The 116,373-nt window shown below is 38.4% G+C and overlaps 5 protein-coding genes and 4 long non-coding RNA genes across 11 annotated transcripts in view; 5 read left to right on the top strand and 4 right to left on the bottom strand.

Moving 5' to 3' along the window:
* LOC131979176 (uncharacterized) overlaps window positions 1-3 on the top strand; it is a 15,713-nt gene extending 15,710 nt beyond the window's left edge. The window contains exon 3 of the long non-coding RNA XR_009395033.1: window positions 1-3. This exon is cut by the window's left edge and continues 437 nt beyond it. This is a non-coding gene — a long non-coding RNA (uncharacterized LOC131979176).
* A 21,453-nt stretch (window positions 4-21,456) lies between these two features.
* On the bottom strand, window positions 21,457-23,286 carry LOC131979585 (TLR adapter interacting with SLC15A4 on the lysosome). Its single transcript, XM_059343622.1, has 2 exons — window positions 23,157-23,286; window positions 21,457-22,399 (listed from the first exon to the last, which is right to left on the bottom strand). Exon 2 carries the CDS (start codon window positions 22,395-22,397, stop codon window positions 21,465-21,467), a length of 933 nt encoding a protein of 310 aa, XP_059199605.1. The 5' UTR covers window positions 22,398-22,399; window positions 23,157-23,286; the 3' UTR covers window positions 21,457-21,464.
* A 1,280-nt stretch (window positions 23,287-24,566) lies between these two features.
* LOC131979475 (uncharacterized protein C13orf42) lies at window positions 24,567-31,358 on the top strand. The gene is made up of 3 exons (XM_059343470.1): window positions 24,567-25,374; window positions 25,452-25,596; window positions 30,587-31,358. Exons 1-3 carry the CDS (start codon window positions 24,961-24,963, stop codon window positions 30,835-30,837), a joined length of 810 nt encoding a protein of 269 aa, XP_059199453.1. The 5' UTR covers window positions 24,567-24,960; the 3' UTR covers window positions 30,838-31,358.
* Window positions 31,359-35,605: 4,247 nt separating this feature from the next.
* rnaseh2b (ribonuclease H2, subunit B) lies at window positions 35,606-41,643 on the bottom strand. The gene is made up of 11 exons (XM_059342309.1): window positions 41,435-41,643; window positions 39,929-39,997; window positions 39,545-39,652; window positions 39,089-39,165; window positions 37,887-38,001; window positions 37,744-37,808; window positions 37,555-37,660; window positions 37,221-37,302; window positions 37,083-37,128; window positions 36,119-36,196; window positions 35,606-35,777 (listed from the first exon to the last, which is right to left on the bottom strand). The coding sequence occupies exons 1-11, from the start codon at window positions 41,496-41,498 to the stop codon at window positions 35,676-35,678; spliced, it is 912 nt and encodes a 303-aa protein (XP_059198292.1). The 5' UTR covers window positions 41,499-41,643; the 3' UTR covers window positions 35,606-35,675.
* Window positions 41,644-41,675: 32 nt separating this feature from the next.
* Window positions 41,676-59,904, top strand: LOC131978598 (uncharacterized). Of its 2 annotated transcripts, none has more exons than XR_009394999.1 (5): window positions 41,676-41,798; window positions 48,316-48,750; window positions 50,878-51,018; window positions 57,110-57,248; window positions 59,807-59,904. It is a non-coding gene; the product is annotated as an uncharacterized LOC131978598 (long non-coding RNA). The 2 variants fall into 2 exon arrangements; XR_009395000.1 differs by lacking the exon at window positions 41,676-41,798 and having other exon boundaries at window positions 47,784-48,495; window positions 48,664-48,750.
* Window positions 59,905-60,118: 214 nt separating this feature from the next.
* LOC131978597 (uncharacterized) lies at window positions 60,119-68,945 on the bottom strand. Its single transcript, XR_009394998.1, has 5 exons — window positions 68,394-68,945; window positions 66,183-66,303; window positions 65,596-65,714; window positions 64,673-64,883; window positions 60,119-60,244 (listed from the first exon to the last, which is right to left on the bottom strand). It is a non-coding gene; the product is annotated as an uncharacterized LOC131978597 (long non-coding RNA).
* Window positions 68,946-70,344: 1,399 nt separating this feature from the next.
* LOC131978599 (uncharacterized) lies at window positions 70,345-99,800 on the top strand. Its single transcript, XR_009395001.1, has 2 exons — window positions 70,345-70,495; window positions 99,085-99,800. It is a non-coding gene; the product is annotated as an uncharacterized LOC131978599 (long non-coding RNA).
* Window positions 99,801-102,821: 3,021 nt separating this feature from the next.
* Window positions 102,822-105,165, bottom strand: trim13 (tripartite motif containing 13). Of its 2 annotated transcripts, none has more exons than XM_059342306.1 (2): window positions 104,945-105,165; window positions 102,822-104,305 (listed from the first exon to the last, which is right to left on the bottom strand). In XM_059342306.1, the coding sequence occupies exons 1-2, from the start codon at window positions 105,026-105,028 to the stop codon at window positions 103,100-103,102; spliced, it is 1,290 nt and encodes a 429-aa protein (XP_059198289.1). In that variant the 5' UTR covers window positions 105,029-105,165; the 3' UTR covers window positions 102,822-103,099. The 2 variants fall into 2 exon arrangements, with proteins under 2 accessions (XP_059198289.1, XP_059198290.1); XM_059342307.1 differs by lacking the exon at window positions 104,945-105,165 and adding an exon at window positions 104,405-104,932.
* A 682-nt stretch (window positions 105,166-105,847) lies between these two features.
* Window positions 105,848-113,956, top strand: spryd7b (SPRY domain containing 7b). Its single transcript, XM_059343467.1, has 5 exons — window positions 105,848-106,005; window positions 107,816-107,932; window positions 108,306-108,472; window positions 110,300-110,402; window positions 113,490-113,956. The coding sequence occupies exons 1-5, from the start codon at window positions 105,900-105,902 to the stop codon at window positions 113,585-113,587; spliced, it is 591 nt and encodes a 196-aa protein (XP_059199450.1). The 5' UTR covers window positions 105,848-105,899; the 3' UTR covers window positions 113,588-113,956.
* The last annotated feature ends 2,417 nt before the right edge of the window (window positions 113,957-116,373 follow it).

The following is a 116,373-nucleotide window of genomic DNA, read 5'->3' as shown; positions in this document are numbered from 1 at the left end:
ATTTTTTACATTTAGAATAGTATTTAGAGACTTGTGGTATCTAAAACACTTTTTATAACTAAAGAAAATTAGGAAAGGCCGGAAAACTGGGGTGATCTACCATAGTTAAGGTAGTTCACACTCCTGTCCGGCAGGTGGCGGCTGCATATTAATCAGCTATTGTATACTCTTGTCTAGATCTAACGAGCAAAATCTCGACCAACTGGCTTTAGCTAGCGCATTGGTCGGCTCTGTGCGCTCGTAAATATTCAAATGCAAAATGTCATGGCAGCTGATTGTCAGAAGTTTCTTGAAAAACAGTAAAAGTAATGGCGTTGATAAATGCGGTAAAATAAGAGGGATTGGTGCGATGGACGAGGGAGGACGAGCTTGTTTCACCTTTTTTCTGCTTATTATTTTAGGCATTGTGGTGTTGACATTAGAAAAGTGATCACACGGTCACTGTCTCCGTTCATCTTTTCTATCTGTGTCCAGAAAACTGTGTGACGCAGCCTGTAGTCAAGCAAGGTTAACGATCAGCAACCATAGACTGTATATAAATAATGTACATAGTGACCATAATGTCACCCATTGGTTTGTGGACTGCCCGTTTGAAGCCTTGAGTTCAGCGTTACACTCGTCGCCATCTCTCTTTTTACGTATGTCGCCATCTTGTTTTTGGAAGCTGGGAGCAGACAATATTTGGACTGGGGGGGAGCGATAGGTGGATCTGACTGACGCCCGAGGACACTACACTACACAAATCTACACCAGCAACCTGACTGAATGAAGTCACTGCTAAGTCATGTTAACATTAACTGTAGCATTAACTGGGAAGTTAATTTTGGCTAGCAAAAAACAAAGACTAAATGTATGTTTGTAACACCCACAAATGTAATAATGTCTTCAAACGTAATAAAACACAAACATAATAAAAATCTTTAGCTTTTGATGCAATAATCCCACAAACACAATACATTTTAAGCAAACAAAATAGCTGCTGCCTACTACAAACGTAACACGCATTTTTCATGAAAATCTTCCACTATCAATATTGTAATAACTTCCCACAAATGTAATAACACAATGAATAACGGCCGTTGTTTGTTTGTTTGTTTGTTTGCCTATACACACACTTCTAATACTGACCTGTATGCAAAATCCAGCTGCTGGCTCTCCGCTCCACCGTCACACAACAGACCCCAATGTAGAGATATTTTCTGTTTCCTTGCGGTTGTGTTTGTTGATGTTTATACTCGTTAAATGTGAAGATGGAAAGCTTCTAAATGAGGCCATTATTTGGACAATTTTTTACTACGTTTGAGACCATAGTGTTCTCCTCAAAAACATTCCTGAGGTAATAAATCAACTGAGAAGTTTTCTCATTTTGTATTGAAATGGATGGACCCAAATGCTCCTGCAGCTTAAGGCACTTCCTAGTTTGCCTCACTGCTCAGACCCGGAGGTTGCCGCCTGGGAGAAACACAAGACTAGCGGGGCTAAAGATCATGCATCTACAGGAAGAAAGGTTGGCCAAAAAACACTAAGAAGCCAGGTAAAAGCTTCACACAAACAAAGAAATATATATATTTATATGAAGATCGATCTCAGAATTTAATATTTAATATCGATTCTAAATCTCTGTAGATGGTTAGATGTTTGGACCAGGAATGCTGATTATTCAAAAGTTTAAAAGTATTTTACAGAGGGAAGAAATGTACAAATATCAGCTAAGGCAGCCGGCATAGTGTATTTCTGAGCTGGAAGGAAAATAGACCTCTTCTGTGTGGATTTGCACCAATATGACTCTGCAAATGAGTTAGGAGCTACTCTTAGTCTTAAGAGGTTTTGGGACAAAGTCAGAAACTCAGATTTGATGGATTTTAGATGCACTGAAGAGGCACATAGGATATGAAAAGGGTCTAAAGTATAGCAATGCTGATGGCTTAGTCACTCCTTCCCTGTTATTATTTGTGTGGACTAGCATGACCTCTGAAGGCCAAAGCTTTTAAACTCTCTGGCTTCATCCCAGCATTTTATTTTCACCATGTATGTTCAAAGTGGAACATCAAGAGAAATTTGCACTTTCATGTCATATATTTTTATGGAACAAACTCTACCTTGGAAGCACCGTGGAAACATTACCTTGGAAGCAGGGCTGCACACTGAGGAAAAAAAAACATCCAATTCAATTATTTTTTTATACTGATATTTTAATTTCAGTATGATTAAGGATATTGAAGGGCATCATTTTTTTTTTGCATCATCATTCTCATTTTTATTGAAAAATATTTAAATCTTTAGGCCAGGAAATCTTTGAAGCAACATAATTCTTAATTCAGAATGTTATTTTGACCCATATTTTGATATATATTTACACCTGTTTTTAACAGGTAATAAAATAAATATTGCACCTCCTGTACAAATGTTGAATGTGGATTAATTGCCTTCCGGTAACAATATTGATAAGGCTGCGTTAACTGATTTTTTTGGCCACTTTGGCAGCAGAAACACAGCATTGACATATTATAACCTTTTAACCTTTTTGGAATTGGGTTTGCATATAACAAAAGTAGCTTAAGAAAATGAAGATAAAACTATATATGACTGAATTTTGGAGTTAGACCATTAAACAGTTTTCTTCAGTGTCCAGATTTATAAAATCATGGCTCAATGACGCACTGGAGCCTCTGTATCATAACTCCGTCCCCAACACTACAGTATATTAGTGACTTTAACAATGGTGGCTAACATTAATTATATTTACTTATAACGTTTGCTGAAGCTAAAGTTCACTCGTGTCAGTGGTCATAACGATATAATTAAAATAATGTCTGTAATAATATCTGAAATACTTGCCAATTCAGAAACATTTTATGAACCTAAAAATAAACCGCTATTGTATACTGGTAGTCGCGAGGACCACGTCGGCACAGAGAGTCAAAATGAGAGCAGCAGAAGATTTATTCTCCATAGTTTGTATGGCATGAAAGTTTGTGTCATTTTATGCACACATACTATATGTCATTCAAACTAAAGCTACTCTTCCTCTGTTATTATCCTATAAACATGTTGGTACGTTTGACTTATTAGACAAGTAATTTCAACTGCTTTCATCAATCAATTTTTTGCAAAGCAGACCCTAACCACAAGAGAGAGTGACAGCATGGTGAAAGTCACTGGAGAAGTTACATATCAGACAGGTGTGGTTCCAGCGTCTTCAGAACATAAAATACTGCTCATTTTTTTCACTTTGTGATTTTTTTTTCTGATTAAAATTCGGCTGGGTGTTTCATAAAACATTTTTCTGTGGTGTGGAAAGGATCATATATATATATATATATATATATATATATATATATCATATATATATATATATATATATATATATCATATATATATATATATATATATATATATATATATATATATATGCTTAAATTAAATGTCCTAAACCATAAACCAGGTACACACAGTCAAATTTAAAAGTATCTTATTATACCTACACAAACACAGATAAACCCACTAAAACAAAACGAGTGAGTGAGCGAGAGGCAGAGGCGGGACGCTGCAGTTGTAATGTCCTTGTTGTGGATAAATTGTGTGTTGAACATATGCCACTGGGACGTGAGCTAATTAGCCAAGGTTGAGTGGGACCCTGGGGGGGGAAGGAGCGGGGGGGGGGGGTTAACATGTGTGGAGGAGGGAGGAGAAGAGGCAGAGGCTGCCAAGGTCAAAACCATGAGTGTGTGTTTGCTACCGAATCCATACAGCACAACAGTCCCCCAGTGCCCCTGTGATGGTTCACTTCAGTCAGCCTCTTCGCCACTTAAGACCATCTTCACTTTGGTGAAACACACCTTCATTCCCCATTATCTCACTCTGTCCGTCTTACCCCGGCAAGTCACAGAGGATTTACTCGGCAGTGGCGTCGTAAAAATGCATTAAGACAAAGCAGCGATTAAAATGCAAATTGCCTCACCTGACTTTTTTTTTTTTTTTTTTTTTACATATCCCATTTACCCGTCTCCATCCCTCGCTTCTTATCTCTGCCTGCCCTTGCCGATCTATTTATCTTGTCCAAATATATGTCACACTGTGAAATAATGTTGCTTTTCCAAATGTAAAGCCATTACTGACAACACATGCTAGACACGTGTGTGTGTGTGTGTGTGTGTGTGTGTGTGTGTGTGTGTGTGTGTGTGTGTGTGTGTGTGTGTGTGTATGTGTGTGTGCGTGTGTATGTGTGTGTATGTGTAAGGTGCATGGAAAGGCTACTGAGTGAAATATGAACTACTGTAGCAGCGGAGCAATAATTTATGTCCCTCCTGTCTCATTCTTTATTGGTCTCACAGTGACTACAGTATGAATATTTTTGCCTTACAGCATATCGAGGACAGGGTCATGTTTGCATAAGGAGGTAAATTATGACACTAATAACAATGTCGGGGTGCCAGGAAGATCCGTGGGAGGACGTGAGGGTGAGGGGGAAACAGGGAAGGGCGCACATATGGGGAAGACCAAGGTGAACGGGTGAAACAAACGTTTGAAATAAGAATAACAGAAATAAAGAAGTTAAACTGGGCTATTGTCTTTGAGGGATGAAATGCAGCGAGATAACTGACTAATTTTCATTCCCATCCCCAAAAATTCTCATTAAATTTGTCAGTGAGGTGTCCTTCATTTGAGACTTACGCACCTTGAGCAACAACAAACACTTTTTCAGACTTCTGTAAGTGATTCATTGGCAGGCAGTGAGTCATGCTGTCTGACTTTGCCATGCTGTTATACTTGTGTGATTAAAGATCCGTAAGGCCTTGAAAATGCAATGTTTTCTGTCTTTTAATAACCTCCACCTGAAAGTATTTCTTGTTTGAAGTTGAAGCTGTGAAACTACTCATCTGAAAGAAACAGATATCACTTTTAGACAATTTCTCCTTTGCAACTTTACACAATGCTTCACCACATGTCAGAAGGCAATGTCATTTTTTTTCTTCTTTTCATTTCACTGATGGCTGTAGCTGCTCATTACTCTGCAGATGAATATTTTATACACTAATTAGCACAATAACCTCATAAAACAGGATAACACAAAGGGGTAAAACCAGCCAAAGAGCATTTCATACATTATATTTTTCTGCTATTTCTATACTTTTAAATGAATGACTTTTACAGAAATTGCTGGGTGCTAAATTGCTGACACTCAGTAGTGGAATGTAAGTACATTTACTCAACTACTGTACTTAAGTACAATTTTGAGATACTGTATTTGTTGTTTCCATTTCTGTAACGTTATACTTCTACTCCACTACTAATTAAAAATGATATTTTTTAAATCAAACCACATAACAGTATATTAAGTAGACAGTAGTTAAAACTAGAAAATTTCCTCTGGGGAAATTCTGAAAGGGCCACGGGGGCTACTGCTGGTGTGTGTACACTATGATGAGATTCTTCAGAGATTTCAAACTATGCCCTTTAACCTCAAAGTGTGTGTGTGTGTGTGTGTGTGTGTGTGTGTGTGTGTGTGTGTGTGTGTGTGTGTGTGTGTGTGTAATTAAAATCACATAAAGTTACCTGTGTGTGTGTGTGTGTGTGTGTGTGTGTGTGTTTGAAGCATGTGTATGCATGTGTGAGGAGTGTGCGCACTTAAGCGCATGTGTGTGTGTGTATCTGTGACTGTAATCACATCAAAGATCAAAGGCAATCAGATCAAAGCAATCAACAGAATTAACTGGCACCTGTTAATGAAAGAGTGACAGCAGAGGTGGACTCTGCTGGTGAATTTCTGGCCTCGAACAGAAAGCATTTTTGGCAAAACCATAATACCTATCATTGATCCGACTTCACTTTGAGCGTCCCGAGTTCTTCCTGAACGTCTACATATGATTTTTGTTAAGAAAAATTAAAAAATTGCTTTGTTAGAGCAATCTAAAAAAACTGTCCCATCTTCCTTTTTTCCGAAATCTTCCTGCGTTTTTAATATGGGACCAAATGAGGCTGTTGGTGGTGTTGGTGGCACATCTGTGCGTCGTACGCCCAAACTATAACTCTGACAGCTTTACCAGAGGATTGTTTTCAAATTTATTTTTTGACAATTTTTTCTCTCCCTCTACACTCTGGTGATGATGTCACACACTGTGACACGAACATTCCGTGCAATACACACCCATTATAATCTCAGAATTTCTCCAAAAATGATCATGGTCATTGAACAGGGTTTGATAAAAAACTGTATGTGGATTAATACACCGATACACAAGACTTGTGTCTACTGTTTAAAGTTTAAATGGAGTCTCTAGGTGAAATTATGCCGGAAAAGTAGACGTTTGAAAATCTCTAATTATTGTTCTTTTTCGCTCATTTTTTGTCGGCCGTCCCATTCATTTCAATGCAAAATTTTGGGCAGTTTTTCGCGACCTACAGCGCGAAAAATTCATATTCTATAGAGAAAAGTAATAGCACACCGATCCCGATCAAACCGCACGCTTTGATATATAATTTGTCCTGCAACTCTTCAAGTTGTAGGACTAGTAGCGGGTTGAAATTGCGTCCGGAAGAGGAAGAAGAAGAAATCCACAGTATAACAGTAGTGCTCAGTGCGATTGCCCCGAGGCCCTAATCAGCCCTACCCCAGCAACAGTAAAATAAAGTTAGAATAATTTTGTTTTCAGACGCAATCCTGTTGATTGTGTTTTCATTAGGGCCACAGGGCACACTGGCCCCTACAGCTATGCAATAGCTGTAGGGGCCACAGATATGCAATAGCTGTAGCTATTGCATAGCTACAGCTATGCAGTAGCTGTAGGGGCCAGTGCTTGGGGTGACGTAAGTCGCAAAAAACTGTGCAAAATTTTGCATTGAAGTGAATGGGACGGCCCATTCCGGTCCCCGGGAAAAATGAGCGAAAAGAACAATAATTGGAGATTTTCAAACATCTACTTCTCCGGCATAATTTCACCTAGACTCCATTTAAACTTTAAACAGTAGACACAAGTCTTGTGTATTGGTGTATTTATCCACGTTTCAATAGGTCATACAGTTTTTTTTATCAATCCCTGTTCAATGACCATGATCATTTTTGGAGAAATTCTGAGATTATAATGGGTGTGTATTGCATGGAATGTTCTGTCAGAGTTATGACATCATCGCTCAGAGTGTAGAGGGAGTGAAAAAATTGTCAAAAAATAAATTTGAAAACTGCGCTCCAGGCCCAAATTCAACTCTACTGAAATAATTTATTCATAGAAATGTAGGAAAATGTATCTTCTCACTCACAATCCTCTGGTAAAGCTGTCAGAGTTATAGGAGGTTGTAGGACGCACAGATGCGCCACCAACACGCACCAACAGCCCCATTGACTCCCATATTAAAAACGCAGGAAGATTTTAGCAGAAAAGCATATTTAACAGTTTTTCAGATCGCTCTTACAAAGCTATTTCTTCATTTTTCTTCACAAAAAAAACACATGTAACTGTTCAGGAAGAACTCAGGATGCTCTAAGTGAAGTTTGATCAATGATAGGTACTATGGTTTTGCCAAAAATGCTTTCTGGTCGAGGCCAGAAATTCCAGTCTTTCCACCTCTGGCTACTGTCACTGTGCCGGAACATTCTACAGCGGCAGTGGTTGATTGGTCTGCTCTGATTGGTCGACCCCAAAGCCTTTCATCCTTTGATGTATCTCTCACAGAAAGAGAGACCCAGACACACACGCAGACAGACAGACAGACAGACATACACAAGCACACACACACACACACACACACACACAGGTAACTTTATGTGATTTTAGTTACACACACACACACACACACACACACACACACACACACACGTAAGCGCACACACTCCTCCAGATACAAATTCACACACACACATTTTGAGTTTGAAAGGGCATAGGTTGCTGTATAAATAAGTACTTGAAAATGAATGCTTGCTGTAGGTGTGCTCCTTGTATATAATATAGTGTCATAACATTACTAGTATTAATTGTTTGAAATCTCTGAAGAATCTCATCATAGTGTACACACACCGCCAGTAGCCCCCGTGGCCCTTTCAGAATCTCCCCAAAGGATATTTTCTAGTTTTCATATGTTTAGAAGAGATTGATTAATAAAGTTTTGAGAAGATATACACTTGTGTCTGTCAATAATAAAACACATTGTCACAATCATTTCAAGGAAAATGGAAAAAATATATATATATTTTATTCCAGCTTCATGGGTGACCGTGTAAATGCATCAAAAATAATGATCCAATTATATATTTTTGGAAAAGTTATAAAAATCTGAGCAGAGTTATTCTGACAATAAGAGCTTTTACTTTTGAAACTTTAAGTACATTTTGATGATGACTTTTACTTGTAGTGAAGTAATTTCACAGTGTGGTGTTAGTACTTTTACTAAGTAAGTGATCTGAATATTTCTTCCACCACTGCTGACACTACACTGCAGTGCTGGCATGAATGTGTCAGAAGAAGGTGAAGTAATTGGAATAGATGGAAAAATGTGAATGGGTGGAATTCATGTATTAATGTCATTGACCATTTGAATAATGCAATTGACCATTTGAATAATACCAATATTGTAACAAAAATGTTTTATTTGTTTTATAATATTATATATTTTAAGGTTAAAGCTAATTTTACATTGCAATGTTGGCTTCTACACGGTCGCCCATAAAGTTGGAATTAAATATTTTTTACCTCTGTCCATGAAATGATTGTGATAATGTGATTTATTGTTGAAAGATAAAGTGTATATCTTCTCAAAACTTAAATAATCAATCTCTTCCAAACATATCACAATGCAAATGAAATCACAATTAACAGAGGATCCTGTCTGATACAAAATCATTCCAACTTCACTGGTGACGTTAATATATGTGTAAGATGAAGTTGAAATAGTAATAAAAGTTGGAATTATAGGAATGGGTTAAATTAGTATGAATGTGATCGAAAAGTTGAATGACACCAATAATGTAACTCTGATTTTTTTTTAACATTTTGCAGTAAGAGTTTGCATACCATGTCAATTTTCTTCCAAAGCTACCTTGTTGGAAAGAGCACACATTTCCAACAATTTTACGAAGAATGATGTATAAGGAGAGAAAACTGTAGGAGTGACAGCAAGTTAAGTTTTTTTCAGAATATGTTACAGTTCCTCTCTCCTATCTGACAGTTGTTTCAGATTAACAGTAAAAATTTAGATGTTTTGAAATTTGAACAGAGTTCCTACATGAATGTACTGTATGTACAGTTGAAATCAGAAGTTTACATACACTATATAAAAAGATGCTTTTTTTTCTCGCTGTCTGACATGAAATCAGACAATCACTTTTCCTGTTTTAAGTCCGTTAGGATTACCAAAATTATTTCTATTTGCTAAATGCCAAAATAATGAGAGAAGGATTTTTTTAGACAATTTTTATTACTTTCTTCAAAGTCAGAAGTTTACATACACTAACATTATTAAGCCTTGAAACAATTTGGGAAAGCCCAGATGATGCTGTCTTGTCTTTGGAAGCTTCTGATAGGTTTATTGACAACATTAGAGTTAATTCGAGACACACCTGTGGATGTATTTTAAGGCACACCTGAAACACACTGCTTCTTTGTGTAACATCATGGGAAAGTCAAAAGAAATTAACCAAGATATCAGGAAGAGAATTGTGGACTTGCACAAGTCTGGTTCATCCTTGGGTGCAATTTCCAGATGCCTGAAGGTGCCAAATTCATCTGTTCAAATAATTATACCCAAGTATAAACACCATGGGAAAGTCCAGCCACCATACCGCTCAGGAAGGAGACGGGCTCTGTTTCCCAGAGATGAACGTGCTTTGGTCCAAAATGTGCATATCAACCCAAGAAAAAAAGCAAAAGACCTTGTGAAGATGCTGGCTGAAGCTGGTAAGAGTGTGTCATTATCCACAGTGAAACGAGTCCTGAGACATGGGCTGAAAGGCCACTCTGCCAGGAAGAAGCCATTACTCCAAAAGAAACATAAAAAAGACAGATTACAGTTTTGTCAGACCACAGGACATTTCTCCAAAAATTAAGGTCTTTGTCACTGTGTGCATTTGCAAACTGTAATCTGGCTTTTTTATGTTTCTTTTGGAGTAATGGCTTCTTCCTGGCAGAGAAGAAGCCATTACTGTTTCAAGGCATAACAATGTTAGTGTATGTAAACTTCTGACTTTGAAGAAAGTAATAAGAAATTGTCTAAAAAAATCCTTCTCTCATTATTCTAGCATTTAGGAAATAGAAATAATTTTGGTAATCCTAACGGACCTAAAACAGGAAAAGTGATTGTCTGATTTCATGTCAGACAGTGAGAAAAAAAGCATATGTGTCTTTTTATATAGTGTATGTAAACTTCTGGTTTCAACTGTATGAGTAAATAGCGATTGAAAAAGCATAAAAAAGTTTGAATTTGCATCAAACTTGAACATTCTGTCCATTCTGTCATATGAATGGGAAAAAATTTCATAGAAAACACTGAATATTTCAGAAAAGTTTGAAAAGGATGAAAAGTATGAATGAAGAAAGAAGCACTCGGAATGTATTAGTTTAGCTGAATATTTTGATGTTTGGATAAAGTTTGAACGTTGAGGAATGTTGTATTTAAAAAAAACAGTGAAGTGGAGGATTTTTTGAAGTAGAACACCATACCAGTCAGAATTCTGAATACTTGTACCACCACTGTTCTACACTTTGACTTAAAAAGTCTTGAATAGTACTTAAGAAAAATGGTGAAGGTACTGTACCTACTCCAACTTTGTAGATGAGAGGGCTGAAGGCTAAGGCTGGCAATATTCTATATTTTCATTATTGTCATAAATTCTGAAAGAAAAGACCAAATGAATACATTGTGGTTAGTTTGCCTTGTATTTTGTGACCTACTTACAATCTAAAGGGCTCTCAAATTAATGCACACTTGTAATAAGCATTGTGTTTTAACTAGGCCCTTATTAATCATACAAGTTCTTAGAATATTACGGTTGAAATACAGTATATGAAGGCCATTTTCATGCACAAGCATGTCCCATTAACTGTTGCAGCAATGTTTGGGTTGGTTTGATTTGTTTTTTGCAGAAGGAAATTATTTATTTTCTGAAAATTGCAGAGAAACCCCCATATTGTCAATATACCTCAGAAAGAAGAAAACAGAAGATCAACCTCTGCATTAAACCCATCCTTTTTCACACCAGTGAACACACATCACCTCAGTCCTTGACCTATCAGTCCTGGGATTTGAAGCCCAATTCTCTGACCTCTGAATGCTTAATCTTTAGTTTGTGGTTGTAAAGTTTCATGAGTGTGATTATCCCTAGAGGTCAGAGCAGGTCATGTTATACAGTGAGGTCAAGATATGCTCTCACTGCAATAAACTGGCATCTACAGGGTCTGACATCATCACTTTTGAATAAAAGGTTCATTGAATCCAAAAGAGCTTTTTTTTCCCCCACTCCTATCTAATTTATGCAATTCCAAGACTGTTTAGGGACAGAAATGCAGAAATACTCAAATAAATACATGCAAAAATGACACAATTGCCCCAAACTGCATAACATTTCTGTACAGGGAGACTTGTGGGTTCTCCTATTTGCATTCAGATATCTTGAGGTCAGCTGTTAAAGGACACCTTAAAAAATTACATTGTCAGTTTTTTCCTTTGCTAAAATTTTGTTGAAACTTATTCTGCTACCTTCCTTAAAATATATTATAACCAACTATACCAATGGGTTTCTATGGTCTTCTAGTGTCATATGATACCTCAGCTATAGCCACTGAAAACAAAAGGCCTGTCATCAGAACTTAAAGGGGTTACGTACTAAACACTGCAGCTTCTCAAAACCAAATCTCAAATTAATGCTTGATTGTTCGAAGGCATTTTTTTTGGTTTGACACACTCAAATCGCCATTATATGGATCTTTCTCTTTTTACAATTGGTCGACCTTGATTCAGCCAGTGCCTCTTTGAGCTGATTCAGATGTTTCCTTGCCAGTCTGCCACCACATTTGGTTACAAATCCAAGAACAGGGAGCCTTGCTGTTCAGCCTCAGCTCCCATTTCAATGTGCATACAGATTTATTTTCACATATTCTACCTGCCATTCTCTGTCTTTGCTTTACAGGTTGAGCTTCACATACAAAAAGTGGAGTACCGGGCCCCAGTGACAGTTCAGATTCTGGTAAATAACGACAGACTTATGTGAAGCCCAAATCAGTGTGTATTTGCCCTTGTTGATGAGACACGTTGTGAGCATTTTTGTCAATACAAAGCATTCATCTGTGACAACTAATTGAGGTTTTAAAGCATCTCATATTGCACTCTTATGAATCCAATCCTAGATTATTTTATCCCAATAAGTTTTTTCCAATTACACTTTTTCCTTTCTACCTTTTCAAATTCAACTATTGGCCTTGCTTAACTACATAAATTGCTTTGGTACATCATTCTGCCTCTTCACCCTTTATTTGTACCTGTATAATTTTCCTCTTTTATCCAGGTGTTGCTCTCTGTACATGTTTGCTTTCGACAAGGCCAAGGACTCTGCTCAATGCCAGCTGAGCTTGTTGAACTTCCTGTTTATAGAAGACATTAGGTGCTGAGCTACATTGGCAGTCATCATTCTTGCACGACTTACATGCATCATTACACTTACAATTATTTTATTTTGCATTGTTTTACAGGAGGAAACATCCTATACAGAGAGATGAAATGATGACAGTTTTTAGTTGTTAAAATTAGCTCAATACTGAAGTGCAACATAAACCGAATGGGTAGACTCATTGCTTATTTTTGCCCCTAGGCAGGTTAAAGGAAAACTTTGCAGATTTTTTGTGATTTGATAGTGTTTCACTTCCGGCAGACAAAGCTCATTTTCCAGCAAAAGTCCACAGGATGATGTGAACACGTAATCAATGGCTCAACTCCTTATTCCATTAGTTTAGGTTCTGAACTCAGTTGCACATTCTGCAACGCTCCAGGGTGCCTGGCAGAGAGAGAAAAGTCTCTTGGAGTTATACTTACCCCGTACAGAATGATCAAACACCTTTGGAATCTCCAAGATGAAGGCTTAGTAGGACATGGTGGCCGAAGACTGCTTCTCCCAAACACTGATGCCCAGGCTAGGCTGTTTTCCCGGAGGAGATCCATGAGGAAATCACTACTGTCTCTATCTGTAGAGTAGGATTATACTGGCTGGGAATTAGGAATGATCGGCAAAGTCCCAAATACTGAACTACGGTTGGGCAGTTATTTGTATATTCAGATCGCCAATCCTAGGTAGGTCTAACCATTTATGGTCTGGTTGACCCTGTTTACACTTTAAAAAGTGTCTTGGGCAATTGGATCACTAGTGGTCAACACTAAATACAGTCATGGAAAGAATGATTAGACCATTTTTCTTCATTATCTTGTTCATTTTAATGCCTGGTAAACTAAATGTACATTTGTTTGGACAATTATAATGATAACAACAAAAATAGCTCATAAGAGTTTAATTTAAGAGCTGATTGCTTTTCCATGGTTTAATAAAATAATTTTTTCCATGACTGTACATGTGTAAACGATCCAAGATGCACTGTGATTTGCTCAATCAAACCACGAGGGTCGAGGTGGTCTAGAATGCATTTGACCAAGTATATTTTGTAATGTAAACACCAATACGTCCAGATGCATCCCCGACAAGGAGGTAACAGGAAAATACGTCATCAGTGCAGGGCGAGTGGTGGTTGTTTAGATGACAGACAACCACAACAGTTTGCTGGTTAATTATTTTGTACCCAGCCCCCCCCCCCCCCCTAAATAAGAATAAATAAATGAGAAAACACAGATCTGTTGATTGTAAAGACTGAAAATAAATAAAATGTACAAATGCAATAAAAATAAATATAAAAAATTAAGAAATGTAAAAATGTAAGTACTATGGTATTTCACCATCAAAGGTTAAAGTAATATGGTATTTGCACGTGCATTTGCCCATGCACGTATCATATTTTATATAATATAATATTACATTTTCATTCGAAATATGGGTTGGGGCATGTTCATTTAATTCAATGAGGGTTTTATTGCCCATGCTTTTTAAAAAATGTTTCGTTAATCAATGTTGTTAAAACAAAGATGTATGCTTAAGGGCGCCACAAGGGGGCGCCCCCTGCCAATTTGGCGCCCTAGGCAGCCGCCTTGGTGGCCTGTAGGAATAACCGGCCCTGTTTGTACCGCTAATGTAACTGATTGCAATAGGCCATACATGCAAATAACTTTATCCAATATCTTCTTAGCTGGCCTGAGAAACACAGTTTTAATCATTAAGTGACCCAAGTTGTTGTTGAAATCCGACGTAATAAACGTGTGCGGGGCAATTTGATCCTAGCTGAAGTGGCGTAGGTTGTAAAGATATCTGAACACAAGTGGTCAGCTGGACACGATCAGGTGTCTCATCTGTCCACTTGTGATCCGATCGCCCAAGACGCATTTTAAAACCAAGTGTAAATGGACTTGTTGCAACACTATGCTTTCACTACATTCAGAAACTAACTACATGTACTGGTTACAAAAAATCCAACAATATGACGACAACAATCAACCAAGATAGTGACCGCCTGAATACCAAACTCAAGTCCATAAACCACTGCGTGACATCACGGTGACTATGTCCACTACTATTAGTCGGTTAGTTAATGTGTATGACTAGAAGAAATACTATAGTGATATGTCATCTTCCTTTTTTAGCAAGAACTTGTCTTTTTTCAACTTTGAGGTAATTATAAAGTTATTTTTCAAAAAGATAATTGGTTAACCATGTGGCTTATCAACATTGTCAGGAGATAACTCAATCCTAATAATGTAAAAAAAATACCATGGTCCACACAAAAAGTCCATATGTGGATGTGAAGAATCATTCAGTCAATTTTATCCCTAAAGGTCTTGTTACATTGATGCAAAATGATTTATAGTATGCAAAGGGGAAAAGACAGATAAAAAGGGACACAATATTAAGAGGTAAAAGAAGTATGTCATAAACTCAAGGAAATGGGTCAGGGCTGATAATAACCATAATCCATTTGTCATCACTTAAGAAGACAATTAGAACAAAGTTTTAAGATATACATCCAAAAATGTCCATGAACCTAGTAAAGAGGAATAAACATGTGAGTGGGTAAAAAAACAAACATTTTTTCCGTCCGTCCACAGTCACATGCTACTGTGTGCCGTGATATATAGTCATACATTACCACATTATGTTCCCCAGCTCTTTGAGCGCCAGATCCTGCTGCCGCGCTGTCTCTCAAGGTCTTTCTCTGTCTGCTCTAGCTTAGCCAAGGTCACCCGCGCCGCTGCAGGCTCCCTGCAACCTTGAGCGGCTAACTGACCGGGAAATGTGTGTTCTCCCGTTCCACCACCTACGTGTCTCAGTGTCAATCAGCCAGATACAGAGCAGGGGCTGTCATTAAATGTTCCAGCATGCTGCCACTTGGACATTAGGCCACTCCAGTAGATGTAATCTGAAAAAAAGAACGCATTCGCTCAAGGCCATCCAAGAAAATTAGGCGAAAGAACTCGGCTTCTGGACGTAATTGAATTAAGTGCCTGGACACACAAACTGTAATCGGAAATGCTTCCACCTGTGTGGTCATTGTGTGTGTGAGCATTCCCACAACTATACATTCAAGACTTTATCAGCAAACTAATGCATAACTTTAAGAATAAAAATGTAAACGTGTCCACTGTCCACGTGCACGTGTATCCATGTCTAATCATGTAAAGAGCTCAACGGATCTTGACTATCAATAGGCCTTGAAAAATGTATGATAGAGGTTTTTAAATCAGCCAGTGACAAAGGATGAAAAAATAAGAGTAAACAGTATATGACTGTTCCAATTAACAAGGCTACATACTAAAAGCTTTTTAAATAAAGGCAAGCCATAGAGTGCTACAGAGCATTAGAGCCACAATAGTGAGAGTGTATCTAGGACCTTGGGTTTAATATGAAATCTTGTGGCCTTGCCTTTACCGCCCTCCATGTTAAAAGCTCTTTGTGACAAGGAAATTACTTTATGAACCTCTGAAAGACGCTCCAACACTTCAACCTCCCTGTTAGTTTCATCGCTAGACCATGAGAGAAGTGGGTTTTTTTCTCTTTTCCATTTTTTACATTGCTGCAGCTTGCCGCTTGATTTATCCGTCTCTGTCCCTGCTCTCATTTCATGGCTGCTCCTTAATTCTTTGACCTTAGTTTTACTTTTTTTTGCCAAGAATACTATTACTAATTACAGAAAATAAAAAATAAAACTATTTGCCCAGTGAGATATTTGTTAAGCTTTTGACAAGGAAAGGTAAATAATTTGTGCAACTTGGTGAAGTTGAGGGTTTGTGGATAAATATTCAGAACTTGTGTGTGTGCGTGTGCGTGTGTGTGTGTGTGTGGCTTTACCTTCAGCCCTGTGAGCAATTCTTAACCTTTAAGAGGTCTGTTTTTCATTTTTCCAGGGTCTGTGGAAATCAGTTAGTTTGAATCTGCTCACACTGCTGGGCTCAGCATTGGGTGAATCATATTTATATGTGAGCGTGTTTTTGTTTAGGTCTGTGAGGATTCGGTTCCTTTAACGTGTACCTGGAATGTTCAATCCGGAAAGAAGCAGAAATACCAAACATGTGTCTCTGCGGCCTTGAGACTTCACAGGGCTCCGACTGCGGCGCTCAGCTCGGTAAACACAGTTTCCTCCTGTGGCTCTCTGTTTGGACAGGAAACAAGGAAGCTGATCAAACACTGGCTCAGAAGGCCACGGCTGCACTGAGCTGGAATGGAGTCGCGGGCCTTTCAGAGCACTTTGAATAGGGGGAAACTTGAAAAATAACATGTCACTTTTAGTGTGCAAATCTGCTGGTTTCCCACTTGTGCTTGTGCAGTATTTACCCAAAATAAATCATGCAGCGTAGATAACCTTATCTCAAGCCTTTATTTTGTTTACACTGTATACAGAGGAACCAGTATCAGACCAAAAACTTAGTGCCTGACTGCCTGCGTGCTACAGATTTACAGCCCAGTTCTGGTGATATCAAAGATTAGCAGGGTGCAGATGATGGGAAGCATTAGCCGGATAGATGAGTGTTGGGTGAAGGAAGGGGACAGAAAGTGAGGGAGGAGGAATAAAAGAAAATAGAGGAGTAGTCAAAGCCAAAGTCATTGGGGTTAATAAGTTAGGTGATAATGCTTCCCCCTTGTGACCGCTTATTAAACTGCATCAACTCGTGAATGATTTGTTTATCATTTGCAGCAGAGTGTGGGAATAAATGACCAACAAGTTAACGTGTGCAAAAATGGCATACAGACATAAGTAACAGTGGCTTTTTAATATTATCTGTTTAAGTGCACTTTATCAGCTGATTGCATTAGGCTTTGTACTTGTATGGTCATTAAAAGTGAAGTCTAAAGGGCTGTTTACACCAGGAACGACAACTATAATGATTTTATTTGAACTATGACCATTTGAGCGCCCACACATTAAAAACTGGACAGAAGAGTCTGTGCAGTGTCTACAAGGCTGTTTCCACTGTACTAATTGGGATATGTTTATAGAGGCAAGTGGGGGGGACTTAGATGAGTTAGCCGATGTAACATGTTCTTATGCCACATTCTGTAGAGACATGATCATACCATCTAAAAGGATAAAAATGTAATCTAATAACAAGCCATGGGTAACAAAATCTGTCAAATCCAGTATACAGGCTAAGAAACGTGCTTTCAAACATGGGACTGCCTCTGAATTGTATGAAGCCACAAAAGATGTGAAAACTGAAATTCTAAGGGCAAAACAGGACTATAAAATTATTCTGGAAAATAAAATGGCTGCAAATAACCTGGGCTCAGCGTGGTCAAGTATGAAAGCCATTGCAGGCACTAGTAACCCAAAGAATGTAAGCACTGTCACTTTAGAGGGTTTTGACACAGACTCTGACCTTGCAAATGGTCTTAATCATTTCTTCTCCCGATTTGACACTTATGATTTCAGTGAGGAAAAACAGGAGCTCAGTCATAAATTAGCTGACCAGAACCACTTCACAATTGAAGAGGAAAATATTGAAAAGGTATTCTCTTCCATAAATCCAAATAAAAGCCATGGACCTGACAATGTATGTGGTAGACTGGTTAAGTTGTGTTCTAGAGAACTTAGTCCAATATTTCATTACATCTTCAATAAATCCCTTCAAAATCAGCATGTCCCAAAATGTTGGAAAGATGCGGTAGCCGTTCCAGTTCCCAAGACAAGCTGCCCCAAAATTCTGAATGATTTTAGGCCTATTGCTCTGACATCTATTGTCATGAAAGCTTTTGAAAAATTAGTGAGAAATGAAATTTTAAAGAAAACAGAGTCTGATATTGACCCATTGCAGTTTGCCTATAGGCCACACAGAGGTGTCGAGGATGCCACAGTCACTCTGATGAACATGCTTTTTAAACATCTAGAAGGTAAAGGAACACACGCTCAGCTTTTATTTATATATTTCTCTTCTGCTTTTAATACAATTCAACCCCACATCTTAACAGAAAGACTTTTAGAGCAATTTGATTTGAGTAAAAATCTTGTTGGCTGGGTTTTAGACTTTTTAACCAATAGGACACAAAGAGTGCGAGTCAATGGAGTACTGTCTGACCAGATCTGCTCCTCCACTGGCTCCCCTCAGGGCTGTGTTTTGTCCCCTCTCCTGTTCATCCTTTACACAAACATGTGCCGCAGCAACAGAGAAGACAGATTTATTTTAAAGTATGCAGATGATTCTGTCATTGTAAGCCTGCTACAAGGGAATGAAATAGGCCATGGCCCAGTTTCTCAGGATTTTGTAGACTGGTGTGATAGGTCCTTTCTTCATATGAACATTTCAAAAACAAAAGACATGCACATAGATTTCCGGAAACTCCCCAGTGCTATGGAACTAACCAGCATAAAGGGTCAGACTGTTGAGTGTGTAGATAACTATAAATACCTTGGGACCATCATCAACAATAAGCTAAACTTTGAGACAAACTGCGAAGCTGTGTACAAAAAGGGGAATCAGCGTTTATATTGTCTGAGGAAACTCCTCATTTCACATTGACAGTAAAATGCTAACCATGTTCTACCGCTGCTTCATTGAATCTGTCATATCCATTAGCCTGGTGTCTTGGTTCAGTAACCTATCCCTAAAAAATAAGAATTCCCTGAACCAAATTGTGAGGTGGGCTAGTAGGCTGATTGGAGAGCCACAGCTGAATCCAGAATCCCTGCATACAAGGCAGCTACAGAGACTAGCTGGGTCCATCTTAGAAGATGGATCCCACCCACTATATGGTGAATTTCAATTTCTCCCATCAGGCCGTAGGTACAAAATGCCTGCCTGCAAAACAAAGAGATACAGAGGCAGTTTTGTTCCCTCAGCTGCCAAAACGTTAAATAGTAAGTAATTAATTAAGCTACACACTAACTTATTAACCTATGGACTGTACAGCCTTCTTCATCTATTTTATTTATTTATTCTGACCTTGTTTATTGTATCTGCCATGATGGCTTGTATTCAGTATTTATTCATCTTTTGATAGTAATGCCTTTTTGTATGCTTTTTATCCATGTTCCCATGTCTGGAGCACTGTTGTCACTTTTATGTCACTGTCTGTCGATGTTGTCAATGTTGTCTGCGTGTGTGTGTAAGCAGCCAATTCTTTTTAACTGCAACCAAATCTACCCTCGGGTACAAATAAAGTTACCTTAAAAACACTGATGAATGGTCACTTTCTGTAAATGTTTTTTCTGGAAACGGCGTTTCTTAAAATTCAATTACATAAGAGATCAGAAACAGCAGATACAAAGACGATGCAAGATTCTCCAGCTACCCGTCCATTACAGCATTTTCTGAAGCACAGAATATCAGTCCGGGTGTAGGTCTTAATTTTAGTTTCAGATGTAAACTACAGCAGCTTACTGCTGTACAGCTAATGATTACTTCTCTATCCTCTCCAAGGGCAATCTGGGTGCTACAGTAGTTGTGTTGTCAGTTAATTTCTACGCGCATTTTGAAGATTTGCATGAGAAAAGTTCGATGGAAACATGCGCATAAAATCCTCTGTTCTCCAATTTTTTTTTTATAATTTTTTAAAATAGTTTATGTGCTAAACCGGAGATGGAAAACATTTATTCCGAATAAGTTCTGACATAGCAAAAATGTAACTCACATGACTGATCAGCTGTTCTTCTTCTACTGTTTACTGATGGATTAGCCTGCAGCGAAACATTACACTGCCATCTTCTGATGAAAGTACGTTTATGCAGCTTTGTTTATTCGTTCTAAACCAGTTGATGGAAACGTCTCTAATTTGCATTTTCTTCAAAGCGACTTTTAAAAAATTTCACTTCAAATTTGATATGATTTATATGGAAACATTATGAGTGACTCACTACCACCTCTAGTGGTATTACATGACAGGATGGGCCAGGGGCTAGCTGGTTAGCCTGCTAATTTCTGTAATAGTATTATAACACAATGCATGAACTTTCTGATATAACTTCATCACTGTCACTACTTCACATTTTGGTAATGTGTTTAACTACAAAATTTGGCCAATATTACAAACTGCACCTTTGATTTTTGGGCTTGGAGGAAGATTTAAAGTCAAAAGGCTCAAGTCCAAGTGAAGCCATTTGTCACATGTTGATTTGAACCAAAAAATATTGTATAAATATCTTGCAAGTAAATCTACCCCTCATTTCAAAAGTTTGAAGGATGATGTCACACCCCCGTAGATACACTTTTCAATTTTAAACTGAGAAAGAGTGAAAACAGCCTTCTAGTATCAAATATTGCACATAAATCATTCTACTCAGGGAAGGTCGAGTGCTGTGACCATAAGAAAATCACATTTCTTAGTGAAGGGGGAAATGCATACAGCTTGAGTTTAATTATTTACCTGATGATTTTCAAACTGTTATTTTTTTATTTTTTCGTTTATGATTATTTTATTCTGCTTTCTATATATATATATATATATATATATGTGTGTGTGTGTGTGTGTGTATATATATGTATGTATGTACATATACATATACATATATGTGTGTGTGTGTGTGTGTGTGTGTGTGTGTGTGTGTGTGTGTGTGTGTGTGTGTGTGTATATATATACACAAAGTGTTATTCAAAACATGTGACCAGCACTATAAGCATAGGAACATGATGTTGTTAAGGGGGGAAAGGTAAAGCTCAGTTTCAATTTTCACTTCTTCTCTTTATTGCCATTTAGAAAGTAAAAACCGTGTGACAACAGTGCACCACATGGACTCAAACAGTCTGCAGCAGGATAAATCAGTAATTATAAATGTCATACAGAATTTATTTTCAATACCATCCTCTCCACAGCGTATGAAAGATGCAGTTATCATTTAATTATATTTTTTTTTATGATAACGAATGGATGAATTAGATGAGTGTGTTCCTTGACACCGGGGTTACCCCTCTTTATTCTCTGTGAGCTGATCTCTGGAGGATTCATTTGATATCTGCAGAAAGGGAGTGCTGATCTCACTTGACTGCATGTCACCAGCCACACGCAGCAGGCAGCTGAGGACCATGTCCTTGGCCAGGCCGGCCTCCAGGTTTCCTTCTCGACTCAGCTGCAAAGTGATCTGGTCGAGGCTGGTCAGGACCAGCTCTGAGCCCAGCAGAGGGCACATTGAGTCTGAGCCAGGCGCTCCTTCCCTGGCCATGTTCTCCATCATGTATTGCTGGTACAAATCCATGAGTTTTTGCTCCAGATAGTGATTTAGAAGAGAGTTGGAGAATGGACCTTCACGCCCCTGGAACAGAAAGCTCCGATCACGGGCACTCCCCATTCTCCAGCGATTTGAACCCGCTCTCAGCGGATGCTGAAGTCCACCCTGAGACGTCCGTCCCGGGAGAGAGTCCTCCACAGCCGGAGGTACGTCACAGGACTGCAGGAAAGGGCCGACAGCCTTGGCGTCAGTGCAGAGGCGGAGCTCACCATCATTAGTTGAGAGAGGCAGCACCTGGTCGCCTGCAATATGGAGGTCGCTGTAATTTTGGCAGATGCTCTGACAGAAGGAGGGGACCAAGAAAGGGGCATCACCAACCGAGTGAGCCTGAGCTGGGATCTCTATCTCCGGAGAGATCTGTCTGTGGAGATCCAAGGACTGCAGCGGGGAAATGTACAACTCCACTGAATCTCTTGTGTTGTCAGTACGACCTGTCAGCTCGGGGGAATTATGATGAACGAGTGGAGTGTGTCTGATGGAGGCTGGCACCAGGGTAGCAGCTGCTCTAGGCAGCCCATAAGCACTCTGGGGAGCTCTCTGAGGAGGGAGGGGATCCACATCCTCCAACCCTCCATAGGTCATACTCAACAATCTGCCTTCACACAGCATGGCTGCAACAAAGAGCACAGTCTTAGAAGGTCTGAGATGAGTTATTTAAACGCACTACATGTCAGGATTTAACATTAGAGCTGCTACAATAGGTCGACTTCTCAATAAGTTGATTGACAAGAAAATAAACAGAAATAACTGATTAACTGAGATTTTGAGTTTTATATCAGATTAAGCTGAATATCTTTGGGTCTTGACTGACAAAACAAGACATTTACAAAAGATCACCTTGGACTTTTCACAAATTTCTGGCATTTTATAGACCAATGAATACATCAAGAAAATAACCATCAGATTAATTGATGATACATACAGTACATTACAGAAAAATGAAAACATTGGCAGTTATATCACACTTCATAGAATGTAACCTGTTTTTTGTTTTGTTTTTAAAGAAAAATTGACAAATATATGACTAAATGATGATACCGTTCTCAGGTCCTTAAACCGATTATACGTTGTTGATCTTTATATGTATTTATTGTTTTTAAGTCAAGAATGGCATAACCTTCAGGGCTGGGGAAAAAAGTTTAATCACAAATTAAATTAAATCGTCCCTCAAACCTCAATAAATTAACATTAGAAAGCACAAAACCCAGTGATAGAATACAATTACAATGTAGTTCAAATACAAACACCAGATCATTCATGACTACATGAAAAATCTTTCTTTAAAAGCAATTTTAATGAGACAAATAAGACACTATTCAAAATTAATTTAAAGTCATGTGTTGATCCCCCAAACAAACATCTTCTTACCTTGGAATGGAATCAGTCTCTGAGTCGGCTTTCAACGTTGGGTGCCAAGTGTCCTTCCACAGTCTTTATCAGCGTAGAGAAAAGCACTTTTAAAAACATTGAACCCTCCTTAATGTGTGTACTGTATTTGTTTTAAGATCTGCATGAATATGAGCACATTCCTGTGTGAGGGTTGTATTATACCGCCCATAGAGGAAGTGGGAATGTGAGATATTTTCTCTTTCTTCCCATTTCTGCAAAGTTAATGTTGTAGCTGAGATTACTTAATCATTTTTCCATTTAATATCTTATTTTGAAAGGATTGTTCAGACAGGCTGAGCAGTTTTACTTTTGTAAATTATATCTATTCTCCAGCCGTGCATAAGAATGTTTATCTACCTCTGCATTTGTGTTTCCTCTTGTCAAATTAAGTGAAATGACAGATGTTTTATTCCTCTGCCCGTCACACACGCTGTAAATGAAACCACGGAAGTTTTGTTTCTGTGTAAAAGAAACAGGTGTGTGATTGAGGTAAAGGTAAAAGCAGAAAAGAAAGTCATAATTAATACCATCTGAATTATCAGGAAACAGACAGGCTGACAGATGCTAATTCCTATTTTCGTTTTCTGATCAAATCACACCGCAAATTCTGTCCCTGCAAAAGACATTTAAATCTTTTTAGTTGAAGAGTAGTTTTGAAGCTTCTTTACTCCTCCTGTTGTCTGCAGCCAAAAGCAGAAGTGTGACTTCACGCTCAGTTATGTAACCACAACTCATCATTTCCTCCTTGAAACTGTGCCTACTCTTCAGCATGCTTAAGTAGATGCTGTTGCTGTCGGATGAAATTTGCAGAAGCCTTGGGATGATGCTTAATTTCACCAGTTATGAAATAGTTTTAGTTGATTTGAGCTCCTCTGTGGTAGAAACTTTTGTATATCTCTTCCACAGCTGAGGTGTAAATCAGTTATCTGGTGAGAGTGATGGAAACTTTCAGGCTATATTTATGTTCGGCATTTTTCCAGGATGAAAGTATCCTGTCTGCATTGATGACTTGCTCCAGTTAAGACTCTTGTATTCAGACTTCTTTTGCTTGAAGCAGGGAAGCCCGACAATAGAAGCACATGCAACACGAGAGAGCGTGTTTTATTATTAATCAGGAGAGGAAACCTAGACATTAGTCAACATCATATAACTTCTGGAGTCTGTAACAAAATCCAGGCTGCTCATGCAACTGAATTAGTTATTTTGTTTTTTTAAATGTTTTCATATCAACCCAAAGTTAAAACAGTTTAATCCACCAGCAGTTTAACCTATTATGTATTTTTCTAATATTTCCTGTTTTGTCCAGCATGTTGCTTCCTAAGAGGTGGATTCCCATTCACAAGCAGTGAAACTAGAGTTTATTGGATTGCTGGTTGTTGTTATTTCGTCCACTTAGTCTCACATGAGTCAGGATATCTGACACAGGACGGCTGCTCAGTAGTAATGGTAGCACAAAGTGTAGAGTTACCGACCCGTTGCTACAGCAATGTTGCTGAGCAACATCCGATAACACTAAAGACATGCTGGGATCAGGTTAGACGGCAGACTCAGACCTGCTTTTGCTTTTTGCGTCACAATAGAGCAGCTGTTTTTCAATTTCAGCACCACGGACAGCGACTGGTCACGGTGAACAGCTCCTATTGAGCCTTTTTTTGTTTGTTTGTTTGTTTTGAGGCATTTTCGCTGGCTTTGAAGGGACAAAAAGAAAGTATGGATGGATGCTTCACAAACACTCAAGAATCTAAGGACAAGTGTGTAACCCTGAAAGACTCTGTTTAGAGGAATGTTCAGGAAGATTAATAATGTGTTCCGCCCCAACCATCATGGACACCGAGGGCGGGATGGTGATGGTGGGTTTCGGTCCGAGCAGGACTACCACAACGCCTGCACCGTCAGGCTGGTCCGCAGCACCTCCATGCTCGTAGTGGGAGAGAAAACTCAGACAGCCGTGGGCTCAACCTTGAAACGAAGTAAAAGTACAGTGAGCATTGAGTCGACCTTGTACTATTATCAGAGACAAGAGGACAGGATATGGCTCTACTCTCAGAATCAGAACTGCTTGGAGTACCTTGAAGCACTTGTTGCTTTGAGACGGCAGTACACAAAGAGCGTGAGTGGTTTGAAAAGTAATGACACCAAGGCCACCCTGTCCTCCAAAAAGAAGCCTGCACCCCCGCCGCCTACAAAGGAGAAGCTGGTAAGCTTAACTCATCTATCTCAGAGCACATGGCAGAAAATAGCAGAAATGAATGTTCTGCTTTTTTTTAACCACAGATATCAAGAGTCAAACCCTCTGCCCCTCCGGTCCCCAACGAGGAGGACACGCTGCAGTTCTTTGATGAGGTCATCGCCGGCTGTGACACCGAACCTCTGCGCAAACCGTATATAGATGATGGACACGCAGATGTTGACTTCATAGGTCAGTTTAAAATGCTTTTACTATCATGTTGCTGGGTTTAGCAGCTGACAGCCTTCAACAAATAAATAAACTGTATGATATGAAAATGTTGTGTTTTCTTGGTTAAAAGCAGCTGAGTAGATCTACTTCTGTTGCTTTATTTATATACGTTAAGTAGTTATTTTTTCCATCATGACCAGTTACATTAGTATAGGTCAGTTGTGGAAGAAATATTCAGATTCTACTTCAGTAAAAGTACTAATACAACACTGCTGAATTACTCCACTACAAGTAAAAGTCCTGCATTCAAAACTTACTTAAGTAAAAGTACAAAAGTTTCAGCATCAAAATGTACCTAAAGTATCAAAAGTAAAAGTACTCTATGCAGAATAGACCCACTCAGATTGTTTTATATATTCCAAATATATTCTTCATTATTTGTATTGATTCTTTTTTGTAAGCAGTTTTTTAACTTTGTAAAGACAGGGCTCATTTAATTACTCAATATACTGTTATAAAATCTAATTTAAAAAAAAGTCTAATTACTATAAATTTATCATATATTTTATGTTAAATCTCGACCTGAAAAGTAACTCAAGCTGTCAGCTAAATGTAGTGGAGTAAAATGTACAATTATTTGCCTCAAAATGTAGTGGAGTAGAAGTATAAAGTTACGTAAAATGTAAAATACTCTAGTAAAGTACAAGTACCTCCAAATTGTACTTAAGTACAGTATTTGAGTAAATGTACTTTCCACCACTGGTCTGGTGAATCAATAATAATTGGCAATTGTATATAAACACTTACAAAGGCTGTTAATATGCCATAATGAATACTTTTGGACTTGGACATTTTGGATATTGCTGATATTTAACTACTGCTCCTTCATGATGGAGCTAAATATTTTTTTCCACCAGTGAGGATTAGAGATGATCAGAAGGCCAAGTAACTTAACTATATTTACTTGAGAACTGTATCTGATTATATATATTTGATGTACTTGCACTTTACTTTGGTACATTTTATACTACGGTACTTAACTTCTAATCAATAAAAAAACATTATATTTAACATCAAAATAAACCACCCACCAGTACGTAAAATGGACTAAATAAGATCTGCCTTTAGTAAGTACAGTTACACAGTTACAAGTTGCCTACACAATAAAGGAATAGCTCCGATTTTTAAAAGTGGGGTTGTATGAGGTACTTATCCATAATCAGTGTATTACCTACAGTAGAAAAAATGTTGAATGTTGAATATCAGTTTAAGTGTATGCTATATTTAGAAGTTTTCAACATTTACCTAGCTGCCAGAAATCCCTTTCTGAAGGGGAAGTTAAACCATTATGCTCTCTTTCAAAACAAAAAAAGCATTACTATTTTTGTCTAGGTGGTTTACCTTTGACAAAAATACTCATGCTTGTCTACCACTGACGTGATCAGTTAGTTTGTTTGTGTTACTGTGTGACTTTGGTGTTTTAAAGGGTTGGCTATGACCAAAGTCACACAATAATAAACTAAACGACTGAGGCAGTAGTAGACCTGAAATTTTTAAATTAAGAATATTTTCACTGCTTTACCTTACAATCAGAAAACCCTTTCTGAAGGGGAATTGAAGGCATTAAATCCATCTATGCTCTCTTCAAAGTCACCAGATTCCTTTGACAAAAACAATAATTTTATTGCATGGGAGTTGCTGGTCTCTTCTTTATTTGTCAGTTCATGTTACTAGTTACCTTCTAGATTTTAGATTTTACATGTGAAGTTATTTCACATATATTTAACATTTCTATATTCTTTGGATAAACATATACCGTGTAGTAGTAGTTATAGCTGTATAGTAGTAAAACATAACTCGAAAAAATAAAATGCTGCTTACAGGTTAATATGAATAATTCACAACACTTTGAAAGAGGCCACTTTCCACAAGTCCTTTTACTTGTGAAACTTAAGTATATCAATTACTTCCATACCTGGTAATGGATTTTTTTTTACCAATTTGTTTATTGGATTTTACATTTTAATAAAACAAACAATACTGTTCCATACACCAGTAATTGCAAGTAAATACAACATACTACAGAACAGATACCAACCCCCCACCCCCCCTCCCATAGGCACCTAGCCCCAAGAAATTGGCAAATATAGTTGAAAAGTAAAGATAAACAAACAAAAGAAAAACAAAAAAAGATGGGTTGTGATAAAAGAATAGATAAAATTATAAAATAAATAACAATAATAAAAATAAGTAAATTAATAAACAAATAAATAGATAAATAAAATCAATAAAAAATAACAAAAACCTAACTTATTATATATACATATATATATTTAATTAAAAAATGTATATATAATAATAACATAAGACAAAAAGGGATTCCAGGACTTCTCAAATGAGACAGCCTTAACTGTCAAAGTCAGTCTAATTTTCTCTAATTTAAAAAAATTAAGCACCTCCTTAACCCAGTGTGAATAGGTAGGTGGGACTGGGGATTTCCATTTTAACAGTATCAACATCGTGGCCAGCAGAGTAGTGAAAGCTATCAAGTCCTTTTTAGCTGGGGAAAGAGTAAGTGGGAAAGGCCATACACCAAATAGGGCAGTTAAAGCATTGGGAGTCACATCCCTTTACACACCCAGTTACCTTGGATAAAGTACTAAAGATCAAAATCTAGTCAGAGAAGAACAGCTCCAAAACGTGTGAATAATTAGCTGTGGGTTGTTGGCATCAATCACATATGGGAGACACTGTATCAAATATTTTTGCAAGCCGCGCTTTAGTGTAGTGAGCTCAATGGAGAATTCGACATTGCATAAAGCTGTGTCCAGCAAAGACTTATGTACTCTCCATAAAATCTCCTCCCAAACATCATCTAGAATCACCTCTCCAAGATCTGTCTCCCAAATTGTTTTAAGTACAGTAGAAGAGACTTGACACAGGTTATAGATATTTAAATAAATAGAAGAGATTGCCCCCTTTAATGAAGAGAAAGGCTTCAGAAATGTTTCAAAATCTGAAGACTTAGGAAGAGCAGGGAATTCTGGGATGAGCTACGGATAAAATTTAGAACCTGATGATATCTAAAAAAAAAAAAGACCTTTAGGAAGCAAAAAATTATCTTTCAATTGCTGAAAAGAGGCAAAAATAGAATCAACATACGGGTCTCTAAAGGTTTTTATGCCCAGCCTAGCCCATATAAAGAGGGTGCTGTCCAATAACGATGGGGGAAAAATAGGATTAGCTGCAAGTGGAGCACCAATAGAAAGTGTTTGCAGGCCAAATGAAGTCTAAATTGAGACCAAATTTTAATACTGGAGGCCACTATCACATTGTTAGTATAACCAGAAGTAGACAAAGACAGGGGTGAGTACAATAAGGCTTTCAGTGATACCGGATAAACAGAATTTGCTTCCAAGATCAACCATGATGGAGGGACCTCAATATCTCCATAATTTACCCGATAGTTCAAATTTCTAATGTTTGTTGCCCAATAATAGTAAAGGAAGTTTGGCAATACTATTCCGCCCAGAGCCTTGGGCCTCTGTAAAACTTGTCGACGCATCCTAGGAGTTTTCTTGTTCCAAAGAAAATAAAAAATAAGTCTATCTACTTTACGGAAGAATGAAAGAGGAAGAAAGATTGGAATGCATTGGAATAAATATAAAAAGCGTGGGAAAATGTTCATTTTAATTGCATTGATTCTGGCAGCTATAGAAAGGTTTAGTAGCAACCATCGCTCAAAATCTATTTTAATTTTTGTGAGGAGAGAGAGACAACATTTTCCCTAACATATACTCCAAGATAGACAAAGCCAGAGTTCACAACTTTAAAAGGTATGTTTGGGAGTTGAAGTGAATTTTCATTTACCTTTCCATTAACAGTAAACATTTCACTTTTGCCCAAATTAAGTTTATATCCAGAGAATCTACTAAATTCGTCTAGAACTAAGAGGACTGCAGGAATAGAACGTGACAGATTAGACAAAAATAATAAAAGGTCATCAGCATACAGCACCACCTTCAGCTCTACACCATTTCTGGTTATACCACAAATATTAGGATGAGACCGCAGAGCAATGGACAAAGGTTCCATCACAATGGCAAATAAGAGCGGACTTAAAGGGCAACCCTGCCTTGTAGAGGTAATGGAATATTTAAACTTTGTTTTATCACTACTTTTACTTTAAAAAAAATAGTAAAACTTTTTTCAAAAGCACAGGTGTCACTAATCATGGTAATGAGGGCTACATTTGTCCAAGTAAGTCAGCATAGTGCATAATTAATTACAGTCATTATTGGCGCTAATGCCGATGGCCGCCTGTTACTCAAAGTGACCATGTCCTTAATTATGCATAACTTTAAGCCTTAATATCATTTAAACAGCTTACTTTTATGAAAGTAAGACCCCCAGGCTGTTAACATTTCATTTCTGCTGTATTGTTGGGGATGAGGATTGACTTGAACTACAGTTTTTGGCCTCAATTTTTCAGCCTATTTTTTGCTTCTTGGCTGCAATATGTCCAAATATATATGTTGTGGGGGAAAAAAGTCTTCTTCTACCCCTTTCTGATTGGTAAAGGTCAAGTGTGGTTAAGGATGAAAAAAAGCAGATAATTTATAAGATACCTGCACTAAATATTATAGATAAATACAGGTGCATCTCAATAAATTAGAATATCATAGAAATGTTTATTTATGTCAGTAATTCAATTAAAAAAGTTGAAATAGCACATTATATAGAACCATTACACACAGAATGAAACATTTCATGTCTTAGTTTATTTAATTTCTTCAAATTATAATGATTATGGCTTACATTTAATGAAGACATAAAATTAATTTTCTCAAAAAAGTGCTAATATAAAAAAAGACCAATTTTAAAAAGTATGTTTAATATGGAAATGTTGGCCTCTGAAAAGTCTGTCCTTAGTAAAAATCATGCTGCAAAGCTGCTGGTCTCAGAATAACATTTTTCAGCCTCCACTTCTCTCTGCTCTCCTCTCACTCAGTGGCGTCCAGCTCGGCCGAACACGACCTCCACTCTAACTGGGTCTTGCGGGTTCCTCGAGACGCAGAAGACACTAAACAGAAAGCAGTTCATGACCGTGCCAATGAGAGCTCCCGGAAGAAAGAAAAGAAAAAGCAGAGCGGGTCTACAAGCAGCAGACTGCGGCTGCAGAGGAACCCGATCCATCTGCCCAAAGTGGTGGAGAGTGCATTCCAGACTCTGCGCTTCAAGCCCAAATTAAAAAAGCAGTGAAGCTTGATAAGACATTTGAAACCAGCAGCACTGCCAAGCCGCTGCTTAACCTAGTTTGTATGGACTGACACCATGCTTTGATTAAAATCCATCTAGACAATAATACATAAAATATTTAAAAGGAATTTTAATAAAAAACAAGTCAAGGTTCCCACTTCTTTTCATTTTCCTGAACCTTCCCAAGATATTTCTAGGATAATACAGGACAGATCATAAACAGTCACATACTTTTCTGATCGGCCTAGTGGCCACACATTCAACCTGTTTTATTCCTTCTTTTTTATTGATGCAGGGTTCATGATGAGGTGTCTCAGTTCATTAGAGATGACGGCTACACCTATCCCCACTAACTGAACAAAAAGGCTTTCTGACCTTTAAAAGCCTACATCCATCCAAGTGACACCCAGGTCCAGTCTTAATTAAAATGATTGATTGTAATATGCTTTCCTATCATCTTTGAATTGGTTCTAAAGTGTCTCAAAGCGACAATCTGAAAAAATTATTAGACCATTGTTTTCTTCAATTTCTTGTTCATTTTAATGCCTGGTACAACTAAAGGTACATTTGTTTGGACAAATATAATGATAACAACAAAAAAGCTTATAAGAGTTTAATTTAAGAGCTGATATCTCGACATTTTCCATGGTTTTCTTGATAATGATTTTGGTTGTTATCAAGAAAACCATGGAAAATGGCTAGATATCAGCTCTTAAATTAAACTCTTATGAGCTATTTATTAGGGCCTCGGGGCAATCGCACCGAGCACTGGTCCCATACAGCAATAGCTGTAGGGACCAGTACTGTTATACTGTGGATTTCTTCTTATTCCTCTTGCGGACGCAATTTCGTCCCGCTACTAGTCCTACAACTTAAAGAGTTGCAGGACAAATTATATATCAAAACGTGCGGTTTGATCGGGATCGGTGTGCTATTACTTTTCTCTACAGAATACAAATTTTTCGCGACGTAAGTCGCGAAAAACTGCTCAAAATTTTGCATTGAAATGAATGGGACGGCCGACAAAAAATGAGCGAAAAAGAACAATCATTGGAGATTTTTAAACGTCTACTTCTCCGGCATAATTTCACCTAGAGACTCCATTTAAACTTTAAACAGTAGACACAAGTCTTGTGTATCGGTGTATTAATCCACGTTTCGATAGGTCATATAGTTTTTTATCAATCCCTGTTCAATGACCATGATAATTTTTGGAGAAATTCTGAGATTATAATGGGTGTGTATTGCACGGAATGTTCGTGTCAGAGTGTGTGATGTCATCGCTCAGAGTGTAGAGGGAGAGGTAAAACTGTCAAAAAATTAATTTTAAAACTGCGCTCCAGGCCGCAAATTTCACTCTACAGAAATAATTTATACATAGAAACGTAGGAAAATTTGTCTTCTCACTCACAATCCTCTGGTAAAGCTGTCAGAGTTATAGTTTGGGCGTACGACGCACAGATGCGGCACCAACACCACCAACAGCCTCATTGGGTCCCATATTAAAAACGCATGGAGATATTTGAAAAAGGGATATGGAAACGTTTTTTTAGATCGCTCTAACAAAGCTATTTTTTCATTTTTCTGAAATAAAAACATATGTAGACGTTCAGGAAGAACTCAGGACGCTCAAAGTGAAGTCGGATCAATGATAGGTATTATGGTTTTGCCAAAAATGCTTTCTGTTCGAGGCCAGAAATTCCAGTCCACCTCTGGCTGCTGTCACTCTTTCGGAACTTTAACAGGTGTCAGTTATTTCTGTTGATTGCTTTGATCTGATTGCCTTTGATCTTTGATGTGATTACAGTTACAGATACACACACACACATGCGCGTAAGTGCACACACTCCTCACACATGCATACACCTGCTTCAAACACGCACACACAGGTAACTTTGTGATTTTAATTACACACACAGGTAACTTTATGCGATTTTCGCTACACACACACACACACACACACACACACACACTTTGAGGTTAAAGGGCATAGTTTTAAATCTCTGAAGAATCTCATCATAGTGTACACACACCGGCAGTAGCCCCCGTGGCCCTTTCAAAATTTCCCCAGAGGAAATTTTCTAGTTATTATTATTATTATTATTATTATTATTAATAATAATAATAATAATAATAATAATAATACATTTTATTTGTAATGCACTTTACATTAGATGAAAGTGCTACAGGTTAAAAGCATAACAGTCTAATTATAAAAAGGATAAAAAAGGAAAAAAACAGCTAAAAACAGAAGAAATAAAGTATACATACATACATACATAATCTAAAAAAACATCTAGACGAGAGGAACCAAAGATTTTGCTTAAAAGGAAAGTTTTTAGTCCTTTTTTAAAAGTGTCTATGGACTGTGGTGCCCTAAAGGGCATTCTACAGTTTTTGTTGTTGTTGTTGTTGTTGTTGTTGTTGTTGTTGTTGTCATTATATTTGTCCAAACAAATGTACCTTTAGTTGTACCAGGCATTAAAATGAACAAGAAATTGAAGAAAACAAGGGTGGTCTAATAATTTTTTCCATGACTGTATACTCATTACTCCAGAAAGAAATAGACACGATGCAGATTACATTACAGCAAGTCTGTTCCATGCAGTGTCTGGTGTGAACAGCTAGATTGACCGACATGGGAGCTGGAATGAAAAGGGAGCAGCTTCGTGTCCAGGAAACCCACTTGTCATACTGCGCAGCTAATCCTACCAATTTCAGGCAAAATATGCACATATGTTAACGTTGGTGAGCCATGGGCTAAAATACAATTCGTTACAAAAAGATTATTTCCAGGATAACTAGTTATTTTAACTAATTTCCAGCTGTTAACACGACCGAAAAAATTAGGGATTTTTCTCGGTCTATTTCCAGGTTTTGAAGGATTCTTGGAGACCCTGGCAAAGGTAAAGAAAACACAATTGGGCAAGCCAGGGAGGCCAAGTTTATTCATCTTCCTGTCAAAAGTTGACTAGTCACAGATGGCAAAGCACAGGTGTTACTAAGAACATTAACAATGTTTTATTCAAGTGTCCCAGTAAGTCATGACAGTGTGACCAAGAACCAGCGTGCACCATACCAGAACCCTGAAACTGAAGCAGCTGAATGGAATTCAGCCATCATTCATTTAATTATTAACTCCTGTATTTTTCCTGCTGTGACGAGTCAAAAGGCCTAATCAGTATGATTTGTTACAGGGATTTTCTAAACCTCAATACCTAATTCATACGCATCAATAAGATTCTGACAGAATATCACTTAGGTTATTTTTACAGCAGTCTGTAATTTAAAAAAAATATTTCTGACATTCGTAAGAAATTCTTTCTTTCAATGTTCTTTTGTACTGTAATATGATAAATAATATATGATAAGAAGTGTGATTGAAATGGAATTTAGTTTGAGTACACAGTGTTTGGTTCAGACCTAAGGAGAGACTGCATTCATTCAAGGTATCTAAGCCAACGGTAAATTTCAACAATGTCCTTCATAGCAATAAGCAATATTTCTGTAGTGCGTAAATGCCTTTCATTTCACAGAAAGTGAGATTTGTAAGGCGACGGCAGAGTTGGATGTTAAAAAAAAAAAAAAGAATTCAAAACTATCGTTGCAAAAGTCAAAATTGTCTTAAACTTGGGGTGGTCCGTAGCGTAGTGGGTTACACAGGCGCCCCTTTACCGCATGTCCTCCCCTCTGTCACCCCCTTTCTATCTGTCTCTCGCTTTCAATAAAGCATGTAAAATGCCAAAAAAAAAAAATCTTTAAAATTGTCTTAAACTTAAAGTCAACTCAACTCACCGAATAACAAAAACAAATCCTGACTTCACATTTTAATATTTTTGCAATGCAGAGATTTCTGGATTGTATCGCCCATGTCTTGGAATGGGATGTTTTGGGATATTTGACACTGATTTCTGATACAATACAGGAAGTTTAATGAACCCTCAACTGAAGTTGAGACTTTTTAATGTCATTTAATGTAATTTATGCAAGATGCAGTAGTGGAAGAAGTATTGATAGTTTACTTAGTAAAAGTAGAAAAAAACAAATTCTAAAGTTACTTAATAATAATGCAGTTTGGTTCCCTTTAAAGTGTTTATCATAGTTTATTATATTGTTCTGTGTTCATTTCTAACAAATACATGTAAGAGCATTAGAGCTGTAGTTCATCAATGTGGAGCTATATAAATGTGTCATTTCCATAAATTGTATATGTTTTGTAGACAGTTTATTACTGCATCATGCTATAAGTGTATCTCATGTTTATTTTTTAAAGTTAAACCTTATTCTCAAAGTAACAAAGCCGACAAAAGAATGCCGTGGAGTAAAGGGTATTATAATTCTCTCTGAAATTTAGTGGAGTGTAAAGTAAAATAGAAATACTTATGCACTCATTTTTTTTGTATGGTACTTGATGTAAATTTACTTACATTCAACCACAGGGAAAGCTGGCCAGTCTAGACATATTTGTGTGTGCTATAATCTTCAAAATACAAGCATTAAAGTGTAAATACTAAATAAGCTGTACAATAAATCAAAATTCAATTTTTTTTTTAATTTCTAAAATCACATTGAAAAAACACAATTCTGAATAAAGTATTGTGGTGCTGCCAAGATGTCCCTGCCTACAAATTGTATTAACTACAAAATAATATTAATATATTTTTCAATGCAAATGAGTGACACAAAAAAAGTGAATTACCTCCAAAATTGTTCAGACTCAATTCCTTCTCCTTCTCATTCAAACCAGTTTAAAAAGAAAATCACATGTCAAACATATATTTTTTTTCTTTATTACAAATGTTTCTTATACAAAACCAGAAGCTATACAACATTCAAATATTTTATTTTTTGACCTTCGGGCTAAAGAAGGATGACATAGACTTCATGCCAGTCTTGTCCACCTTAGCCAGAGATTTCTGAGCTGCGGTCATCTTCTTGGGCGGCTGGCATAAAGAAAAAGAAAAAAAATCAATATGATTACTCAACGCCTTTACAAAGAGACGGAAGGTAATTCATTACATGTCGTGAACTTAAATTCAAGCTGAGGAAAAACATGTTTTTTTTTTCAAAAAGTAAGCCGCTTTGACCCATGTGTGCACACTGCAGACAAAGCTTAAGGGCAGCATTTGACAAACAAGAGCTACACTGATAATCAAAAATAAAAATCAGAGACTGAAAGCAAAGTGGCCTTTCATGGATATGATATAATCAAAACAAATGATGATAAAAGCCTTCAATACTTGTTCTTTTCAGACACACTGCTCGCTGCTCTGTATTCACTCACTTTCCGCGCAAAGTCTGCACTGTTGAATTTGGTGTAGTCCTCGCCAGCCTCCACCAGTTTGTCTGAAAGTTTCCGCTTCTGCCAAACCAGGAAGTAACACAAGCTTTACAAGACAAAGAGCACCAAACTTTTTTCCACAGAAACGCACACCGATACGAGCAAAGGATGTTAGGGCTGCTTGGTAATGGCAAAAAAAAAAAATCATAATCACTATATGATTTGTGATCAATATTGAGATCACAAATATTTAACACAATTAATGATAGACTTTTGAAACATTGTTTTTATTAAACCTAAAAAATATATATTTTTAACAGGAGATTTTAAACTAAGTGTAACTCAACCAAATTAGTTTTTAAACCAAAAATAATAATTAAAAATTCATAACTGGAGCCCTTTCCCGCATGTCTTCCCCTCTCTCTCCCCCTTCACTCTGTCCTATCAATACAGCCCAAAAATGGCCAAAAAAATATATTTAAAAAAAATAAAAATTAATAATTAGATCAACTATTATTATATAGTCAATATATACAATTAATATATAAAAATACATTAGATCAAAGCCCTTAAACATACTATTGTATTCAACATTTGTAAACTATATTCAACATATTTCAAACAGTAAGTAACAGTTGAAAGAAGTGGAATTCATTTCCAATTTATAGGAATTTATAATTATTATTATAATGATCTTGAACAGAATCAGCATAATCATTATTTCTTTATTCCATTTCTTTTTTCAAAATCATAATTGAAAAAAATATTACATTTATCGCCCAGCCCTCGATGACATCAAACTGAATGAAAAAGCTCTTTCAACCCAAGTTTAAAAAACAAAGCAGCTACAATGCAAATGCAGCGATGTTAGACTGAGGTGAAGGAAAAACATGCATGGTAGTTTTGACAGCATGCAGAAAGAGAAAATGCTGTACCGAGCTCACACGTCTAAGAGACACAAACATACCTTAGAAGGAGGTTCTGTCTCCTTTGGGCTTGTGAGTTCTGGTAACCTGTGGAGCAGAATAAGAAAAAGCATGCTTGATCACCATTTATTGAGCTAATAATGATCATAACCCTGCAAGTGATGGACGTCTGAACTTACTGCAGGTGTTTGAGGAGGGCTTTGCTCAAGTCTTCACTGATATACTCCGATACCAGGCCGTGAGCATAGCGTAAGTAGTCCTCTGTATCATGAATGAAAATTTTAGTAATTAGAAATATAATCCTTTAAGTTGTGTATAGTTTGAGGTTGAAGAAATGTTGTTTTAGGATCATAACTCAGAGATACAAACAGTGTAATATTACTGCCATCTATTGGTCAACATCCTATCTGCTGCTTTTTCATTTCACAGGAAAATGAGAGTGGAACTTCACACAGAAATAAGAAGAGGATTTGTCTCTAAATAGTGAAGTGGCCTAAAGCTGAAGTGACGTACCTTCATTGTTGTCTGACTCTGACTTCACTCTGACATATGTTGAGGATTTGACTCCTTCTCCCACAGAGATACTTCTCGCTTTGAGCGTAGTGACAGTCCTCTCCACCTACACCGACAGGTAAAACACTATTTGTAATGCCATTGTTTAAACCAACCGTTGAAAATCATACAAAATGTTTGTAAGAATACCTTTTTCTTCAACCAATTCATCGTCTTCTCCTCATTGTATCGATGGAATTTCAGTGCTCCCACCTCTGGAAGTATGAAACACAGCATTTAAACAATGCAATCAGTATATTAGTTGAGTGATGTCAGCTTTGAGCTTTAAAAACCTTTTTCATCCGCAATGTGGTGCAGGGAGGCCAGGGACCGTGTGCAGCTCAGCAACCTTGAGCAAACTGGGAATTCCTCGTCCATAACAAATTGATCCAAAGGCTGGAACTTCCCCTGAGAAAAATTTCAATTTGCAAAAAGATTAAAAAAAACAGATCCTTTTTCAGGTGTAAAAAAATAGTGACACCACAGTAAAAAATAGTGCTACAAGTAAAAATCTTCAAAATCTCACTTAGGTAAAAGTATAAAAGTATTAGCAACAAAATGTACTAAAGGTACCAAAAGTAAAACTACTCATTATAGAGAATGGTCAATGACTTACTGACTGAATAATAACTGAAGCATTAATGCTGTATCACTGGTATCATTAATAAGGATTGAACTAATGTTGCAGCTGGAAAAGCTGGTATTAATTTCTGCTTTCATTAGTTGATTTAAACCTTTCATTAATAATCTGAAACGGCAAAGTAAATAGTAACTAATGCTGGTAAAATGTAATGAGGTAAGGAGTACAATATTTGATTCAAAATGTAGTGAAGTAAAAGGATAGAGTTGCATAAAATATAAAATATTTTCATGTAAAATACCTCAACTTTGTCCTTAGTACAGTACTTGACCAATGTGTACTTAAATACATTCCACCACTTTGTGCAAGTAAGAAAAATTGGGATGATGAAATCCTATTTATTGTTATGACATTAAATATTCTGGTACAGTAAATACACTCATTCGGTATCAAACCCACAGTCTGCTGAGACTGCAATACAGAGTCAGACCTTCTGACAACTTCTAAATTAGTCTTGCATACATGTTGGATCTTCTTTATGACTTGCATAGAAAAAATCTAAAACTAGACATTCTCAAAGAAGCTGTACATGTGAAGCCATTCATGCACAGCATCTCCAGCTCCACTTGTAGCCAGGGACACTATGTGAGCGCAGGTGAAAGCCATTAGCAACCTGGCATGCTGGCTTTCAGGGGAAATATTACAATGAAACCTGACAAGCTCTTTATGAAGAAATGTTGCTCCCTGTGGTTGTGGAAAAAGAAAAGGCTCCAACACATGGAGCATAATGTGGCATTTTAACATTGTCAACATGTACTAAATTAAATGGATACAACATTACAATAAGAAAGCTTTGGAATTGTTAAGATCACTGGAATAACAGCTGTGTGATTAATTCAGATTTCTGTTTCTTACCTCTTTGCCAGATTTGATCAAATAGGGCAAAATTAGGTAGAGAGGATCCATTGGTGTTACAAAGAGGAGTCTCCCATCTGTTTAAAAAAAGACAACTGTGAAGATATAAACACCTGATTCTGAGCCAAGAGCACAGTTAATATCACATAATAAAATGCACAGATTTAGCACCATTACCTTCATGACTAACAACTTTAAACGTTTTAATATTGCAAACAATGTTGTTTGTCTGTGCTTGGCATATGTTGTCATGATAAATCAGGCACTATTAAAAACATTTTTGGAGCTCGTAGTGTGAGCTTAACTGGTTCAGATGCTAATTGCAAAAAACTCTTGTACAGCTGAGATATACTGCTAATGGGGAATGCAGGTAATATGAGCAACATTTGCAGCAGTATTTGTAATCATGATTAGGTTGCTTCAGAGTTTACGTTGCTAATAATAGATGACACCAACCTCTCTGTACAGTCTGGCCAACAAACCAGGAGTGGAAGTCTTCTTCAAATGCTTTGACCTCAAACAGCTGTACGTCACCACTATTTAGCATATACAGAGACGCTGCATCTGCAGGATAAAAATAAGAACTGTGTTATTTTCACTACCACATCTACAAATGCAGTTCACAAGACACATAATACGACTGCTGGGAAAACATCCGTGGCTTGACTGATATGATTTCTATTTTCTACACATGCTCATGTTTTGAGACTGTTGTTTGGGATTGCTAGTCATTCGAAGATTAAGATGGACATTATTTATTATCCTCTGATTATTTATAAAGCAAACATTAAATTGTTAGTTGCAATTCTAAGTAGATGTACAACAATAAATATAACTGACCTGTGGCAGGGTTCCTCAGTCTCACAATAGCTGGGTCACTGTCGTGCTTCTGTGTTTCAATGACAGAGTCTGCAGACACCAAAACAAAGTTCAAGATAATTAAGGGTGTAATGTCAGAGAAAGCATCACTGTGTTCTCTGTTGGAAATGATCAGTCTGTCTGAGAACAAACTGCAAAGTTAACTCATTTTTCACTCTTGCTATTTGTTTTGTTGTTGTTTTTACTGTTATTTGTTACTTTTAATGTTTAACCATGCTGCTATTTATTTATTTTATTGTTTGCACATCCTTCCATAACATCCCAGTTTTTGCACATTTTCTCCTGTAGGCTTGAATGATCTCCTATAATATTGAATATAGCAATGCATAAAACTCACCATGTACTTTACATGTTTCAAATTTTAGCCTTTCAGTGTTTATTGTCTTTAATATATTTCCTTGTATTTCCTGTACTATGGTTGTCTTCTCTCAGGCATTCAATGAGGAGCAGCACTCCAAAGGTCCTTGCATACTGGTATGCAAGGACAATAAAGATTTTCTATTCTATGCTTATTCAGTAATGACTTAAACTAACAACTAATTTTGAGAGAAAATAATCAGTGAGTAACTGTCAAACTTAGTGGTAATATTTAATATCCTGTGATTAGTAAGTAACATTAGAGACAAGTATTATAACGTCACACTGTTAAAATAATCGCCTGAGTCATTTTTTGTCAAAATTGTTTGTTTTTTTCCTAAATCATCTCCTCATGACGCCGGCCACCTATGGTAAAATCGCCTACATCCTCAGTTGATCAGATCATGTGATTTTACTCCTTTGAGATCATCACTTCATTGACAATTTGCCATATTCATTCATCAGATAAGAACCCAGCAAAGAAGAGCTAGAGGGAGATTGTTTAGTTTAGTTTATCAATATTTTATTATTGACACTAATATTGGTAATACTTTACTCTAAGGTGTCTACATAAGAGTGACATGAGCATGTCATAAACATGACATGGGATGTGTCATGAACATTAATGACACTTTGAAGTAACATTAATGCTCATGATACTTGTCATGTTATGTTTCTGACAGGCTTGTGTGACTCTTATGTAGACTCTTTCAAAATAAAGTGTTACCATATCTTGCTTAAGTCACAAAGGCATGTTCAAAAAATTGCTTAAGTCATTCATTTCCCTTAAGTTACACACAGTGTTATTACTATGCCAATAGCCATCCTTTGTTACATCCTTTTTGAGTGAAATGATCAATAAATGTCATGTGTTACACTTTTGGTGAAGTTTTTTGTGTTTCCTGCAAAACTTGAAAAAATGACTTATAATAATGCGATTATTTTAACAGGTTGACGATAAGATAATGGCTAATAGTTGTTCCATTAATTAAATGATGACAGTTATCAGGGTCTAATTACTTTGTTGCTATGGTTCCCCCAGTGTCAGTTAGCTACCGTTAGCCTAACGTTGGTTAGCTCTAACTGAATGTGGTTCACTGCTTCACCTACCTGCTGCGATGACAACCCAGCTGTCATTTTGTACATTGGGTGTTCGCTTCTTTTTCGTCGCCATGTTGAGCTTAACCGTGTGTGTTTCTGTTGAGGTGGTTTTATATTGCTAAAAAGTGAAGGCTAATTTGAGCTATAAAAAACAGTGTCGGCCTACTGAACGTTGCGACTACTTTTTGCCTGACAACATGAGCTCAGAAAAGGCGCCTCTCTCTGGATACTTTGTCAAACAGGCGAAGTCAAGTAATTTAGTATACCGTTATCGGTTGGTTTTCTCTCTTTTTTTTAAACTATATAATACAAAACGCGCTTTTAAACACAAATGATGTTCTGACGCCGAAACTAGCTGAAAGGGAGGCGAAAGGTGAGCTTTTTTAGATGTTTAATTCACCATGTTCCCCCTGTTTTTAACACAGTGGAACATTCCACGGTGGCGTCATTCTTCTTCTTCTTCTTCTTTGGTGTTTATTGGCAGTGAGCATCCTTTTCGTTGCATTTATCGCCATCTGCTGGACTTAACTTCTTTCATACTTTTCCTTCTTTTATATTCTTTCAATTAGTCCAGTTGTGGCAAGAAATCTCAGAGGGTTTTTCCTCTCTTCCCTAGATTTCCCACCTTCTATTATGTTTTTGAAGTTTTCTCCTCTTCTGCATCTCTACCTCCATCCTTTCCCTCTCCCTTTCATACTCAGGACACGCTATTACCACATTCTACTGTCTCCCTCTCCCCACTGTTACACTCACCAGTTGCATGTTTTCCTATTTTAGTAAGTGTGTTATTTAACCTACTGTGCCCTATTCTTAGTCTACTTATAATTACTTGTTCTGTTCTATTATCACCATAACATCCTGCCGCCCCTACTACACTTTTCAGTTTGTATAAATGTCTCCCTTTTATCTCCCTCTTGATGGTTCCACTAATTGATTATTTCTTTCCAGATTAGACTTTTCCCCTCTGCTTTTGATCATTTTACTTTAATTTCCACCTCCTCTTTTCAACTGTTTCCTTAGCCATTTTGTCTGCTATTTCATTTCCTATTAAACCTTGATGAACTGGATCCCACATGAACACTATTTCCCTCCCCTGTTATGTCAATCCGGATGTAAATGGTGGCGTCATGTCATCGGTTAGTTCCTCTGTACCGCCACTAGAGGTCGGTCACGATCTTCAATAACAATAACGCCATGGTAAACATTTGAGGTTTGTCCTACAGTTTTAAGACCCAGTCACTTTGCTGATATTTCTGAATTATAGTTTGCTCTTATTTTCTTTCTTTTCTTTCTTTTTTTTTTTTTTACAGAGAGCCAAAGGGGTCTCTGCTCTCAGGTGCAGGTTTGTTTGGTGACCAGTTGTCCTTTGGCACACTGACACACAACAGATTGGGGGATCCATCTGTCCTCCAGTAAGAGCAGGGCATCTCTCACACTCACTCTCAGGATATGACACTGTGTGTGTCCCAGTTGGTTTTCAGTGAGTCATTTGCCTTTCTGTTTCTCCTTCTTGCTCTGGAGGATGTGTAGGATGTGTTTGTGTTGTTTTATCCCCATATACAAATGTTTATCAGCTGTGTCATCAGTTTGTGCAATTGTTCGGGGTCGCTCTGATATGTTTGTGGGCTATAGCTCCTTCTTTTTAGCTGTAGATTTTCCCATGTTCTAAAGACACCCTCAGCACAGCCCATTAACAGGTTTTTAATTAGCTTGTTTTGGTAATGAGGAAGGGAGGGCTTTGTGTGCTGGTTGACTGAGCTTTTAAACATGGCCAATACAGTGTCCCTGTGGAGAGCAGCATGATGTAAAGGAAAACTAGAGCCTCTGCAGGGTGACTTATGGCTTCATGTTTCTCTGACTTGCTCATTTTCACATCACCTTTTTTCTGCATTTTCAGTTTATTGTGTCTTGTATCACTCTCTATTCCCTTTTTGGTCCATTTAGAAATGTTGCCTTGCAGATTTCAGCAACACATGCTCTTTGAACGCTGTCTTCTCCTTAAAATCAGTTAGATTTATGTTCCTGTAGTCTGTGGCAAAGAGAGCGTGGGTGAGATATTGTCTGTGAATTACTTGTTTTATGGGTCCCGAGAGTATCATACACAACAGTCTGTGCGGCTAAACAGAATATTCCATGAAAGCTTTCTTTCTTTTTGGGCTGCTTGAGGGAACGTCTGTGTTTCTGACTGCCAGGGAGAACAACAGCGGCCTTTCTGATATGCTGGACCACAGACAGCCCCAGAGAGCCGAGTCCTCTGTCACCAGCATGCAGACGAGAACAAAGTGGGTCTAAATTTAGGCCTCGACATGGCTTCGTAGACCCAGAGTCAGAGACCCCTTTTCCTACCCTCAAATCTCATACATCATACATCCAACAAAAAGAAATGCAACATAACCAAAGCCACGTCTGTTCTGTCTATCTCCCCCTCAAGCTCTACTTCCTTCTTCCCTATATAATTCTCTTTTGAATTTGTTTTTTTCTTGCTAGATATAAGACGATTCCAATAAACTTCTCTGTGGAGGTAGGAGTTTATTACAGCCAGCAGGCGGTAGACGGTTGGTCACACTCTGCTGAGCACATTGAACAGCCCCATGGTCCTATCCATCTCTGTGGCCTCATTTGTGGTGGTCCAATACAGGGTGAATGGTTACAGCTTACATATCGACTCAGCCTCAAGCTGTCATGTCACCACCATGTGCTGTGCCGTTACCAAGAGAGTATTTTTACCCACTTCATCTTTCTGATTTCAAGAGCACACATATTCACAATTTTTAACAGTCATGGCTGCCAAGAGAAGCAGGTTATAAATAGAAAGACATGCAGGGTGCCACTCTTTCTGTATAGACACAGGCTGTTATTTCACACAGCTGTAAAAGCCACATTTTGAATTCCCTGCAGATCCTCAGCTCAAGGAGGTAATGTACACATTAATATGAGACATGCACACACATACACACACAAAACAGATGTGGAGAGAATTCCCCTTGGCAGCAGAAGCCTTGAGTCATCATCTGGGATTCCCTTCCTCTCACTTCCAAATATGGGTGGGATTGTGAGCGAGCGGGAGGCAGAATGTGGAAGGCAGAGTGGAACCCCCTCGTGATGTCAGAGCTCTGGAACAGTGAGCCTCACGCTGACTGGAAATTCACAGGAAGGAATGTCGGGAATGCAAGAATCACTGAAATGCTATTCCCGCATGCATGTTTGTAAAGTCTGAATTTTTGCACACACCCCCACACTCACCCACCCCCCCACCCACCCACACACACACACACACACAAATACACACACACACACACACACACACACACACACACACACACACTTAATGTTTTTCACCAGACCTCTCACTGGGGAGATATTCATTCCCGTAAAGTCTTATTCCTCTTCACCCCACAGGATGGTGACTCCTTATTCCCAGCATCATTTGCTCTGTGTGAGGCCTCTGGCTGAATGTGGTATTTCCCCTCTCCCTAAAGGCAGGGAATTGCGTCATGGCTTGAACATAAAAATGTCTGTGGTGTAAAAATTCTAAAATATAGTGACTTTTTTCAAAATCTTTGTAAAAATCACATTTATTTTCTACTGAATTTGGGTTCAATTTTTCAGAACATGTGCAAAGCATGAAATAAACTCATAAAGCTTCAAGTTTAAACCACCTAACTATGGCCAGATTAACTTGCAAAGCAGCCCCAGGGCCTTAATGAGGCATCGGCCCCACTTCCACACCATCAGGTACCAACCAGTATGCTCCCATACTTGAATGAGAGGTCCTGGGACCCGTACAGGTATGGCTCCATGGTTGATGCAATGAATCAGGCCTGGTCGTGTGCTTATAAATCCCTCCTTTTCTTGGCAAATCACTTGTGTAGCATTCAAGTCCAAGGATCGGCCAGGTGTCCATGCTTGCACAAGGTACCGGTACCTGATTTGTTCAGATCCTACCCTCCTGACCAATGTGCTATATACCAACATTAAGTACTCAATGACTCACCTTAACAATAGGGCTGCTTCACAGGGCAGGTGGTCACAAAAAAAGGGGTGGGATTCTTAATCAGGTGTCTAGGTCGGGTCCATTCTATTACCACAGCTCTCGGATCTGTTTAACATTATGTATAATACCCAAGTGGATCAGAGAGGACACAGCCGTGATCATTTTTTAATTCAACTTAATTCAGTTTTATTTATAGGGCTTATAGAGATCTCCAGTCACAAATTTACCTCTGATAGAGGTTTGATTATATGTGTCATAGCAAGCACAAGGTGCAAGGCTACTGTAGGTAAGACACAATGTTTTGCTTAGCTATTAGTACGCTAATATTAACTTGTTAATACCAGCTGAAAAATTGTTGCAGATCAGGCCGAGTATCTCCGCCAAATTCAGGTCCAACATTACATCAGTTCTGCGTGGGTCTGGGTCCCAGCATTCAAATGGTAGACAGGTCTGTTTTTGGTTCTAGATCAAATTTTTCTTTACCTCTAACTTAACTACAACATGCCTGGGGTTTGCTGTATGTCAACTTATATGTCATAATGTTATTAAACACAAATGTATTTAGAAGTTTGCATATTTTCTGTATGTGAGCACTGTATAAACTGAAATAGAGTTTATATTGTTTTTGTAGAATATTTTACCAAACACGTTTGCAACTGATCAAATACAGCTGACACACAGTAACCCAGGGGCCTTCAGGTCCCATGAGGGTTCGAGGTCCAGGGCAGTCCAATGCTTACTTTTTTTTGTGACCACTAGTGGTACTTTTAAACCAAAAAGTTCCAGCAATTATGGCAGCAGAGTTATTCATCCTAAAGGAGAAAATAAAAGTCCCTTTTGTGAACTTTTGCAAATTATACTGATGACAGATTTTTTAAAAACCCATCAAAAACCAGTTTTCCCACATGGGAAAACAACAACACATTGATTCTGTTGTTTTACGTCTTTACTGTTGCGTGACTCTGATGTTTGAGGCAGATGTAATGAATGAAAGTAGGGCTAAAAAGCAATGCTTTGATGAGTGGGTTCCTGTTTTGTTTGTATCTCATGCACACCATTTAAGACGCAAATCCCACAATATACATTCCTGCCAATGGTTTCACACTATTCCACTGATTGCGGGTGATGATTATGTGCCTCAAAAAAGTAGCACTGAGCCAGTAAATTGCAAGGAAGAAGAAGAATACAAGCTAGCAGACACGGACACAAATAAATCAGTTTTCAGATTTTTTAAAAACAGCATTTTTATGAGACAGAAAATGCATTCAACACACTTGAAGACCTCCATAATACAAATAATAAGTGAAACCATTGAATATTAATAGAACTGTGTTTTTTTATAAGGAAATTCCACATGGACCATTAAATACATAAAAACCAAAAGGAACATTGTACTACTACAATAAAATACTATTGTAAAACAACAGAGTTTGTTAATCATGACATTTGGGCTAACATGAGTTGCAAAAAATAAGTAATAAGTCAATTTGCTGAATAGTAATTACCATTTATTTAATGTCTAAGTCATTAATCAAGCAAAAGAAAAAAAACACGAAAGATTCACTAATTACAATTTGTCAAATGTGATGATTTGCAGCCCTTTTCTATTTCATAGAATTGCTAATTGAATATATTTCGGGTGACCATTTTCGCTTGGACAAAACTTCCAAGAGACTAAATAATTAGCTTATGATTAAGAAGATGATTGACAGATTAATCAAATTGAGAGGAAGTGTTACGTGCAGCCCTTCATAGAACACTGATGTGTGGGTCCTGATAAAAAATGTAAACTTTCACCCTTCCAGGGGGGTCTGTCTGTCCCAGAGGCTTTCATCTGCCCATGATCCCTGCCTGTCTCCTCGCTCCCTTCTCTTTACCTCTTTACGCTATCCCACTGAGTAGATGTCCCACAATACACCATCCCCAACCCTAATTATTGTTTACTAGGATCAATCTCTCTCTCCCTGTCCCTCTCTCCCTCCCTCTCTCTCACTGTACCAGGGACCAGAGATGATGTGGTAATTACATCTGCCGACTGCTGGTCTGCCGCAGACGGCTCCGCAAGTCTCTCTGCTCGGAGAGAAATTAGAGACTGCTCAGCACATGTCCAGGGCTGTAATTAGAATAAGTACTCTGTGTATGAAATGTGTTTATTTGTTTATTTATGAGACCCCAGAATTCCAGGCCACTTCTCCAGGCTACTAGTCTCAAAGGTTGGGTCATGTCAGGGGATGTGCACCAGAACCAGGGAGTCATGAGAATATGCTCCTTTCTTGAGCACCAGTGTGCATTTATTGTTATACAAATGAAAGGTTTTACTCAAAAGCTATATATATGTGTATATATATATATATATATTATATATGTACTGCACCTTTTTTCAGTTCAGTGTCAGTGATGAACCTTTTCTACTTGTGCTACTGTTACACTGAGTTTAGAAGAATAGTTTGACATTTTGAGGGACAATTAGTTAAACTCATTTCTGATTTCTGAAGGCTAAATAAGGACAGAATTGGATACCGAAGTAAACAGCAATTGGCTCTGTCAAAGGTTAACATATCTACATTTCCAGCACCTCTGAAGTCCACTAGTTTATACATTGTATCCCATTTATTTGATAAGTACCAACAATTGTATTTTAATGGGGAAATGACATGTTAAGATTATGTAGCAGGTCATTTCTTGGTCAGGACCAAGAATTTATAAGATTTTGTTGTCATTTTGAGGTATCCAGACTACCAGCAGAGCTTCATATTTGTTGTACATTAATACACCATTTCCAAAAAGATACACAGGCTCTGCATAATATAATACCAGCCTGGCATGTTCAGACCAGTTCAAATTTATCACCAAATGTGTATTAATCTAGAAACATTTTTTTATTATTATTTCCAAGGTGTGTTAACAACGGCGCATACAAACCTGAGCAGAGCAACTATATGAGTCTTGCGACCAGTTGGAGCAACGAGGTGTATGACGTATCACTGAGTCACACATGCCAGCTGGGGGCGGTGCTTGGTCCGTTTTCAACAAGAACAAACATGGCGGCCGGCTCGCGAACCTTCTCAATTTACAGGTAAACGGTACACTAAAATGAGTTTTTGAAAACATTTAAGACTTGAAATGGGTAACGCAGCAACAAAATATTGGTTCCTATTTGATAAGCGCTGCTTAGTTTGACAATTTTATCTGACTTTTGTGAGTTGCACTTGATGTCAGTTAACTGACAGTTATCATGTTAAAGCCGCGGATTGGCCGGTTGAGGGCCAGGCCGTCTGGAAATCAGTCTGAATGGGAGAGTGACCACACTCATTGGCCAGAGCAAATACAAGTAAGTTAGGCAGATTTGCTGGTTTCCATGCTATCATTTTACTACTATAACCTCTACTCTGTATATCGTTGCCCTGTTAAAATAATCACCTAACTCATTTTTTCAAGTTTTCCAGGAAACACAAAAAACGTCACCAAAAGTGTAACATATGACATTTATTGATCATTTCACTCAAAAAGGATGTAACAAAGGATGGATATTGGCATAGTAATAACACTGTGTGTAAATTATGTAACTTAAGGGAAATGAATGACTTAAGCAATTTTTTGAACATGCCTTTGTGACTTAAGCAAGATATGGTAACACTTTATTTTGAAGGTGTCTACATAAGAGTCACACAAGCCTGTCAGAAACATGACATGACAAATATCATGAGCATAATGTTACTTCAAAGTTTCATTAATGTTCATGACACATCCCATGTCACTCTTCTGTAGACACCTCCAAAATAAAGTATTACCATATCTTGCTTAAGTCACAAAGGCATGTTCAAAAAAAGGCCTAAGTCACATTTATTATTTTGACTTAGGCATAATAAATCCACTTAAGTCACACACTTGGCATAGGCCATTATCTTAAAGGGGTAAAATCACATGATCTGATCAACTGAGGATGTAGGCAATTTTACCATAGGTGGCCGGCGTCATGAGGAGATGATTTAGGCAAAAAAAACAATTTTGACAAAAAATGACTACACTATTTTAACAGTGTGACGATATGTAACACTCAATTATTACATTGTTGCTTTTCCAGAGGTCTATCTCAGTTTTTTTGTTTAGTTTTTCCGTATTTAAGTTGGTTGTCTGAGGATAGAAGGTGTTGTATGTTGTTGCAGGCGGTTTTCATTCACTGTTGCTAGTAATGCCTGAAACAAGTGATTAACTATGTAAATGCAGCTTATTCTGACCCATATTAATATTTGTTTTTAGGTGGCTAGCTCTAGCTAGCTCTCTGGACATTATATTCATGAAGGGAGAACAGGAGGAAGTCAGACAATGTAGTATAAAGGCAGAAACAGTCTTGTTTAGGGTGGGTGGATCAAACAAGCACGGGACTTTGACCCAGGGGACTGGTGTTTGTGTCCCCTGCGAAACCAAAAGCCAGCATTGTTACTTTAAGATGTAAATTAACTTACAAATGTAAATTTGTCTCAATCTACATCACTTATGTACTCTTGATGTTCCACAGTGTTAACCACATGTTTAACAGCTATTGTGTGACTGTTTCACAACTTCAAATACATGTCATATTTTGATATTATTATATAAACTATTGTGCATATGTTTTTTGTAAGATATATGAGATGTTTATGAGAATATGTTGCATACATGGTAAAATTGTCATTTGGGGGATTATAGATAAAACTGACTTTGGAAAATTTGTTCCTATCACTTCCAAGACCGTTTAAAGCAGCTCAAAATGTCATCCTTTCTCACAAAGTTTTTTTTACAAATACATTTAAAACACATTTTTCTTTCCAACAGATGTCACATCTGCCCTCTACACTTTCAGATCATCTTTAGGAACTGTTTCCTCTGACTACCAGCCCACCGTAGTGACTTTCAAAATCCTTGAATTGCTCGGACATCGCCTTGTTTCCTTTTCTTCACTGATAGCAACACGTCTCCCATTTAACTTTGAAGGGATCCTGTTTCAGACACAAAGTAGTCGAGGGGACCCGGAGCTGCTGAGAGGCGCTTTCTCCACTTCTAGATTTATGAGCTGCGCAATGAGACAGTCGACAACTCGGGCCATTAAAAGATTATCTGGATCTTTCACAGGCATACTGGGATAATTTGGGAGCAAAGTCATTATGTTCATACCATATAAATCTACAAGGTGGAGGGTGACACACACGAACAGTATATTACACGGTGTCTTTGTGTGCATGCATGTTGCAGTATACGTGCTGTGGCACATCTGTGGTTGTTTTATATTCCCCCCTAAGGCACATAAATTCTCCAGTATTTAGAGCAATTCTCAGCTTTGAAGGACACTTTTGTTTTGATACCAAACTACTGTCATCACGTATTGCACATCATCTCTTATCAACGATGCTGAATGATTTAACCATAAGGTTTGGAGTGTTTATAAGCAGCTTTGCATTTTAATCATTTTCTTTTTCAGCCCTCTCACACACTCCATAATCTGAGAATCATTACTGGAACAGAAAGGCAGCTGCCGGATAAGAGCGGAGGACCGACAAAAAGGCAGACATATGAAGGTGTTGGTGTTGAGGGAGGCAGAGTGACTACACAGCGGTGACAGGTACCGAATGGCTGAGAGCCCGGCGTTGTAGCCTTTAACTTACCTCAGAAGATGGATTGACCCAGCTGCTTCATAAAATAACTAGTCAGTCTTTTAGTGAAATTGTTCCCATGATGGATCTATGCTTTTATGTCAGAACTGTCATTTTTCCACTAAACTAAAACGACTCTCGTCATGATTTCATGTGCTTCGAAGGACTCCACATTAGAGCAGCGCTGAGTTTTGTGACCCAATGCACATGTTCAATAAACACATTGGCATTTTAAACACAATCATTTTTAAGTGATGCATGAAATGCTGTATGTCAGTGAATATTTATACAGCAACATGAATGTGTAAGACCACTGACTTCATTATTCGTGACCAGAAAGACCAAAACGTTTTTCATGTGAAACACTTTAATGATTTTGGCATATTTCCACGCTTTAGGTAATGACAACTTTGCTTGTCAACACCATTATCTCAAAGCGTGAACAAGAACGACCAATCAGCTCTTCCATCTGGGCGACAAACCAGACGCTTTCATCTCAATAGTAAAATTACTCTTCAGACTGGACCCTGTCTCGCAGTCTGCATTTTGTCCTTGGCTTTTCAGGGATAAGGGTCTTGGCATGTACTGGCCAAATGTAATGTAATCAAAAAAGGCAAGACCGTGAATCTGGTGGTGTGATGTCATCACTATGAGACACTTGTGTGATATCATAATTATGAGGTAATGGCGGGAGGGGTGTGTAAGTTTATGACTTTGGCACACGCTCACTCTACCGTCAGTCGACTGCAACAGGGTACTAATGAGAATGGATAGCCTGCCTCAAGCTATTCTTGTGTGTGCGTGGTTATGTGTGTGTGTGTGTGTGTGTGTGTGTGTGTGTGTAAGAGAGAGTGAGACAGGGTGCACATGTTCATGCTTTGATAAATTGATGATTATTGGCAGAATGATGTCGTCAATAAGGGGTTGAAGCAAATGACCTACAGATACACGCCGGAGGAGGACACATGAGGAAAACATGCGAGTTTCGAAGTCAACAAGTTTCACATGAATCTGATTCATTTTTCCCTCTTTTTGACACACACTGTTTTCGAGACATTTTCTCATGGAGAAAACGACACAGACAACACAAAGCCACTTACCAGATGAGTTTCATTGTGAACTCAGTCAGTCAGAGTGACCAAAGGTTGAGTCTGTTCTTAAATTTACTCTTTGTGGTCTGAGTAATCACCACAATCTCTTACACATTATCTGTCATCTTAATAGTGCTGTGAAGTTAATTTGCTGTACAAATTCAAGCTGTTCTCACGAACAGTTAACTGATATTCCCACGTAATTAATGCACTGAATTTTGTAAGTATTCCACAAAGGATGGTCAGGAGGGGAGGTGGGGGCACAAACTCATGGTTTTGACTCAGGAGTCCGCCATGTGTGCTGCTTGGAAACTTCTTTACTTCTGTTCTGGGTCACTGACGTAACAGTGTCCAGTATTTTAGTGATATTAAGCCAAACCCTGTTATTATTTCTTCACGTTTTTTTTCTTCTTTCCCTTAACCTTGAACCTAAATATTTCAATATCTTAAACAGCAACCATCAGCTGTTCAAAACAGTAACTATTATTTTGTAGGAAATCATAATAACTGTATTGCATACTTTTTAAAAAAAAAATAACTCATATGAACCTGTTCAGGAGAATGCGTTGGCTGATTTCTTGTTGCTAGTTAGTTTGGTATCAATTTTAGAACCAATCGGCTGTTGGTCGATTGGGCCTCTGGGGGCACGGACCAATATTTCTGTAGCCAAGACTCCCTCTTTTGTGTACTGTTCATTGTTAACAGTCTGATTACCAACTTGAGAAATGAGAATAGACTTAAATGTGAGAGTTGATTTCTACAACCCTATTGTTTCTTTGCATATGCAGGTCCATTTTTACAAAATCTAACCATATTTAACATGGTTAAAAACTTGATTTTCATCTGAAGGGGTCTTTAAAAAGACAATGAAACTAAAGGAATTTATAAACTTGGATCCTTAAAATAAAGGGGAAAAAATGAATTTAAAAAAAGCAACATTGTGATAGATCTGGGTGTTTAAAACCCTTCTTTGGACTTTGGAATTGTCTTTACTAGCATGTGATTTCTTATTTTACTACAATATATTTTAGTTCTGAATCATTTAATATAAAAACATGATTGCCATTCTCATTTTCTCTGAGAACAAAGTAATATTTGGCAAGTTAGTATAAAAATATTCTTAACTATTTTTTTACAAGTGCACATGTGGAGAACATTTTGACCTCACATACAACTGTGCACAAGCAGTGGGAGCACAAACGCACACACAGAGCAGAACATAAAATCTCACATCAGTACAATATTTATGATGAAAATTAATAAAGGCAGACAAGAATCAAATCCAGATCATGTATAAATATTTCAAGGACTGACGCATCGAGTTTTACAAAAATGAGTCCTGTGTTTTTTAAACATAAATTCAATTATTAATAAATTACATTTATTTTGTTAATAATTGTTACTTCTGACTACCTAATTGGCTGCTAAATTTGACATGACTCAATCTGCAGCGCTGACCTGCTGTTTCATTGTCAATTACAGTGAGTTAGAAGTAAAAGCGTGACCTCACCCAAACGATCATGTGCCAAAGTCACCCTGCAAAAATGACATCATGGATAATGATGTCATCCCAGGATTCCAGACCCTCTCCCATTCCCGCTTAAATGCTTTAAGGCTTGGCTGCACACTCGCACACATACACACACGCAGACACACATGCACACATAAAAGCGTATGCGTGTTTACACGCTTCTGCACGTACACACACACACATACACACACACGCAAAAACCCACTTCAGGAGCCTCACCCAAGACTGAGTCGTGATATAAACAAGACAAGCACACAACAGATGCGATAAGGATGTCATTTGGCCTCAGAACAAATAAAGCAAGTCTCCAGAACTAAAAATGCCTAATAATAAGCTTGTAAACCTTCAGGTTTCTGACAGAAGCCAGGCTGCAGCTCCTCATATTCCACCATGCCAGGAAAAAAAGTCTAAATGCAATCCTATTGAGCCTATACTTTAAAATGCCTTCAAAATAGTATTGTAAACCACTCTGTGAATTTTCTGCTTATATACAGAGTTCCATGTAAGGGAAAATAAAACCATAAAAGAGGACCTCTCTGTCTGAAAAGAGCCATGTGTGTTTAGGAGGAGGCTTTCAACACAGGCTGGAGTCTTCTCTGAACAGGTTTTATATGTGCCTCTGGGGTCTAAATATTAAAATGACTATATTATCTGGATTTATATTGAACATCTACATTGCTCGGATGACAATTTGTTAAAACGGTTATGCTTCTGTGCATTCATTTAGATAGGCTGAACTAAAATTTTGTGGTATTATGATGGCAGCAGTGGATTGCAATTAAACTAACTTGCTTCTCTCTCTCTCTTTCTTCGTGTCTCTCTCTCTCTCTCAAACCCGTACGCAGGCTCCCCCACGGGCCCTGTGCCCAGTGCCTGACCTTAGTAAATACGTGGCTAATTTGAAGCATGTGGCGGCAAATTGGAAACACTGAGCTTTTAAAACTATGGACTTTTCTTTTGCACATGCTAATTCCTCCCAGGAGATCCCATCAGATGAAATGACCCAAAACATGTCAATGTTAGGGCGACATTTGGGCCCGCAGGGTGGAGGGAGGAGGGGGGGGGCTTCGAAGGGTGGACAAAGAGCGGCTGAAGGGCAGAGGAGAGAGTTAAAGAGGGTGTGTTTAAAAGGGGGAAATTCATTCAATTCATCCCTTAATAAAACACCACTTTTGCTCTCCTCCCTCTTTTACTGTCGCCCTCTTGAACTGTCACTTACTCTCTCTCTCTCTCTCTCTCTCTCTCTCTCTCTCTCTCTCTCTCTCTCTCTCTCTCTCTCTCTCTCTCTCTCTCACACACACACACACACACATCCCACGCACAGGTGGAAATTCTTAGTGCTCTACCTCCTGTTCGAGGGAGAGCTGCATGTTCCATATAGGACAACAGGTGCACACAAGGCAGGAGTGCACATGTGCTTGTCAATGTATGTGTGAGCTTGTGTGTGTGTGCGTGTACATGTTCACACTGTTACTCTTTATTTTGTCAAGTGCATAGAAGCAGTGAAAGAGTGTGAGCGTCCACTCTGGGTGGACTCCATGCTCAGCCCCCACAATGCTGCAAAAAATGTCCAACCTGACCTGATATTGAAGTGAGATGAGTTTTTCTCAGTCAGTCCTAATTTGTTTAAAATGGTTTTTTTTCAATCTCTTTGTCTTTGTCACAAGCTAATGCTAATGGCTCCGTTAGACTGTTCACCGATGCTTTGAGCTACATGCTCAATAACGATGCTAATATCTTAAGCCTCATTTTTGCTCCCCATACAAATAAAAATAGATAGATCCATTTCAAATTATGTAACCACACTGCCTACATGCTTCACACATTCTTTTTACGCGGTCATGGATATTCTTCAGTAGAGGGCAGCTTGGTTCAGGGTCAAAAGTTTCTGATGACGACATTGAAGGAAGTCATATTAACGTAGAAACCTGATTCCAAAAAAGTTAGGACGCTATATAAAATGAAGATGAAAACAGAATGCATCAAATTTAGAACGAGCGTTTATAGTCATGAAGAAAAGTTTTCCAGATGGCCAGGAGATATATTGTCTTTTTACTGTATTCAATTGAACGAATGATGCAAAGGATTTTCATTTCATTTCTTTTTTTTTTTTTTTTTGTATTTTCATGCTTTATTTGATTTGAACCCGGTTCCACTACGACTGCCTTAGTGGTATACGCTATCAGTTAGCCACCAGGAAGCGCCTGCATACTGTTTACATTCTTCACCATGCGCAACTTTTTAGGAATCAGCATTGTACCTCTTGAGGCAGACGCAGCGTTGTAGACGGCAGTGGTCTGTGAGGCTATTAAATACATTGCGACATGTGGACAGAATTTTTTTTCACTCACACCTTCTAGAAAAGTTCAGCCATTTTTTAATTTCTTTGTCGTATCCTATGGTAGCGTCTCGATAAGTATTTGCTACACTGCCCCCACGACTTCTGGTGGTACTGTTCTGTTTCATCTATATCCTTAAGTCTTGAGAAATTAGAGCAAAATTAATTTCACAGGACTAGTAAGACATTTGATCGGCTGGTGGCACTATAAAGGAAAAGTCTGGAGACAACCAAAGTCACTTGGATGTATCCTCTGGGGATTTACGTGGCAATAACTCAGATAGCTGTTGAGATGTTTCAGTGTGAACTAACGTGATGGAATGACCGGCAGTGCCATCCCAAGAGAAATGCCTCTAACATGGGTGAAAATAAAATGTGAAATGCATGTAGATATTTCAAAATTTGAAAATGGTACACACTTAAGGTTTTCAAAGGGATTTTTTTTGCAGTAAATACCCTCCCTCTATGCCTGGCACAAATATGAGAGCCCCAGTTTTCCAACAATCTGAAGGATCTCTATCCCACTTCGTGTCCACAGACAAGCTTCCTTGTTGATCTAAATTTAGTCCTGGTCCCCTCTGGAGGCTGGAGCAGGTGGAGGTGACGGGGGCCCTGGCCCTGTGCTCGGGGGACAGACGGGTGAACACCATGACCAAAGCCCCAGACCTCACATTCTAGTTATAGAACTGATAATGATATCCCCACCCCAGAACACACACACACACACACACACACACACACACCTCTAAAAATGAGTCTGTTATTGCTTCAAACTGATGGTTATAATCTGCGTCATACTATGTTACAATCCCGGACCGAAAACAACAGATTTCATTGGCAGACTCTAAAACCACTTATCAAAACTCTTCAGCACCGCCACATGAAAACCTCCAACCATGCCTCAATATTTTGAGACTTGCAACATGTAATTTGAAACCAGCTTTTGTGGGCATACAGTCTCCAAAGCTCACTATTGTCCCCTCTATAGAGAAAGAAGAAGAAAAAAACTCACCAAAATGCTGCAACGTTACCTTTTCCACTTTAATGACTCCAATATCTACTACTACACATGATGTCTATCCCACCGTTTCTCATTTCAGAAACTTGCTGATCCCCATATTGCTGGCCCATTCACCAGGATGACATCATTTGCTCAGACCGTGCCAACTGTGCTCAATAAAGCCCAGGCGTGTTTCAGTGTGGGAGTGCCTCTGCTGCACTGAGACTCATATGAAAGACGTGAGTGAGAAGATCTTTGTACTAAATTAGTCATGGCAAAAAAATCAGAGGGTATTGCTCTTCACCAGTTTTCACCATTTGTAATGTATCAGAATCATTAAAACAAAATCCTTTCCTGCCTCCTGAAGATGTTGAAGTGTGTATATCTGAGCACAGAAAGGTGAACTGATCCGTGGTGATGCCTTTTGTTGTGAAAACAGTTTGCAGTGGGCTCTATTTCAAGAAATAAAGCGTTCATTAGAGAGATTTTTGAGATGCTGGTAGGTAATTTGAGACGTCCTCTCAAGGAGAATGGCGGCATCAGTCGTGTTAGCAAGTGGCCCAATGTAGGGCAGGGTGATGTGAATATATATATTTATTGTCAAAACAATATATAAATGTGTTTATTGAATATATTTTACTGTAAAGTTTCTATCATAATGTGAAATTAACAGTGGAGGAACTGATTTAGGGCAATATTTAGGTTATTCCGAGAGTTTACATTCTGATCATAGACTGTATAAAGAATGGGCGAATCGCTGTAAAAAAAGAAAGAAAAGTGAAGCCATAATAGCAGCGCCTTCAAATTCCTGCCAAAATCACCCATAAGAGCCAATCAGAGCACAGCACAACCTGTCAATCATGACTAATTAAAACCAAACTTGACAGGCATGACAGAAAGCACATTTAGGAAAAATTAATTTGACATGTACTTTGAGTTTTTAGTTTAAATCATGTCCCATCCACTAAATTGAAGGCATCCATTTCTATGCAGGTGGGTGCAAAGCTTGAGCCAATCATAGAGGCACTGTTTTGCTAACAGGGAGGATGAAGTATACAGAGCCTTTATCATGTGGTTACTTCATATAGACTATTTATTCATTGACTTACCTTTCTGTGGATAGAAGATTTGAAACATATCACCCAGCCCCAACCCAAATAGACGTGTTTACGTTCTAGTGACAAACCCCTCCAGCAGGTGTAGTAATAATCACACGAGCAGAGTAGGAAGTCAGGTGACAATGGTGATCAAAGAATGACAAAGTCCATGTATTGGGAGAGGTCTGGGTAGAAAAGGCAACAAAATATTAGACTGAAATGCAGAAGTTTGTTTCCTGTTTCAAAAACGAGTCTATGTTTCTTTACTTAGGTTTAATTGGTGACTCTAAATTGTCCGTAGATGTGTATGAAAGTGTGAATGGTTGTCTGTCTCTATATGTCAGCCCTGTGATAGCCTGGCATCCTGTCCAGGGTGTACCCCACCTCTCGCCCAATGTCAGCTGGGATTGGCTCCAGCCCCCCGCGACCCAAGTTCGGATAAGCGGTTAAGGATAATGAACGAATGAATGAATGAAGGGTAGTTTGCATTACGGCCGAGGCCTAGAGGAGAAGATCAATACCACATTTATGCCTGAAGAATAAATTGAAAGTTAAGGCCAGTAGGTGATTATCGCTCAGCACAGGTGAAGACAGATAGCCTGAATCTGTCTAAAGGCAACAAAATAAGCCTACCAGCATCTCTAAAGCTCACTATTAACATGCATCAGATTTGTTGTATCTATACAGAAAGGTTTCATAGGGGTTAATGTGCAGCAACATTTCCTTGCCAGTAACAATGACCACAAGCTGTTTCTCTCTGGTGCCAGTCTTTGTGCTATGCTAAGCTAACCAACTGCTGAAGCCTTATATTTAGCGTAAAGGCATCAAAGGTGTTGATCTTCTCGTCTAATGATCTGCATGAAAGCATAAGCATATTTCCAAAATGTCTAATTATTACTTTAAACCCATTTGTGTATCACAGACAATAGAGCCAAACAGAATTCAGACTGTCTGTGGCACTCCTCCATGTACTAGTTTTATTTTAATGACAGTGTATGTTGGGCTTTGTGGTGTTATGGTAGCAGCAGTGTTGTGTAATTAAACTAACTTGCCCCTCAGAGTCCTCGCCACACCTCCACTCTTCTTTCTCTGCCCTCACAACACACCACTGCTGCTCTAAAGACTAGCTCGCCTCTTTCTTTTGTGTAAGTGTTTCTGCCTTCCTGGCAGTCCGTGTCCACCCCCCCCCCCCCCCCCCCCCCCATTCTCCTTGCCCTGCTCTCTGTGCGAGTACTTGTGCTAGCACGGCAGTTTGGCTGATGGTCTGGGTATAGCGGGTGTGTGTCAAACAGCACCTTCCCTCAGAGGAAAGAAACACAGGGAGGGCTGCAGGAGGAGGAGGAGGAGGAGGAGGAGTGGAGGGGGGGGGGGCACACACACTCACTCACATAGCACAAACACACATACACTGCATGGTGATGTCATCTGAAATGACATCATCCCATGGAGGGGAGCCAAGGGACCTGATGGGTTAGCATCCTCCAGTGAGTTAAAGGGAGAGAGCAAGGAGGAGACAGTAAGAGAGAGACTTGTAAATAAAGAGAGAGGGGAATGGACACTAACAGAGAGAGAGAGAGACAATGACTGTGATCTGAATTTTCATTCTTTATTTCCTACAGGACTCGCTTCTTGTTCTTGCTGGTCTTCACAGAGCCACGCATCTCTCATTTAGGCAATACTTTCTTCATTTCCATTTGCAGGTGCTACGTCCTGAGGGAAGTATGCATGAGTGCAGCTAAAGTGCAGCGAGAGTGCAAGTGAATCAATATCAGTGAGCTAATACCAACACAAACACATCAAACACACAGGCATAATGCCAGCCATATCACACACATATATATGCATGCAGTGTATGACCATATGCTATATGCACAACAACATATTTACACATAGACCATGGGCTCACAAATAAACACACTCGCACACATTGTGTTCTTGGTAGGGACACCTGTGTCTCTGCGTGTTTCCATTGTTGTCCACTTGGCTGTGCTGTGCTCCACACTGTGCTCCCAGCATGCCTGCCATCTGAAACCAGACACCTATGGACCAGTATCCTGCTGAAGTGATACACCTCTCCTTCTCTGGAGCCACTGCCGATGCTGAGGACATTCCACTTGGCATGAAGCGATGCTTTCTTTCTAAAAAAAAAATAATAATAAAATAAAACCATATTTATTTGATAGCAAGGTTATGATTATGCCCTCTTTTCTTTGTAGCTTGCCATATCTTTTAAATACTTTGAAGAACTGCCAGCAACACTCAGGGTTTCCTTTTAAGACAGTATTGATAGATGAAAGCTTGGTGTTTTTTAATACACGATGATTCAATCTTCCTTATCGCTCGCTGCTGTCAGTAGCAAACTGACTCAACTGTATAAATAGAGAGGCATGTAGTGTGGGACAGAGAGGAGCAGGGATGAGAGATAGGAAGGGAATGAGGGAGGGCTCGTCGTGATGTGAGGGTGTGAGTCCACACAATGGAGGAAAAATTTGGTCAGGGATAATCAAATAAAATAACCAGCAAAGATGAAGCTGCGACATTCTCTTTTTGCTCTCACCAGCATCTATTCTTGGCGGGGATATTACTCACAGCCATGTATCAATAAACAACAGCAGAGATGTGATGCAGGGGCACCGGCTACACACATTTACATGGCCTTGTACTTTTTCAGAGCCTCTTAAAATCACTTCTTACAACTAGAAAAGTTGGCTTAGTGCAACAACTTGTCCAACAAAGTTAACAAGGAAGATATACTTAGAAGAGAGAAGAGGAAGCAGGCGAGTTTAGTGATTACTTCCCCTTTAAGTCCCTACACTCTAGGTTGTGTTTTGTAGGAAGAAAAGCTTGCATGCTATCCCATCCCTGATTTTTTTTTTTCAAATAGCACATCCTGCAGATTATCTGATGAACACAATAAGTTAATAATTCACAACCATAGATATGCATTCACACAGATACTGTACATAATGTATGAACAACACTCACACAACACGTGTGTATAATTTTGCTCGAGGGGGTCAAAGTGTTCATCAAAATGTAAATGTTTACATAAACGAGAGTGATTTACACTACCAACCTACTCCACACACACTGCCTATTTTTGGTCTTATTTGGTGTATCCATGCCCGGTCCAATCACCATCCACTCTTTCCAACCTTCTTCTTTTTTTTCTCCCTGCAGTATTGGTATGGCAACATTGGCACAGGCACACTCCTACTCTCTTCCGATCTTAGTCATAGGCCTCACTCATGAGGCACCAGCTGAAGCCCTCCAACAGTTGATATGTTTGGTCACTTCCGTGTGTTTTCTCTCTGCGCCTTTATCACTCTTGCACACACACACACACATACTGTAAGCATGCAAATGGTGCCTGAGTCCGGCTATCGACTGGGAATAAAAGAGGAAACGGGATTCAAGTGCAGCCTCTTCGTTTTATCCAGTTCTTCAGGTAGGTTAAGTTTGCATGCATCTGAGTTATGGTGATCCTTTGTAGGTCAACAGAAAGGGATCATATAGTACTGTGATTAGCCTTTGTGTTGAGGTTTTCTGTGGAAAATGTGTTTGGCCCAGGTCGCTAAGTTACCTGTTGATTTCCCATTGTGCTGACAGACTGAGCAGGGTAGGACAGGGAAGTTATCACTGGAACACTTGCTGTCCCTATGGACACCAGCCCATAAGCAGTCTGTGAATATGGGACACCCTTTGTGCATACAGTCATGCTGTATTGAGGGGTCTACGTGTGTTTGACTTCCTGTCAGCTTGTGTCAGGTTCTTCTATCTACATTACATAATCATGCACTAGATACAAGATAGCAAGTTTCGCAATTTATGTGACGGAAATTCATTAATTTGCTTCAAGCTCTGTTACACTGCATCCCCGCTTCTTTGCAATGTCTTTCTGTGTTACAATTATACATTTATGATACTTCTGTCCACGTAAAGAAAACTCACCTCCACAGGGATAAGCTTTGCTGTTGAGATTTTACTAATGGCTTGTAAGGCTCAATGAGACATGGCCTTCAGTGACAACATGGGGAATCTCTGTCAGAGCCTGACTGGTTGTTACAAGAGGGAGAGGAAGAATTTCAATCGCTAATACTGCGAATATTGTTAAGGTGAGACACTACAGGCAAAAGCAAAAACGTGTTTTTTTTCATGCGATGGTCAATGTTGAGATTTTAGGTTATTCTGCTTGTCTTCTTTCAGACTAAAGGAAAGAAATCATCCAAAATATGCATTTAGTTGTTATTTTGGCATCTTATTTCTACTAAATTCACTTTTTCTAAATCTAAATCATCTAAATTTACGTTAGCATTAGATAATGCCTAATTTGCATGTTTAAATGTAACATTACAGAAAACTTATACAACAAAAAATAACACTCAATATAATTGATCAATTGGGGAAGTTTGATAATATATATATATATATATATATATATATATATATATTACTTTAAAAAAAACCTATTCACCTGTAATATTTGCTTAACTACAGAAATGTTGAACATATAGTGCCTTTACTATAAGCCTCTGCTGAGTAACATACACCAACTTGTTTCTCATGAAAAAATATCTTTAATATCTTGTTTTATTACCTTATATCAAATTTAAATTATTCTTACCTTTTGAACTAGTTGTTCATTTCTATGTAATTCCATTACAGTGGTATTCATACACTTTATTTGTACTGTGAAGCACATTAGAAACATGCTAATTCAATCTAGTTTGTCATTGAAAAATATCTCAAGGTTACTATTTGTGCTGATGTGGAGAGTTGAATCGCTACAGGCACTGTTTCTTGAATCACACACTTTCCACTTGAACTGTTACTTTATTATTGTAAAATATCGAAGGTCTTTACAAATATACAGCATGTTGAACCACAGCATAAAATAAGCTTTTACACAAGTTACAGAAGAAAGGATAACTATGTCCCTTTTTTACTGAATTAATTCAACAGCCAAAGTGGCAAAAATATAGCAAAGAATAGTTTAACCACAAGTACCACAACCCAAAGTGTATAACCACGCAAATTATCTATCTTGGCTCCAAATTGTGGCAAGTAGCAGAATCACCGAGGTAATATTTTCTATTACCAGTGTATCATGAAAGTATGGGGGATGTAGCAAGACAGCTAACTAGTTGACAGCTGGCTAGTTAGCTAGCTATTTTGCCGATGTATTGTATGGAAGTTAACCAGTTGCAATGGCTACGGTACAATGTTGTTTTACTCTCATTCTGTTTCTATGGTCCATCATAAACTGCCTCTCGGCCTCACAGAACCCAGCATTTCCTGTGCCTTCTGCAAACACCCTTTCTGTTCCAGGGTGATGTCATCAATTTGTATGAGCAGTTTGGTGAATGGGTGACAGGGAGCCATGCTAGCTCTGAGCCTAACACCCATGCAGATCAACTGTACAGTAGAGTCAAACTCTGGAGTGGGGGAAAGTAGGAACCTACCTAAAGTTATAAAGACTATGAAGAAGTTAGTTCCGTTTTCAGGAGTTTGTTTTGTTGTTGACATAATTTTTTAATGTGGCCTACAACAGACTCCAGTGTGAACTGACTCAGAAGTGCAATAACAATGACGTCACACACAGAACGCTGTGAATGGAAGTCAATGTGGAGGTCAACGTTTATGGTGGAGGCCCGCGAACTTATGAGTAGATGATAACGAGAAGAAGGATGAGGAGAAAGAGAAAAAAATGTAACAATGGCTTTATGTGGAGCAATAGCTGCCACGTCTGTACAAAGGTGTGTGGATGAAGAGTCCACTCGTGGTGGAGCCATGTTTTTTGCAGTCTGATCGTAGCCCACAGGTAAACTGACTTCTCAATACATCTGTGGCATCTTTCTCTGGCCAGCTATGGTCAAGAATGTGTTTCTTCAGGGCAAATGTCGTACCGCACGGGCTGCAAATGTTCTCAAAGGGAAGACATTTCATTCAAAGATAGTTTGTGGGCTGTCTTGTTTGTGACAAAACCTGAAATCTGAGAAGGGACTTATCCTCTTGAAGCAAGTGCACCTGATGAAACATGACAGAGGCTTCTAGCATTAGCGTTGTCCGTGTTAGCAATCTCGACCTAATAGGCAGCCGTAAGTTCAGTGCTTTTCTCAAGTCTCTCTTCCATGCCCATTAGCTGTGGTAAAGTTGCCTTTGGCAGTGCTTTAGTTGTGGCATGTCCATTATCCTCAGAAGGGCTGTTGCATATCATCTATGCAGCCATCTATGTTGAACCACGCTGTTTGTTCTTGAAGCAGGTTGTTTCCTGGTTTTGTTGGGATCTGGTGCAAGTTTTTGAAATATGTGGCTGTGTTGTGCTAGTCCTAAAGCCCCAGCAGTGAAAGCATTTTGAATAATGAACACCTTCTTAGGATCTGCATGAAGGATATTCATGTCCCGTCTTAATGTACAGAGAATCAACTCCTCCAGGTGTCCATTGAGGCCTTATCGTCGACCACTGTATAAAGTAGGATGGTCCACTCCAATGGCTTAATTCTTAAATAGGACTTTAAGTAGCACCTTTCTAACATCAGTGGGATATTCAACAAACACAACTTTACCTGCACTGCTTACATGACTGGAGTTCTCAGCTCCTCCCTCCCTGTTGAGTGTCGTTGCCGCTAGTATTCAGAAAGACCATGAGCTGTGACCTTTCTGGGGAAATATCAGGTTGACAATGTTCATCTTGGCCCATTGTAGCATTGACTTTACTGAGCTGTGCTTTAATACTGGTCTCAGGGTGGTGAAGAGGATCGGTACTTGGAGTGGCCTCTGGATGGTGAAAGGCAAAAGGATGTATAGAGGTCATCACATCACGCCTTCTTGTTTCAGCCAAATTTCCTGCTTGCAAGCATGAACTGATTGTTAATGACTATCCGTTTGATTAGCTCCAGATAGGGAACTGTTTTTCTGTGACAGATGTATGGTCCAGCTGTTTCTCCTATTTGTCATATATTCAACTTAAAACTGTACAAAGATAATATACTTCATGTTCATATAGACACATACTTTTGTTTTTGTAAACATACACTCTGCATTCTGATCTGACTTGTGTTTTACACAGCATCACAACGTTTGTTTATCAGGGTTGTAAATGTAGTTAACCCTATAGGTTCAAGAACAACTACCATAACCCAAATTATATAACATTATCTATCTTGACTCATATACATAGCATGAACAGGAACTAATAGCATTTTATTAACAAAATGTATGATTTTGAAACCTTTGAATTAAGGTTAGATGCACACCAAACCCTACTTAGTATTCAGCACCATGCCATTAATGGCATTAGACTGCATTAATTCCCATATTTTTTATGCATTGTGTTCAAAAGTTACTAAAAAAATGCTATGATTTGATTTTCAAAAGCTCACAAAATACCTTTTTAAATTACAAGTTAACTACTTCTCTCTCTTCAACTTTATTTCAAACAGAAATGACAGAAAGACCATTCATACTCTTTTCATACTGCTTTTCTTACCTAACAATGCACTTCACACCGACACAACTTAAGTCCCAAAGCCAGAGCTTCCCTCTGCCTGCTGCTGACACTCTCTTAATTGGCGATAATTAGAGCTGCGCCGTGTGGCATCACCTTATCTGCACATGATTAGTGGAACAAACGTCAATCAGTACAACAACCAATCAGAACAATAGAGCATAAAAACATCCCTGCCTTCTCATTCAGTTGCCGTTTTCCCCCGTACATACTATCTTTACTGAAGCTTGACCGTTCAACACACCCTGCTGCTTTATATTATGGCAAATGCTAAGTAATAATTGACTGCTTTTTGAGCCCTGAATGTAAGCTGTGACAGGGAAAAGAATGGGGGAGATCTCTGAACTTTGTCAGGCAATTTGCCATAAAAAAAAGCATAATTGGAGGGGTACAGTGAAGGGCTTACTCCAAACTAAATGGCCAACGGTTTATTTAAGGGGACAAATAGGTCAAACAGTCTCTAATTATCCCTCAATCGAAGGCAAGGATTTTCTTCTCCTGCTTTTTTTTCCTCTTCTCCCTCCTTTTCTTTCCTGTGTGTGTGAGAGAGCAGCATCGTTCCAACTCACCAACCAGCGGTCTCCGTTGACCTAGTTCTGCTCTGGACACAGGGTGCTTTAGAAGGGACAGGCCTCACCCACTGTCTCCTCTCCGGGCGTCGTATAGACACAACAGTCGTAAACATATTCACTCGGAGAAGGAAGAAAAAAGAGCTTCACACATCCATAACCTCCCCTGACATTTTATCCATCAGGTTAATTGAGTGAACATCATTGATCTTCGATGCGTCCTCGCGCAGCTGACAAGGATACCATTGACAGAGTGACACTGATTATGTTTGCATGCTGGCAGTGCATTTTCACTCTATAGCACGAGTGGAGAGCATGGCTGTCACATGAAGTGCGATCGTCAAAATCTTTGTGATCTAAATGTCTAATTTAATTTGAAAGAAAATCTCCCAGAAGCCATCACATGCTGTATTTTTGACTTAACTGGTGCGTATGAGGCTGTTTCGACACCGATTATTTAGGAAAAACGTTTAAATGTGTGACTGTTTTTCAAATTTACGCATAACTAATAATCTATTTTCAGTCTTAAAAGCTGCAGCAATGCTGAGCAGCTCAGATGATTTGTATCAGTGTGTCACACACCACACAAACAAACAGGCTCCTGACTTTTTCGTTTTGAGTCATATACATTCCTCCCACACAATATGACCTTTCAGTTGCTGCTCATATTCTAAATATCTAAACTAAGTCAAACAAAAGGTGTGGTGTATGTGTTTTTTATAACTGTCCAACCGCTCTTGCGCAACTGGTCATGATGAAATTGCTGTAGATAATTCAGATAATCGATGAAAAAGTCAAAAACATTTTGTGAACGACTGCTTCAAAGCGCAAAAAGGGGGGAAGATTTGGATCCAGTCGCATTATATTTAATCGCTTTTTCCTGTTTTTGTAAAAGACACTCCAAACTGTGACTGCAAAACCCTGCGTCCAAAGTTAGATATTATTAATCCATCTCTCATGTGCAAATGAAGATGCGCTAAATGTGCATGAAATTGTGTTAACTGTTCATGCAAAAGCAACGTGGCACCTTTTTCTAAACACTCTGAGAAAGGAGAGGTCAGACCTGGTCCATGTGCAAACTCGAAGTTACGCAAAAAGGTTTAGAAGGTGACTTTTACGCGCAGCTGTCATAATTTTAAGAAGTCACAAACAGAAAGAGAGACTCAACTCTCTTGAGCAACATGAGGTTTTTTTATTAGAAAATGCTTGGGGGGAGAGATTTAAAAGCAGAAATTATTATTTTTTAATCTCTCCACAACTATTTTGGCGCTCTCGCTGCAAGTCTCGTTCTTCATCGATGACCTTTAAGGGGGAACCGCAGCCCATCAGATTATTGTGCCTGTTTACTGTTTCTTCTTTGCATTCTGACTGTGCATCAGCCCACACATCGGGCAAATATTCAAATAGTGCTGCATAACTGTGAGCGTGACACTCCCAAAGACACACGCGCGCGCAGAGAGAGAGAGAGCGTCTGAACAATGACTTTTCCTGTCAGTTGATCACTTTAATTTGCGCACAAGAACATAAAGGTAGGTTACCGGTTACACACAGTCAATATGAGTAATTAATAGCAAATACTATTTTATTATGTGTGCATTGGGACTTGTCAGGCTGGTTTATCAGCTGCACGTTTAAACTTTATTTCGTTTTTTCAGTCCTGTCAAACAAAATGTGTTAATACAATTCTGTTTATCATAATGCAATATTTGTCATTTTACCATTAGAAATATCGGACGCAGATCATTTAATAGTTACTCAGTAAAAGTCAAAATTTCAGTGTAAGATTTATTTTTTCTCAAAGAAAGAAAAAAAGTCAAGTGTTTTCTATATTAAGAAAACCGGATATCAGCATTTCATCACATAATCACCTTACACGTCGAAGTATCTACATGCTCAATAAAGACTGCATATATTTTATTGCAGTTTCCAAATAGATTCCTCATAAGATGCTGCAGACGAGCTCTAAAAACACTCACTAAGTGTAAAAATAACTAATGAGTAACAGTATTTGGTACGTGTGGGATGGAAAATATTACAATAAAGCTATGTTTTGCTTTATTTATGTCACTTTGCAGTACAAACATTAAGGGATAAGTTGCCTTACGGTGTGCACCTGCTGTTACAGAGAGAAAGTATGAAGCAAACATTCATGAAAGTATTTTCTAAATGTGCATAAGATTGTTTTGAACCAAATGTTAAAAATATACTCACCTTGTCATTTAGGGAGTGTGGGCGCAGTTCATGTTGGACAGTGATGAGGAGTCAGTTAATTGGCTTCTCGTTAGATTGCTGATAAAGAAAAACCTTTCGAAATGATGCTTCTGAGAACAAACACCATCTTTTACTCTCTGTCTATCGAGCTTCACCCTTTCCCCTTGTTAAAGGAGATGGTACAATTGTGCAAGTTATTATCATGTTTCAAATTACATCTCTACTTAAATCTACTACGAAATGTTTGTCATCAGAATTTGCACATTGCCAGAAGTAGCCAAGTGTGTGCAGTGTCTTTTACGCATGCAGAATATGAGTACAGTGTTACTGCTCCAAGCCACGCTTACTAATGCTTTCTTTACACTCAGCCTGGGAGGGTATTGTGGAGTTGCTTTTGTGGAATCTCCCAAAATTAGCCTCCCAAGGCCTTTATTTTTGTGTTACTGTTAACACTTAAATGTTCTAAAGCTTCTGAAAAGTTTGGATATAAACACCAGGCCGGGAGTTCAGGCCTACAGTGTGTGTACAGTATGAATATCTTTAAGGAGCTCCTTTTACAAATCCTCTTAGTTCGTTTGTTGTCATAAAGCTAACGCGGTCATTAGATTGTGCCCCCCCCCCACAGTAGTATTTTAATTCACGTGCAACCTTTGAAATGTACTTCCTCCTCGCAGCTTTTTATTTCTATCGTAGCAAACATTTTTTGCAGCCTCTGGCGCAGTGAGGTCAAAATATTTTCAAGGACATTTAGGAGCTGAAGGCAGCGTTTGATCTGATATAGAGATGATGTCCGCGCTCTGTGGTGAGCACTTATATATAGACAGCTATCAGGCTGGATGGAGAGAAGGGCGTCTTGATGGTGACTTCACTGACACCAACAACTTCCTGACGCAACGCTACTGTAACAGCGGCGCGGCGCTCACCTTTTTATCCGATGAACCAACATGATCCTATTTCTGCATAGTAAGCCGTCTCAGCTCTCCCTCCCGCCGCTTCCAGGAACACTGACGGCCTCGTTACACTAAAGAGTACTCTGTTTATGCTACACTTTTTCTGCAACATGAGGGCAAAACGCCTCAGTCGTTACTCTACTTGTTGAGTCGCTTTACGCTCGTGTTTGAACCGTCAGAAAGCAGGAAATCCAATTACCTGCCCTGGTAGTGGTGCCCAAATTGTCTTTGTTTGATAAAACCTGCTTCCAGTGAGAGAAATTAAACTTTTTGTGTGACAAAGACTACACTAACCTGCCAATAAAAGGAATTGGTGGAGGGGATAATTACTCAATTTCATCTCAGCTTTACGCAGAATGGGAGATGGATTTATGTGACAGCGGATTGTTTTGAATTGGACGGAAATCCTATGTTTCTAACACTCCTGCTCCTTGTTGATTGTAACGCGTTACATCTACGTTACCGCCCTGCACTGTCCGGGAACTAGCAGAGTTTGAAGTCGAAAGGCGTGTAGGTTGCATGCGCTCTGGCTCGGTGGAGTAACAGACTGTGAGCGCCATTGAAAGCAAAGCAAGGAAGCCTGGACACGATTCGGAACCGGTAGTTAGTGTGAAGAAATCCAAGTTGGCGAGCCGGGCAGTGCAAATGTATCAGCTCCTCTATACGCGCGCACTGGGCGCACCGAGCCTGATCTTGGATAGCCTATCAAACCCGGGCACCGTACAGTCTGTTTCACTTTGAAGGGATGCTGGTCGTCCCGGACACGTGAGCTGAGCTGATGAGTCGAGTTTATCGCGGATTTGGATGAGGGGTTTTCTGTGCGTTAATGGCCAGGCGGCGTGCGAACTAGCCTATGGTGCGCTCAGATGTTTTTCCTTTTTTTTCTTTCTCTCCCTCGGTCGCTCTCCGTATCCACCGCTCCGCCTCCCCCTCCTCCTCTTTTCGCAACATTGACGCAACCAAAAAATACTGGAACAAAAGAAACAACTTCCTTGAAGCTTTGCTGAAACTGCACTTAGTCGGAGAATGGAAGCTTGTTGTCAACTTGCCTTGGATGGAAATGCTCGAGGGGAGGTGGTGTCACCCAGTTCGGCCGGCTGGCAGCGAGAGAGATGCAGTCGATCACTCCGAAAAGGCGTCCAGGCTTGTCGAGTAAGTGCCATTAAACATTCAGTGGAGTCATTTCAACTTTTGCTGTGTGACCTCTCGACTAGTTGCCGTGTGGTGTCAGTGAGTGCAACAATAAAAGTCGTTTTGGTCGATTCTCTGCGACACGGGGCACAAAGTAAAGTCCCTGTAATGTCGAATAGACGGGGTAGAATTTAAGTTAAATGCCTTTATATTCACAGTAAGGGATGTCGAGGTGCATGCTGGCTTCAAAATGACATTTAGGAGGCACCGACAACGAGCCTGTCAGTGTAAAAGACTCTTTGTATAGTTCATCTAACGTGAAATCAGTTTTTATGAATGTAAACAAGCTTTATTTAGAAGGTTTAAATGTGTAAATGTGCATTGACAGGCTTCCAGTTTATTATTGTTATTCATGCAGCAGCAGCCTTGAGCCGTCGCCGGCTGCATGAAGATCCTGATCGACAAACATGTCCCCAACATGAGCAGCAGTTGCGATCATTTCGTGAACCAGCCGCGGTGTCATGATGTGAGGCGGCGTGTCTAACTTTGCATTGAGGTGTTTTTGATCCGCAGCTTTGGGCGGACGGGCACCGCGCTTTGTCGCGTCGGTGTTTTCGCTGCATGAACAAAGGACTGGATGGAGTAGTCGGCTCGGCACAGAGCGTCGGTGGAGAGCAGGCGGGCTGTTTACAATAATAACACGATCGCAGGTGACGTCACACTGACTGGCAGCGGCCTCGGCCTATCAGGGAGCCGCTCCGCCATCAGCAACACGCTATATTTGGAAAGTGGTTACATCATCGAGGTACAACAGTGGACTGTAGGGGGAGGGACTTCCGCAGGGATTTTCAATTTGTAGTCCAGAAACAGGACAATGAGTAGATTAGGTTTGTCTCTGGAGGCTTCAAAGTGTGGATTTTTAGAGTTAAAAGCATTTCCACACGCTGTTTACTCTCATATATAAGCAAGATGCTGCTCTGTGTACCTCAAACACTGTTTTAACCGTGTCATTACACTGCAGGTACAGTCAGGTAACCTATAATTTCATATATAACCTCCAGAATGTCGATGGAAAATGTAAGTATCAGTCAATATTGTGCTTCCAGTTTGGGTGCTTAAAATACTGCTTGGCTGTGTAGCACTTAGGAGGCTCCTGTTTAATTTTCATACATACACCAAATTTCTCAGCAACAGCCTACTCCGTAAATGTTTACTGATCCTCCAAGATGTCTAGACAAGTCAATTAAATCAACCCGAGGGTATTTATATAGGCAATATCACAAATCACAAATGTGGCACAGGGGCTTTACAGTCCTCCTCTGTCCTTGGACACTTGATTCAGATAAGGAAAAACTCCCCCTAAACTCCCCTTCAATGGTGGATAAAATATTCAAGTGTTTCTACAGTGAAAAATAGTGATATCTTGTTCTATAACAGAAGTATATATACTGCAACACCTACATCTTTTGTAGTGTGGATTTGAGAGAGGAATAGTGATTATACTGTCCAGTTTTCATGCACCAGCGTTGTAGCCAAAAGCTGTCAAAGAAGAGATTATACGTCTCCTGTCATCACTCCCCCTGCCCTCAGAGTAAAAAAAAAAAAAAAAATAGATGCAAATTTGCTCAGTTATCTTATCAGTCAGTGAAATTGCTGTCAACTTTTAAATGTCCAGGGAGACCCTCTGCTACATATTTGCTCAAACAAATAAACAAAGCTGCTGCAAAAGAAGGAACTCCTTCACACATAATCTACATGGATGGGGTAAAAAACATTAATGCACTATTTGCCATGTCCTTATACACTGCCTGATAGCACTTACATCCTAGTGGACTCAAACGGACCCATGGCACTTACTTGTGTGTGTTGTCTTCTGACTTGATGAAATTATAACATTGTAACTGTGTGCAAAGTTATTTTCAGTGAGAGATGTTGTTAAAAAAGGATGTTGAATTGCGTTTAGTTTGAAATATTGCAATTAAATGTAGCTGCCTTGTGACTATAGCTGCATCATTGCTTTATAATAACTAGCAGGAGGAGTAGTAGTATATTAGACTGTACAATTATAATAAATGTAGGACCGGAGACAGGCAACTTGCTTTGCTCAGGGGCCACTTGTGCCAAATGACAGGAGGCCAGAGGCCAGCTAATAAACAAACATTAATAATATTTATTAGTCTGGACTGTCTGTTGTTGATCTGGGAGATCCATCCCAGCACTTTTTTTTTTTTTACAAATAAGCTATACTTTGATGCCTATTGTGCAATCTGGCACCTTATTTACATTGAAAGTACAATTTTTAAAATTTATTTTCATTGTATATTAAGAAATGTTAAGCACTTCAAGCAGCACAAGCAATTGATCATTCCTGTAGACAGTACTCTCCTTATTTTTCAAAATGTAATTGTATTTAATGTTTCTTCTCTACAAAATTACGTTAAAATTATCAGTGCAAAATTAGTTACAGCCATACCTGAGTATGGTAAAAAAAAACATCACTACTATACTATAAGAATGCAGTATTTTTTTTAATCAGGACACTTTTTTTCATGAGAAATCATTAAAAACATGCAGATACAAGCAGCCAGGAGTCTATCCCTTTAATATAATTGGCATATGCCAATATTGGCATATTGGCATAATGTTTTGATGAATATTGGCCTTTAATTATCTCAGTGCACTTAAGAAAAATATAAGCAGTCATCTCACTTTTATTTCAGCAAACAACAATATATATAATGACCTATAATATATATAGTATATACCTAGAGACTGTTTAGTGACTTTAGCTGTAGAACTACAGTCCAATGTGAAGAAACATTCTGGTTTTTAGCATCACCTAAATGACATCAGGCGACTAATATAAATCTAACACTTAGTCTGTTATCAAAACAACAATACTAACAATGGAGTCTTAATTAGATAACGTAATGACTTGACACCTCACAAGCATATTATATGCTTATAAATGGAAAGTAAATTAGAGGGCTGTGTATTTTTATGTGCTTTGTTGTCATCCTCATCTTGCAGCAGTCACTTTGCGTCCAGTCTTTCCAGGGTGTCAAATGTGTGTTAAAATGCGGCACAGAGATTTAAAATCTACAAGTGCAAAACGTATCACTTAGTTATTGTTTCTGGACACAGACTTTGGGCAAGACTGAAAACAAACACTAAAACTTAACATTATCTTGCTGATATTCATACAGTATGAGCAGAGGCATGCTGTACGACACTCATGAATGCAATTTAGGAAATCCACTGGAGGCTTTAGTGGTTTTTAAATGCTCTTTGGACTAGAAAATGTTCTTGCGTGCCATGATCTAAACACAGCATGAGTCTAGATTGAGCTAAATGTAATAGACAAAATGAGAAAAATGCATAGGCTAGAACTTGCATAATCCTGTATGAAAAATCTGTTAAAAGTATCTTGTCGGACAGTCTCGTGGGATGCGTTTTTTTTTTAGTCTTTTAAATGTCACTAGAGCTCACATAATGTTAGAATGATACTGCGGTAAATAAATTTGCAAATAGTCTATTGGCCTTGCAGATACTGAGAAGTCTTCTGAGACTTGTTGATGTATTTTTTTTATCGTAATTGGTTAGGAGTACATCTGTCACCAGATTCTTTTAAATCCAGTATTTTGAATAAATTGCACTTTAATAATTTATTTACATTTTTTTCTATCCGGGTCTCAGTGGAGAGTTCTAATCCTGTGGTGAAGCTGCAGTTCAGACCGTACTTGGCTTTATTTATTTGTCTAACTTTTTATTTATTTTTGCACAATTATCATCACATTTTGAGATAAAGAGTATAGGCGTAAAATAGCCTCAATCACCATCTTCCGGCAAAAATATCACCGTTAACATCAGGCTTCCAAAACTTATTCTTCGAGGCCTTTTTGTAACCCTGCATGCCTAGGATTAGGTCTTGCTTGTGTTTAGCCTCCTCTGTAATCCCTCTCAGCAGTCTGCCTCAATAAAGAAAGAAAAAAAAGCGAGGGGTGTGGACAATCGTCAAGATAAATTTAAAAAAGAATTACGACTTGACAGGAAGCAACATAAACAATGTTTGTTTTGGGATTTAGACCTGTCCCAAAAATAACATTAACATTTATTTTTAATGGATAACGTATGAAACACTCAAACCTGTGCCTTGGATGCAGTGGAACATGTTTCTGAGGTTATTGGTAAAATGGTATTGCTTCATGTCACAGCTTCCTGTTTTGTTTTGTTTTTTTCGGCACATGTAGTCCACATTTAGTCTGGGAAATATTTAGCATTTAATACATATGAAAATAGAAAACCTCATAGATGGTGGCATAACAGAGTTAGAAAACATAATTTGTAGAGAAATCAAGCTGCTCTTGTCGTTGACGGCTCTGTGTTGGCAGACTACACAGCTTTCTCAGTCTCTACAGGGCTGTTTTTTTCTGATTCCTTTGCTATTTAACATTAAAAAAAATGTTTCATGTGAAGTCTCAAACCTAAACATTTCTTAGTGGTGCAATTCTTCTCAGCTTGCCGTCTATTTCTGCTACTAAACACATATTCTCTCCCCCATTACTAATGCAGCCAGTTGAGTTTTTCCCCTTAATTGTGTAATGTAATTTTTGACTACTCTATGAATTAAACTCACTTAATTTGATTTTCTATGTGTGAGAATGTCTGTAAGGGTATATAGAGAGTAAATAAAAAGGGCTTCTTGTGCTGTAATATCTGGACTTGATGGCCATGCAAGTGATATTGTTTAGCAGGATTCGGACTATAAAAGTCACTTTTTTGCTTTTGCTTTTTTATTTTATGAAAAAATATATTTATCATGATTCCTGATGGCAAATTTACATGTAAAAAAGTTGTGTGTGCGTTGGTGCGCTTCTGTATATCGCCCAGGGGCTAACGTGACGACCTCACAGCCTTTGTGCTAAAAAGAGGTCAAAGGTCTCTGTTGTGTTTTCAGGGTGACCTGCTCGTGACTATTAGCCATTGATAAATGTGATGTCCCACAAGTGTGCGGGCCAGACCCCTCCAAAGGGGGAGGTGTCATAACACGCCCCACACTAACCTCCCCAGCCAACCCCACCTCAACCAGCACATACACACACGCAAACACACACACTCTGCCCTGCTGACAGGAGCACAAGGGGGCAGCTGCTACAGATGTCTCATAGAGGGAGGGGGAGGGGAGCCGAGGAGACATCAATGGAGAGTCTCTCTCTAGTATGGAGTTCTCAGTGGGGCTCATTGTGTTCTCTAAGGACCAAGACGAGGGAATAGGCCACGTTAATGTAGTATGCCTGTAGTCTCTTAAACTTTGTTACAGGGTGCTGCTCATTTGACTGCCGGACTTTTATATGCATGTATTGTTTTCACAGGGAATTGTCTTCTGATATACACTGCAAAATATCTCCAAATATTAGCTGATTTTACACATGCTGATATTTACTTTGAAGAGTTGAAGAGCATGGGGTTTTTTTTCTACACAATTAAATTGTTTAGTATTGAATATTTTGGATTGAAACAAAGTATATTTATAATGATAACAATTGTGACCTCTTAAAACACACTCACCACCATAGGGTTAGAGGTAGTGGGAGGGTTAGACCAAAAAAGAAATTTGAGCCAAAGGTTATAACAGACCATGGGGCCTAAATGCATGTAACAAAAAATGAGTCAAAACCCCACCTTTTTAGTCTAAAGGTGGGTTTCAAGAGGTTAACCTCCTAAAACTATGTCTGAGTCATCTGATGTTGACTGTTGATATAAACCTGCAATTGGTTGCGTCTCTCATGCACAATTTTCCTCCCGTTCCGCTACCTCTGCTAGATATTTTGCAGGGTCACCGTCGCTGCATCGAGAGCGTAACGTCGCCCAAGACGATAATGATTCTTTTAAAGAAATACAAACAAACCAGAGTGTTTTTCCCCTATGGCAGGATGATTATGGGGGCAGTCAGACCTTTCTCTGGCGCTGACACAGCACAGTTGAGGTAGATCTGGCTAGACCCACCTGCCTGCTTAAGGGTATGGGCTCGACCAAAAGCTTATGAGAGAAATACTGAAGGGGCAAAAAAACTTCTAGTTTCTGGAAATGTGCTTGTGCGGGATGTGGCTAAAACACAATTTAAACTACATTAGTTCAAAAAGCACAAAGCTTTTTGGTCTACCCCTATCTACTGACAAGCAGGCGGATTTTAGAAGGGTTAACCTTTTAAGACCCACCTGTCCTGGTAGGGGTATGGTTAGATGTAGTAAAAAAAGAAAAGAAAAAAAGATTATAACAAAAGAACTGTGGGGCTAAAATGCATGTATGAGGTTTCCCGGCTCAAACACAAGAAAATCAGTTTAAACTAACAAAATTTTTTTGTGTCTAACCCTAATCCTACCCGTGACTCTACCCCCAACCACCAGCAGGCAGGTGGCTTTCTCGAGGTTAAAATTCACCTCTACAGTGAGAAAAGTAGGAATAATTTTCTCACTCTGCTCATTTGTAATGCCTGATTTAATTCAGGGATATAGGCAGCAAAGTACCACAGAGAGCTGTGTACACTCTCATGTCAGCCAACACCTAATGCTCCCATGACAGGAGCTGATTTCACTGTAAAGTCACCTGCTGGTGCCTTGTGTTGACATGAAAGCTGTAAACTAAATGACTGCTCGGTTTGGTGTCACCTCTGACCTTTTTATCAAGCTTTTTTTTACGATGTCTATTCGTCTTTTGTTGATATTCTTCACTTCAGTAAACTAGGAGTATTTACTTTTGAACTCTCAAAGCGTGTTGTGAGCTGAGCTTTTGCTGCTGTCTATTTCCCTATCACTGATGTGATGCAGTCCCATGTCTGGTGGTGGTGTGAAAGGCCATCTTTTGAGTCACATGAGGGAAGAAAGAGAGAGGGAAAAAAAATCTGTAAAACTCCTCCTTGAATGAGAAGCAGCTGAGTGTAACAGCCAACCATGCACGCAAGTCATCTAACATGAAATCAAATTACATTGAACTAAAACTGCCCCAGCGTGGCAACTTTTGCAGCCGGGTTAGCCTGCTGTGGCCAAACACCACGATACACGACACTGTGGCTCTTGTTCAGCTCGTCTAGCAGAAGACAAGGGAGAGCCCCACTCTGTCTCAACCCTCCTAATGAAGAGATGCATTATGATGTGATTTCATTTGGGCCTGCAGAAAAGCTGCTGTGGATAACAGAGCAGTCTGAGTAGCATGGTTCATTTGTGTAGTGACATGTGACTTGTGTTTTCGTGAGTCATAAGGATCTCCTGCCTAATGGAAGGCAGTGTGTGCTCATGTGACGGTGACACAATGCAGGATGAACTGTATAGTATTTGCCAGAGCTCAGCTTGGCTACTGTTTGGCACTGCTAATAAGGGCCCATGAGCGCCTTTTTATCTTGTTAATTTTGCTCATAGTGAAACTAAACAAACCACAATTTCACTTTGTGTCACTGCAAGGTTTTAGCAATAGTGGTTTACTGCGTAATCTTTTCAAAAGTCTGACCAAATCTTTAAGCAATTCTACAAAACTATATAAATATGTGCATTTGTAGATATGAATGCATGGATGCGTGAGTGCTATGTCTTTGACTACTGCATCATGATCTCCCCTATGGTCACGGTGGTGTTTTTGCTGGCTCATCCCTGCCTCTCCACATGCCTGTTTAACAACACAGAGCTCCTCCTTACTGGCTTCCTGTCCAAACCAGTTTATCTGTAAACAAGTGTGTTTTTTTCCTCTCCGCCCCATTGTCCACACTACACCAGAATGCATGCACAATGGGCGCCCTCTCTCTCCCAGTCTGCTTTTGTACTCCAAAGTAAAAAACATTATGTTTTTTTTCAGTACCACACACGGCAAGGCAAAGGAATTATATGTTTCTTGATGGGGTCTAAATAAAAAATGATAAAGTTTTAAATATCACACATGAAAAAAGTAAATTATATATTGGATTGTGTAGATATTTTTCTAGAAGATAAGAAATATTAAATCAGTTAAAGTTCGGCCTCTATTCCTTTAAGCTCACCATAAAACTAATAGCAGGTTTCAGCTAATTATTTTTCCTGGTGGAGCCGACTGACATAGCAGGTGAATGTTATGTATTGTTATTATGTGTGCATTGGGATGAAATGGCTGTCTTTGTTTATCTTGCCCGAGGTACACTATGCTACATTAGATATGATAACAGCAGGGTTATTGTGGCAGAGCCCAACCCGTCCCTGCTTTGGACGTTGCATGCACACTACAGTAGTGTGTGCAGCCTGCCCCTGTGGTGCTGCCAAGCTGAACTTAAATTGAGAAGAAGAGGTTATGCCTAGAAATGTACTTATGGGTTTTAAAAAATAAAATAAAGATAGATATCAATATCTCTTTGAAAGGTGTGGAAAATAAATCAAACAGAAGTTTAAAAAATGGGGCAGCTGAAAAGAAAACTTCAAATTAATGTGAAGTCACAGCAATGTGATGTCACAGCAATTTAAGATAAGAAAGCAATGTCCTCGTTCGAACTGTAGAAAATAAACTAAGACAGTCTTTAAAACCAAACTCCACATTATGATCGAGAAGAGCGTGGAAGCAGAACATAACTGCTGACTGAGCCTCTGTAGTTTAGCAGGCCCTTTACCTTAAAGTTAGGCTTTTTTATTGCTTTTTGTTCCTGCTTTTTCACATCCTTCATGATGTCTGGATCATATCTTCCCTGCCCTAGGAGTAATCACACAGTTTCCATTACTTTTTGACCTAATAATTCACACATACCAGATGTTATACCCTTGTCAACTATCTATCAATCATGTGTTTTATTTGGCTAGCTTTCGATTGTTTTTGATAGGCCTGTCACTCCAAGACAAGCACTATTGTGCTTGCTGCAGATAAGTACCCATTCTATGAATAAGGAACACATTTTGAATAGACATTCATGTTGCTCATATGAAGGATGTTAAGAAAAGCATTGCTACATATTTGGCATTCTTACACCACTCTTACACCAATAACACAATGTTTTTACATGTACCTGAAAATTTGAAAAACTCTCCTTGTATATGTGATATGCTTCAACAAAGGCTTCATGTCTGCAGGTTATGTGTAAACTGGAAATATTGTATTTATGTGCCCACAGTTGCACACAAAAGGCATAAAATATCTTTAGTCACATTTTATAGGACCTGGATGTCCCTAATTAAGAATTAAAAGTGAGTTAAAGTGCAATAGCAGACAGCTGACGCATTTTAATCCGGGTCATCTGAGTGAAGAATAGTGCATAGTAGTGCATTGCTCTCAGCAGTTTTGTTGTGGATCACTATGAGAAAGCTTCTCAATTTGCTCAGTTTGGTTGGTTGTATCATGCTCATGGGTAAGGGCTACAGACCTTTTTAGAAAAGTTTTAGTCATTTGTAATCACCAATGGTGAGAAACATCAAATAGCAATGTTTGCTATAACTTAAAGACAAGGAAACTTGTCCAACCTCAGCCTTTTTTTTAATGTGTGCAATGTATTTCGGCTGTAAATATAGTGTGTAATTTGTGTTATTGACTTTCACTCTTGCACTGCCAATCTCCTATTGTATCACCATAGAGTTTTGTGGTACATTTTGTTACTTATTAAAAGCTGCATGTTGTTTTTTATAGTGCAAAGTAGTGCATTGCTCTCAGTCATTTGCAGTTTTATTGTGGATCAGTATTAGTGTGCCTCTGAATTTGCTCAGTTTAATTGAAGTCATGCACATGTATCATGCTTACAGGTAATATAGGCTATAGTGTATCTATTTTACTATTTGCTTTATTGCACATTCTTTCAATCTCGTGTTGTATCACTATGTAGTTTTTGTGGTACATTTTGAGACTTATATAAGCTGCATGGTGTTTTAATAGCTCATAGTAGTGTAATTTGCCATTTTGTTGTGGATCACTGAGGTTTTGCATTTGCTCAGATCAGTTGGTACCATGGACATATTAACTCATGCTTACAGGTAAAGGCTGCAGACCTTCCGATAAAATACTTAGACATTTATATTACAATGTTTGTTGTAGTTTTAAGCCAAGGAATCTCGTGCAACTCTGTTTCTCTAAATGTATACAATACAAGCTATATATTTGGACGGTGAATATAGTGTATCTATTGTAGTATTGACTTTATTGCACTTTCTTTCAATCTCCTGCTGTATAAACACAGACTTGTGTGGTACATTGTGTGACTTATAAAAGCTGGATGGTGTTTTAAATAGTGCATAGTGGTTGCGACAGATCGTGGCATTCATTTCATATGAAAAATTCTGGTTTGAACAAGTTTGAACGTAAAGGTTTTTTAGCTGTGATGACTGCTGTAAAAGTCGTTGAGGGAGCTAAAGAGTTAATTTGTCTCCCTCTCTGTTGAACGCTGCGTGGGCTGCGAGATCATTCGAGAGTGCATTTTCAGCGACCAATCAGCGTGGCGGAGTCCACTCCGCGTCCAGCCAATGGGGGCAATGGGAGGCTCTATCGAATTTGAATGAGGAGTGTATCTTTCGGCGCCATTTTCGAGTGAGCAGCGATTGCCTCAGCAGCTGCGGAGAGAGGATGCTGCGAATATAGAGAGCTGTCGCTGAGACTGGGGAAGAAGCCAAGCGCTCAAAATTAAACTGCGCCTTTAGAGAGCGGGGGAATCACGTAATTTCACTGGAAACACAGGTAAATGACGCCGCAAAGTTGATTTTAATCGGACAATGTGAGCGGACTGAAGGAGAGGTGGAAAAAGAGGAGAGAGCGACCGTGGCGGGGAGACGTTAGCCATTTGGCCAGCTTTGCCAGCTTGTACTATTCCTAGCAGCTAGCCTGTTAGCTTAGCTCGCTAGCGCCGATAGAGGGAATTCTGACTTTGCTGCGCTGTGACGGGAGAAAAAATATGCGCTCGAGCAGCGGTCCATTTTATCCACGAGGTGAAGGGATATTTTTAAAAATATTTTTTTAAAACAGCACGGATGGAAAATTATTTTGACACTTAACTTGGGGGTTATACATCAAAGTTGAACTATAATGGACATTTTTTTCGCATTGGAGCCTAGTTTTGAGCGGGAGGTGCAAAAAAAAAAAAAAATCAGCAGCCAGGCTGGAGCAGAGGAGGAGAAGCAGCACTGTCGGCAGTGTCAACACATGCACACGGCACCTCAACGTTACACTGGCTTGGGAGGGAAAAAATCAAAACCACAGAGCCCGGGACAGACACAGTGCCTTTTGTGGTAACTTAATTTTACAAAGCTTGTTAACTGAGGCAGTGTTTTTTCCCCCTCGAGTTGGTAAATCTTAAATGTGTTGTTGCAAGCGGTTTTTGGACTGTTAGACAAGAAAACACCTGGTAAGTTTGTCGTTATGTCGCTGTGATATACAGGGTTCATACGGATGTTTGAAATCCTTGAAAATGCTTAAATTTTAATGTTGTATTTTCAAGGTTTGAAAAGTGCTTGGATTTTGGATAAAGTGCTTGAAAATGCTTGAAATTCTTATTGTATTTCTCGTGCAATCTGACTATAGATAATCACACGTACAATGAAAAAAATACTGAATTGAATATTGAGATTAGCAAACTGCACTTTTGGTTGTTAAAAGCGTAATACCATCGTTGTCGGTATGGTTGAGTGAAATTACCCCTTTTAGCATGCAAGTACTCATCTAAAACATGCAACTTACAACCGTTGTAAGGTACTGGAAAAGCTTGAAATGGACCTTGAAAGTCCTTGAAAAGTGCTTGAATTTGACCACTGAAAAAGTGTATGAACCTTGGATATGACCTTAGACTCAGCCATGACTTTTATAATAATGACGGACTTTATTTTATTTTCCTATGTTGTGATCCTAAACGTGTTTGCAGTTTAAACGTTATCTCGTGTATTGACTCCGATGGCAAAATAATTAACCACGTATTATTAAACGTTACGTACTTGTATTATATTTGTATGTATAAAATATGAATATCTTACCTTAAGGTTAGATGATCAATGTGGCTCTCAGCCAAGTGACAACAATCATAGGTCGGTGCTTCTGATGATTCAACTTTAATAGCTCTGTTAAACGCTAGATGAATGGCTGTCATAACCACTAACGATGCAGTAAAGTTGAATTAACGTTATTGAAAATAAAAAAATATGGTATTGTTAGTTGCGGTGCCGCTCGTGGCTCGCTGTAATATTGGGGATTTTGGCTCATCGTAGTTAGATGCAGAAAGGTTTTCAGTCATTGCCTTCCGTCTCTTTTTTTCCTTTTTTGCCCTTACTAGCCTCGCTCCACTTTCTGTGTGCCCTGGGCTCTGATTAAATTCAAGTACATTGAAGGGGAGGAAAAAAAAACTTACGTGGTCTAATCGGTTAAGTAAAGGGAACCAAAACAGACCTAATCGTTAATTACTGGAAAGGTTGTATGTATGACATTTTACTCTGCCTTATGCTTCTCATAATGAACATGACTGCTTGACTTATAAAGCGTAAAAGAGGAAAAGAGAGGCTCCATATAATTGTGCGTCTAAACCCGCCCCATCTACTTCCTTCTAAGTAGAGATCGGTTTAATGTGTTACATAATGCGAGGCCTTCCTATCTTTTACAGTGTTGCATTTATTTAAACACAAACGTCTCCACATTGTCAAGTATCATGTAAGAAATTCTGAAAAATCCTAATTGAGAACATTAGACAGTGTTGGCACTTCTGTCCTTTTTTCCTGCAATGTCTCCCCCCCTTTGCTCCGTCACAAATGACAGTGTGCTTACTTAAAGCATTTTTCCAGGATTTTAATTTTGTCATGCATATACTGCAGCAGTGAGGTTAAGAGTTATTTCTACTTCAGTTTAGATATGCATGACCTGAATTAAAAATGCAACTAAATACCATAGTCTTAGGCACAACTTTCATCACTGAAATTGCAGATTGTACCCTCGGTATAGTATTTTTTGTAGAACTGAGACAACATTTTCACCATGATGTCGCCCACCTCATCTGGTAAGATTTTGTGTGTTTATTTTTGAGGGCATTTAGTTCTGTGATCTAAGAGAAAGACCTTTCACAGCCACAAAGCAGAGCAAAGAGGAGGTGGAGGAGGAAATTACTGTACTATTGGATCTGATGTGTCTGACTGACAAGAAAACTTTAATTTGTGGGTGTATGAAATACAATGAATAGTATGATAACTCAAAAATGTGGCAGGCATATAATTATCTACTTTATAGGAATAAACAAATAGTTGATACTTAATGTACACCACATGGTGTATTTAACATGGATGAACAGGATTTAATACCCAAGTTTCTGATGATCTCTATATATGTGTAGCTGTGTTAACTCAAATATGACATGCACAAATAATGTTAAAAAAAATCTGCAACTGTTATTGACCATTAGATTTTTTTGAAAATGCTGCTTCTTGAAAAAAATGGTCCCCACTGTAAAGAAAAAAAGGGGGGGTAACTACCCTTGGGTTCCATTTTTCACACCACCAGATAGAAGCATTGTAAAAGTAGTGCATGGAAAAGGAAATTATCCAAAGCTTACTATGCAATTGTTTTAATAGGGTGGATTCACAACATTTTGGATATTAATACTGCATGTATTTATGCATACCCAAAAATATTGACAAACTAAGTACACCTGCCTGCTTATTTCATGCTAAAAGTATAAATTGTATTGGCATCACATGAATTTTGCCAAATTGTTGTTAGCAGTTTAAAATAAAATAAGAAGGTATTACTGAACACTGGCTGTGAGTGTAGATGTATGTATTTTTAAATCAGTTTGAAAATATTGTGATTTACAGTGTCGATCTGGTCATTCAAATTTAAATAAGACTAAAATACACATGTTATAGATGGTACTTAATATTTCAGTTGAGGCAGCTTTAGTGATTATTAAAATCCAATTTTATCCAATTTAGTTGATGGAAGCAATCTTTTGTAATCAATTTGTAAGTTGTAGTGTTTATATAGGTAAAATAGGAATGAGTATTTTGCTCTTATTCTGAAGAGGGATTGCAATATAGTTTACACTGTCCCCTGTAAACAATTGTCAGATTAGTATTGGTGGATTTTAACAGTTTTTTATTCCTGTCGTGCCCACAGTTAATCTACAGTTACTGCTACAGGTCTATGTCTCCCCTCCGTTCTCTGGTATTTGCTTTTTAACTCTTTTTGTGGAGCACCGTTGTGCTGTTTCAGACTGTTAGCATGACATTCTGTGACTCATCATTCTGTCTTCTCAGACCCCTCTGGCAAAATGGGCTCCCACCCCCATTTCCTGGTGAAACTGTGCCTCTCTTCTTGTACTTGCTCACATGTGTTGTAGCCAGGCTGCAGAGAACCCCCACCCTTCTCTTCCTTCTTTCTGCACCACTCAGCACAAACTTTATAGTATTCAAATTTGCAGTGATGGGAACAGGTTTTCACGAGTCTTGTTGGTTATTTTCCAGAAGTTGGGCTTGGTTTCAGTTCTATGTATCGACAACATTAAATAGAAGCTGTCAACTGGTTTTATGTGTGTCACTCATTTCCCTCGCAGACATGATTAAAGTTCAGGAATAGTTTCCAAAGTGGTCTGTCTAGGTTTACTTTTAAGTAAATATGTGATCTTTTGTGTTTATGTATGTTGCATTAAGTATTTATCCATAAAGTTAAGGCTGATAATACCAGTGGCAGTAGTACAGCATATGAGGATGCCAGGTCTTGCATGCTTCTTTCAAGCATATGTTTTGCATTTGCTTTGATTTTTGCATACAGTAGGTGCTGCATCACTGTAGTGCATGGGGCTTTACACCTGTTTCACTTAAATGGTAGAGCTGTTAAAAACTGTAGAAGTGGCATTAACATTTAAAAAATATATTGATCAGTTATGTGCCTAACTGCTGATATGGTTTGTGTAAGAAGAAAAAGTTAGTGAAATTTTGTGGCCTCCTAAACTACGATAATCTGCTGTAAACATTGATGTATTTAGGTGGTCAATTAGCAGCTTTAGAAATGTGCTCTTCTCTAAAAGTCAGATCTGTTGATGCTCCGCAGCTGCACTCACAAAGTTACAGATACTGTTTTATTGTTTTGCGTAGTGACAGAAGTACTATGGACCTGGACAGCATGTTTAGAAGAATATGTCAGCTGTTACAGTGCTGGTGAATTCTCTGCTTGATAATTAAATTTTAGGTAGTAAAATGATAACCTGCAACAGCATTGGCAGTAAGATCTGACATGGCAAGAGTGTGCCTCATCTGACTACACACACATGGTGTTTTCATTACTGCTGCACGAGCCTTTTTTCACCTGAGGGTGCTAGATTAGCCCATATTATTAACTTCTGAGCAGTTGGTTGGAAATATTATAATGATCCTAAATTATTGGTGGCCTGTTTTTGTTTGTTTTTATTTTGGTGGTCTTAACTTGTTAAAGGGGTAACACCTCACCCACTTTCCCCAGTCAGGCAATGTGCTTGGGTGCAGAGAGACCAAATATTTTTCACACAGTGTGACCAATAATTTCTGGTTTGGTCATTTTTAAAGTTTGCTTCAAGAAACTGATTTGGTCTGTTTGTCACAGTTATATCAGCATAATTTTAGATATACTGTTGTAACTCGTGTTGGTTTCCTTTTGTGTAATTGTCACTGCCTATAACAGTTGTAAGTAGGCAGGTCAAGCCTAGCAAGGAATGTGGTGAAATCATCTGAAAGGATATATGCTTGTATTTACTTGTAATCATTTTGTAACAAACACAAGAGGCACATTGAACTTTTATTTTTTTTAAACATATTTATTCATTGTAATTTTGGATGAACATTTAAACTCGGTCAACAGTGTTACAAAAAAACTTAACGTACAGCCTCTATTTTTGTAGGACAGATTTTGTTTTTTATGTGTGTGCAACACCCTTTTTTTTTTTTTTTTTTTTTTTTTTTTTTTTTTTACACTGAACTGAAGTAATGTTAGTATCTGAAATCACCTTAGGCATTTGAGTTGGAATATGAACATAAAAAAACAAGTTTAATCTGTGTGTTTGTGTAATTGGTGCATGGGTGTGTCATTTAACTCACATTTTAGCTTTGCTTCCTCTTTTGCCCCTCTTGCTTATGTGTGCACGTACATACAACATAACACACTTATAAGGATCCTAATTTCAGCCTTACTGACGGCTCTGTAAGTAATGATTTACTGTAATTAGAAAAAAGTTGTAATGTTAAAGGTTTTGGTTTTGGTAAAAATTTGTTTGGGTGATTGTCTTCATGCATTTTCTTTGGGGAAAAATGCTAATGGTCAAGTGTAAATTAAGTCCTCAGGTTGTACTTTTGAAATTGCATCACAGTGTACGGCTTTGTCAGCATCCTGTTTATTGCTGCTCTGTCTTCCGTGGCAGTAGGAGGAAGGTTGAGATGGTTCAAATGAAGTAATAAATAACTGGAGAGATCAGAAATAATTTTTTGAGGAATGTTACACTGAGTTGAAATGCATAATTTCTACAGTCGAGGCAGGTACATCAGTTGTGTGTTCAGATTAAATTTTTCACCAGACAACTCTGTGGACACACTGGTGTGTTTAGATGACTCTGCTGTTAGTCATGATTGAACCGTATAATGTGGCCCACACTTTAATTGGAAGTGGTTAAAAATATCTTTGAACTATTATTAAACATTTGACATGCACTTTCCTGTTGTGAGACCTGCTCTCAGAAACTAATATGAAAGAGAACAATATATCATGTGTTCATTGTTTTACATGTTAGGCGATTGTTGTGCTTTGAGTACTCCATTTACAGCACAGTTTTGTATTCATTAGTATAGATGTTGTGTACCTGATGTGTTTGTCTGTCACACTCTCACCTGACAGTAAATGGAGGGGGTGGTGTATACCTGTGGAGTGCAAGAGTGACTCAGAGGTCACTCTCACATATCTGCTAGCGTTGTCCTGTGAAATGGGTTTATTCTCTTGTTGATGCCAGGTATGTGTTTTTCACATGTTTCTGGAGTCTTCTGTTATTCATTTTTATAAGATATGACTATAGCATCCAGGGAATCCCAGTCACTCTGCCTGTGCTATGCTGGACATGTTTTGCTGGCTGTGCAAATATAACTGGTATTTCTAGGATTAACACATGCCATTACAGTACTGGTTTTTGTATGGGACAAAGCAACTCTTCATCACGTAGCATCTCTTGTCTGTAATGAACATTTAAAAGTGTTCAGCACCTCCTGGGTTGCTTTTAAATTTGCACAGCCTCTCATATATATTTTTTTTAAATACAAATTATATTTATTTATTTTTTATTTTATTGGTATGTCGTCACAATTGGTTTCTTTGTTATTGTGGATTAATTGGTTTTGAATTTGCTTTTACTACAGTAGAGATCCCATGCTGTGTGCATGCTGCCCCAGTAGCTAGTGAAACCTTATAAAGTTGTGGCACAGTGAACATAGTATATTTGTAGTGTGTATTGTCTTTCCAAACACGAGACAACAATGGCTTGGCTGGCATGATACCTGGTGTTTATCTGGCTTAAATTTTTAAAGTGGTGGATTTGCAATTGTGTGTATATTGCTCCCATGCCAAGGTGAAAAGAAACTGTGGGTCTACTCTTACATGTATTGTATTCTGGTTAGCTAAATGTATACATACATATATATTCTGTAATGAATCTGTAATGTTTTAAAATTGTTAGTGCTTAAAAACTATACTGTTGTGTCTGCAGATATTTAACTTGGAGTAGTTTCCTTCCATGTCCCAGTAGCTAAAAATAGAAAGCTTGATGAACACAATGAGAAACTCAAATTTGCATGGCTCTTTTCATGTGGATAAATGTGATTGCCATTCAGGTTTTTTTAGCACAGCTCAGGACGTCAGTGTAGATCTCCCTTTAGTTTGTGCTTATACAGGCAGAAGAATGTGTAACACAGACCAGAGGAGGCCCGGCCAGACCACTTCTGGGGAGGTGATGGGCTGTCGTGTCCACATCCATGTACCCGATGGGGTGTAGGAGGTTACTTGACCTTCAACCTTGGGGTCAGGTGACTCTTTGAGGCCATTGTATGAGGAGCAAATATCGTAGGAATGGGTTAAAAAGGCTGAGCAGTAAAGGTGACATGTCCGGGCATGCTGTCTGAAAGGAGAGGGAGAAAAATAGGGAGAGGTTAGAGTCAGTGATGTGAACGATTCCACCTGGCCTTGTAAAGAAATTATCAGCTAAAAAGGAGAATACATAGCTTACCTGATTAATTCTAACGTGCATTACAATTTATAAGGATGGACGAAGTTAAATAGTTTGTTCCTGACTCTTTAATTTGTGCAATACTGTCTAAAAATGGCATGGCCATGTGGCATAGAAGATAAGGAAATGACTGGGCAAGTTTTGTTGTGTGGTGTATGTTGTTTCTTGTGTTTTCTCACTTTCCAGAAGGTGAGGGGTATCAGCTGTTTTCAACAGGAAAATCCATCAGCTGCCTCAACTGTAGGCTGTAACTGTAGTTTACAATTAGGGCCTAAACAATTTGTAAAAAAATATTTTTGTCTTTTTTATATTTATTAATTCTTCAAGTTGTAGATATAATGGCAAACACACTTTTGCATCTGCAACTTCCTAGAGCTCATTTATGTCTTTTCTTATTTTGACCGAGATATAATACCTAGAAAAGCTGCAAATCCTCCAAATGTTTGATTTGCTAATAGAAGCAGATGTGTTGCATTTTTATGCAACACAACTATGAATTGATTTTTAAAATATTTGTGTAATTTTTTGTAGCACCCATTATTGTATCAGGCAATGATTCCAATAGTTGTCATTGCATCCTCTTGCACAGGGGATGTGGACCCCGTTAGGCCCATACTAATAAAGAGAGATTTTGTAATGCCCCACCAATCTGACAATTGTACACCCCTGATGTGAAGTTGTAAATTAACCACAGTGTTAACTCATGGTGCATCAAATGTCTTTACTTATATTAGTTACCTACTTTTTAGAACCTTATGCAAACGTTGATCCCCAATAAAGAGTCCTGCGCCAATTTAACAAAATAATTTATCAAGTAAAATATTTATTTGGGAGCAGGGACTTTTTTTTTAGATGGAAATAATTACAAAATGTAAACTATGGATTTTTAAAGGCCAGGCTTCTTCACACCAATAATAAAGAGAGAGAAAAGTAGAGCACTGCCCTCACTCACTGTCTTCCCACCCTCCTGCCACTGTCAGGTGTGTCTGACTGAATAACATTGTTGAACTTGTGTTCTTACTTGTAAATTGTAAGTATTACTAATAAAAATATTCAATGTGCATCCTAGGATTTCTGAAGAAAAAACGCATATTTCATTATTGCTTGCACACTGTATGAATTAACATTAGACAGCAAATCTTATCAATGACAAAGTAGACGGCAGAGTGGGTAACATAGAGGCTTTATGAAGATGAAGACTATTACATGTAGCAAATAATGGCACTGAAGGTAGAGTAAATGGAAATTTTGGACAGCATACCAAGTATAATGATATTCTTTTCTCAGCAATTACACAGTTTATGTAACTTTTTCTAAAGTGTATCACAGGGTTTTCTATTGACTTCAAACCTTTCAGTCAGCTGTTGATGTGAGATGTGCAAACTGTCAGGGAACATTTGTGGGTTTTCTTTCTTTTTTTTTCTTTTTCTTGGTTAGTTGTGTTTTTGTCACATGGTAATGTAATTACAAGAAGGGACCATTTTGCATTTCTGCCTTTTTGGTGGGTGATGGTAGGACGTTGGTATCCGAAATTTAAAAACTCCCAAAGTGCCTTTTGATTGTAGGAAAATACCAAATTCACATATTGTCCTCCAGTATTTGTTGGTTTAATCGTCTGACAGTATAACTGGTCAAAGCAATACGTTTGTGCAGCTGACCCTCGAATCATAAGTATCTTTTTTCTTTTTTTTTAATTTGCAGCTTCACTACCACATGAAAACATTTTACTTGAAAGTCAGTATTTGGTAATAGTTAGGTTTCTCAGGCAAATAAATATATTTTTTTCTATTTTCTACATTCTACATTCGTGTGTGTGTGTGTGTGTGTGTGTGTGTGTGTGTGTGTGTGTGTGTGTTTGTTAGACAGACACTCAGAGTGAGAGATAGAGAAAGAGAGCGGAAAGAGGCCACCATGTCTTGTCAGTGTCTTTTTGGAAGGGAAGTATGTTACATGTTAGGCTCAAGCTATCAGGTCCATTTCAGACCAAGGTCATGGTTACAGGTCCATTGAGACCTCTAGTGGCAACACATTTTGTTGGAACCAATCTCTTACAGGATTATTATCAGGACAAAGTTTGTTTAAGCACCTTTGCATACAAAGTAGGTTTTGGTAGAGGAGATTTTGTTTTAGGATTCAAATATATTTTTTTTACCAGGGCAGCTTGAAACATGTTACTAGGAAAGTTGACATTTTTTGTCATAACTGAAGAGCTACTTTATTGATGCTTTCAGTTGGCTAAATCTGTAAGGTCAGCTATTAATACTGATGCTGGTAGGGTTTTAGTGATTTGCTGAATGACACTTGAACAGACAATCTCTTGTCACTTGTACAAACTTTGGATTTACAGTCTCTCCCATAAGTTTACACCCTTGCATCATTAAAAGGGTCATAGTGCATTTTAAATTCCAGATGTGTGTTTCCCCAATGGTGAAACTGGTCTCTAGGAAGTCAGACTTTTTTTATTATTTAAAAAAAAGACATTTTGCCTGTATTTTTTCAGGTTAAGTACAGTGTTTTTTTTTTTGTTGGATGTACTCTCAGCTGAGGACAGTGAAGCAGTAAGGGTGCTTGAACGAGGTACAGCACTCTACCTCTGACAAGCAAACATCTTTTTAGCATAGACACAAATGCTCACTTTGCACCCAGGTGTCTATGGAGCTCAAGTCAATAGTACTAATGTATGTGACTGCCACAGTGTTTTGAGTGATACAGACTCCTTACAAAACTTGATATTCTGAGTCATGCAAAGTACAGACTGATATTTTTCTCCCAGTCAGCCATACTCCCTGTCTTCACAGGGCTCTGTTGCCAAACTTCTATAAATTATTTGTTTTACCATATTGGTGTTTGAACTGGTTTATGATCAAAACAATTAATTTCTTCAGTCAATAATGTCAGATTTGCTCATGCATTTTGCTCCTCCCGAAGTTGTGCAAGTTTACTCCTGGCAAAAACAGACGTTAACTAAGAAACCGCTCTGCTACGAGATGCAATCAATTAATTGAAGTTGTGAAATTACTCGGGTACACTATATAGCCAGTACATGGACAAACATGGCAGCTTGGTTCCAATGAAGGGGAATCCTTATGTGACATTATACGATAATATTTTGGACAACAGTGTGCTTTCAGTGGTGTAGCAACACTTGGGGAAATGGCCCTTTCATGTTGTAACATGACATTACCCTGTGCATTATGCAAGAAATGTTTTTATGAGTTTGGTGTGGAGTAACTTAACTTGCCTGCAGAGATCTCTGACCAATTGGTGCAAATATCTGCAACCAGGTTCCAAAATCTTGTGGGAATTTTAAACAATATACACTGTAAACGATTGTCTTGTAAATTAACAGTAAAGTACTGGCAGCAGGGTTGCCAGCATTCTACTGTTAATTTTACAGTTCCCCTACTGTAATCTACTTTACAGTATGCTACTGTGATAAAAATCACAAACTGAATTACAGTACAATCCTGTAAAATCCTTGATTTGACAGTAAAATACTGGCAGCTGGGTTGCCAGCATTGTACTGTTAATTTTACAGTTCCCTTACTGTTATCTACTTAACAGTACAATCCTGTATTTCCTTAATTTTTACAGTTGACTAAAAGACAGTATAGTTCTGTATGAATTCACAGTACATATAGATACACATAGTATATATTGCAATACTGTTTTTTTTTTCATTAATTGAATTTCACCATAATCCCATATATAATACAATGTCATTTTTTATAAATAGAGCATATTACTGTCTGAAAGCCAATTACCCATGAATAAAGCAATGTCTTCACTGTAACCTCGTTTATCAATTTTAATATACCGTATACTAAATTAGTTAGTTAATTAAAATACAGCTATTAAAAATGTGTACAAGAAGAGACAAAATATCGATTATATAACCTTTATTTCAAAATTATCACCAACTGCAGTACCTAACTGGTTGACAATTGAATAAAACAAATTCAACTGTTTGCTGTCACTCAAGGCCCTAAATACCTAATACATACAAAATTATCTGCAATGGAACACTGATTTTCAGTTAAGTTATTTAAAGTGCTTGCATTGAAATTCTGAGTTGTGCTTAAACTAAACATAATAATGAAATATAGAATGAAAATAAATAATAAACAAAGAATAACTGAGATCCAAGATCTCTGAGAAGAACTGATATTTTGCTGACTGTTCTATAGACAATGGCATCAAAAGGCAAAACAATATATATACATATATGACAGCATGTCCTGGGACAAGTGAACATAGTCCCTGCTTGTTTACTGTAGCTGCACACATGTCTTTCTGCAGCGTTCAACAATATAAATATCCACATTTTAAGTGTTATATAACATATTTAGTCAATGGAACAAGATGTGGAAAAAAAAACAAATGTGGAAAAACTGACTGCGATGATGATTCACTCACCGACCTATACAAAGTTCCACTCAAAGTCCATTAGATTCTTCAGAAGAGTGGACACATGGAGATTGACTGTGTGTGACTTCTTCTGGACAACTTTCCCTGTTTTCTTGGAGATGATCTTTCCCCGGCTGGCCTTGGACCCTCTCTCCGGGTTGATCCCGATGAAGCGCCTGAAAACACAATAGTCCGAGATTAGAGGGACAGTAATAATGTCTGCTGCTATATAAAGGGGACTGGGGGATATGGACATAACCAAATCAAAATACCTTTGACCAAAGACAACCGGAATAGAGTGTTCACTCACAACTTCATGTCAGAATGACTACTTTCAAAAAAGGTCTGTTAGGTAACACAAGCCTTACCTTTGAATGAACTCAAGAGTACAGGCAGCCTCCTCTTGGTACTGTAAGTTGAAGATGTAGTACAGGGAAAACAGAGCAGCAAGCCCCGTCACAAAGGTGGGCTGGATGCCCTCACACAGGACGTGACCCTCAAGGCTGATCATCCAGCGTCCGGTAGTCACACACTCTGTTCCACCTGAAAAGTGAAATAAGAGGGATATCAGTATTGATTGAAAATCCTGGATAAATATCTCTATTTGGAAGAACATTCATGCTTTGTTGGGATACAGAGAACACTTATCAACTTAAAGCTCATCTGATATGAAATATAAAGTATGTCAATTTACTGAATACATACAGAGGATGATTAGACGAGGAGTCGGAGGTAAGGTGAGGGTCTTCTCGACGTCATCAACTGTGGCAGACAACTGTAGGGCACAGACAATATAATCATAGTGAGAACAGTTTCATAAGAACTACTGTAATGGAGTTTTTTCTACATTTTTTAACTTCTGGTCTTATTTTTTACTGACCTTTTTATCTTTGTAATTTAACTTTTTTATATATATATATACAGTGTCCATTAGTCTGAGAAAGGATACTTTGAAATTGAATTTATTCTTATTACTAGTCTTATTTATATTACTTTTTTATTTATATTCAATAAATCAATAAAAACAAACTTACATCTGCAAGAAGGATGAGCGCATCTGTGGTCTCGGTGAAGTGGGCCATAAGAAGCTGGACAACGAGAAGTGCCACATCAGTGCCTTCACCCTGGGAGAGAACAGTCTGGACATCTTTGTTAGTAGGTTTGCTCTGGAAGTATTCCTTGATTGCTCTCCCACATTCTTCCATGGAAAGCTCAAGGAGACGCAGCACATTAAGATCTGTGAGAAGCTCAAAATGAGCATAGATGCTCCTCTGATTGAAGAGGTAGGGCCATTTGCTTCTAATATCCTCAATGGAAGGAGCTGGAAATGCATTTATATGGCGACGCAGTAGACAAAATGTGGTCTCCATGAGACTAGACACCTCTGCTCTTTGAATGCCACCTGCACCTTCCTGACTGTAGATCTCCTCCAATCTTTTGCGCTTTTGCTCCACAGTATCATCAGTCTCTCCTGGTGGGAGTTCTGGCTGAAATCTGGTGCATCCGTATGTGTCAGTTGGCCCCCTCTTGTGTCCAGAGCTGGATCCAGAGGCCCTTGAGGTTCGGTGGCGTGTAAAGCTGCTTTCACGATTTACGTTCTCAATGCGAGTTTTCACCTGGATGAGGAGTGAAGTATGACCGCCAGCCATAAGTGAGCCATCCGCAAAAACATCAGCAAAAGTGTCGGGGTATTGCCTCACAATATTTTTACAAACTGTGAGACACTGGGAACGTGTTGGGTTGGCCTCACATTTCCTCATTTCATCTACCAGCACTCTCACCATCTGCCGCCTCTCTGCAGGGGTTGGTCTTTTACCATTGGCAATGGCTGAACGGATTTCCTGTGGCATTCGATCCCATGGCACTTGGAACTTTTCAGGCCAGGATGTGGATATCTGGGGTGGACATCTTCGATTGGTTGGGCTGCTTAAGTCTGACAGGTCAGAAGATGAAGTGGCTGATGGGGATGATGTGCTTTCTAGTGGTGATGGGCTAAAGGTTGGTGTAGGGCTTTGAAGCAATGTGAGATCTAGAGTGATTATCTCTGTCTCTAAAACAAAGAAAAACAACACATTAGTGAATGGCGAAAGATGGCGACCCTACAAAATGGCTCGGGGAATACAAAATAAAAGAAGAAAAACAATAGAAAACAAATGTCTGCACACAGAGCAACTGTACCAGGGTTAGCTGATGGCCAGTGTTCATTTCAAGCCTTAAATATGACATTGTGTCACATTTGCATTACCTGACTTAAATGCATCCAAAAGCTTCCGGACTTGAATAACAGGCAAGAGGTCATCAACGTCTTCCTTCTGTACATATTTCAGGTCTTCCTTTGATTCTAAGCCAGAGCTTTGAAGCCTCAAAATTAACTGCGTTTGAGTGTCTTCAGAAAGATTTGGCAATGCCCTGACGATTATCGCCTTGATTTCTTCTTCTGAAGTAGACATTGACCTATAATGAGAGGAAAGAATGGTGGAGAACAATGAATGACATGCCACCAACAGTGTATTCAGGCAAAGGATAGTAATCAAGCAGTCTCTCTTGGTCAACACAGCAGTAACTTTCCTGACTGTGTGTAAGGTAATAAACACCTATATCTGGGAGACGCACAGCCAGATATTTCTCAGCAATAAAATGTACTGCTGAATCTCTGTAGATGAGTATTACTTTAATTTTTCCCATGATAAGCCCCTCCTCACCATCATCAATCACAATGAACATGTTCTTTTTATATTTTGTACCCTTCACATTAACTTCATTGGCTATAAGAGTGTTTTCTGGCTCAAAAGTATGACGTGCAACCGATTCTCTGATGTTGTCATTGTAGTCTCCTAAGAAAAACTCTGTACCCTTCTCTACAACAACAGCTGGTGGGAAAAAGTTGCCAGCACTCAGAAAAGCTTGAAGAAGCTGATGCCTCTCTGCAAGTGTTGAGGAAAGGTTCTTAAAGTTATGCAATTTCCTTGCACACTGTTTGAAATATGTATGTTTACTCTCAAATCGCAATGTCCAGAGACGAATGAGAGGCCCAAAGTGTGCAATCAGATCTGGGTAATGAGAGATATAATGATGTTTGGGCTTCATTGGATGACCAGGAAACACATGCTTTCTGAAATACAAATACTCATCAATAAGGACTCTTAAATAGCCTATTTGGCCAATTGAAATGGCCGGTGCACAGATCAGATCCACAATCTCTCGGAGTTGTAAGACCAGTTGCCATACTTCGTTATGATTTGGACTTCCTATTTTCTCTCCAATTAAAACTGGGAACATTCTAAGCAAACACCAGTTTTGCACAGCATGCCCACCAAGCTTGTCACTGTCTGGATTAACCTCACAGGGTTTATCGTTTGCATCGTTACCAAGATAATGGAACTGGTTTATTCGTCGATTCAACTCAGGGTAAGTGAAGTTCTTGTCTACTCTGACAAGATGCTTTATGTACAAGGCAAGATCAGATGACACAATGCCCTCAAAAAGATCATGGCCAAGACAGGGAGGCAATCCTGGTTGACATACATGAAAGTAAGTCAGCTCATTGAACACAGAGTCAAATTTGACACCTCCGCTAACAGTGGAATCTCCATCATTGCTCTGAACACGATCTCTGTATGACTGTGGGGTCCTGTTAGTACCCCTAGAAATGGGATTTTTCTCAAACATTTCTCTGTCAATGTCACAGTACCTGCAGAAATTCCTACTCCTGCTGAAATTCTCAACAAAGCCCCCAATGTTGTGTGAGCCTAGGTTGTCTCCAGAAATGGCGCACAAGGTTCCTTTGCAGACTGTTCCGTCAGGCATGTCAATGCCACCAACCTCAAGATCTTTTAGGTCTTTGACAAGGGGGCCCAGGACTAAATCTTGTCCAAAGTATTTGAAATCCTGTTCTTTACACAGAAGAACAAGTTGCATATGATCAGTGCTCGATCTGTTCTGTGGCAAAATGTCTGCAAGAGTGAGATACACTGCGAGTATCTTGTGTTTTTTCTTGCCAGATCCGAGAGGGTTCACCACTTCAAAGGCATCCTGATATAGAATCAAACCAAGTGATGAGACGTCTGTTTTGAATAACAAGTTCTCCTTAATGTTTGTGCCATCCCATACATCTCGAAGCACATCATCAGATAGAACACGGGAATGTACTTGATTGTATTGCTCCCTCACTGACTCACAGTTAAAGAGAGATTTTATTGTTTGTTTGATTGGGACATATTGAGCAAAACACTCTTTGCCTGCCTCATTCTGTCCCAGGCAAATCGGCAGTGGCTCGACATAATTAAAGCTATTTTTGAAGAAGGTTTTTCTTCTTTGGTCAGTTTTCAGTGTCTCTGTATTGCAAGCCCTCAAGAGATCTTCACTTTTCAGGACATCAATTACTGTGCTTATGTCAGCTTCTGGGACCCCAAGTGCAACAAGTTTTTCTTTCAGTTTGAAAAGTAAGTGTGACTGGCTGATATCATGAATTTCTTGAAAATCTTCAAGAATTGCCTGAATCACAGAGGATGGGAGCAACAACTTAGCTTGCAGTTTAAGGTAAAATAAGGCCACATTTTTCAAAAACTGCGCCACATCAGCATTTTCTGGGCAGACATCAGATTGCTCACCGATCACATCATCAGGAGCATTAAGGTCCATATCAGACTGTTGGTTCCTTACATTACCCTCACAGGAGCTGCCTGGTGTTATGACTGAGTCAACCAGATCATCACTGTTTCTGTGTTTTCTTGACATATGTGACGTGAATGTTGATAACACTCGAAACTGCTTTTCACATTGTCTAAATGGACAAGCAACAGTTTTCCCCTCTTTAATATGCATTTTCAGATGGGAGAACAAACTTGTCACATTATCACAAGTGTCACTACAGAAGTCAACATGGCATGTTAGCTGAGTTGTATCAATTAATGTTGGCCCATCAACACGTTGCCCTACTTTATGATGTCTGTAAGCATGGGATTTAAATGCTGCAAAATGTTTGAATGACCTTTTGCAGTCAGGCAAGACACACTTGAAAACTGAATTTGGAATATTCTTATGAATTCTCATGTGCCTGACATATGCAGATAGAGTGGTATATTCAATAGAACAAACCTGGCATGGTAGCATTTTGACAGTAAATCCAACACAAAGATTGCCAATACACACACCAAAAAAAGGATAAGCTAAGTGTGATTCTTGTAAATGCAATATGCAATGCAAACACTAAAAGAAAGAGCTAAGTATTTCAAGCAGCCTCACTATGTCATTAATGTTAGCTAACTCCCTCTGTAGGCTCAGCACATGAAATCAAACTTCTCACCAGTCTCACCGGAAACGAAAAAACACTGAACAAATAAGAACCAAAATTACTTATTTGAAATAGAAATCTGCCTTATTGCCAAAATAACTATAAAAATGCATGCTAAATGTTACTGCTGTAGCTGTCCATTCACCGCATGGCAGGTTAAGAGGACCATATGAGAATGATTAATCACAGTTTAACTAAAATAAAATAATAGCATGATAACAAGCAAACATCATCAAATAAATGAAATTTAGTTAAACTTACCCTGTGATTTGCTCCAAAAATGCAGGATTGAAATTGATGTTCCAAAAGAGTGAAGATCAGAGTTGGCTGAAAGACTCCAACGTGTTGTGGCATGTCTCCTCGAGCAATACGGTAGCTTTCCGTATTTTCGCGGCCTCTCTGCTGTTGATTCTAACATCACTCCCAGAATGCAATGCTATTTACGGTATATTACAGTATTTTATGGAAAACGGCAAGCTACCTACAAATATCGCCCAGAATGCATTGTTTTCTACAGTATAATACCTTTTTAATGGAAAACAGTATGTTACTGTCACAATTTGGCTGTTTTTTTACAGCAATTTGTTACAGTGTAGTTTAGAAACAAGATATTCAACAACCCTACTGTTGGCCATGCAGTGCACTATGGTGTGTTACACTGCAATTATTTTAATTAATCTCACATTAAACTGCCATGTTTCTGTTGTGTGTGTGTTTCAGGTGGTGAACCTTCAACTGTTACAAGTGGGCAGAAGATTTAAATCTGCAAAAGATGCTGATGACCATCTGAACGTCTTTCGGTCGATAACTGATAGGAAATAAGTCTGTGAACATGTGGTTTGGAGGATGAAGACTACAAATGACACAGAAGATGACATGAGTTGGAAGTGGAGGGACCAGGACTGCAGCTCGGGTGATGCTGTAGCAGCACGGAATGGTTTGTGGGTTACACTGAGATGCAGGCCATACTGTGCTGCCGCAGTAAAGCCTGAATATACAACCTGGCTGTCACCCCACGGTTCTTTCAACCTGTTGAAGCTGACTTGTTTATTATCACCCCTAGATTAAGTAATGCCACATAGACAATTGTTGGTCTGATGATTAAAAAAAAAAGTTTGTTGGATTTTCCTCTCTCATTTGCGGGTCGCTTTACTGTAGCAGCACGTAAATATTGGAGTTAAGACTCTAGCTGAAGCCTCCAGTATTGATCGTGCTGCTGAAGCAAAGCTGACCACTCACAATCAGCGCCACTGAGTGTACTCTGACCACCCTGGTGGTGCCAAAGTGCTTGAGAGATGCTTACAGGTACACTGTTTACACAGATTGAGTTAACCTCCAACACTACTTTGCTTTAATAGTTAAAATGTGTACACACCATCTTTTTACGTTTCACTGTTCTGTCTGCACACTTTAAGAAAATAAAAATTTCAATTGGCTCTTGTCTGTAATTTGTTTTGAATATATCAAAGTTGCTCTTTAACAGAATGCCCTAGTTGATAAGTATTGTAATCACGTTATACTCAAAGTTTTGCTGACACTGATAAACCTTCTCATGGCTATATAAAGTACCGCCGTCCACGAAGAAGAGATCATACACACGTTGGCCTGCGTGGCCTCGCTGCAGCGCTGCTGGGATGTCCGGCCTGCTCTGCATGAGCCGACACAGATTTGCTGTCCATTATAATTCTAACAATCAGTGTATGCCTACTGTAGAGTTAAACACATGCAAACAGAGAGAATTGTTTTTAAAATATCAAAATCCGTTCAGCTTATAGAGTCGAGATTTTTGTCTTTTGTAAATTGCAAAGACCGATTTGTCCTCGACTTAAACCCTGTTGATCTTTATCTATTTACTCTCTCTTAACAACCCAGTCTATTTGCATTATTGTGCATTATGTCTGCATTATGCACACAATATTTATTTACAATGTTCACTGTAGTGCTGTAACAAATGACAAGGTGACCCGTAACATGGCCCAAATCCTCCATTTTAGGTGGAGTCGGATGCGCACGTAATGCGGGACTCTGTTGCAGGACGTCCGACAAGGATAATCTCAAATCAAATTTACATAATAAAAAAGACTAAATCATGTAGTTTACGTGCCTTTTGATATGTGGGATCCGTTGGAAAACCGGCTTTTATAAAAATTTCAGACCACATTTTAATGTAAACTGCTTTAAAGTAAAAATCTTTATAATCAGATCAGTGAAAAGAAGAATCTGGTTCCTGTTGTGTCGCGCGGATCAGACCTTGCTTTTTGGGAAATCCAATTAAATAAATAAAGCTGTGACATAGTTAAATACTTTATTAATTACATTTTTATGGTGAACATGAATATTTTCTGATAACATGGTCTAAATGTTTTAACCGTCCAATGAACATGCGCACTTTGCAGCAGTTTTCCTCCATTTGGCCTCGCAGGCCTTTTTAATGATAATTCTGAATTCTGCTATTTTGTTTTCGCAACTAAAATTATAAATAAACAGCATAAAGTATTTGGCAATGGTGACATTTATGCAAAATTGTGATGGAGAGAAAATGGTTAGATTAGTGCGCATATCAGGACGAATTACTTTTTCCTAAACACGAAGGCTTGCTTTTTTCTATTTAATATTTTCATTTGAAACACTATTTTAGATTTATTTAAAAGATAAGCTTTTATTTGATAATATGCATTGTTTTAATAATGCCATAGCCGCAAGATTGAAGTTTTCTATATATATATATATGTGTGTGTGTGTGTGTGTGTGTGTGTGTGTAAATAACCACGTTGACGTATTTCATTAACATTTATTTTGTTGATTATTAAATTATTTTGTCCTTTCTTTCCGTTCTTTAAGGCCTATTTAAATGTAATGTCTATGTCTGACTATTTTTGCGTCTTTAGAAAAAAAGGACAATGTGGAAGCGGTCTGGACATTGTGTAGCCAAATTCCACATTTTGTCTTCCACCTGCTGTTAATATTATTTTATTTCTTTGCTGTTTTATACACATTTACCTACTTTTATGTGCATATTTTAATTTCCTGTGTAATTGTAGAACAACACGTCCGTTCTGTTTGGGCTTGTACTTTTATTTGCAACCACATTTTCCACAAAACATGAAGATGAACTTCTGTATAAAAATATATTATAACGATAAGAAATAACATGGAAAAGATGATATTAACCACAGTATTTATAAAATAGGTCTTCATTTGAATCACCATCACACACTGACTCCCGGTGTAAATGGGTGCAGCAGTGCGGGACCTTATATACAGATGTGATAATACTCTGGATTCACTTAATAGATATTTCTCTTATTAATATTTAGTCAAAATTTTGGATCAAATAGATTGTGATTTTAAGTTTATTTTATTATTATTGTTATTATTAACCCTCCCCATAGGCCCACTCTTGATAAAAAATTACTGACCGTGCGACCTCAATTTTCAAAATAAAGAAGTCTAATAGTTAATCATAGTATTTTTTCTTAACGTGGATTGTGTTAATGTTTTCCTTGCTATATTTAAATTTGCGTGCCGTGACAATTAAAATATTAATGTAGAGTGCTACATTTATTTTCATCCTATGTTTGCCTGGCAACAGAAGGCTATATATATGTACATGCGTGCCATGACGTACATCCTGAATTATGGTCAGTGCTGACATCACGGATTCACTTTGTGGTCTGATCTTTTGATTTTTTATTCATTTTCCCTCTCTTCAGGAGCATAAATAAATAAATAAATAAACAGGAGAAATGATCAATGCACAATCAGCAGTGTATCATTTTGCTCTGACCTATTTTAATAAAGACCACTTTTGGTCATCAGCCAAAAGTCTCACTGAGCTACCCTGAATTTAAAATATATATTTTAATAACCTCCATTTGCCCACACTATTGCATTTTGATTTTAGGCTTACAAGTCAGTTTTCTGCAAATTGAGATGCACAGCAGAAAATGGGCCTACACTGTACTTTTAGCTTAACAGGCTGCAGATGTTTGACTTTATAGACCGGACAAGTCATGCAACGAATGAGTCACATGAACCTCCGCAAATAGATCTTGTGTCGAAATAAAGTGACTGCCCAGCACGCGTGACAATCATGTTCCCTTGCATAAGTGTTTATTTTTTTTATTTATTAGTGATAGGGGAAATACAGCTGTCAGTTTTTAGGTTTCATCAAAGCATAAATATAGGACAGTGTTCTTTTTTTTCTTCTCCTGCTTCCCTTCCACCGTGTCTGCAGCCTGGTGAATATTTCACACGGGCCCTGTTATGCAACGTTTGCAACCTTGAAGAGGTTGCAGCATCACTGTGGTGCGGACGCGCTCTGCAGGGAAGAGGCCGGGAATTACACTCTATATTCCTTTTATTATCCTAGTTCACAGGCTCGTTTGTGTCAATAAATAGCCGGCTGATTTAGCTGGTCGCTTTAAATGAAATAAAAAACAAACATGGAAGGGACGTCAATTTCTCAGTTTTATTTATCAAGAGCATAAGTATAAATGTGTCATATCTTAAAAAAGGAATCATAGCGTTTATCTTAAGTAAATGTAGGCTACAACCTCTGTGATTAAGGATTGATCATGTTTGATTCTATGGCTTCATTGAGGTTGGTCAAAAGAAGACAATCAAAAGACAAGTGTTTTCACATAATCAGCTGCATCTGTCATTAGTTTAATGCAGCTTATGAGGACTTAGAGAATTATTTGTAGTTGTGATTGCATGGCAGATGTGCCACAGGCTAGTGATTAAACAACTTACAACTGCCAATAAATTTGACAGTAGAGTCAACTAGGTTCATGATACATTCCTGACCTGCACCCATTAAACTCGTATACATGTCAGTCATTCTCCGCAGGTACACCCAAGTGTGGGTTAGGTGCGAGGAAACAGCAGCGAGCAGCGGTTCAACCTGCGAGGGCACGTAGTCTGCGAGGTTGTGAGGAAGCAGCAGGAGCAGTGATGACACTAACACACTTATAAATAAGATGATCCATCTCGGCGCTGTCATCCGGGAGCCCCCCGCTCGGTAGGAGCCATTCTCATGCGGGACTGAGATCTTGTCCACTTCTCTGAGCCGCAGTGAGTCCCACTTTTTCACGTCGAAATTACGCACAAGGGGACCGACCTCTGTGTCTTTCCGAGAGGGCAGAGGAGTCTCCTTAAGGACCTTCAACTTCTCCCGAAACTCCTGCATCTGGTGCAGAAAGCACAGAGGGTCCGCGATGCTCCGGAACGACTCGGCGATGGTGAGCGCCAGCCTGTGCTCCTCCACCGCCGCGCTCAGCTTGGTGATCTCCGGGTCGTATGCTTGCATCACCACCAGCTTCAGTGTTTCAAAATCGGAGAGGATCTCATTCTTTTTGCAGTCGATGGTGCTGATGAGTTTGTCGAAATAGTCTGCTACCTTCTCTGCATCCTTGGTGACAGACTGGAGCGCCTTTTTCTTACTGGCTTGTAGTGTCTCCAGGCAGGACAGGGTATCTGCGCTCTGCCAGCTCTCCACCCCGTGAAGCAGCTCTTCAAACGCCTCCTTCTCTCGCTTATACGCCTCCTCCAAGGAGCAGAATTTATGCCCTTTGTGGTCATCTGTTGTTGCGCAAAACCCACAAATTAGATTCAAGTCCGTGGCGCAAAATATGTTTAGAGGCTGGCCGCAGTGTTGTTTACAAACAGACATCTTAGGCATAACCCGTATTTTGCTGTACTTCTCCACTATTCCGCGCAGAGAGTAGTTGATCTGCAGGCTGTTCGCGCCGTTATGTGGGGTCTCTTTGCGGCATGTGGGACATTTGAAAGGTGTCCTGTAAGCTGGACCTCGGTTCCCCTCCAAGAGTCCCTCCAAGCATTTCTTGCAAAAGCTGTGCGAGCACAGCAAAACCCGTGGATCGTCAAAGAGACCGCAGCAGATTGGGCACGTAAGTTCCTCTTCTAGCTGCTCCATGCCCTGCAAACACATCATCCAGGGGTCAAATCGGTACCCAATTAAAGTAAAGAAAACCCAATAAATCAACACTTCATAAACACAGGGCTACATAATACGCACCCATACTCAGAGGGACGCTGTCCCATAAGTCAGCACAGGCAATACATTACACAGGGAAAATGCCGTAGCATCGCAAAGGATACAGATTTTGCAGTCATGTTCCAGCTGCGAGTATTCCCATCCTGAAAGTGAAACTGACTTGCATCTCTGTGCCCGCGTAAAAGGTTGGCATGAGCTCTGCTCCGTTTGGCCACCTAACGTTAAATGACATCCTGCTTTTCAGATTTCTTTCTGCAATCAGCTGGCGTTTTGAAAAATGTCAAACGCGTCGCAAAACACGGTTGGATAAAAGTCAAAATCGTTTATAACTTTGCAGACAGCAAACTATTTTCTCCTAGCTTTGTGTCACAGAATAGCAGGACAGTGGTTAGCTGAGTCGATCCCTAAATTACCCTCGTCTAACCAATCCATTGCGACAAATTATCGACAAACAGGGTTCGCGATAGCGTTGCTCCTGTTGGCAAGGTACTGAAGTAGGGCTGTGACAGATTTTGCAAGCGCATAGTAACATGCAACTACTGGACCAAAAGAATCACTCACCAGCTGCTGAGACGCACGGTGCAACGCAATCATGGCGCTTGTTGCTGTGCAGACTTCGCCCTTTCCGGGTATATAGTTAACCATTTCAGCGGCGAAAAGAAAATTAAAACACGTGAATCTGAGTGAATTTGCGCACAGACATAGCAGCGTGTGGATTAGAGTGCTACAAACACGAAAGGTGCCGATATTACGATTTTTTGGGGGGCTTAATTCTGCACATTGGGGTTGTTTACGTTTTTGTCCCTGCTGGGTAATTTGCAGAAAACCCCTGCCAGTCGGATGGGGGAGGGGCTGTTGCTATGCAAAACATTACAGCGTGAAAAACTGTCAACTAGGTTTTAGTCCCAGTTTGGCATTACTGGTTTATACACTAACCCACTTTAGTCGCTTTGGTGGGTAGTTGTTAGTATGCACATCTGTTAATAGTTAACACGATAAAGAGGTGCAAGTGCAGGCGCACAGCTGAACAAACTGATGCAAAACTTCAACGCTACGTCGCACTGAGCTGACAAGTGGCACATTTTCTCGGCACCGACAGAGAAACACTAACTATAACACACACCAGCAGCATTATATCAGCTCTAAGTTTCAGCCTCTCATGATGCACTTTCGTTGATAACGCACACTACCTATTCTTGTCCACCAAACAGGTCATATATTATCTAAAACTCACTTTTTTCTCACTTGTGGTTATGTAACATCGATACCCAATAGTTACTTAGTCACGTGTAGAAATTTTGACCTTGATTTTCTTCCCTTGTTTCCATGCCATCAGGAGCAACTGCCTATCTTAGCCACTGTGATTGGATACAGTTGGGTAGCAGGGGCTTATGCGGTTCCGGCCTCTGCCGCTGGGTGTCGCTGTTGTGTGGGTGGATGGTGACGTGTTGACGACTGGGCGCTCTTTGGTTCTGATGATTTGTTTCCGGATGTTTCTCTGGTGTCTGGAGCAAGAATGGCTGCGATGTTTACGTGTTGTCTAGGCTGCTGCGGAGATGGCGGAACAGGGCATATACCCCTAAAAGAAATGCCTACTGTTCAGTTAGACACTCACCACATGGGTAATTAAATATATCTTTACTATTTTTGATTAATGTGTACGTCTACACTCGCCGAAGTCGCTGTGTGTGTGAGAGTGACATGATGGTATGCTACTTCCGCCGTTAGCATCAGTTAGCTAATCGATAGCTGCTCGTATTGTTGTAAAATTTGCAGTTAAATGTGTTTTTAATAACGTAGAGCAGGGATGGACAACTGGAGGCCTGGGGGCCGCATACGGCCCGCACCCTCACTTGAAGTGGCCCTCAGTACAACTACATGCATTTGAGCATGACATCTTAAAAGTGCAGTGTAAAAATGCAAAAGATTACTTCTTGCAATTAATGTTGGTCTGCTGTTCTTGCACTGAAAAAAAAAGAAATCACAGTGAGTGGTTATTTTTTATTTGCTTCAAACCTTTTGTATTCCTCTTTATACTGTTATACATGCATTTGAGCATGAAATATGTTAAGTTACTGCACAGTTAACATATTTAAAATTGCAGTTGGCCCTGTGGTAGTGTCGATGAAATATTGTGGCCCCCTCCAGCATTTAAATAGCCCATCCCTGACGTAGAGAGATTGCAGCCGTGTGTTATACCATCCTCTTTTCTACAAGCTTATCAAAAATATTTTTAAACAAGGCGACTTGTGATATTTGAACACTTAGATGAAACGCAAGGATTAATATTTCACATTTCTTTCACCTTCTAAACTTTAAAGATAATCTTCACACATGTTTTAAAACCTTAAATAGTACTCTGCTTTAATTAATGACCAGTGTCTCTCTAACGTTATGTGTTTTTGTTCAATTACTAGTTTAGAAAAATCCCTCTCCATCATTGAAACATCCAAAAAGGGTGTTAAATAATAAGTATACTTTTTATGACATGCTAACTTTACATTGTAACAATGTTCAGGAGACTAGTAGTTTTGTATTTCACTGTATAGAAGAAATCATAAATATCTACCTTTTGCTTGCTTGCGTTATATATCTTCAAATTACTTTTTTCACTCCCATGGTAATTGAAAATATTGGTTGAGCTTTGCTGTCAAGAATCATTAGAGATTGTATGTGATCAATGTATTAGTTTGATACAATAAATGAGTTTAAAATAAGTTAATTATGGGACCCTACCTGACTGAAAAGCCTTTTCTCAGTGAATGTGCACAGGAAGAGTTTCATACTTTAAGATAAGATAAGATTTTATTCATCTTGAAGTGGGGAAATTATTTAGTCATCACAGCAGTTCAAGGTACATACATATAGATATAAAAACAGAGTAAACAATAAACTTTACCACAATAGTTAGTGTTACAATTTAATTTAATTAATCTTGTATATCTAATACAACAACTGTCTTAAAGGTTATTTAACACATTTTTGTAGTACTTCATCTACTCTGATGAATATCTGGATTTTCAAATGGCACTTTTTAGATAATTCAAAGTAAACAATAGCAACTGGCTCAGTGTGGAAATTAGTCAAATCATTTTACAAAAAATAAACCAGCGACAATTTTCTTAATCTATTTACCATCTGTCGTTTATTAAACGAAAACGTCAAACATGCCTCCTTTCCAGCTTCTCAGAAATGAGAATTTGTTGCTTTTTCCAGACTTTTGCATTCCAAATTGATTCTTTGGATTGTTTTGGGTTCTAGGAAATAGTGATGTGCATTTTCTGACATTGTATAGACTAAACAATGGATTAATAAACAGTAATTAATCAATCAATAAACAACAACGAAAAGTGTTCCGAAATTAAAAAAAAAAAGTATTTATTTAATATCTGTGTTTTTACACTAAGATATATTATTGCGTTTGTTTTGCAGGCACAGATGTTGTCATTGTGAAGAGCGGCCGGAGGATATGTGGCACTGGAGGCTGTCTGGCCAACGCTCCTCTGCACCAGAACAAAAGTTATTTTGAGTTTAAGATCCAGTCAACTGGTAAGAGCTTGGCTTCTCACTGATGACCTCCCTATTTCCATACCTCTTCTGCCTTGTTTTCCTGCCAGATTGACATTTTCTGGTGCATTCCTAGTGGGAGTTATTGATACTGACACGCTGCAATTTTTAGTAGCTACAGCATCTTGTGACTGCATGCTCACTGCTGGATTTCTGTGCACTTACAAAGACAGAATTTAATAGCAGCTCTACAGTAGCCACCAACTGTTTTTATGAGCATGCATTTTTGAATATGCTGTGTATGCAGATCTTACCTTTTCTTTTCTTTTTTTGTATTGCAGCTGGTGGTTGTCATAAATATATTTTAGTCTTTTTTAAAATTTTGCAGATATTCATTGTTGTGCTTTGTGTTCAGGTGTATGGGGAATAGGTGTGGCTACACAGAAAGTGAATCTTAATCAAGTGCCTATGGGCAGAGACACAAACAGCTTAGTCCTGAGGCATGATGGGTCTGTGTACCACAATAACGAAGAGAAGAATCGCCTACCTGCAAACAGCCTGCCTCAGGAGGGAGACATTGTGGTAAGTGCAACATTTATTCTAGCTTGATCCTAAATTTCAGTTTGGTGGCCTGATTTTTGAATGATTTGAGTGCTATAATAATGTTAAACATTATTTAATACAGTTTTATGTTTGAGAAAGTACCTCTATCAGTATATTTGCAGAGTGGTAAAATATCAATGCAAAATTCACATAAAATAGGTCTATTTTCATCCCAGCTCACAAAATGACTTTATTGGCCACCATATTGGTTAACTGTGAATTTTCCCCCTCTGGGATCAGTATCGACATCCGTCTCAAAGATCCTTTTTTTCAAGTCAGGCTCTAGTCGTCCGTACATATATTGAGCTGTCTCTCTGACAGGCATGTGAGTGTAGATTGTGAGTATTTCAGGCTAATGATCTGCCAGAGGCCTGCTGGGGCAGACTGGCCTGCAGGTCCCACGAGACACACAGGACACACACGGTTGTTTTTTTTCCCAAAGCAGCGACTGACATCCGTAGTCACATTGCAGTACGTGGTCTGAATGGGCTGGATATCCTTCTGTTTTTGCCAAAGTTTGCCACATGTGCACCAAATTGCTATTCGTTATCCGCAGTCATAGCAGATTTTTTCTTATACAGAGACAACATTTCTGGATTTTTTTCCCCCGAAAAACCATCGTTCAGCACTCAGAAATCATTTTGTAAAATTTGATGTTAATGAGCTTTGACTTGGGGTCTGAAAAAAAGGGATTGCGGGTTTTGGCTGGTGCAGCGAGGGCGGACGTGAGCTGTTTTAAAACTCATGCAGACCTCTATGTATCACTGTCATCAAGCATGTCATTATCTGTACAAAGCAGTGTTTGACAAATTGTACCCGACATTATAAGACAACTCTTGGTTTTTCCTTTCCCAAAACGTAAATTATAAACGCAGAAAAAAATGCAGCCTTGCTTTATTTCTAGTCATGTTCATTTTATGACACTATATGATCCTGCTGAAGAAGAGGCCAAAACAGTTTAAAGCTACTACTGGGACTCTTTTAGTGGCTGTGCTGCGTTAATGTGAGCTGTACTAGAAGTACCCCACCACCAGACTTACACATACTCAGGCAGAGCAAAGACACGCATGCAGATATAATACTGCAAACTGAGTAATTGTGCAGGAAAATATGTGTCAAAAGAATCATTTTCCTCATTTGACAACTTCTTTTAACCAGGCTTAGAATTCAGGTCAGTAAAAGTGTTTTATCACAGCCTAAATTGAGAGAGCAGAGTAGTGAAACATGAAGATTAAGTTAAAAATTTAAAACACAACATATATATACAATTTAAAATGATGAAAAAGCTTCATTATGCTACATATATTGTTTAACATTCTATGCAGGTTAAAATAATAAATAAATTGCTACATGACTCTACATTTGCACATTGCAGGTATGTGTGTGCATGTGTGTTGTCTTGTGGTCCTGATGCTGATGGAGCATAACATATACACGTGTAATACCTAAAATAAAGATGTTTTTGTTTAACAGGAAATGTTTGGTCATGTTTTCGTTCCAATTTATGTCAGATACATTTTCTGCTTGGATGAAGAGTTGTTGAGCATAATTATGCAGTGATGATTAAAGATCAAGTGATCATGGTCCAGCAGGGGACCATCTAACTGCAGGAAGTAAAGGAAAGCAAATTATACTGTGTGATAAAACATCCACATTTTGTTTCGCTGCTGTGCTATTTGCCTTTTTCTTCTCCTCTTGACTTATGCTGAAAATATGAATGTTTCTTTTTGGTAATTGAGCAATATTCATTTGTATTCACATCCAAAAATTTGGTTGATTAATTGAAGTTTTGTAAATGTTTTTCAGGGCATCACATACGACCATGTGGAGCTGAATTTATATCTGAATGGAAAGAACATGCATTGTCCTGCCTCAGGGATCCGAGGCACTGTGTTCCCCGTTGTTTATGGTAAGTTTATTTGTTGGCTTGATATCCTGACTAATTTCCAGAGGCTTGTTTATCTTGAGATACATTTTTACAGATTTTCTAATTACAACGATTTATGTGAACTTACAGTTACATTTGTCTTCCACTAGAGGGCTGTATTTGTACATTTTTATGATGCTCTGCTTATTTCAGGCAGATTTGTTGTGCTTTGTTTTTTATTTGCACATTTGACTACAAACAGATTCACACATCTAAGAGTGGATTATTTAGACAAATTGAAAAAAGACAGAGATTCAGGATGTGCAGGTTTTAATCTGATCAAAGTGTGATTTAATTGACTACCTTCTCCTCTCAGGTTGATGTTAAGCTAGTCAGTAAAATCAACCGAAAACGCAAATGATGGAAAGAACACCTGTAGGCTTTTGGTGCTTAGTTGTGGCTCTGCCTGTCCTTGCCCTGCAGCAACACTAATGCAGACAGAACTGTAACCAGTGACTCATTTGTTCAGGCTTTCTTGTGCAAACACCCTCTGTTGTAAAGCAGCGATAATACTTCAAAGCAAGAAAATAAATCCATGTGATCAGAAAGACACACTGGGTGCTTTCATAAATATATTTTTAAACTTTCCATTTATTATTATTATTTTCCTGTTGTGTAATATGTGTGCAGTGATTTTGTATGTTTAAAGGGCAGATTCACTATTTTCTAGGAAGCATTTACTTATTCAAACTTAAATCCACATTCTCCACTTTCTCTTTTCTATAAGAACTTTGTCTGTGTTAATCTGGTCTTTTTAAAAAAAAATCAAACTGCAACTACCTATGCATTATTGAATAATAATGATGCCATAAAATATAGATTTTTCTTTTTTTCTTGGAGTCTATATTTAGATTGAATAAAAAAATTCAAGATTTAATGAAGCTGGTAATGGAAAAGCCCAAAATAGTAAGTTACCCACCTACAAATTTTAAAGTTTTCATAAATTATTTCCATGAGCTGCAGTGGCACAGTAATATAGTTTTATTATCTGTCTTTTGAAACAAACAATGGTCCAGTTATTACCCACCCTTCCTGATGTTTCAGAGTTTTATACAGTTTGTGTTTTTGAACAGCTCTATAGAAAGGTGTGGCATATACAGTAGTTTACAGGTCAGTGCATTACTTGATACTTCTGAGAAGAGACCTACAAACATCACTGCTACAGTTACCACACCTCAGGTAGACAACTGGTAAACAAAACAGGGCCAAAGACCTTTCTGTGCCAGTTGGCATCAGAGAGTGTATATGTAAATGTGTATATATTGTGTAACATTATATACTGAGTGATTATACTTAAGTTTTTTCCGTTACAAGGCATTTGACCCGATTTCTGCAAAACAAATAACTAGTATAATTGATTCAGCAATCAACGATCTGATATCAGGGATGCAAAGTGAAAATATAAATACAAATCTGAAGATTGGCCTCTATTTTGAAATTCCAGCCTTATATTCATTGTTGTTTTAAAAAAGAAAATGTTTAAATGTCTGTAAGAGCTAAGAGAAAAGTTGCTTTTCGTCAATTGATATAAATTTAACTGATTGTGTTAGGGACAGATGCTCTAATGGAAATTAGCTTAGTTTCTGTACTATGATGTATTTCCCAGTGAGACCTGGGAGATGTAGCTAATCTTCTATCCAGATATAGGCCATTTCATATATTGATTACAATATGTATCACAATATAGCATGTTTTCTGGTGATTCAAGAAATAAATAGTCTATAGTTTTTCAACGTTGTGATAGAAAAGACACAGAAAAATATAAAGGATTGACTTTTTTTTTTGTTGTTTTGATTATTTATATCACATTCCCCAGCCCTAATGGTTGTAATGATCAATTTAGACCATATAATTTGGTGTCACAATATTTTAATAAATGTTTTTATCACAATACAATTTCATTGGAAGATGATAAATTATCACATTGAATTATGTGCCCTCAGTGAAACAGAGTATTTTGACAGTTACAAAAGGGATTTCAATCAAATTCTTTGCCTTGCATTAGACAGCCAAAAAGTGGGTGGAGTTATAAATAGGCCACTATGAAGGACGATTGGCTCCACACACACTTTGCCTCACCTGTGAGAGATGAATGAATCTGACCTCAGTCACAAATTTTGTCCACTGATATCATATTTCTCTGTTTGTTACCACAACCCACAAATGGTGAAGTGCGGTTTTATATGACTGGAGTTGTTTTTAGTTGCCCATGGTCTCATTTGATTGTTTGAAATTATTGCAAATACTCCTGAGAGCAGGATGAGTCATCGAACATTTGAAACCATTTTCACCTGGGTTTTTTATTTTCAGGAAGAGAAAAGAAATGGATTTTGTTGTTTAAAAAATCTTCTTTTTTTGACAGGTCTGACACATAACCGTTAAATATTACAGAATAAGATACAGAATTAAACCAAGAGAATTTATTTTCCACTTAAAGACATTCCAATCATTTTAAAGAAAAACTGAAATTGGGATTTGCAGAATACATGAGATGTTTTTATAAAAGTAAATGCTGCTAATAGTCTGTTGAGTGGTGGAATGTAACTAATTACTTGAATATTTCCACATATGTAACTTTAAACTTCTACTTCATTTTAGAGGCAAATATTGTACTTTTTACTCCACTTTATTTAGCTGACAGTTTTAGTTAATAATTAGTAACTTTTAGTTACTTTTCAAATCGAGATTTAACATGAAAAATTACAATCAGTTTAAATTGATAGTGCATGTTTATAAATTAAACCACATAACAGTATATGAAGTAGTTGAAATTAACACTACCTGGACAACAGTAAAACACTGCTTACATAAAGGCATCAATAATAATAATGCAATAATATATTTGGAATATTAATAACAATCTGAGTGGGTCCATTCTGCATAACAAGTACTTTTAGTTTAGCTACTTCTGATTCAGACACTTTGTACTTTTAGTGAAGTAAGTTTTGAATGCAGGACTTCCTTGTAATGGAGTAATTTCTCAGTATGGTATTAGGAATCTGAACACTTCTTCCACCACTGGTCTGTTGTACGTGTCTAAGCTTGTGATTGTGTCTTCTTGTGTTCCAGTGGACGACAGTGCCATCTTAGACTGCCAGTTTAGTGACTTCTACCACACCGCTCCCCAAGGATTTGAGAAGATCCTCTTTGAACAACAAATCTTCTGAAGGAGCACCTCAGCCTCAGCCCCCTCTTTAAGTTCTCCCCTACCTCCCCGATATCACATTGCAACCTCTGTGACACTACAGTTTGACCTTGATTGGATAACATTATGTGTGGCTTCAACGTCTCTTCTTTTGTTTTCCCCCTATTACTCTGTCACTCTGCTGATGCTCTGGGTTGACGTTGGAGTATCCCTGAAGGAGTGGGAATTTCTGATCATTGGGTGGCTCTGATTATGCTGATGATTATCTGTTAAATAATTTCCTCGTGTCAGTGGTAATCACCCTGTATTAACTGAAACACTCTTACTTGCTGCTTAAATTCTGAATCTGTGTGTAGATGCTGAAACAGTGGATGTAATGGTAAAATGTTCCCATTTATTAGGACCAGAAGCCATGTTTTAATGACATTGTTTTTGATTATGTTATGTCCTAAATGCTATACTCACATCTCCGTGTACGGCCTATATATTTATTTGTATTTATTTGAGATTATAAAGATACGTCTCTCTTGGAATGACAAAACATGTGACCTAATGAAGGATTCGGACACATCAGTCAATATCCCTTTCACTTTTATGTTGCCTTCTTTAACTAAAAATACAGTTTCAAAGTGGGGATATCAAAACATTTTATTCATGTCACTGTTTAAATTTGAGTTGACACAGAGATACTTGCTCCAGTAAACCAGCGCACATTCCAGCTTGACTTTTCACTGAGGTGATGGTGCTGGAAATTATTATACAAAATAAAACATTTCTTAAATAGCTGACATTAATATCTATAAAGCTTGATTTTTAAATCTCTTCTTTAAATACACTGCCCTTTAGATTATCCCGCTTTTCTCTCCTGAAATCGTTTATGGTGTATTTATTATTATTCTAAATATCAGAATATTACCAGAGTTGGTGCTGGCTGTCTCTGTTTAGAGATATATACAGTGATTATAAATGTCAATCTGTTGTGTTGTATTGGCATTGCATATCCGCTGCTGAAAGTGTGAGAGTTCAATATTTCAAATGCCTGTCTTTGTTTGCACTAATGATGTTATTGTACAAGCAAATCCAAATATTGTTGATTCATTAAACTTTTGTGTCTGGAGGCATACTTTAACTGAGTCCTGTTCTGTTTTTGTTGTAGATCTCTGATTCATTGTGCAAGAAAATGACGATTGAACTAAGATATACTTAATTTATTGTTATTTGATCTATTTAATTTGATAGAAGACATGACACAATACCAAAATGAAAATAAAAGCACACAAAATGAAAACGGCTTAAAAAAAAACAATTTAAATGACTGAAAGCATAGGATGAAGTTTAACTTATTAATTCCTACCTGCTACATACATTTGAAAGCAGTAGATTTACGTACATTATAAAAAGACACTTTTTCTCACTGTCTGACCTAAAATCACACTATTATTTTACTGTTTTAGGTCAGTTAGGATTACCAAAATTATTTCTATTTGCTAAATATCAGAATGATGAAAGAATTTTCTAGAGAATTTTTATTACTTTCTTCTGTATTTTTACATCTCGTCTTATTGTTTTCTATTCACTTCAAACATTATGCTTATATACTACTACCAACACATATTCACCTGTAATATTTATATATCTACTCAACCATATATAAATCAGTCAATTGTACATTATAAACACATCAAAATAAACGTAAAAATAAAAAGCAAAAAATAAATACCTCTACTGTTCCATACTACTATATTTTCCAAGCATTTTTAATACCGTTTCTTAAATTGATACACATTATACATCAACAATGGACATTTGATGGAAATTCCGTTGCATTGGCACTAAAAACTACACCAGAAGAAGTACTTAAAATCTAAAATGACTAAAATCACTGCTTAATGAATATAAATACAAAGACTTAAAGTATATTGCACAGAGGGAGTATTCAATCAAAACTTTATTGCAGACTCCAACGTCCAAATAGACATACAATCACATACAGTACATAAAACAAACAGTGTAAAAGGTGTTATATCACCTAATATTTAAAAAAAAAGTGCTTCTGCAAATTCAATAAAAAAAGCATTTAATAAATAATAGCTGTAGAAAGTGGCATATAAAAAACAGTGCTTATACACTTCCTATAGAAGACACAAACACCAGTGTTTCCACATATATGACAGTATCTCCCAGAACTACACCTTGGATTGGTCAACTGTATAATAAGATTATTCTGGGACCCCTGCAGTCTACATATAAACTTATACATCAGTCTTCTCAGGGTGGCCTGGAAGTTGTTTATCCCCAAATCACAAAAAAGCTTGCTGGACCTACTACCCCTGGGCGTCTTAAGCAGGATTCTGAGACAGTCATTATATGCAACCTGGAGTTTGCGCAAGCTCTCTTTCTTATACCTCACCCAGAGGGGGGCCGTGTACATAGGGTTAAGCTCTGAACAAGTTCATCTTCACTTCATCAGAGCAGTAGTGAAATTTTCTCACTAACATATTGGCTTGGATATATAGCATTCTTCTCTGTCTAAGCATGTCAGCATCATCCTCCATCTTATCATTGATGATGTGGCCTAGATATTTTGCATTGGTGCAGACACAACAGACAGACAGAAACCTGGGAAATTAAGATGTTGATCCTCCTTGTTCCTACATATTATTATCATACTCTTTTTGCCATTGTACTTGATGTCGAACTTGGCCCCATAGTCTGAACATATGTTGAGAAACAGTTGGAACCCTGCACTATTGGGAGATATAATAGCCAAATCATCAGCGTAGCCTACATAAAGTGATTGCTTATTTT

Source organism: Centropristis striata, chromosome 10 (genome assembly GCF_030273125.1).
Source record: "Centropristis striata isolate RG_2023a ecotype Rhode Island chromosome 10, C.striata_1.0, whole genome shotgun sequence".
Classification (NCBI taxonomy): domain Eukaryota; kingdom Metazoa; phylum Chordata; class Actinopteri; order Perciformes; family Serranidae; genus Centropristis; species Centropristis striata.
Note: the sequence above shows the minus strand (reverse complement) of the source record. Positions and strands in the feature narration are given on the sequence as shown.

Coding starts and splice junctions, on each gene's coding strand:
- trim13 (XM_059342306.1), bottom strand. CDS start 105,028: ATGGTTAACTATATACCCGGAAAGGGCGAAGTCTGCACAGCAACAAGC. Junction 104,306..104,944: donor ACCGTGCGTCTCAGCAGCTG/GTGAGTGATTCT, acceptor ATGTGTTTGCAG/GGCATGGAGCAGCTAGAAGA.
- spryd7b (XM_059343467.1), top strand. CDS start 105,900: ATGGCTGCGATGTTTACGTGTTGTCTAGGCTGCTGCGGAGATGGCGGA. Junction 106,006..107,815: donor GTTAGACACTCACCACATGG/GTAATTAAATAT, acceptor TTTGTTTTGCAG/GCACAGATGTTGTCATTGTG. Junction 107,933..108,305: donor GTTTAAGATCCAGTCAACTG/GTAAGAGCTTGG, acceptor CTTTGTGTTCAG/GTGTATGGGGAATAGGTGTG.
- LOC131979585 (XM_059343622.1), bottom strand. CDS start 22,397: ATGCTGTGTGAAGGCAGATTGTTGAGTATGACCTATGGAGGGTTGGAG.
- rnaseh2b (XM_059342309.1), bottom strand. CDS start 41,498: ATGGCGACGAAAAAGAAGCGAACACCCAATGTACAAAATGACAGCTGG. Junction 39,998..41,434: donor CTGGGTTGTCATCGCAGCAG/GTAGGTGAAGCA, acceptor TGGTGTCTGCAG/ACTCTGTCATTGAAACACAG. Junction 37,303..37,554: donor AGAGTCAGACAACAATGAAG/GTACGTCACTTC, acceptor TTCATGATACAG/AGGACTACTTACGCTATGCT.
- LOC131979475 (XM_059343470.1), top strand. CDS start 24,961: ATGTTCAGGAAGATTAATAATGTGTTCCGCCCCAACCATCATGGACAC. Junction 25,375..25,451: donor CGCCTACAAAGGAGAAGCTG/GTAAGCTTAACT, acceptor TTTTAACCACAG/ATATCAAGAGTCAAACCCTC. Junction 25,597..30,586: donor CGCAGATGTTGACTTCATAG/GTCAGTTTAAAA, acceptor CCTCTCACTCAG/TGGCGTCCAGCTCGGCCGAA.